The following is a 129785-nucleotide window of genomic DNA, read 5'->3' on the forward strand; positions in this document are numbered from 1 at the left end:
GGCGACGCACCGCTACCGCCAGAATGCAACGCGTTCCTTGAGTAGTAAAGGCTTTAAGCATTGTTGTTTAAGGTATGACGTTACGATGTTTCTTAACGAAGCTTTCTTAACACAGTATAACGTCCATCGTGGCAGCTGAGTGCCTATGATGTTCGGCTGCTGAGCTGGAGGTCCCGGGATAGAAACCCGGTTGCAACGGCTGGATATTGATTGAGGCGAAATGCGAAAACGCCCGCGTTCTACGCGGCTTTATTGGCCGCTAAAAAAACATTTGGTCGAAACTCATCCGGAGCTCTCCACTACGGCGGCCCTGATAACTCACAGACAGTTTCGAGGTGTTATATTACTACATATCACATCATACAATACAAGTCATTGCTGAAAGGTACTTTGAACCGGGCAAAGATGAATTCAGAAACATTTAGGATTTTCAAGCACTAAGTTCTCGCGTTTTATTTTGAGGCACTCCATAGAACTCGTCAATTTACTTTCCCACGTATATTCTTCTAATTACTGATCTGCAATATTTCCCCCATGCCCAACGTTCAAATCACGTGCGTTCCAGTTTATTCAAGCCTTACAGATGCAAGAGTTATCGCGTCACTTTTGGGCAGAAAAATAATCTAATGAGGACCCCAGTGGTTGACACCAAAGTTACATATGCTGTTCATTCCTTTTCCTATTGCGTAAAATCGTTCATCAAGCTAACGCTTGCGAACTAATCACGATGAGAGCTCAGTATTTAATAATTTCTTTCTACTGTTCACTTTGTATCGAGCGGTAATCCTTTGTTTTGGTGAGGGCTGTTCACACGCAGTCTTTTCGGACTTTGGCAGACGTTAAATGTAAGGCTTACCGAAATTATAGCCTGCGGTGAGCCACTGAACATGACGCATAGCATGAAAACATCCCAACAACGCTGTCGATCAACTTGTCTGTGAAGCCCAGGTGATGTGATTGAAGCTCAATAATAACAAAAAAAACTTAATCGATGAACTCCTCAACCTAACACCTGTCATATAATTGCAGTAGTTATTAGCGCCGTTCAGTGTCACTGACAGCGTTGTGGAATCTGGACTAGAGTCGCGTCACCTCTAAACTCAGAGTTCGGGATCAAAAGCATATTCCTATCTGCACTCCAAACTCGAATTAGCCGATAGATAAGTAAAAAGGAAGTAAGACGTCCTCTAGCACAATCCATTTTAGGGGCAGCATATGCAGCTCAAGGCCCGGTGCTGATTTCCGTCACAAAAATGCGAAAAATTAAAAGGCTGGCATTGAAAACAAATTACCTTTTCAAAACGTGCGAATATTTTTTTTACTTATTATACTCTCAGGGCCACTACGGAATTATAGAGGGGAGTGGTTACAAAAAAGTGAAATAAATTTAACGAACTGGAGTTAATGAAACAGACAAGGTACAAACATGACTTCTACATATACATTGTTAGCTAAGGCGTTGAGGAGAAAATAAAGATAACAAAATATAAAATGTATCCTAGTTATACAATGTTAGTGACAACGTTCTTGAATAAATGATGATCGGTGATGGTGGCCGTCGAAGAAGAAAGGTGATTCCACTCATTCGATATGCGTGGTACGAATGGCCGAGAAAAAGTTTTTGTTCTGCAGAAAGGGATGCCAACCTGATGAATGTTGTCAAGTCTCGGCGATACATACTCAGGTGGAGAGATAAGTTCGGTAAGAAACTGCGGGTGATAGAATAATTTGTGGAAAAGGCACGGACGAAAAATTTTGCGACGTGATAAAAGGGATGATAAGTTAAGGCTAGATTTCATGGCACTGATACTTGCTGTTCTGGTATAGTTAGAAAGAATGAAGCGAGTAGAATTATTTTGAACCATTTCCAATTCCTGTGTTAGGTTTGATTGGCCTGGATCTCAAATTCACGCGACGTACTCGAGCTTGGGTTGTATTAGAGTTTTACATTGGAGTAATCCTGAAGGGGAAGGTGCCTTAACAGAGGTTTGAATCTCCTGCATTTGCCAACCTGAAGACCTCGGGTGCCGCATTTGCAAGCCTTCTCTCATTGCTAAGTACATCAGTCTATCATGTTTTGCTGTTGGAATATCCCTCCGTTGCAAAGAGCAAGCATTCTGTATATTTCTTGATTGAAATCCACTCCGGCACTTGGGCGGAATACCCTGCCCCTTAAAAGGAGGTGCATTTTGAGGACAGTCAATTCTTTTTTACTCCCGCACACGCTAATTCTTGTTCAGTGTAGCGCGCGCTGTTTACTCCACTCGTACATGATGGGCAGAGTGACGTCACGTGAAGCTGAAAGCTGATTGCCAAGGGCGGCAGGAAAAAGTAAGCATCGACTTTGTCGCTCCCGAAGCAGATAGACAAAAAGAGCTTTGTCTGCGTCCGGAAATTCAGTTTACAAACCTGGCAACTCAGGGTGCTAGCTCGCAGCACGGCGCCTACAGGGCGTCCAAAACAGCCCGAGGCATGGTTGTTTCCTAGAAACGGCACTACAGAAGCTGTGGACACCGCTTTACCTAAATGTTTTCCTTGGACTGTTTTCGCCATGCTGGAAAAGTAAGTTGGATGATTTCAAGCTCGACTTTATCCGCTCAAGTTATTGTTTGAGCCCGCATAAGATTGCATCTGATCAATTCTGTATGGAGGTATAGATGACCGCCTTTGTGCTTACCTGCGCACAGAACGGCATTGCTCAAAAACGTCAACGAAATCGCCTGGTTGTGCAAGATAACGGATAGTGGTGCTTGACGTATTAATACGAGCCAATCTGCATAAAGCTGTAGCGCGTATTGTATATTATACGAGTGAGAATTGGGACGTCATGAGAGGTATAGTTTTTATTCAGACCTGCTAATCCGTAATTGGTTCCTTTCCCCCTTTCAGCTGGCTAATTACAGGGTCGCTCACTCTATTCGCAACTGGCAGCGGACAACCGGTGCAGCTGAGAAGCTTTAACGAGCCTATCCAAGCTTATCACACGGCGTTGCACGGGCGATTTCATTAAGGAATAATTGAAATGCGTTCGGATGCGTGACGTGTAAAGAAAGCACGAGTTATCGATTTCAGGGGTTCGTAATTACAAAACACCTGTATCTGGCGCAAGGGAAAGCATAAATATACAGCAAAGTAATGCTTAGTTCTTTTTTCTTGCGCGTCCAATCGACATGACGAGTCGTTCGATCGGGACTTGAAAGAATTGAAGTCACTGACTGCATCGCCACTTTAACGCTACTGCGAGAACAAACGTTTTCAGCAGCTTGTCTCCCACAAAGAAAAAAGAGAGGAGAGCGGCTTTTATGTCCTCATGCTTCGCGTTACGTTTGCCCATGCTCACAGCGCATTGCTGCAGCACCCTGCCGCACACCTGGAAGCGTCTTTGTCATTCTTCGGGTATACAGGGTGTTCATCTAAGATTTTACATAATTGTTAAAGATAGCCTTTTTCGATTGGAAGAGCGCTTTTTTCGGGATAGGTTTGTCAGCGGTGTAGCGCATTAAAATACATTTAAGACAAGTTAACTAGCAGGCTGGTTAACTAAGATTGATTAGTTAACTTTTAACTACTGTTTTATGACTCCATAATTATTGAGAGACATGTATAGCCCAGCGTAAGTGATGTCTACATCAGTTTTTAGAATTTTGAAAGCGCAGTTACCTTCGGCGCTGTGGCCTAACAAATTTTGGCTACATCGCTCCAAAATACATGCGCTTTCGAGAAGCTTGCAGGCAAAGCAACCTCTCCAGTCCCCATCACTGAAGCAACCTCTCCAGTCCCCATAACTCGTCGAAATATCCAAAATATGTTGGCCCACAGCACCAAGGGTAACGGCGTTTTCGAAATTCTCAAAACTGATATAGACAATACTTACGGTGGGCTATACGCCTCTCAATAATTAACGAGCCTAACTGTAAAGGTTAAAATTTGACTATTCATTATGAGTAAACCAACCTGCTAATCAGCACGTCTTAGCACTATTCTGATGCGCTACACTGCCGAGAATGCTATGAAGAAAAAGCTCTCTTCTAAGAAAGCCTGTTTTTGAAAACTATGAGAAGTCTTAACTGAAACACCCTGTATACGTAGCAGTACTATTAGTATCCAGTGGCTATGCAGTGAAACATACAGGTCAGTTGTTTAGGAACCAACTTAGAACAAATCCTCATCCCACATACGCACTTGAAAAAAATGCAATTGAAAAGAACAAAAAAAACCGTCTTGAAACAAGTAAACAAAAAACGCACCTTTGGAGAGACCCTTCAAGCCACCTGTAGCTTAGAAGGGACCCAGTCATGAGATGTGCTGCAACGACCTCGCCGAATCCGAATGATCTAGTCTTAAACGGCTGCTGTGTGTTAGGAAAAGCTCCAGGAAGCGGTAATGACGGCGGAATGACCGCCTCTGATGACCAGTCTCATTCGCATCCTCCTGGACGGAAGCAGATCGAGGGCTTACGTCCACTCGAATCAAGCATTCATGAGGCACCGGTGCAAACCTTCGCAAATGAACAGGTAACCGAGAATGAATTGTGTAGCGGGGTAGTAGAGCCCACGAATGGATATAAACTGGAGGAAGGAAATCAGCTGACATGTATTAGCGGATAAGGTAAGCGCCTGGATAATGGTGGAACCTTTAATTCCTGACGAAAGTGGGTGACCTGTAAAAAGCGACATTGTTTGAATGTTAGAGTGACTAAATGTGCAAAACCAGCAGCCTCACTACCAACCCACGGTGTTGGTCTCATAGGCGCTCTTTTTAAGAGGGGAATGAAAATGACATTGTAGTTTCTATCAATACGCACAGGAAATGCTAATGTAACATATGTCTTGAATCTGATTTCAGAAGTAAAACATAGAGGTGGCTCAATGAACAAGGGCTGGGAAAGGCAGAACGGGAAAGGGCGCATAAATAAAAAATATTTACTTATTTATTTATTTATTCATTTATTTATTTGTTACAGTTACCTCAAGTCCCCCGGTGATGAGGTATTACATGAGGGATGGGCCGATTGATCATTTGAAGACGGATTCGGTGGCGACCTTGAATTGAGATGGATTGGAGTGGTGTACAGAATCATTTGGCAGATTGTTCTTCCTGTCCCGAGCAGTTCAGCGAAGAACGAGCGAAAATAGTCAGTGCTGCAGGAGGGTAGAAGGATTTGTTGTGGCAGATGCGGTTTGATAAGCGATGAGCTAGCAAGATGACTGAAACATCAAGTAATGAATGATAAAATTTGAGAAAAATGCAGAACCTAAAGATGCCACGTCTCAATTCGAGATGAGTAAGGTGTGTTTGATATTTAAGTCCAGTCACGCTGGAGTGCCTACACAGCCTGAAAAGAATAAATCTGCTTGGGCGATTTTATCGTGTTAGTGTACAGCACATGCTCCATTATCTTTGAACCAACGCTTGCAAGTGAAACAGGATGATAACTAGAGCATGAGGGTGGAGAACATTTATAAAACCTGAACAACCTTGCCTATTTTTAGTCTTCCGGCACTACTCCTGATGACAACGATTGCTGAAAATTATGGCATAAAATTTCACTGACAATATTTTTTGTTTGTTTTAAAAATTTTGAGTTGATTCAATCGACGCCTCATGATGATGTAAGCTTCAGTGAATCAATGAATTTTCACGATACCGGAAGGATTAAAACTGATTCCAGGCATGACCGAGCCATCGGAACCAGCAAAATCTGGCAAAGTATTAGCGCGGTCTTGCGTAAATACAGAGCTGAACGTGTGGTTAAGTCCTTCGGCTATTTCAGGGTCAGGGACTGGACGGCTCTGGCGATCGCACAATTGTAGTGGTTGCGATCGTTTGGGGCAAATCGTACTCCTAAACTCTTTAGGGTTGTTTTTTCATCGTTGTTGTTGCGACCGGTGAACAGAAAGAACGCTTTGTTTCGTTATCCAGTGATTAAAACTCTTTTTCCGCAGCGTAATAACTTTGCCTTGAACATTGGTTGCTAGTTCATTTAGCTGAAGGAGCGAGCTTGTGTTTTTGTTGTTAAGACGTTTCAATGTGGTGTTGAACCATGGTGATGACGGTTTCCCTGTTACAGTAATAGTAGGTATGTGCGTTAGTATCACCTTATGAATGTTGTTTTTGAAACGCAAGCAATTACTTTCAACGGAGCGTTTTGAAAAGTCCTGAAGAAGCCGGATGCAAAATTCTTCGAGGGCTGTGTTAATTTCGGAATAGTTCCCTTTACCGAATAGTGTGCTTTTTTTTGCATGCGACAGGCGACAACAACAAAAAAAACCCATGCACAATGGAAAGGTGACTAAGTCCTGGCGAACACGCGAGCGGAGAGAGCATATCGGGTTAGGAAGGTTAGGTTAGGTCAAGTATGTTAGATGAATCGCTGCCGAGACTCGTCGGCTGTGACATTGTTTGCGCTAATCCAAAGGTTAGGCACGTGTTTACAGTCACCTTCACTGTTAATTTTTGATAAGATTGAGGCGAGAATAGCCCATGTTATGGCAGGAAAATTGAAGTCTCCGAACAGCAAAATAGGTGATTGACGCTATGTTGCGGTAACCGGTCGAAACATTTCGTGTAACTTGCCAACAAAGGGAACGGCGGTGTCAGGAGGGCGATAACAAGTGCCGATTGGTATAGGTGGGTAAGGGGCGTTGTTAACGACAAATTGGATTGTTAAGGGTGATGATTTTTTTTTAATTGAATGCGTTCAAGGGATCGGTGGGCGGCTATCAGTACGCAACCACCACGTATGCTCTTTGGATCGCGCTTGAAAACAGTAAACTGAGAAGAGAGCGAAAGAATTTCGGAGTCGGCGATCGTTGATTTGAGCCACGTGTCGGTAAGGATGGCAAGATTTTGTTGTCTGATTTACATTACGGAGAGCATCAAATTTAAGCAAAAGTCTTCTATTTTTAGCATATAATTCCGCGGATCTTTGTAATGTTTCTTTGTTCATTCTTGAAAGCTGCCGGCACGCCACTTTATCGCTTTGTTTGGGATGAAAGAGGCTACCGGATTTATCTTGGTTGATCGCATCCAGGCGGAGTCGATCTTAGGTTGTTTCAGAATGTTGTGGTAACTTCTCACGCGTATCTCGAAAGTTTGCTATCAGCTTTAAATTGAGTGCAGCTTAGAGCAGCAGGCACTCTGTTCGACGACCGCCGAGCACGCTTGTTGCTACGCCACCGCCCAGTCATTCCGTTCTTTGCGGGCGAAAGTCAGGCCAATAAACAGTTTTCTTTTAGAAGTTTTTGCTGTCTTCCTCACTTCCTGGACTGCCGTCACCACTACGTGACGCCTGGTGGAAGTGCTAACGGATGACCTTGTCGCCCTCACCCCCCTGGGAGCCGCCAAAGCAGCCCGAGCCGTCCCGAAGTACATCACACGAAATCCACAGAAGCCGCCTTAACCGACGACGAAGTGCGAAGAAACCGTCGTCTCCAGAGGCGTTCACCTCAATACGGATTACTGCCGGGTCGCAAAGGAGCAAAGGACTCCTCAGCGCCGACGTCAACAGATGGCTACGACACCAGCCCCCATTATTTTGCACAACCCCGACTACCACCAACGTTCAACGGTTCACTGGGCGAGTATCCTGAAGTATAGCTAGACTAGTTCGAGCGTGTCGCCGTATTCAACGGTTGGGATGACAAGACTAAAGTTATCCACGTTTTCTTCCACCTGGAAGGCCCAACCAAAACTTCGTTCGAAAGCCGCGAAGCTTCTCTGGCGACGAGGGAATCGTTCAAACGAAATTTACTCACCACGTTCACGAGCATAGTCGGGAATGTAAGATCACAGCTGCGTCTACACTTTCAAGAAGAAAGCGCGAGTTAGACAAGGACTGAAGGAAGAAACTCACACAGGTCAAAGGTCAGGCCTTCACCTGTACAGCTGCAGTACGCAGTCCTCAGCCGCAACGACACACCTTAAGTCATCCTCTTCGACGTGCATCAGCTGTCCCCGAAACCGAACTCCGCCCGCCCAGCCTACGAATGATGCTCAAGCCCCAGGAAACGCGACATCTGGAGGATTTCCAGCAACCGCCCGCTGTGCTTCGATTGCGGTGAGGCCGGCCATATTCTCCGTCACTGCCCGTGCCGACGTGTCGGTTTGCGTGATTTTGCCGTAAACGCACCGCGACCACGCTTCGGCCAACGTACGCAACAAATCGACGAGTACCTGCGTCGATAGGAGTACTCGCCGAACCACCTTTACGCGCTCACCGCCACCGTCAGTCTCGCGCTATACATCGCCACGCCGCAGCTACGCAGCCGCGGTACGAGGAAGGTCTTCCAGCCCCCGTAGGGGAAACTGCAGACAGCAACCTCTGGAGGTGAGGTTGCTCATGAGCGAAATGCCGAAGATCTCCCAACGACCATGCTGCACGAAGATGCCGCCCCCGACATGCCGACGCCGGGCATACTTCAAAATGACGCCGCCACCAAGAAAAGCTTCTACGACACGCCCTATCCACGATTCACGTAGCAGACGAAGCCTGATCCAACAACCAGGACGACGTGCAACGCAAGAGCCAGGACATCTGACTTGCAAGTGGATATCGACTGCCCGAAAGTTACTGCTCTAGTCGACACAGGAGCAGATTACTCGGTGATGAATGGAACATTCGCCGCGCAGCTCACGAAAGTCACGACCGTTTGGGACGGCCCGCAAATTCGCGCTGCAGGAGGCCACAACCACGCTAGACGCCATGGCTGCCCAATGTTGCCGATGAAGTTAACGTCGGCGTCGCCGCCAACCTTCAACGCGCAGTAGTAGCCTTGCCCGATTACGGGTCAAAGACCAGCAGCGGATGGACACTAGACGTTACAGCCCACGAAGACTCAACGCAGAATAAGAGACCGAGTCTGGGTTTGGACACCCATTCGCCGCCTCGGATCGAGTGAAAAACTTTTGCGCCGTTATTTCGGCCCGTACAGGGTTCTTCGTCGGCTAGGTGGACTGGACAATGAAGTCGTCCCTGAGGAAAGGGCTGCATCCCAGCGAAGCCGCGTACGACCAGAATTTGCCCATGTCATCCGCCTAAAACTCTATTATGCGCTTAAGGACGATTTGTTTCCACTCTCGATGCTTATGGTGCCCAGTATGTTTTATTTGTTCGTAATCACCGCATTCGTTTTAACGCATCGCGTCGATGCTTCTTTGAGAGGGGACTAATGCCGCGAATCTTTGTTGTAGTGTTTGTTTGCTCATTATTCAAAGCTGCTGGCGCGCCGTTTTATCGCCTTGTTTGGTATGGAAGACGCGACCAGATTTCACGATTGATCGCATCCAGGCGGAGCCGATTGTTCGTTGTTCCAGAATGTTGTGGTAACTTTGTATGCGTATCTCGCAAGTTCTCTATGAGCTTTACATTGGGTGCTGATGAGAGTGGCAGGCATTTTGTTGGACGACCGCAGAGCACGCTTGTTGCTACGCCGCCGCCGAGTCATTTAGTTATTTGGTGCTGAAGTCGGCCCCAATAAAGTTTTCTTTAAGAATTTTTGGCTGTCATCCTCGCTGCCTGGGCTGCCGTCACCACTACGTGCGAATAAAAATAGAAATGACTAGGGTACGAATGATTGTCTTCTACGAGCTTAAAGGGTGAGAGACAAACCGCTGAGTAGTGCGGTCAATTATTTAAGTTTTATTTCTTATGATCAGTTTGTTGTGACCCAGTTTGTATTTCGCGTTTGGGCCTTACCAGATTCCAGGAGGCAGTTTCTAGCCGTAAGCGTATGTGGACAGTAACCTTCAGAATTACTGTAGTTCGTACCATTCAGGTTCTAAATAACACACAGAACCTTTTTCTCCACTTAAAATGAGCAAAAATAATGATTGGCCTTTCACGGTCCGCCCTGTACTTTCCCTGTCTGTGAACTCCTTCAATATCCGTAGGGACAAGTCTGGTGTCCAAGTTAACACTGCAGTGGTTCATTGTAAGGTCTTCCGATTGCGCCCATGTTTCACGCTCAACAACAAACAAACAAGCAAAAAAAACACAATAGGTTTGAATTGCGTGATCTGTCGTTAGAGTCACCAACTCTGGTTTCGATAGTGACAATGTGCTCAAAATTTTGTTCGGAAAGCTCTTGTGAGCTGTTTTTTCGTCCCTTAACTGCAATCATCGTCTAAAAGCTGGCTTCAATTTTAGTCATTCGATATTTAATTTGCTGGAATGTTACACCACTCTGGGAAAGTTTAAGGCGAATGGATTTAATTTCTGCAAGAAGAGAGGCTTGTCCGGTACGAAGTTTGTTCAGTGCTGCTGGTATGTCAGTTAAAAACTGTGTATCGCCGTCACGAGTGTTGGGACCGGGGTTTAGTTCGACGTCGCCTGCCAGAATTAGCAATTGCATGATAACACAGTAGCATTCAGAGGCAATCTAGATGCAGCACAGTGGTCTTGGCAGCGCCAGTAAGCCAGCATAGTGCGTGCGTCGCGCGAATAAAGAATGTTTGGCATGCGCCTGCATGACGAACAAAAGCCACAGGTGAGTTGTAGCGGTCGGCTTAGCTGTGTTGCTGTCGAGCCGTTTGAAGGCGGCGCCGGGTGGCGTGTCGTTTATAAAGCGGTTACGTGGCAAGGAGGTAGATTGCTGGCTATTAATTGTCATCGGTGACAACGGATGTGGCGATAATATGGGGGCGTCTTTCTGTGGTGGTGATGGCGGCCAACTGTGCGCCGGTGCTGTTGACATGTGCGTAGTTGACGCGATGTGTGGCCGCTCAATCCGTGTGGCGCCATGTAATAGTGGCAGGCCGGAACCCGTGTGAATCCTAGGACATCACCCGTGTACCAGTCGCCACATCGCAGAGATGGACGGATACCAGCATGAAAAACAAACTTCGCAGGTGAGTTGCGGTCACCGTAGCTGTGGTGCTGTCGGGCCTATTCAATCGCGCTGTCGAGCCCATTCAGACAGCGTTTATCGAAAAGTGTTGAAGGTTTCGTTCTGGTAAATGAAGTTCTGATAATCAGGGTTCCTGGCCGCAGCAGGTCATTCGCCGGGAAGTTGATCTTATATAATGCTTCGAGGCACGGACAGTGTCATCGGTCGCTCCTAAGCTTCATTCAATCAGCCACATTCTTTGCATTTATATAACCACGGGTATTATTTCATTCTTACAGCCGTTTTCCTTTATGCCCAGAAGCAATAAAGTACGCCAAAATAGAGAGTGAAAGAAAGAATGAAATAAATGAAAGGCAGAGAGGGAAAGAGTTCGTTGCGCCATCGAGGGTACGATGTCTTCCACTGTTTCATTATGTTCGTAGATTCTCGCGTTTAAAAAGAATCTTAAAAGCCTGAGGTATTTTTGTTTCACCGACGATTAGTTTGGTCGAAAGAAAGCCTCCTGTTTTCCACACCTCAGCGCAAAAAGAAAAAAAAAACTTTGAAATCGGATCGCGCAATGAAAGTTATTCAGAAAAATCCCAATAAAAAGGTCAGGCAAAGTCGCACGTTTCAGTGCCTCATTTCTGTCGGCCACTGCCGAGATTGGCCGCTACAGATCAGAGCCGCGCTTTGCACACACGCAGCGGAAGGGCGGCCCACCGCCGTGCATTAATTTCCTCGGCGCCGTCATTCTGCATGCAAGTGGCTGAGCAGGGGCCTGGCGCGGCTTACACAACAAAGGGGGCTTCCTAATGCTTCCTTATTATGTTTTTGGCGTTGAAGGACTGGAAAGCTAGAACCAGCCTTCTGCCCCCTCCCGCCTCTCTCCCTCCTCCCCAGTTCGTTCTAGTTTTCTCTTCATATTTTTGGCCAGGGTTATTGCGGTGTGTAAACCGTTCCACAGTACATTAGAAGTAGAATAGAAAGTGTCACCACTATCGTTAATATTATGAATTTTTGTTCGTTTTTACTGCTTCGTTTCAATTTTTTTTTCGTTCAGAACAGCTTGAAACACTCAGTAACATATTTAGGAGTCATTTGCCGAAGATAAAGGGATTAAATTCAAACTTGACACCCAACCAATAAGAAAGGCAACGCCTATTCTTGCTAACACCTTATTTCCGCTGCCGAAAATCGACGCTATGTTTCGACACCATCGACCCGTAACGAAAATTTCTAGAGAAAATTAAAATAATAAACAGTGTGATTTCGGGGGTCTCCTTAGGCTTTCAAGCTTCACAATGATCCCTAACGTGCGTACAAAAAATAAAAACCAACACTCTTGATTTCTGTCGCACGGCTCTTTTAAGAAACCCCAGTGCCGCCGGGTACCCACCAGTGATACAATGGGTACAAGCTTACCCTGGCCTGGTGCTCGGCTCATTCAGGGTGAAATGCTTGGGAAATGGTTTTTTGGCCCCACCTTGAGAAGTTGAAATTATCTTATGCCATGGCGCTCTTTGGCAATAGATGCCCTTGCTCCATAAAAATTCAAAATCGATTCCAATCCTTTTAAAAAAGACAATAACATATATTTACTGTTAACCGGTTGTTTGCTTAATTTCACTTATATGTTAGTAAGCAACAGGTTAACATGAAATAGATATTGTTGTCCTGCTTACTAAAATTAAATACATTTCTTTCGTCTGATAACAATACTTTGTCATTATACATCTTGGGTGCTGTTTCATATCGAAGGACTACATATTTTGCTCAACCGGTTCGAAATTTTTCGTTGGTTTTGCGTTTTATCAGTTCTTGTTTTGCCATAGCAAGTTTTATAAAAATTCGATCATTTCTCAGAACTTTGTTTGATTTTCATTTTAGCTGTTAATTCATTTTGCTCCTAAGCCCTACAAAAGCACAAGGACTCTCCGCCTCTCGGTGTCCTTTTACCCAAAGGACAACGACGTAGAGACTTGGCATGTAATGTATATGTGCTGGGAGAGAGAGGCACAATTGAAACAAAAAAAAAGGCGAATCAGGCACACTCGGTTGGCCACCTTGCATGTGGAGAGGAGGATGTAAGGGTGCGAGAGTGAAAGAGAAGACGAAGGAAAGGTCAGTCGGCAGTATGGCACGTGTGTGTGTCGTTCTTAAAATTGGTCCGTAACAACTCATGACGCTCACAGAAAGTATACTGTCGGACGCACAAGCCTGTCTGTTTTAAACACTTCGGCACTCTCTAAATGGCTTTCTTAGCAAACGAAGGTTATGGTCAAGGTCTCCGGAGGCGTCAAACATCGCTAGAGTGTGTGGAACCAAGCTGCCAGTGCTGCCACCAGGACTGGCATTTCGCTCAGGTGCAGTGTCTTCCACATCATGACTATTAAGCACCGAAACGAGTAATACTAATTGCCGTATCCCATTCTGGTGAGGGAGTTAACTGGGGAGATATGGAGACGCCTTTGTCCTCTAGTGGGCGTAGTCAGGCCGATGAAGAAGATGATGAATCGAGTTCCTGTTCCCTATAAACTTAAGGGAACAGCGCCCTTAATTCAAGCGAACTCCGAACCTGGAGCGAACAATCCGAAACTTTTTGTCCGCACGCTCAAGGAACCGGCACGCCGCGAGCACAAGCGTCTGGTGCTGGCCTTCGAGGGTACTGCAATAACTGCGAAAACCTGGTTACCAGTGGCAGCGCACCTTTTGGGTGTCCCTCAGTTTGGGGCTACACAACGAAACACCGCGGGGTGTCTATAAAAAATTCGGCAGAGGCACCGAAGACTGCTTAGGTGTGAGAATGCGAAAGCATGCCATGGACGCAAAAAGTAGAGGTTTTGTTGCAGTTTGCGAACTGAGTTTAGTTCAGGCGATCAGTAATTTTTTTCGAAGTATGACACCACCCACATACACACACGCGCGTGCGTATGACACCACCAGAAAACGCTGTACGAGGAACGATTGCAGCACAATTTTGATACGAATGCCTGGGAACGCATACAAATATGAAGGCGCACATGTCGTCGGTTCGAATCTCTATTACAAGCTAGCTTAGAACTTGAATAGGACATGTAAGCTGTATGCAACGAGAAATCGTGTGACACCACCCGAAATGCTGTACGACACATCATGTCGTCACATGTGATGGCATGCATGTCGTCACATGAGTTACACTACATGGAGATCGGCCAGTGGTGGATATATATATATTTTTTCCTGATATTTTTTACTAACTACTTCTTCCGTCCTTCATCTAGAATAAACATATTCAGAGTTTTGTTTCTTACAAAAATTAATTTTCTTTTTGACAACGCACTTTAATAGATTTAGTTTAGTGTAGTCGGGCTGCATCACTTGCAGTTTATACACTACTCTTTGTAAGTACACAGTACAAGCAGTACGTAGCGTTATTCTTGCTGGATGAAACTTCAGACGCCATATTTTTTCACTTCGATGAAGTTATCCCTTATTCCACGGGTTAACCCTGATTTCTTATTACCTCTACAAATGTAACAAAAGGGCAAACTGCCACTGTGCGGCCAAAGGCGCTTACTACGAGCATCGTAGCTACTGGAAAATGCGGTTGCTGGCATTTTTGATAGATATCACTGGCCTTATTTTTCTGAAAGTATTTTTAAGCCAGCTGAGAGGAATTAAGAATTGCTTCAATAAAATTAACGCATCTCGATTAATTTCACGCTAGTTACCGCCACTACACGCCACTTAGGTGGCATGGCGAGACTTTACAGTATGAATAAAAAAATATTTATATATTTTAAATTGTTCTGCCGTGTTACTCAACGTTACATCTGGGTATTCGTTTTTTCTTCTTTTGAACTTTCGATTGCACACAAAAGAAATATAGTCGATAAAGTCAGTACACTGTTCCTTTAAGTCAGATATGAAGTAAGAATGCCGAGTTTATATCGCAGCATCTCGCGAGCTTTTATTGGGGCCAGAACAATATATGTACCGCGCCTGGAACCTGTTTTTCAGGTGTTTCGCAAGCCGCAAAAAAGCCACAGCCCCAGCTTGGGCCAAACTGCACAGGAACATGCGACTGAAAGTTGAATGAAAAATGTCTCAAAATAACTTGAGTGGTTTTCTACAATGAAAAATTACGTTTATGACTTGCTGCACTCGAGGCAGCTCCGTAAAGAGGCGACTTGAACTAATAAATTTAAAGCTGATCCAACCGCTCGCCCCCTTCTCACCTACAGAAACGCGCGGAGAAAATAAAACAGTGTTAGCGGTTAAAAATAAAGGTACAATCGGACATGTTCGGCAAACCGACGATGAACACTGAACTTTTTATTGCACGGTTCTCTATAATCTTGAGCGCATGATTGTTGGAGGTCTTCTTTCCTGGGGAAGTAGGAGTGATCAAAAATTAATTGAGTCCGCTGTTGTACGGGCTAGAAGCAATACTTTTCAGATATATTCTACTGTGGCATGTTCGTTCGCCTTTTAATGTAGCTACAGCTTCGTCGCGCAGTTTTCTCAAACACGTTAACAATGAATTCCTCCACATCGTGATGGACGTCAGTGTTTCTGCTTCGCACTTCACAGTAGTCAGATGAGGCTAAAATGCCCAGCTTTCCAGGAAATCAGCAACTAGAGCCATCTCTCGGCCGCTACCAACCAACACTGCGTAACTCCCATGCCTGCGCTCGCAACGACTAGTTCTGACAGCCATAGGAAATCAATGGGGTTAACCAAACAATAAAAATTCCGGCGGTGATTTTTGACGTTGAGCGCCATGCAGCCCGTGGTAGCAGCCGCGAAAACAAGAACAGTTTTCCGAGATTTTCTGGGCTTGTGTATGTCAAAATTATCTTCAGGATAACATATCCAGAACACGATTACGATATCAAGTTTTCAACTGCGACGTGCACAGTTATTAATCTGCAATTCGGAACTACAAAGGTAATGGGATAGCTTGCGAGAATTCCTGCGTCATTTTGTGGCGACCTCTAGAAGCGGCGCAGTCAGCCTAATCATGTCGCGAGTCAGTACAGTGACTGAGACACATGCCCCACGCGGTATGTTGCGGCAGATCAGCAACACGTGGAGCTCATTAGGGCCAATGAGGCGCTCATATAACGGTAGAGAAAGACTTATTGAGAGTCCCTATAGGTTACCATACAGTCACGTTGCACTGTTGATGCATAAAACTGGCTGCAAGACGGAAGAAAATGTTATCAGACGGAGATCTTGGAGGCTAATCAACGCTTTGTGTGTGATTCCTTTTTTATGAAATGAATGCGCTCGTCGGCGCGTCGTGCTGCCACATATGCACAACGTGCTTCTCTTACGAGAGCAGCTTGCATATGAACTCATGAATTCTATAGAGGCAATCCAATCCTTATGGAAAGAGAACAACACCATATTCAACTAAAATCTCTCTTTATTTTTCCTGTCTTCTGTTTGCTCGTGTATTACAAATCTTTATTTTTATTGTGAAAACTCTACTTCACGAGGCCAAACCTAACGAAGATAGTTGTGGTGACCCTGACCTTGAGGGTGCAAAAATAAATATTGCCACGACTCGGTTTCGAATCCGAGGCGGAGCGAACAGATCAGCTTCGCTGGCCACTACACGAGAACACTATGCTATCGCTACAGTATTTTTTCCTTATTGCATGGAAATAGCGCCAAAAAGAAAAGTCTAAGCACGCTTACGCCACAGAACACCAGGCCACCTTACCCCTGCATCACCTCTCCTTCCGAAAAATCAAAAGTATGGGAGGCACACACATGCGTCCAGGTATATTGGAGCCAGCTAGGCGGCTCTTGCAGGGCAGCATATAGTCCTCGCACCAAAGCGCATTGTCACGAAACAAGGATTTCAACGATAATTGTGGCGATTCGGCGTGGTGGTCAATCATGCTACACTATGCTATCGCCGCAAACGATCACGCCTCGTGTTAAACTGCAACACACTCTCGCGTTGTGCATATCAGGTCGTTGTCTTCATCAACTTCCATCTGCGGCGCGAACAGATCAGATCGGCCTAACCTCGATCAGAGCTTAACCTGAGTCTAGTAACGTCGTCAGAAGTGCCCGCGACCCAGAAAAGCAAAACCATGAGCCAACCAGGCTAAACACATGTTTTCGCACGTCTATTCGGTTTAGATACGTTAAAATCCGGCTTCCTTTTAACGCTATGCACGTATTGTCTCCTTCCTAGTAAAACAAATTTTGCGGCGGCTGCGTTTTTATGGAGGAAAAACGCTAAGGCTCCCGTGTGCTGTGCGATGTCAGTGCACGTTAAAGATCCCCAGGTGGTTGAAATTATTCCGGAGCCCTCCACTACGGCACCTCTTCTTCCTTTCGTCTTTAACTCCCTCCTTTATCCCTTCCCTTACGGCGCGGTTCAGGTGTCCAACGATATATGAGACAGATACTGCGCCATTTCCTTTCCCCCAAAACGAATTATTATTAATTATTATTATTGAGCAAACAAATATTAGTATCTGCTTTGTGTGTGGACGTCACACTTTTTTTTTGTGAGGTTTACAGAACGTTAAAACAAGTCTTGCCATTCCAGACTTCTTCAATTTACCGCTTCGTGTTCTTGGCGGCGGTGGTGGAGGAAAAAATACAGCAGATTCAGTGTAGAGTCTTTCTTGCCACACGTGGTACTGACTAGAAGGTGAACGCAATCGCCCCGGTCTTCTAACGAGCAAAACATCATTTTAATTTGCACAGGTTACCACTAATGCGCTGCCACCAGCGGGTGAAATAAAGACTTCAGGACAAGCTACCTGCGTTCATTGTACAGTATAATGGCAGGACGCCTGGATTCCGACATTCTTGGATATTATATTCATCTAATGAAACACTGTTAACCTGCAAAAAAGTGTCACTAGCAAGTTAATGCGTTTTGTTAAGGCAACTAAGACAAGGAAAAGGAGAAAAAAGTGTTACTGGCCTAAGGCTTTAGCCAAGGTGAGGACATAACTGCTAAATGCCACTCCCTTTCTTTGAAGCTTAAAAAGAAATATGTCAAAGAAAAAAAATTAAGATGAAGGAAAGAGTTTTAGGGCCCACTCGGTCGGTTTACCGTAGCCCATCCTTCTGGAGAATTCTCGCTCAGAGCGCGCATCCCGACACCTTCGAGAACGGGAATCGAGGCACCCAAGGCGTGCGTGACGTCAGAGGACAGCGCGACCCGTGTGAAGTGGACAGCTGCCGGGTGGCGGCTTTACCGTGTGACAGAGTCTATCTCGCTAACGCGTCGCCGCTCAGCCGTTACCCGGGAATGAATGGGCTCCCATATAAAACCGCCTTCCGAGGAAGGCGGGACGTTGAGCGCGGCATAATGCTCTCAGGTGCCGGCAGCCGAGGATTGCTGCGTCCGGGCGCCGAGACCTTCGCGAGCCTGGCGCGTAAACGCTTTCCCCAGCCGATATCGTTGCGACGCTCGTACGATGTCCTTTTCACCGGACCAAGAAGAAACCGAGTTTTCCCTAGTTTATAGTGGTTGTGAATGTTTTCCTGCCAAACAAACTGATGGGAAGAACGCTAGCCTAGAGAGACATTTAATGTGCGTTAGACAAACTTTGGGGTTGTTAGGAGCCCGTCGCAGAGCTAACCGCAAACAAAACGCACGGAATATTATGGCACGAACATAGGCACTGATGGTTTAAAGTATAGGAAGTGTGAGGAAAAGACTATTACTAGCTGTCGGGTGTTTGAACGACAAGATAAAGGTTGACCCGGTTCGACGGAGCTTTTGTCCGTATTTCTTTCTGCTTTTTAGTTTTGCGGTGTGTATTTCCACAGTCAAGGCTATCCTGATTTGACTCACAGAGTTCGCTGGCTGCCGTCCCTCATAAACAGCGTTGAAGGTACTGCTGCGTTGTATGCCGATAAAAATAATAAACAAAGTAAGAGAATAAAACTAGATATGCTTCATAGAAAGGCCAAGGTAAAATATTATTTGCTTGTTTTGCTGACTGAAGGGATAATGCGTCATCAAGCTTATTTATTTGGAGGTGTTTCTTTTTTCAGACTTCATAATTTTCTTCTAGTGTGACGCCTGCTATACTGATTAAACTCGGCAAAGAAAAACTTAGTGAAGGTTCTCATTTTTTCCACTTCGAGTGCATCGGTATGTACTGTAGACTCCTAGAAGACTTTTCGAGGATGGTTCCACGGCTTCATAAATTTTTTGTAGGAACATTCATTAAGGTATTCGCATCCTGGGTAAAAGAAAATTTACAATTATGGTGCCACATCACCCAAACCAGATTTGAATTTCAAATATCTACCGTTTTAATCGTTCGCTGCATTTATGAGATTCGCAGCTTTTGTGTTCTCGTATATTGTTGTCCCTGATTCATCAGCTCTTTGTAGTTTTAAACAAACGCCAAGGAAGATGTTTCTCTTTATCTCGCTTGCTACGAAGCAAGAACGAACAGGCACGAACTGTTGGCGCTCCAGCTGATAGGAAACGCTGTTAACAAATGAGCTGGAGTTTGTGAAGAAAGAAGGTCGTAGTAACGATAAGAAACGTAATCGGATACCGTTTATTTCAGTGACTTAAGTCCAAAAATGTTGTGCTTTAGGGGGAAAATAACACATTGTCCGTGTTGATTGCGCTTCCCAAAGTAGCTGAGTCGGAAAGAACTATCTGGCCAGGTTATATTACAGCGGTTCACTTAGCCAAGTAAGGCTGTTTTTTTTTCTCTGACATTGGTCAGTGGCCTGCTATAGCTGTAGCTGTTCTGCACAATCAAGCGGCGATTTTTTTAAAACGTCAACTAAACAATGCTGCCATAGTGGTTTTACGGCGTCGGTTGATCAACAAGAATTTCAGCGTGGTCACTCAGGCGCGCAGTGTTCTTCAAAGCCAGCATTTGTGACTAAGGGAGCACAAAAGGCCATTCAAAAAATCATAAAGTCACCGTTTATGTTCAACGATGAATATTACTGTGCGTGACATCATATTACAATGCGGTTTCAGGGTGAGAAATGCACAATTCAGCGGAAAATTTTTTTTGGATACCTGTCTCTTTTGGTGTACTTCGTAGAGAGAGGGTAGGTAGGTGGTTCTTGACAATCACAAAGTGAACAGGGGAAGGAAAAACCTCAGGATGCTAATCACTGTTTCGACAAGAGGACTTGCCTTCGGCTGGACCTTTCTCCTCGGAGAGAAGACCCTATTTAAGGCCTGCCAATGATGAGCACTGTGCCCAGATTAAGACAAGTACACTCGTTGAAATGTTGGCAAGCACCCCGAGGCTTTCCCTTCCCTTGCTCACTTTTGATAGTTCTGGTTAAGAGTCATTTGAGATAATGTTTTCAGCTATTACACATTCTTTGGAACTTGATTTGAAGTCATTCAACGTGTTTCTAATATCAGTTTGCTTCACCTTGCAAGTGTTTGCATATGCAGTTGTCTGTCAGTGATGCGTTTCGCGAGGTACTGTTGGCACTGCTTCCGTAGCTGTACGTGCTGAAACTAGTCTCCAAGACTAGATGAAAATTCCTGGCGGCAACAGGAAAAGCTGCCTTGGAATATCCGGCTTCGCAAATCGAGGAAGTAAGCTGCTTTCTGCGCTGCCTCCGAGCCACTGCATTGTATGCCTCCCGTGCATACGAGCCTACGATGTGAACAAAGGAGTGAAAAATGCCGCCATGCGTAATGCAGTGCCCGCTAGAGGGAAGGACATAGGAACTACTTGCCCTCATGTTCTCAAAGGGTAATAGTCGTGGTTGGAAGGTTTTCACCGGGAACCTCCTTTTCAACCTGAGCGGTTTCATCTCACCCCTTTCCGATGACCCGTGGCACTGAGGGCTTTATGGTCTCTCTCATCTCACCTTGAAAACTTCCACTACTGTACTCGTTTTTTTAAGGCGAAAGCCTTTAGTGGCTCATACTCGCGGTGACCGTCCGTCCGTTACGTCCAAAGCCTGGAACAGTGCCAGCTGTGACCCTCCCCCGCACCGGCGCAAACCCTCCTCGCACCTCGGCGAGAGGTGGCGGCGCCGAAGCGCATGCGCAGTTGCGCATAGCAACAGTGAGTGACATCAGCTGCGCCGGTAGGCGGAGAGAGTGCTCGCTGCGACGGCGCTCCATCGCCAGACGTGTCGTTGCATGGCGCCCACAGTCGAATGGCCACAGGCGTTCGCCGAACATACTTTAGAATTTCCAAAGTGTCCTTTGCTAATTTTCCTTCAAGTTACGGAATTTTCTCTAGAAATTCTTTGTTCTTCACCAACTTCTTCATCACCTAACACTACTATCGTCGAAAGGCGTGCCGAAGACCCAGCAAAGCGAAACAATGGTACTACAGAGTCCGAGGTACCCACACAGCTATATTATAAACAAAGACGTAGCATATGGACGGGACGAAGAAGGGCGAAGACAGGACGGTTGCTACACTTGCAACTGAATAGAATGAAACGAGACGGTAAACCACACCCCATCCCAGAGCAACAACGCGCATGCGCATGACATAAAACAAGGTAAAAACAAACTGATAATAAAACGTGTGGAAAATCAGCAGAAAAAGAAAAGAGAAAGAGTGATAGATAATAAAAGGTGCTAAGAAAACTCGAGTTCGTTTTAAAAACTTCAATTCCTTCTCCATCAGATACACAGATGGGGTACTAATGCACGTGCCTTCATTGCATATCGAAACAGCTGCGATCAAATTTCGCATTACGTAGTACTGTAATAGAATGTTTGAGCTGTGTTATAGCACTTATTATTGTAACTTCCAGTAGTTCAAGCCCATGATAACTACGTGGGATGTCGGCTTCCTCCACTACCTTTTTGATTCCTAGAGAACTCTAAACATAAGGCACATTTTGATAATTTCACGCCGTCCCAGCCGGCCATGGCAGAGACAGTCTGCTGTAATTGAAATAAAGTGGTGCATCTCCTGACCCCACCGCGGATTAGTTTCAAGTCTATGGTTTGTATAATGATATGCCAGGCATTGAAGATACGCCATAAGTAGTTACGTGCCCTGTGAAAGTCTAGCTTATGTTTTGCTTGCGGGAACGCAAAACGTGAGTGAGATTTTCACTTTGAATCTGTACTCACCGCTTAGATATTTTTCCTTCAAGTGAAGGACCGTTGAAATGAATCTGTACGTAGGTAATGCGCGAAGACTTTTTCACACTTTTAGTGTCGATAGGTTAACGTGAAAATATTTGAAGAGCGCGCAACATTAGCGCGAGGTTCATGGTCTGTGAAGGAAAGTTGAAAACGACTGTGCATCAACTGCGTAGCCTTTCCCTTTCATGGGTTCGTAAACACCCTTGCTAAGTGTGAGAGGGATGCATACTTAAGTCGGAATACGAGCTAGGAAACTGTGTTCCTCCTGAAGCAAACATACACTGTATGGTTCATCGTACATTCTAGGAAATCTTGTTTTTTTTTTCAACACATGGAAATCCCCTACGCATTCCTTACCCTTACAAGGCCATTCGAAAGACCCGTGGCAACGGTAAAAAGACTTTTTCAGCTCATCATTAGAAAGCAACACCGCGGCACTGTCTTAGTGCCATTCATTCATTATTACAGCGCAAAGACGGCACAGAACAAGAAGGGGACACAACAGCGCTGTTGTGTCCCCTTCTTGTTCTGTGCCGTCTTTGCGCTGTAATAATGAATGTAGGTAACCAACTCGCCCAAAATGTTGTATTATGGAACTTAGTGCCATCACGTATTCTGGAAAAACTACCGGCTTTCAAGTACTTAGGGTTCATTAATCTGCAAACTTAATCACGAGATTCGTCGGTAGCGGGCTAGGCTCACCAAGCCTCACGGGAATTGCGCTCCGCACACGGCATCATCCAGTAACGACGAATCTGAGCAACGAGCGGGGCTGGTTGGACGAGTTCGGTTTGCGCCTTTCGAATTCCTCGCGCCCGTAATTAAGAAGTAAACACAAAGTGTGCCGCGTCGAGTACGAAATTCCGTGTTCTAGCGGGTCTTCGGTGTGGCTAAGCGTCGTCGCAATTCCTCTTTACCGGCTATTTTATTATTCTCCCTCGAGAGTAAGCTTTGACCAAGAAGAGTGAGTACCTGAAGTTTACGTTATTAAAATCTCATGATTACGAATTTAGGTACGTTCCTTCATTCCCCTCACTAACATTTCTGTCCCGTTAATATATTTCTTCCACTAAAACACACATAAGCGAAACTCTTCTTGTACACACTGAGGTATATATTTTTTTAAATCGTTTTTTTTAAATTGAGAAGTAATAGAGTGGAGAGCTGGGCGAGTCGGTACATGATTGAAGAAGGAAACCAGCGCAAAAGACGAAGACACAGGAACAAGGAACACAGGACACCGCTGGTCGAACGTACTTAAGAAAACTTCATTTGAGGAAATACAAACATTCAGGGGAAACTAAATGATATTAGTTCGTTTATTTGCAGTAACAACACTATCCTTACTGGGTTGTTAAGTGTGGTAAGACAGAGGTTTACGTTAGAGAGAAATTATTCCCTGAGGTTTAGTACAAATACTCTTCTTTTGCATAGCAGCAGTAGTTATGCCATTTTGAAAGCACGGTTACTGCAGTGCTATAACGCTTGAACATAAATATTGGGGTCTACAGTAGCACAAGTCCGGTACCATTCTATATTTACAGATTTTATACAGTATTTTTTATTCATTTATATGACCTAAGAGGGAAAATCATTTTCATTCAATTTTCTTGTTTTTTTTCACTGCAGCATTAAGTTAAGATGACACGGCCGGCGAAGACTCTTCATCAAAAATTTCTTGGCCTATTTTTCACGATGTAGGCTGTATCGACGACGTGGGGTTCCTGGAAAAGAACAGGGCCTACTGTTAAGACATGATGTTGGCAGTAAGAACCAAGAAATAAAGTAAAACGAGTAACGCTAGCCAACTTCACCTCTCTGGTGGATATCTGCTGCAATAGGATGTGCGTCTTGTTGATCAAGTGCAGCTTCGTGAAACCATAGTCGGAAATCCGCACGGCACTCCAGGGCTTCGGGTGAGGCACGAACCCTGAGAGCCTCTCCCAGTTTCCCTGAATAAACAAGCACGGATCAATGCTTTTATAAGTGAAGTGTCTACGCTAGGTTCCCTGTTCTTTTATGCGGTTCCGTTGCAGAAGTGCTAGTCATCTTTAATAGGTTCAAACAGAATCCTACTCTTCTTTGTCAAATACTGACAAGCATTCAGGTAACATATATAATTCATTAACGATATTATTTGTACTCGCCCCGACGGCTTTCGGCAGTGGGCCCTAAGGTTGCGGAGTTGAATTTTGGCAGAGGTGGCCGCATCGCCAGTTTTGAGTGGAAGCAAGCTAGCACTGTGGCGCTTGTTAAAGAATCCCAGAGAGCGGAAATCAATTCCCTCAAAAAAAAAAAAAACGACTGGCGAATGCGAAAAAAAAAATACCCCGGCTTCACCAAGAAATGAAACGAACAACTATTCCTGGAAAACGCTGTATTGCAACTTCCGACAAGTGAAAATATAGGAAAGTCATATATCAAATATGAAATATATTAACGCTTTTCGCCAAGGTTATAAAACAGGTAGACAGTTCTTGCCAGATAACAAAGGTTCTAAAACGAAGTGTTTTCCATTTACCCTTCTTGTGCAATGTTCTCTTCCACAGATAACACATTTCAGCATATATCTGATTCAGTGAAACACACTGTAATTTGCAGCGTGCTGCTTGGCTCAGTACAGCTGGATTTCCTATTTTCGTGCTTGACCACCCATACCGTCCCTTCATGTATCAATAGACCCCTACTTTTCGCTTCCGTAACAGCCTAATTCCCTCCAAAACGGCCTTGAGCCTCCCTTTCTAAATAAACAGCTCATTCATTTTCATTTCTCACAGCGACAGTACGAAGGAAACACGTCCTTGCTCGGGAAAATAAAACAACAAATAAAGAGACCTCGCTACCTGCCTTTGACCTTTTGTTACTCGTCTCCAGAGGCATTAGCACTAGATATAATTTACAAGGCTACTAACGGCAAATTGGGTTTACCGGGCTTTATCGTTCGTTAAGTTGCAAATTACGTTAAGCATACTCTTTGCCGCTTTTGAGTCAGTTTTCTATGCGAAATAATAGTGGCGCAATGGTTCCCGAGTGTAGTGAATTTCGCACGGTTAGCAAACACCTCTCCTTGCGCATGTAAAGGTCATGCGTGGCCGCAACACCTACATTGTAAAGAAGTTACCCGAGACAGCGGGCTGGCTGGGTTTCCTTTCCCTACTGGGCATTCCCACCAAGTTCCGGAAGTGTGGCTTTCTTTTTCCGTAACGATTCTGTTTTCTTTTTTTTCCCGCCTAATGTTACGATTCTCGCGCAGTACTGACCTTAAGGATGCAGCAATAAATAGCGTTACAACGAAGGGGTGCGCATCGTCTGTACGCTCTGCGCATTCACATTTCTTCCCGGATTCCGACTTCCTTACTAGCATCAATTACAAGTTTATGAGATGAGGAGGAGGCAGTGTATATGATACAAGTCTTGCGTAATTATCGTGGTCATAGATTGGGAAACGCTAACGCACACAGAGACTGGAGTAGAGCTCCGTGCTAAGGTTTGCGGCGACACTACGCGTCGCGAAAGGACTATAGATCATAATTTGAGCCCTATGGAGACCTTAGGATTCATTGCGGTCGCTGATGGTCGCTGGTGGTTGGTCGTGGTTTTGGAGGCTAAGGTAAGCGTATAATTTACGACAAGCGACAAGTCTACGCCCAATTTTGCCGGCATTAAGAATCAAACAAATCTAAACAGAAAAAGTCTGCTCTTGACATGTCACGCACCATTTCATCATACACTTGTTAGGGACAAAAATATCGCCGTCAGTTCATCGCAGTGAGATTCAAGATTTCCTGCGCTCAGACCATGTCTGGTGCATTACTACGTTCACAGAACTTTAGTACAACGTGTCAGTTTCGCGCTGCACATCCTCCGAAAGCAAGTTTCATGAACTGACTTTATGATGTTGAGGCCTGAAGCCCAACTCCTAAGCCTCCACTTTTCTGAATAGTAGGCCGAAAACTTTTACCTTTCGCTAGTTCTCTGCAGTGCTCTATGTGAGCGTGGCTTTAACGCGCATGCGTGGAACTCTCGGAAGCACTCTCGAGCGCGTTTAGTGGGAGCCATTGCACCTCCAGAATCGCTGATATATGGTGGTGCATGATGACACCGCGGCATATAATTTGGGTCAGCTCTGCAAGTTTTAATACTGAAAAACGCTCCGTTTTCTGCGGGCCACGCCTGCAGAGGCAAGCTAGCAACTTGTGTTGAAAGCGGGGGCACTTACAGCAGCTCCCGTGATGACGTGTATGGGTGCCTTCGGGTTGACGTACGGATCCCCTTCACCTGTCTTGTACACCTGTCAGCAGAGACAGCATTGTTAAAATTGGTTCAGGAGAAAAAAAATTCAGCAACGCAGATATTCTTAAGTGTATTAGCTGCAGAGTGAAATATATGCTTCGCCCGTTCTAACCACATGTTTGTGTACGAGATTTCACTCTTCGATACGATATAAAAAGAAATCAACAGATCGAAATATTTTATAGCTAAACATCATGGAACAGTTTTTGCACTGCTTCAATGAACCGCAGTTATGACAGCAGTGCCTTGTTCCTAAAAAAAGCAAATGAGACACATGCAGAAGCATTACTGGGGACAACCTTGGTCAAGTGTGGTCAAAGTTGTCATATTACAATTGCTGCAATCATTACTGCGAGCTGTGGTTTGGAAAGACGACTGCTGTAAATTACCTCATAATCCTCGATACGCTCACAATACAGCACGCGATAAGGGCATTGACTTGGGCCTAGTCGCCGACAGAGCGAAAACAAAGCGATTTGAAGTGCGACACGTTTTAGGTTATGGCCGGGATAGTTTCAGGTTGGAACTAGCCGGCAAAAGTAGCACGGCCACTGCAGACAGGCCTAAATTTGTTAGATACGTGGAATCAATACGAAGCATCTCATGTCTATGCCTCTGGTAACGCTGCCGTTACCGTTGCAATCCAAAAAATAAAACATCTTTCTGTTATTGCACGATTTCAACATCGCTATGTTTTGAGAAATACTGTTGAAATGGAAACCGCTCCAACGGCTTTTCTGCGATTTCTCGGGACGCGTAGAAGCTGTGACGCAAGCTTCTACCTGGCCGTCGTAGAGTGGAAACGTTCGCTCGTATGAATGCTGGTGACCGGTGAAATGCATGTCCACGCCGTACTTGAAGAACAGCTTCTCCAGGCCGTACTTCTTTGTCAGCGGGAATCCTTTGCGCGCCTGCGAAGAACGCAATTCCAGGTAAGGCCGGTTCGCTGCTCGCTTTATGTCCGCGCTGCACAGACTCCTTTTGCGCGCGTGTTTGCGCCACAGCAAAGCGTACATTTGAGAAGCGCGAATCGTCGGCGTCAGCGACACCCGAGGCGCTGTAGTTACGTCGGATTCCATCTTTTGCTTCGAAATTGTAATGCAAATCCTAAATTTTCTTCTCACGTCTAAAGGAATGCTGCAGTTGTTATTTATATCAGGTGTTCTTATTCTGTTGGCCGATTGTTCAGCGTGTTGCTCCCGTAGCTAGGAAAAAAAGAAAAATAATAGAACGTAAAGTAAATTGAAATAAATAGGTCCACAGGCGCAATTTACATGTGACATAAATTTCGATTCCTTCCATACCCACCATTGGCTTAGCTGGTCGCATGTGTGATTTACCGACACTCATTTGCGCACCAGCTAGTAAAGCGCACCTTTCACAAATGGAAGCTCTGGGAGTGAGTCGCCGCCTACAATCACACCACGGAGCATTCATTCTTCGTCTTTCACCGTTCACAGAGGAGAGGTGCTGTATTTCCCTCTTAATTTACTCTCCATTCGTGCCCCTTCTCAAACGCAAAGTATAGGTGTGCGCGAATAGTACTTTTTCAAAACCTAATCAAACACGAATAGCCTAGTCCTGCTTCCGAACCGAATACATACAGTGTAGTTACAAACCGAATAGGATTGGAATCGAGTAGTGATAGAGCTGAACTGGACACATGATGTAGTTAAAAACCAAATAGAATGCGAATGCCAGAAGTGAAAGCGCTGAATCAAACTGAATACGAACTTAATATTTGTGTGGGTAGCATTCGCTACTTGAGCGAATATTTGCACAAAACGGTTGATCATGTGGAACAGCGAAGCGCCGGCGGCGGCGCTATAACTGACGGAGCTAAAACTGCAGTCTGTCAAAAGACTCAGTGCGGACTTCCACTAGGGGGCGCGCGACACGAAGTGAGTATACTTACTTTGTGAATGCTGTGTCATGGGCGCAGGAAGGTGGCATTTTTCAGCTGACGACGACGGCGAACAAATTAGCGAGCTCATCTCAATTCATGAGAGGGACAGAAGTTATGAGTCATGGCCTCCGATATGAAGGCTGAGTTTGTTAAACGTGGCTTAACACTGCCACGTCGTTTAGCCTTGGAGGCCATACAGTAGTGAATAAAAAGATATGATTATCATATATTTTTGTACTGAAAATTGAGAAAATTGAAGATATATAAATTTTTTGCATAAATTGAAAATAAAAGGCGTATTCGGTATTTATGATTATATTATGACGCAATAATGTCCTCTTTTCTCATCTTGAGTATTTGGGGTCATAACTGTTGACCTTCAGATTTTGTTTCATTTTTGTCATCTCATGGGCGCTTCTCACCGTTAATTTTCCGTCTGTCCTAAGTTATTAACTTGCTGTCGCGTTGAGACGACATATTCGGCGGTTCAAAGTATTACTGCATATATTTTGCATTAGTACATTTAACATGTATGCAGTAGTGATTTTTATGCAGAAATGCTGTGCGGCGCTGGAGTGGGCGCTACTTTTAATATATAAAACAGCCGCAGAAGAAAACTACGGCGGACCCGATTCGAGCTTGGTGCCAGTTATTCGAAAAACTATTCCAAAACGTTAGAGCGAATTTGATCCGTTTCGGAAAATTCTCCACTTGAAAAATCTCACTTATTCCTCGAATCAAGCAGAAGGATAATCGATTCGCTATTCGAAACATTCGAATTTTCGCACCTACCTAGTAAAGTAGCCTATTAGATAACGTGCCAGATTAAGCGTTCTTTTTCTTTATTTCCTTTTTCACCTTCTACTTTTTTTTTGTTCCTTCTTTTTTCACCTGTTTTTCCGGCTCCTTGCGAGCGAGCAACGCGGGGACTATTTACAGTTTCCTTCTGCGATAATGTTATAAAGTCGAACTTTATTTCATGTGTAGCGACGGGTGTTAGTGTTGCCGGGCTGGCAAGTAGATTTTGAAGTGACTGCTTTATTCATTTTCCGCTCAAGCGTCAAGCTCCCGTACGCTAATGTCACTGCACTATTAACTGTTATAGTAAACGTAACGGTAGATCGCACTTTATAGTCAATGTCGGTTTATAGAACCGGATGCAATCCACTACGCCCACCAGTCAAATCGCGAAGCGAGAAGCTTTGAAAGTCCAGAACGCTGCACACCTTCAGAAGGCCAGCATAAAATCAGCCACCTACTTAGGCAGAGTTAGTCAAACCACGTGTCGTGCAAAATGTGCTTGTTTCTTTTATCGACGGTATTTCCATATCCTGTATTTGTACGTAGCGTATACTGCCGCCCTACCCCTATCATTTCTCCCTTTCGCTCCCGGCTTTCTTTCCGTATTTCTGTCCCCTCCCTGTCCTTTTATTCCCGCTAGCCGCAGCTGAGGTGCTTCAGGTTTCGATGGCAGATGCCGCGGCTAGCAGCATCTTTTTATTTTATTTTTCTTAATAAATATCCATTAACAACATTGCCGACGGATGTTTGCTTTCGTTTTTTTTATCTTGTGCGCTTTGATTCTTCCGCAACCCAAGAAAGAAACCAACGAATAAAAAAAACAAAGCCTGTCAAAACCAGGTTTTTCCTCCTAGCATTGGCATCATGTTGCCAGGGAGAGCACAACCACGCTCGCAGCAACGGCGGCACGCGAAAGCGACAGGTAAGAGGGTGAGACAGTAAGTGTTTCGCTCAGGAGAAAGAGAGAGAGCAAGGCGGACAAAATATGACCAGAGCAAAATACCATGGGGAAACAGGCTTATTTCTCCTTTGCTAGGGCGGAAGTAAGGTGCTCATTTTTCCGTGGCTCTGGGGACGTGTGTACGAAGACAACGCGGGAAGCAGAAGCGGCTAATGGACATGGCTGAAAGCTGTCGGTTCCTCGAATAGGAAAAAAACAGAGGTTATGTTACTATTCAATTCGGTCCTACTCAGGAAGGCAATAGCCAATATGTGTTTGCCGCGACGCAGATATCTATTGCTACTGCTGGGCAAACTGATGCCGGGTCAGTTTTCTAGATATTTATTGGCTGTGCGAGCCAGGCACCCCATATAAGGCAGGATCGGGACCATTGGCGCGGTCATACTGTGGTAGGTGTTTCAATTTTTCTTTACGCGCCACCACAGCGGAACACGGTCAGCCATATCTCTCTTCTGAGACACTAACACGGGTTGGACAAACATTCTGTACAACGGGACTGGTTTACCCTACAGGGCACCTCGGAGCCGCTGCTATCGCCATCATCAGCAACTATCGGGCTAAATATAAAAGGGCCAGTCGAAAACTCGACAAGCTGTTTGTTCTAGACGCCAAGATATCAGCTCTGCATCGTCTTCATATTCCGACCACGTCCTGGAGTTTCAGGAAGAAAATGCGTTCTGCGGTGATTTTTTTTTTCTTACAAGGAAAAAGAAAGCGGGATGGAACGTCTCGCGGGGTTTTCAACGCTCAAGGCATTTTTGAACGACAGCTGGTGAAATTTTTGCTCGAAAGGCAGCTTTTAACCAAGGAGAGACGTGACGCAAACATTAATGCGCGTTGAACCCCTAGTAATATTTTTACTTGCAGACGCTCTCGTAGAGCGAATTCCTCGAAATAATAATTACGCTAAAGCATTTCTTTAACAAGAGCGCGGTAAGGCCTAAACGTGTGGGAATTATACGAACATTTGTTATATATCGTTATAAGAACAACAATTTCAAACATTTTTGCGCAGCATCAATTTTTTTCCTATCGCTAGGCTTCCGTAGTTTCTTCTTAGTCAACTGCCAAAATACGCAAATGCAGACAGCTTTGAGCCTGCAGAGAAAATTTTGCACAGATCTGGCGATTTCTGTTGTCTTTATAAAATGATTCAAAATACGCGTTGTTGTTTGCATCGTAGTAAACGTCGAAAAGACACAAACTGTGAGACTTACAATACTTGAATTTGAATTGCAGTCCCTTTTTCCAAGGTTGCTGCAGTACATAGGGCGGTGCGACATTGTGAAGATCCATGGTCTCTTAGCTCTATTTTCAGGCAGGTTGGCTTCCTAAGTATGCAGAAAAAAAAATGAGCGGTTGTAACCAGTTTGACAGGGTAAACCAGAGTCACGCTGAATCAAAAGCAATATTCAATATTCCAGGATGAATATGAGCAACATTTCCCTGAAACTGGAATAGTGTGCCAGTGAAGGTATTGAAATTTTGATTCGTCAGTGGCGGTTGTTTATTCATTAAAACATCCGAGAATTTTTTTCGGCACCTTTGTTATAATTTATCTCTTTGTTAGTGGAGGTTCCTTTTACAATTAGTTCAGGTTAAAATGAAAGGAAGGTTGATTTACGGTTTAATTATTATACGTGCCGCTAGCCAACGCACGAGAAAAGGGAAAAGAAGCGAACAAATGTTTAAGAAAAGCTAAGAAAAAATTTAACTTGGCCTATCATTAGCACAAGGCAAAAAATTGAGGGCTATCGACAGAAACAAGACTCACTTAACAGGTTTCTGAAGTTATCGATTACCGATTAAAAATGTTTCTTGTAAAAGCCTTTGACCCTAGAAAATTGAAGAAGCATCATTCTGGTAGAATATTTGTGTGGAGAGAGAATTTGTTTCTTGTAAAAGCCTTTGACCCTAGAAAACTGAAGAAGCATCATTCTGGGAGTATATTTGCGTAGAGAAAGAATCTGCTTCTGAATCGTTATTTCCCACATGCCGATAACCGTTTAATGCTGTATAGGAATTGTACCTGCAAATCTTTCACCAACCAGTCGTACTGCCGTGAAACTTGATGCCATCCATACTTGAGGAAAAAGTAGAATTCCGCGGAGTAGCTTATGATGTGTGCCGGCCCAATGTCAAAGCTGCGAAGACCGGAGTGTCGTGAGAACTTCCCACAAAGTAAGCATACCAAGAAGAAATTCGCACGGACGTATGCTCAAAGTCATGGTTGGATAGCGCGAAAGAAGAGCGCAATGTATTTGTTCAATGCATCCTTTGGAGAAATTGCAATTCTAAGAAGCTAAGATCAAGCGTTTATAATAATAATAATAATAATAATAATAATAATAATAATAATAATAATAATAATAATAATAATAATAATAATAATAATAATAATAATAATAATAATAATAATAATAATAATAATTGGTTTTGGGGGAAAGTAAATTGCGCAGTATCTGTCTCATATATCGTTGGACATCTGAACCGCGCCGTAATGGAAGGGATAAAGGAGGGAGTGAAAGAACAAGCGTTTATAGCATTCGGCATAAGCACAATCGTCCGCCAATTCTACGGAATTCCATATTTCTTACCGCAGTCGCATGCTACCATTTGGAAAGTTATCGATCTTTTGTTCACAATTAACCGGTATTCGTTTAAAATTCAGGTTGCTTGAAGAAAACAGTTCCGCTGCATTCAGAACATGGTTTTTTATTGCATTCCTAGAGGTCGAAACGTTCGGAGGAACTGTATCTGTTGAGACTGTTCTAAACGCTCAGCTTCTCCTGGCACGACGAATGCTTAACGGTGCCCAGTAAACAAGCTGTGGAGACATTCCGACGTCATTCCACAGATTGGACACACGAAGTGATAGTGCTCATCTTCACATCAAGGAGACAGAGTGCAGTTGTAATTGTTAAGAATCCTTCAATCCAGCTAAACGGCGTGTGACGTTTGCAGCTGCCATAGTAAGGATGTGAGTTTCCCGTACAATTCTTCAATGCTGTCTGACTGCTTTGCTATCTGATCCTTCCCAACACCAAAATCTGCAGTTTAAAAATATTCTTTCTGAGGACCGTTGACCGTTAATTCTTCTGTGCAGGACACCTTATTTACGAATCGAGTGGGACACCTTGTTTGTGTCAAAACGCATCCAATCAGACGCTTCTGCGCGTTTCTGGTGCAGTGCTTTACTTCCCAGTGCGAAAACATTTTGCGATGATATCGTTTTTTTGTTGTAGTGATATTTGTTTGGTTGGGAGGCCTTTCCTGTTCTATCTTGATCAACATTTTCGTTATCGCTAATTGAGATTGTTTACAATTCGCATTTTGAGCGTTTACTTTTAACATAACAACGACTTTTTGTGAAGCCACTGTACGTTACGGCGACGTCGATAATTATTTTTTTTCCCTCTTGCTTTTGCAAATTTTGTCTACTTTTTTCCTAGTAGCATAAGTTTTCCTTCCATCACTAGAAACGAGCGCTTGTTCATTTCACTTCGAAGCATTTCTGCAAAATATTTGTTGCACTTGCAGTAAAGCCGTATCAGTTGATAGAACGAGTTTTCGCAAAGCTCAAGGTGTCTTAATAAAATTTTTTTAGCAGGATTATTTTAAAAGCGTAGGTTTTAAAAGAATTCCAAAAAAGTTGGAAGCGAGGCTATAAAATATTGCTTCTGAGTGGTTTAGCAACACGAACAATGGAAAGAGCAAGAAAGGTATATTACTTACGATATCTAACTTAACTCTCCCGCATCAAAGTACTTTTGAATACGCGTTGTCAAATTCACCCCAGCTGAAAATCTTTGTTTTCTACCACCATCAAAGCCATGTACTTATGGTCTTCAGTACTCGATACCGCTGTGGTTCATTCTATCTCGCAGTACACTGTGTCGTGTTCATAAAATTCCCTTGGCCCCAACTCTCTTCAGCCAAAGTTGCCCTGGTGCCATTAACACTCATCATTAACAAAAGTAACTTCTTCCGGATTCTCCTTTCTCGTAAACAATGGCCGATATGTTTAGCGCCCCACAAAATTCATGAAATGGAAATGAAAATTTGTCGGTTGTTCTCTTACCTATAAAAGAAGTTGTTGATGGCGCCGCTCTTGTCCATCATCGAGAATCGGTTTGCGTAGTTTGAGAAGTTGCTGGAGAGTTAAGGCGAGGCAGTGCGATGAGATGAAGAAAATTAATAAAAGTAATTAAAATCTAAAAAGTATATTACACAAAGCGGAACAGCGTAAGAGGTCAAAGGCTACAAAGGTCAGCGGCATTCATGCTTTGCATGAGATAAGATGCAGTACGTCTCATCTGCGGCAACAGTGATAAAAAAAGATTTGTCAAAGAATAAATTGATTTGTGAATAAATTTGACAACCCTTGTTTTTTTTGGCAGTGCCAAGGACTTTCTTAAGTAAGCGGCTAGATACTTACTAAGCCTTCTCATGGTTTCCGACGGCAGTCATATATGGAACATAAGCAGCAATCGGCTCAATCTGACGCATGAATTCATCTCCAATCTTTGCTTGTTCCTATGAGGGAATAATTAATTAATATCAATATTCAGGCCACGCTTAACTTCTGAAACACAAAAGAGCTCTTTCGAACTCTCGGTCTAATCATTAGAAAAATTTGACACCTTTGTACCATACGAAAGATAAGCGTCCTGAATGACTAGGACTAACAATTTACCTCCAAATGCACTAGCAATGATTTCGTCTACGCATTACCCGTTTTGGAAGGGAATTTCGTCTTAGGTGATTTTCATCGACGGGACCCTCCAACCCCAAAAAAATGATCTAGTTTTTTTAAGGAAGGGAAGTGTTTAGAAAAGAAGGCATGGACGAGAAGAGAACAAGGGCGGGCGCACACTCGCCACTGACTTAATTCCGAAAGAAACCCACATTTGTATCTTTATGAGCGCCAAATCATTGTCTAAAGCGCACATGCCACCAACCTTTTTCTTTTTTATGCAATTTGATTGACATATCGCTTACGCTATTATCCCCGTTACTGTCGATAAAAAAGAAAGCCTCTGCCAGCTCACGCGCTTTCTGGTCACGACTGCGCCTCAAGAGTTTGGTTCTAGCCAGCAAAGGCCGGCATGGCTTGCCAGGCGTAGTCAAAGTGCATGCCCCGCAATGTAAGGGCATATTGGATCCTTTCCCATTCTCTATAGAAAGCTGGTGTCGCCCTCGCGTGTTGGATGCACTCACCACAAGCTCGAAAAGACCTGTTGCCGTTTGAATCTGCACATCCTAGGACGGTAAAACGCGCCATTGGTGTGTTGTGCCTGAAGGAAGCCTTGCAAAAGTCATGTGGTCACCTGGCCACTGACAGCCTCAATAATCAGGTTGGTAGGTTACCGAAGGCTGGTTTCCCTTTGTCGGTCGTGGCCGCTGTGGCAGAGAAGCTTCTGCAAAGATTGAAGACTGGAACACCCCACGAAGGTGGCGGTCGACCAAAGACCAGACCGGCGGTTGTCCCATGTATTCATAGGGTGTCCCACAACGTCAAGAATGTAGCCAATCGCTACGGTGTGCCGGTGGTTTTTTCTGCACCGCGCAAGTTGGCCTCTCTATGCCCCCGGGTCGTCCCGGCGTAAAGATGCGTGCGACAGTGCACGAAACGCGTCGCCACTCTATTTGGCAGGTGTTCGGGGGGATGGGGCGGGGGGGGGGGGGGGGGGGGAGGGGTTGTTTATGAGATCCTCCGCACATGCGGGAAAGTATACATAGGCCAAATGAGCAGTTGTATTAAGATCGACTGGGGGAACACCATGCTTTCTATGAAGAATGGGAACGGATCCAATCTTCCCTTATAAGCCACCGTGGTGGCTGAGTGGTTACAGCCCTCGGCTGCTGGCCCGAAAGACGCGGGTTCGATCCCGGCCGCGGCGGTCGAATTTCGATGGAGGCGAAATTCTAGAGGCCCGTGTACTGTGCGATGTCAGTGCACGTTAAAGAACCCCAGGTGGTCGAAATTCCAGGAGCCCTTCACTACGGCGTCTCTCGTAGCCTGAGTCGCTTTGGGACGTTAGACTCCCGTAAATCAAACCAAACCGAACAAATCTGCCCTTACACTGCGGCGCATGCACTTTGGCTACGCCTGGCAAGCCATGCCAGCCTTTGCTGGACAGTACCAAATTCTTGAGTCGCGGTCGTGACCAGACAACACGTGAGCTGGCAGAGGCTTTTTTTATCGACAGTTCAGGGGATAACTGCGTAAGCGATATGTCAATCAAATCGCATAAAAAGAAAAAAAAACTTTGTGGCATGTGCGTTTTAGACGATGATTTGGCGTTCATGAAGATACGAATGTGTGTTTCTTTCTGAATAAAGTCAGTTGCGAGTGTGCGCCCGTTCTTGTGCTCTTATCGTCCGTGTCTTCTTTTTTCCGCATTTTCCTTGGTTAAGTATGTACGACCGACTCGCCCAACAACGTGCACTCTTAAGTCTCGTCTTTTTATATCGCACAGGCGATTTGTAAAATATTTACTTTATTTTGGTGCGCCTTTTTTACAGCACTACGTTTAAATCTCTGCTGTTCAGCGATAGAAACATTGTGGAAAAAACTGCTCTATGTACAACTTCTGTAACTTTGTTGGGCACAGTTAAACGGCTGTTTCTTCCTCTATGGCGTGCGTGGTTAGGTTACGGAGGGGCGGCAATTTTAATTAAAAAAACGCATTCTGTTTAACATAAAAAATATAATCAACCTCTTCAATGTTGGTGTACTGACCGCCGGTGCCCTGCCTCCCTCGCTCTGCATTGCTGGCTGGCAGTCAAAATGGCCGACTCTGCTGCATGATCATTCCTCTATATGACACGGACAGATCATCCGGGCGCAGTATTTCTTTCGTCACAATGGTGGTGAGCTTATTCAAAATCGTTGCTTCGTCAGTAGGAGGTGTGATGTGCGACTTTAACGTATCACTCTACTCGCATCGGCACCTTCTCGTGCAGTGTGCCTGACGTTGCAGTCGTGCATGATGGTAGCCAGCTAAGACAATTCGTACTTTTCAACGCAAGCTTGGTGTGGCAATTGATGAAGAGGGGTATCGTCCGCTGTCGTGAGTGTGCCGAAGTCAGCCAATAAAAGTTCATTAGTGCATATCGGTTAAATTAATAGCCCTATAACAAAAATATTGGCTTTAGATTTCTGTCCCATCAAACAATGTTTCCTAAAAGTGTTTATTTATTTCAGATACTGGCATAATTCGTATATATAAAAAATGAAGCCTGCTACTAAAACAGTGTCTATTTGTGGACGTTATAGCAACACGCTAAAACTGACGGAAATGATTATACCTACTTTTAACATTGGTCAGTCCACAAGCTTCGCTGAGGAGATCTTGTCAACTACTCTCGGATACAACTCAAGAAAGCAGTGGCCGTTTCCGTCAAAGGATCTCCTTCCAGCCAATTTCATCCGCCTATTCTCATGACCCTGCTTTGTGACAAAGAAGGGAATTGTAGATGAAAGGGGATAATCCCTTCCCTGTATGGTCGGGGATAACCCCCCCCTCCCCCCCCCTGTGGTCGTGGTGCCCCTCCCTGCAGTGTCACGCTAGCAGGGTAATGAGAATCGGCCGACGCCATCGGCTGGAAGGGGGTCCTTTTAATCGGGAAGAGCCACTAAGTTCTTGAGATGTTTCCGACTATAGTTCAGAGGTGGCGACAGAGACCAGACTGATGGTAAACCTCACCTTACAGCTCACCTACTGTATAAGTCCACGTGACAAAAGCTTCCATCCCGTTATATGCGCTGGCATTTGAGCTTGCTTCAAAGTTTAGAGCTTGAAAAAGGAAAATTCACCAATTACGGGCGTAAACTAAATCCCATAAATTAGCGCAGAATCACGGCGAGCCTTCTCTAGCAAGCTGCGACATGAGACTAACGACTTTGTTTATGAAGAGTATCAGTGATATTTGAAGAGGCCACGCACCATGCCTTGCGACACACGAATTGATCATGGCTTGCTTCGTAGCTCAGCAATTAAATATGCTCAAGCGGCCGCATTCTAAACGAGATACCGATATCCCAATAACTCTGCTCATATCCGCGTGCAAGCCCACAGAGCTCCTCATTTTTTTCCCGCACGGACAAGAAAACTGCAGCCCAGTTGGGACGAAAAGAATGCGGCAGAGGATTAATGATAGGACCGCATTCATTTGCCTAGACGGCTGCCACTGCTAGCCATTTGTCTCGGCTAAGAGATGCGCATTCAAGGAAATTGATGACAAGACGGGGCCCTCCACTTTTCTACCCGATTTTCTCCTACTTACTGCCGGGAACACGTCCGCCGCTGTAACTCCCAAGTATCTTCCTCAGCCATTGAAAGACCTTTACTAGGAGCTTGTGAGAAACCAACGCTTTTGCGAAAACTGCACGGAGCAAAATCGCAGCAGAGAATTCCGCCTTTCATGCTGGCCCCTGACCCTAATAACACATTGGTTCATGCATTTAACTATGTTTTTCTTCGTGAATAAATGTCTGCTATTGAGCTGCGTCTAGGAAACATGAAAAAATCGTATTGCATCATGCAATGCGAATTACTATCATACGTACCGATTTCATGTCGTAAGCAAAGTCGCCTAAGAGCAAAGAAAAAAAAAGAAATGTTAATAGGCTGCATCGTAAACGTTTCACGACGGCCTTGAGATACTTTAGCAGAGCTATATTGCTTGTGATTAGGTGAACCGCCATTACGAATACTATCTACATTTACGCGATTTTGAACCTTCTTGCTTGCATGAAATTTCCTCATACACTGATGGCTGTAGCACGCGTACTTGGTGGGTGCTGAACTCAACAGGGCAATTAATATGTCTGCACCGAGTTTCGATCAGACGCTGTTTCACAATGCTCATTAATATCGAGGCAAAGTGGGAATGCAAAGAGAGAGATGCAACCATTCCAAAAGCAAGTTGACACTAAATATTTAGGGAGCAGTTGCCGGAACAGCTAGCCTTCATTTGTGTAAACAGTGTTGCAGAACTGTGTTACCCAAACGCTCCCAAAGTGAACAAGGAGGGGATAGCCTCACGGTACTTGTCAACTTTTCGACGAGAGGACTTGTGACGGTCCTATTTAAACCTCGTCAATGACTAACGCTTTGCCGAGACTAAGGCAAGTCCTCTTGTAGAAACGCAGGTAAGCACTATAAGGCTTTCCCCTATCTTAATCACTTTGTCACTGTCAAGCAACCATCTACCTACCCCCTCTCTGCCACATGAAGTTTCCAGATAAGATGGAACACATTTCCTCGAATTTCGATGGAGGCGAAATTCTAGAGGCCCGTGTACTGTGCGATGTCAGTGCACGTTAAAGAACCCCAGGTGGTCGAAATCTCCGAAGCCCTTCACTACGGCGTCCCTCATAGCCTGAGTTGCTTTGGGACGTTAAACTCCACAAAACCAAACTGAACACACATTTACGCTCAACCCATTTCCAGGTGTGGGGCCTTGAGAAGAGTAGATCATATCAGAAGCGTCAATTAATTATTCAAATACAACACTTGAAATATATATAATGCACACATCAGGATAAAGGGTAGTTTTGATATCAATGTTCCTTCCGGGCACGAAACAGGACACGGGGATATTACAACTTCGCTTATATTGGCGCTTGCCTCAAAACACGGTGCCTGGCCACACTCAGTGACTGGCAGCTATCAAAGCGCTCCCTAGTGGCCGTAGATGCCGTCGCAGTTTCGTCCAGTACGCGCCGCCTGTGTTTTCCCCGCTTCCCTCAAAGCGTCAGCTTCGTGGCTTTAAGTATTGCACGTATGCTTTCTAATCAGCCCTGTCCTTTGCCAGCTGCGGCCACCGTATCCCCGCGGACTTTTTAATCTCATCCGCGCACCTAACTTTCTATCCTCTCCCCCTGCTACCCTTGCTCTCCGCTGCGTCACAGGTCTGACCACCGCCTATGTAAGTTGCTCCGCAGCCGCTGGGGACAGAGTATTAAGATAAAACAGTAATAAAAACACAGTAATTAAAAACATAGTAATATAAAGAAACGTGAAGTGATGAATATTTTAAAACCAATACTCACCGACATGCAAAACAGCGTCGATGCCTTTAGTCTGAGCCTCGCGCTGCAAGGTTGATAAGGAGCGAGAGTTCGCGTTCCCCAAATCGCCATAGACAGCGAGTGTGGCACTGCTGCTCCCAGAGGGCGCCACATGGATTGTGTAGGCGGCGCTCCAGCCGTCGGCGCTGCCGCAGTGGTACACTGCGTTTGAATGGAGCGGCTATCTGTACAGTCTACGCGTATGAGAGAATTTTTATGCCCTCTTAAACATTGCCATTCAACAACTTCAAGTACAGGGCCGAAAATGAAAGACTTCTGCCATTTAGGTTTGCAGTCTTTGTAGACGTGGCACCGAAAACATTTTTCTTAAACACTGGTGTGCTATACACGCAGCACACGCAAATATTTTAGAGATAATTTATATGATTAGATTCGCTTTGCGTAGTAATTATAGGTTTAATATTTTGTTAATTTATACTTATCTGCACAAAGTAATTGTACTGTGTGAAAAAAAGGGAATGCAATTTTGTAACTCCGAGCATCGTCATAAAAAAAGGGTATAGGGTATTCGGCAATTATGTGCTGCCTAAATTGTACTCTAGCTTGTCTGAAGCAAAGACACGATTTATACTCTGAAAATGTCGAAGAGAAAAGTCCCGTTGCCTTGGAAAAGCGCAATTATTCTTCTGTCGGAGGTGACGACAAGCATAGTCTACCAGTTGACAGAATAGTTGCACTTTTTCGAATTACAGCCAGCCGTATCGTGAACAGCCTAGGTCATTTCTCTCTGCTAGCTCTGATTAGGTAAAAGCAGGGGGTTGGCACCAAGAGCACGACTGACTACTGAGCGAAAATCTCGCACGAGCTAAAAATTGAGTTCCTTAAACGAATTGGATCCAAATGCAAAGTAAGCTACGCAAAAATAATGGCTGCAAAAACTTCCGAAATAAGATTTAAGAGCACATCCTTCTCCGTGTTTCACGTTTTACACAAAGGTAACGAAAGCCAGCCAAAGCGTGACTCTAAAAACAGGAAAAAGAAGCGAAGCAAACGAACTTACTGTACTGAGTATTAGGCTCCAGGTTTTTAAGAAGGACACGATGGATGTATAAAACCCTCTTCTTTTTTCCGCCATCTTGAAACTTGGTTGTAGTACCTTCGGCCGTGTATTGGAACCCCTTCACACCGTACTCGACGGTAGGAGTTCTTGTAGGGTCAAACGTCACCCATGTGACGACTCTCTGATTTTCTCTGGCTGAAAAAAAAAAAGAAATGATAAACAACGGTTGAGAAACGTCCTCCTGAAAAACGAAGAAAATTTTTACCCCTGTTCGTTAGTGCCTCTCTTCCATCGCATAAACGATTTCGTGTTGTCTCCACACGCCTCAGCTATTTGGTATTTGGGCAAGCTACATTGAATTCATCCTGGCTGCCACTGAAGCGGCTTGGCAATGTGGCGAGTACCAGCCATTGAGCCGCATCCTTGTGGCGGTTATACGCTGTCAATGAAGCCCTCAAGCTCACATCTATTTATCGAAACGCCAAAAGAGAAGCTTTGCTAGGGAAACTAACCAAGAATTTCAACGATTTTTTTTAAAATCATGACGGCACATGCTCCACGCGCATTTCCGTCGACCACCGCACACTCGCAGGGACGCATATAAAAACAAAGAGGGAAGGCAATAGCCCTCCTGAGCAAGGAGTTTTCAAATGAAATCAAATCAAATCTTCATTTTTCATTCTCTGTAACTAAGATAAAAAAAGAGCGGGAAAAATGCTGTTCAGGGTACTCACTGATCAATCTTTTTAAGTTCTACGAGTAAAGTTAAACAGAAATGCACGACACATATCGATCCGCCGCTTCCAAGAGCTGCCCGCGAATCTGCCTGTGTATGCCAAGTGCGCTTGTCATCGAAAGCTTAAGCCTATAGGCACGCTGTCTGGAGCCGCCTGCATTGGAACCAGTCATCATGGGGTTAAGCGCTTTTTTTTTTAGGCTACTTCAAATATGTTCGTCAGCCACTTAGAGTGAAAGGAGCGCTGACACTGTCCGATGTAAGTCAATGACATAATTAAAAAAACAGGCTGAAGACTGACAAAAATGTGTGATTAATTGATAATGAAAATGAAAGGATCTTGCATTATAGTGTAAGAATTGAGCACTGTAATACTGAAGAGACGATGGTTTATGATTATAATTGGGCATTTAAAATATCACAAGACTAGCTTAGCAAAAGTGACATATTGATGTGAGACCATGCTATTATTGGTGTATCCCGCTACCTGACTACATCTCGCTAAAATACTTACATGTTATACTCTGCACCATGTTTACTTTTTTCAGATGTGGTCGTCATAGTTTAATATAGTTTGCCCCTTCTGCTCTGCAACCCTCGGTGAAAAGTAACGCCCTCTAAGAATTGCGCATGAGGCGCTTTGTGCTTTTGCTGACAGATGGCGCTACACTGTTTTGTTTCTCTCCGGTGAAGTAGATATCACAGACCACCAAAACTGTCGTCAGCGGGGTGTACGTAACTGAGCCGTTACAGCTTACTGAATAAGAGCTAACATTAAACTTCGCGTGTACATTTTCTTCTGCGTTTTCACTTGCTACGCCAATGGCTACTTTGACGAAGAAATAGTACAGTTTAAAATCAATAGGTGCGATCTAACAAAGAATGGAAGAAACCATCACTGCGCAAGAATTACTAATTCCAACATTTCAGTAATTACATTGGCACTCTTTAAAGAGGCTGCAGAAGAGGAAATACAGAACTATAATTTACTTCCTACATCGTTATAGATACTAAAGCTCATGCTCACCGTGGACTAAGCGGATTAAGAGCCCATCGTAGCTCAAATGCCGTAAGTTCTATCCCGACAGCTCCCGAAGGGGGCAGCGCGATCGGAAGACGCCCGCTTCTTCTCTGAGTGGATTATATCTGAAACCATGGGTGTCCCCATAATTGGCTCTTAATGGAGTCTCAACTTTCTCAGGAAATGCGCCGAGCGGTAATCTAGTCCAGGAGGTGACACGAGCCGGGACCGGCCCTTTTGCGGAGGTGACCCGACGACCCAATGACAACCTGCCGAGCGGGCCCGCGCGCGGACGCAGAGGGCTGGCGGCAAATCCACTATGCCAGCTTAATAAGCGGTGTCCGGAGCTTTCCCAGCGCCTCGACAGGCACGGGCAGTACTGGCGATGGGGAAGCTATGTTTCGGTGACATTCCAGTTTTAATTAAGAATTCGATGTGCGGGTTTCGTTTCAGTTGCGTTTACCTGCGCGTTTTCTTTGTTCTTTATTTATTTTCGCGAAATCACTACGCCCGCGACTCGCGAAATGCCACACAGAATACAAGGAAGCCGTATGGTTAGGACTTGTGTAAGCAATGCAAGATTTGTCGAAAGCAGCGTCCATTGGGAGCACTGAGAACAACACTGGATAGGTAGTGCATTTTTTTCAGGTGCACAAGATGCATAAAAAAGCTGGATGCTAGCATAGATGGCGTTCGTTTATGATTCGTGAAGCTCTGGACGAGGCCAGATAAGGTGTGCATGCAAAGACAACTTGCGGTGGGCTCATGACGAAAACCGGTCCGCAACTCTTCTTTCTCTTGTTTTTTATTCGCGGCTGTTTTTGTTTTCTTGCTGTCATTCCGTCAACTCGAACAATCAATAAATTCATACCGTGAGTCTGGATTTTCAAAAATTAAGTAAGAACCAGACAGAAACGAGAAATTGAAACGTATACAGGAAAAAACAATATTATTAATTTCTGCCAACAATTTATCGAATCTTCCTCTTCTGGCGACATCTTCCTCTTTGGCGACTTTAATTTTCCTAATATTGATTGGCAGCACCAGCCCGCACCGACAACTAATAATGGCGAAGCAAGGGAATTCCTAGATTTCTGCTACAATTTTAACCTTACTCAAGTAATATCCAAACCTACGCGCGTAACACAAAACTGTGCGAACATTTTAGACCTATTACTGACTAATTGCCCAGATAGCGTTCAGCCCATTACGTACCTCCTTGAGATTAGTGATCACAAAACTATGCATGTCAACATCGACCTTAAAGCAATTAGGCGCCCAAAATACAATAAAACAATCCGCCTTTACAACAAAGGTAATTATGACATAATGAATGCCGAACTGACAACGTTTTTCGTAAGTTTTTCCTCAAGTTTTCATTCACGAAGTATTCATGAGAACTGGCTAGCATTTAAGAATAAACTTGATGCCCTAGTCAATGAATTCATTCCCCAAATAACTTTCCACGCTAATCCACACAAACCATGGTTTACTAAAAGTCTTAAAAGGTTGGAAAATAAAAAGAAACGCCTGTTCCGCTCAGCAAGAGCCCATGGAGCGCAAAGCGCATGGGCGAAGTACCGCGCTGCGGAAAAATCGTATCAATCTGCTATCCATAACGCCAAGCACAACTTTTTTCATCAAGACCTTCCTAATATGCTCAGCGATAACCCCAGGAAGCTCTGGCAAGCCGTTAACCCTCATCATGAACACACGATTACCCTCAAAGACGAATCAGGCATGGCTATGACCGACTCTGAGTGCGCTACTTTATTCAACGCAGCGTTCTCATCCGTCTTTACTAATGAAACCGATACGCAACTTCATACATCTAATTTACTCTTTGAGCATGCTATGCCGGTAGTCGCATTTTCCTCACTGGGTATTGCGTCCTTAATTAGAAACATGGAAATCTCATCTTCATCTGGTGTAGACCATATTAACTCGAAACTTCTAAAGAACACTAATGATATTTGTGCCGAGTTCTTATGCTTACTTTTTACCCAGTCACTCTCAACAGGACAACTACCGGACGATTGGAAAACTGGAAAGGTCGTTCCAGTCTACAAATCAGGTAACAAAGATTCGCCGTTAAATTACCGACCCATTTCCCTTATTAGTGTGCCCTGCAAACTAATGGAACACGTCATCTATACTCATATTATAAACTTCCTCGACTCGAACAATTTTTTCCATTCGTCTCAACACGGTTTTCGGAAAGGTTTTTCTTGTGAAACGCAGCTAGCCCTATTCATTCATGATTTACATGCTAATCTCGATTCTAACCTACAGACCGACGCCATTTTCCTGGATTTGGCAAAAGCATTTGACAAGGTACCTCATAAACGCTTAATCCTAAAACTTTCCCGTTTGAACTTGCCCCCCGACATAGTAAAATGGATAGAAAAATTCCTGACTAATCGCTCACAGTTTGTCGTTGTTAACAATCAAAATTCCAATCCGCTTCCAGTAACATCAGGCGTCCCTCAAGGTTCTGTACTAGGCCCGCTTCTATTCCTAATTTATATTAATGACTTACCGACAAATGTGTGCTCTAATATTCGCATGTTTGCGGACGACTGCGTCGTTTATCGCACAGTTACTAACGCCTCCGACCCAACATACCTTCAAGATGACCTAAACCGCATACAGGAATGGTGCGACCGTTGGCTAATGGAACTGAACCCTCATAAATGTAAACGTTTGTCCTTCCACCGCCGCCGTAACCCGCTTGATTTCCCATATGTAGTCGCTAACGTTCACCTGCAGTCCGTTTCATCATACAAATACCTGGGCGTCACACTGTGTAACAACTTATCATGGGCTACACACGTTACTAACGTCATTTCCTCGGCTAATAAAACTCTCGGATTCTTACGACGTCATCTTCGCCACGCCACACAACAGGTAAAATTACTAGCATATAAAACTCTTGTCAGGTCAAAGTTAGATTACGCATCGCCAGTTTGGAACCCTCATCAAGTTTACCTTATCAATGCGCTCGAGTCACTTCAAAACAGAGCAGCCAGATTCATTCATTCCTCCTATTCGTACGATATCAGTGTAACATCTTTAAAAGCGGAATCCAGTTTAGCCCCCTTTCACTTCGTCGTCGTATTTCTAGCCTCTGCCTATACCATAAATTTTTCCATAGTTCGCTGCGCTGCGCTCCCTACATTGCCCCGCCAGCCGGCATATCCCACCACATTCGTCATCCTTTCCAAGTGTTTCGACCCCGTGCCCGTACTGTTACCTGTGCCGCTTCTTTTTTTCACCGTGTTTCTGTAGACTGTAACAACCTCTCCAATGACATCGCTACCATCTCATGCCCATCCACATTCGCCGAAGCTGTTACCAACCATTTTTCAACATAACACTTGTTCATTTGACTGTATGTACCCACCCCTTATGTAATACCCCCAGTGGGTCTTTAAGGTATTAAAATGAAAATGAAATGAAATGAAATGTTGGACACCCCCGAAGAGAACTACATACGAAACGAGAAAAAAGAAAGGCAGCATCAAGTCCTTTTCCCTCAGTATGCTAGCTACCTTTCAATGAAATAATCTGACCCACCTATTCATGAACCATTTCAAACAAAATTGTGATATTTTTATGCAGTCTGCTTGAAGAGAAATCCGGGTGTACCGTCAAGGGCACAGCAAGGATTCGTGCGCAATAATTCCTACCAAACAAGTACCAAGAAGTATTTCGCTGTAGTGTATTAATCTCCAATATCCTTTACACGAAACAGTGTTCATTTCTAGCTTTTAGTATGTTCAGAAAGCAGTGCCTTAGTTGCAAAATGCCTGCGCTGTCAAAGGAGCGCTTCGTGTCTTTGACCCCGACTGCGCAGTCTTTCCTTCCGCTGCACGTTAGACAAGGTGACGTCTAAGAAAAGAGTGCCAGCAAAATTGTTGCCAGCGGGCAACATTTTTCTTCGCTTCCTTCCTGCCGATTTAGAACCGAGAACAGAAAGCTGGAGGCTCGCTCTGCAACGCTTTCTCTTTGCTTCTAAGGACGTTCTCTGCTGAGTATACTTGGGAAACTTTTACAAGTAGCCAGGCACAAAAATATGAAGCGTGCTTCGAAGGTAAACATAGACCGAACGGGGGGCTCCGGGAACTGAGGCGCTGCCAATGCCAGGTGTACATGTTTTCTCGAGGCCTGCGTGATTTTACGAGAGAGGCATGTGTTATCCGGCAGCTTCAGGGCAGCTATGAAAAGTGCGTACGTCACCGTAAACTGAAACTAAAAAGATGTTCTGTGTTACTAGCGGAAAGAATAAAGGAAAGAAAAAGACAAGCGATAGTAAAGTTACAGTGATGGCCAAGGAGCTACTTTGGCAAGGTTGCTCCAGGCGCTTCGCTCTTAGCTGTAAACTCGCTCGGGAGGAACGATGGTTACTGTTTTATTTCTTTTTGTTGCATGGGTTTATAGTGAAGTGTTTGGTTTTGTTAGAGAGTTACAAAAACAAAAACGGAATAAGAAGAATCGTTTTTACTATATTTATGATGCGTAATAATTAAAAACGACATTCTTTACACTGCTGCGAAGTCCCCTGCCAAATTTTTTTGCATCTAATTGTGAATGAAGGCTGTTTATACGGCATGAAATGTTCGCTCTTGAAAAAGTATTCAGACAGGTTCTGGATATTGTGAGCTACTGAGGTTGCCCGTTAATGAGACCAAGATGAGGACTCCTATCATGACTTATGACTCTGAAAATTTGGCAGTTAAAGACAAGAGCCTTCAAGTGTTTAGATTTTAAATGTGAAGGTTTAACTGCTTAAAGTGACACATATCGGCTAAGAGACACGCTGTAGTAAACGACTCTAGAATAATTTCGACCTCCTGGGGTTCTGTCTTTTGATAAGGACGCGTGTCCCTGTCTTTCTTGGAGTTTTAGTGAGTGTGTCTTTTCGCGCTATTTTTTCGAAAAAAAAAGTTTAGTTCACTGTTGTGATTATAGAAGTCTCATCCTTATCAATGAAACACGTGAGATGTAAGTGCTTACTACATTAATGGCATCGACAGACTAATTAAGATGGTGTAGATAATTATCGTGGTCATTTAGTTTCAACCACTGTTTTTACTTTAAACCTTAAAAGTAAATTGATAAAACACACTTACGTAGCCTAACTAGTATCTCCGTAAAGTTTAATTCATCACTACGTAAATGCTTAATTTTATTTTTAGTCGCTAATCACTTTCACGGAGTAAGTAGTGCGAAGTAATGACGACGAAAATGAGCATTTCGAACCGTCTTAGAGAGTGACTCGTTCATCATTATCCCTGCACCGATCGATATCATCACAAACATTGTAATCATGCTCATTATCATTATAACTGATAACCACCGCCGTTTCTGGCTACTCGGCGATAACGCTGGTTACTGCAGCGCGAAACGGGAAAGGCGTTGCTTCGAAGCTTTCTTGCTTTCTTCTCCTCTTCTGCTATCCTGTTCTTATCCTTCTATCCGTTCCTCACTCGGTTGTTCCCACCCGCCATGGTGACTCAGTGGTCGGCTACAGAGCCGGAGTACCCGGGTTGAAAACCGGCCGCGGCGCCCGCATTTCGATGGAGGTGAAACGCAAAAAAACGCCCGGATGCTCTGCGACATCAGTGCGCATTATAGATTTCCATGCGGTCCAAATTACGCCGGAGCCCCCCACTCCCGCACCTCTTTCTCACCCTCCACTACCGCACCTCTTTCTCATTTCACTCCCTTCTCATCCATCTCCTCACGCCACGGGTGAGGGGTACACGGACAAGTGAGACAGTTTCTGCGTCATTTCCTTTCCACAAACTGCTTTTCATTTTGTTGTTGTTGTTCGCGGAGAAACTGCACAACGGACTCTGCGGGCACGCTTCGTGTAATATATTATCTGCCGGAGCGAAGTGCATGACTCACGAGATAGATTCTGTGGGAGTCGATAAGACTTTTAAACCTCAGGATTACCTTGTATCTATTGCAGTGTTTGCAGATGCCTAAATTGAAGCTAATATCGGGAATTTTATTGGTTTAGGCATGAAATATGTACTGGAGAAAATGGGCGAGAAAGATGAGAAATTCTTGAGAATCTGTTTCAGAGCTAAAGCACCACAATTGTAAAAGCATGATTGATATTAGCAAGCATATTGTATGTAGTCGCTGCTTCTGCTGATGCCTTGCTGGGAGACATTAGCGACGTCCATTTAGGCGTCCTTTGCTTTCTATGCTTGAATTTTAATGCGTGTGTACTATTTGGCGTGCTAAGTATTCGAATCGTTTTATTGATGATTTTGACTGCTTTTATTTTCAGTTAATCTCATTCGTTTAATGCGATGAAGGCCTAGAATAACTTTTAAATCAACTTTGCCTGAAAATCCAGACAACTGAAATTGTTTCCAGGTGAACATTAGTTATTTACATGATACTGTGGGCCTTTTTGGTCCAAGCAGGATTGGCAAAAGCACAAAGAAAGAATGTTTGAATTACCTTGTATGAACAGCAGTTTACAAAAATACATGTTTTAAAATTCATGCATCTGGGTATAATACACTTCGAATAAATCTTCTCCTCTAAAATGATCACAAATGTGAGTGTCAAGAAGTCACTCTCAGCGGTTAGAAAATGCTGTTAATGGCCTTTAGTTTGTGGCTTCGACGAGTGCCACCTATTTCTTGTCGAAATTAGTACTGGAATTACGTAGCTTTTTGATGAATACCTTGGCCTTTCATGGCATCCTAATGACTTTTTTAAACGTCACTGGGAGTCAGCCTTTGGGCCAGTGGCCTTGGTTGTTAGAGAAGCATCTAAGTTATCGGCTTCTTCGCCAGCGTTTAATTCACCACGGCCCAGAGTGGCGATGATACTGGTTTTCGACGAATTCCAAGCCCACTTGCCGCTATCGCCGACGCCTAGTTGTTCAATTGATTGCGGCGACAAGATCGTCCAATAAGCAGCCTTTTTTTTTTAAGCCTTTTTTTTCTCCCTGTCAGCAGAACTGCCTTCACAGCGTGAAAACATATTCACTGCGCACCGAACTTGCACACGTTCGTCTTGCAAGGGGTTTCAAGACTGTGTCAATAATAATAATAATAATAATAATAATAATAATAATAATAATAATAATAATAATAATAATAATAATAATAATAATAATAATAATAATAATAATAATAATATTAATAATAATAATAATAATAATAATAATAATAATAATAATAATAATAATAATAGGTTTTTGGGGAAAGGAAATTGCGCAGTATCTGTCTCATATATCGTTGGATACCTGAACCGCGCCGCAAGGGAAGGGATAAAGGAGGGAGTGAAAGAAGAAAGGAAGAAAGAGGTACCGTAGCGGAGGGCTCCGGATTAATTTCGACCACCTGGGGACCTTTAACGTGCACTGACATCGCACAGCACACGGGCGTGTCAACACCACAAAATATAAAATGCTGTGAGCGAACGCTAATCTACATCATCTTTGTTAGCGAACAGCCCGAACTAGATACGACCATTCAGCTAGTGCTCCTTAGCGTTGCCACATACTAGGCAGATTCCATTTGTTCTGAAACGCCTGAAGACAACCGAAAAATGCCTGAAGTGTCTATTCGAAGCTTAAAACTTGGGGTGGCTCAGTGGCTTTGGTGTTCGTGGCAGCCCGTGTACTATGCGAAGCTAGTCGGAGTATCAAGAACCGCAGGTGGCAGAAATGAATTTCAAGCCTTCCACAAAGGCTACTTGCAGCCTAAGGTCGTTGACCTTCACATTATGCAAACCAGCCCTAAGCGTGCCCTCTCTTCCGGCTTTTTCACTAACCGATATCCTTTCAATTATCTTCACGCAATCACCAAATTCCGCAAACATTTATATTTTCTCTGACCAAAGATTGATAACGTGCGAACTCTCGTGCCCCTTCGGTCATAGCGTTCGCATTCGTTGAACTAAGTGCGCTATTTTGAGCATTCGAAGTCTTTCGTTAAGATTTCAAACCGCCTCTCTTATGAAGCCTCCTTACCTCCGTATGACAGGTGGATCTGTTGCGGCTGCGTTCGGACCACATCATTCGAAGTTGTAACGTGAATTGCGCAAATGACGGCCGCGACAAGAAGTGAACTTCGGAGGCCAGCCATCGTGGTACGGAATGCACAACACGGTGGCCACCAAACTGCACGCTCTTATAAGCCGCCTTCGGCATGACTTTGCACTTGTGGCAAGGAGGCGTATCACTTAGCTAGACTCTTGGACAGGCAAACAGATGGCCAGGCTCCTGACTCAAGAAACGTCCGTGAGAGAAGCCGGCTGGTGGGCTTGCGTATCAACCGAGCGAGCGATATACTGTACCCAGGGCGCCGATAAAGCGAGCGATTTCGAAAGGGGTGTGCAATTCCAGATTATACGCTCAGAAAGTGTACTGCTAATGCCTAGAGACAACCGGCAGCCAATGCGTATGCAAGTTGACGACTGGTTTTTGCGGCGTGCGATAGGACTGGCGCTTATTCTGCTGTCTCTTTTATCGCCCTCTTTTAATTCGGGAGAAGGTTTTACATCAACGGAAGCCGGAGATACTGGAGGCGTGCCATTCTCGGTGCTCAAAATGCAACATTGACGGCTCGACCTCACGTCACCCTAAACACAACCGAAGAGTCGTTGAATCGCTCACCTGCATCTGCACACTCCTAGTATCATTCCCGCGTGCAGCGTTACTTTCTCCTACAAGGTTCTACATAACTGCCAACCCAACATTTCGGCGGGAGTTGTCGCCCAAGAGTCTGACAATGGACATAAGGAAACTTTACTTCACACAGGTGTTTTCAGCCATAGAAAAAATAAATAACAAAAAATTCACTGAGCAAACACTTTAAAAAAAACGCGGAAGAGAGGCTCCCCAGGAGTTGAAGTACAAAGGAAGGTGAGCTGGAGTCCGCCGGCCTCCAGTCCTCCACTTTTGCCACCTTGACCTTTGCCTCCTTGACGTGTTGGTCGGACCGGCAGCTTGTCAGTACGGCGAGTACTTTTCCATGAACTCCTGGGAAATAGACTGCGCCCGGCGCAAATTTTGTTTTAGCTGCCTTTAATCTCTCGCGCTCCCACGTTACTTGTACGCTTAAGCTGAAGCCCACTAACATTGTGCGAGCAGCTGACTCGAGAGAGAGAGAGCTGCGAATAGAATGTCGGAAATCACGCTCTGGAGCAAATGGTTGTACTCACACTGCAAACAGACCAAAACAGAAGGACAAAAAAGACGGGCGGTGAAATGTTTTCAAGGACCGTCGACAGACTAACAGCATACACTGTTGTAGCCAGAGCCACCCGCTATCTCGTGGTAGCAGTCCCCACTAAATGATTTCATACGACATAGGTCATAGGACCTTGCTATATGTTGAAGTCACAGGTCATAGAATTTATCCATGGGTGACATGGACCGGTCAGTAATGTATGGGTCACTTGCATGAATCACATGACCTGTGAGCCACATGACGTATGGGTCACACGTGCTAGAGTTTTTCACTAGTCATGTGACCCAACAACTCTTATGGGGCAAGAACCATTATATTACCTTTTAACAGCGGATGCTCCAACTGACGTCACATTACACAAACATCCGTGAAAGGTTTTTGTTTACTCTTCAAAACAGAACCGACAAGACTGTTTATCGTAGTTTGGTTTTCGAAAGCTCCCTGTGCTCCTGCATACACTTGTGGAGCAGGCAGAATACAGTAATCCGTCTACAGACTCGGAGGGAAACAGCTACTGGTCTGATGAGCAGCGGCCATGCGGCAACAATTACTCCATTGTGGCGAACGTTTGCAAGGGAAATATCAGCCAACCAAACGTATCGAAAAAAATGGCTGTGGTTTAGCTCTGGTTAAACCTGTAGTGACGCGATAGCTACAGCTGGCCGAGTGGAACTCGCTCAGTTGAATTGCAAAGTAAGTCTTTCGCCGCTCCGTTTCGCTGGGCGTTCCTTCATCTTCGTCCCTGGACGTAATTCACCCTCCCCCTCTACACTCCCCCCTCTGTTTCAACGGCAGCTGCTCCTCACCACGTGTTTAGCCACCGCGCCGCCATGGTGGCCACGGCACCGCCACGGATTGGCCACGCTGAAGGCTTGAAATGGAAGCGTAACGTAGCTATCGCTACAAAGGTTCAAGGTTAACCGAAAGGAATCAAATCGGCGTGCAACAAAACAAACTAGCGGGAGATGAAAAGTACGTCTCTATATATTGCAAAAAGATACGCAAACGTGTACACCAAGATAACTGAGACGCGTAAATTTAAGCATCGCATCTAATAATTCATTTCGCTGTTCTTTAGTTAATACAGGGGTTTTAACACACACTGAAATATGCGTCATCAGCTACTGCAAGTTGCTACTCGAATGACATACCCTCACGGAGTTTCATCTATTTCGAAAGCGGCCCTGGGGCTTATGTACTGTCGAGTGAGCCTCCGCGGTGGCTCAGTGGTTATGGCGCTCGGCTGCTGATCCTAAAGACGCGGGCTCTATCTCAGCCGCAGCGGTCGATTTCGATGGAATCGAAATTCTAGAGGCGCGCGTAGTGTGCGATGTCCGTATACGTTAAAGAACCCCAGCTGGTCGAAATTTCCGTTGCCCGTCACTACGGCGTCCTTCACAGCCCGAGTGGCTTTGGGAAGTTAAACCATAAACCATACTGTCGAGTGAACGTCCTTGAGGTCAGCAGGTAGCGCTTCGAGTTGAGAAGTGCTTAGTCCTCGCAACAATTCTGGCTCACGCTACTTCAGGATCGTTTTACGACGAGACAGCGCAACGATGCCACCATGAGGCTCTGCCACTGCCCACGTTAAGCAATCAATTACATCCTCGCATCGTATTACACTGTCTTAATGGTTGGCCGGAGCGGCTGCAGCCGGCTCCAGAGCACTCTTACATTAGGGCCTAGACCGCGCATGGCGTGTACAGTCCTCCAATGCCTTAATATCGCGGCAGGGTCGAACAGACAGTGGTTCAGTGCTCCAGGGTCTGGTGCAGGACCGCGGTGGAGAAATGAATAGGAAGCGCATCCGCACAAAGAGCTGGCCAATAGCGGCGTCTGCTCGGCTGTTCCGCTGACGTGACAAACCCCGCTGCTCGTCGTTTTGTTACGAGAGCACACAAGCAGCGGGGGTCGGTAACCATATACAGATTGGTTACAGACGGTGGCGCCACCTGGAAGCGGCAGAGCAGACAGGCAGTGGGGGTCGGTAACCATATTGATACTGGTACAGATGGTGGCGCCACCTGGAAGCGGCAGAGCAGACAAGCAGTGGGGGTCGGTAACCATATTGATATTGTTACGGATGGTGGCGCCGCCTAGAAGCGGCAGAGCAGACAAGCAGCGGGGGTCGGTAACCATACTGATATTGGTACGGATTGTGGCGCCACCTAGAAGCGGCAGAGCAGACAAGCAGCGGGGGTAGGTAACCATTTTGATATTGGTACGGATTGTGGCGCCACCTAGAAGCGGCAGAGCAGACAAGCAGCTGGGGTCGGTAACCATATTGATATTGGTACGGATTGTGGCGCCACCTAGAAGCGGCAGAGCAGACAAGCAGAGGGGGTCGGTAACCATATTGATATTGGCTACAAATGGTGACGCCCCCTGGAAGCGGCAAATAAAAGCTGCTGCTGCATATTACCAATTTCTTCTCAAAAGCTTTTTTATCTTTCAGACTCATTTCTATAGACTTTTGTTAATCTATTTTATTCTAAGGCGGAAGCGAGGTTATCAACAATATCTAAGCTGGCAACTTGAACACACCTTTCATTATTCACCGCGAACGGCGCGGAATATCGTAGACATCCGAATTTTGGGAATCTGAAGCCGCAATTTTTTCATACAAGCACCCTATGAGAAGTTGAGCAGATGTTAATATTACAGAGCTCTGGTCAGCAGAACCTAGTAGAGCAGCCAAGGAGACTATGCTGCAACTGGCAAGCGCTCTGTGGGCATGCACGTTCTCTCGTTCATTTCTCCAGGGCCAAAGCTGCCGTTACATTTTAAAAAACGTGGATACCTGTACTTGCCTTTTCTTTCCGGCTCTACGCGCCCCTAAGTCTAACCCCTGTTAAAACCTTTTCAGGCACCATTTTTTGTTCCCATCGATAAATATTTTTCCGCCTTAGTATCTTGAAGCCTCAAGAAAAAAAAGTTTGTTTTCCAGAGAAAAATATCCGCTGTTAATATTTTGCGGGATTTTGGAAAATTTCGCAGAAAGTTACAAAGTTGCCTGAAACGGCAACATCGAAATACGAGGATTTCACACGTAAACACCGCTAAAGTTATGTAATAAGTTTGTTCCAAAGCTGCACGTTGACGTCGAAAAATTCTGAAAAAATTATTCTCGGACTGGCGGCAAAATCTGCTAACATAAAGTGGCTGACATCGGACTACCTAGTTTACTGTCTTGTGAAATATTGTTTATTGCGTTCACTGTATGGCGTAAGAAGAATTCTACCTATTTGCGAAATGAATGATCCTAATTCATCTGAAACAAAGAAATCACTCCTAGGTGCAGCCCATTGTAAAAAAAAAAATCCTGAATTTGCTTTGCACGCATCTGCGTACAACGTGCCTTTAAGTCCGTCTCACGAAACTTTCGAAGGCGACGGGAGCTTTGAGCGCGAAGCAACCCTGGCCCGAAGTTTCACTTTTCGGGCCGGAGTTGGACCTCCTCCGCCATTCTGGGAGCGTCTGCTTACGTTCAAAGATATTCTTGCCTACTACCGAGATACCCGGTGCGTTTACGCACCACCGGCTACCTCCCTATCCTTAATCCAGGCCTCCCACTGGCGCCGACTCCAGACCCGAACTGCTCCCTACCCAATTCTCCTTCATGCCCGCTACCCCGATCAATTTCTTTCTTCTTGTAAGCTCTGCGGGAAACCGGGAGACTTCCTTCATGTCCTCCTCACATGTCCTGTCTTCCCACACCCTCCATACCCCACCACGGCGGAGTCATACTGGGAGACTCTCCTGGCCAGCTCCGCTGCTGCTGACCAGCGCCGGATAATTACCGACGCCCTGAAGCGGATAGCCCTCCAAGGGCTGTCCTTTGCCCTGTAAGGGCAGCCCCCTAAGGGTTGCCTCGTGTCATGTTAGGTGGTTTGTTCCCCTCGGTATTTGGCAATAGATGTTTCCACCACCACAGCTTCCAGACTAACGTGGTTGGCTTGCAAACGGGAACGACTAGCTTCAAGTCGCATAGGGCTCCTAGCTTCAACTCTATTCGAAAATGTAGTGAGATGAGGCATAGAAAATCGCGGATGTCCACGCTAGACCTACGACCCAGGTGCCTACGTCAGTACTGTGGCACCACAGCATTGAATTGAGAGCATCCAATCGGTTCTCATCTATTTTTCGTCTCTGGCCACTTTTCTTCTCTCCCATCCCGCAATTCTTCCCTACCTACCTGGCAAAGCAGTGATGGCGGGCATGTTGACTCCGGTCCAATAGCAAGTCGTCTTCCGTCTTGTACCCACTAATACTTACAGCGCGGCTTATTCCGCATAAGTTACAAAAAAAAAGGGCAGGGGGACAACGTTCCAAACCATTAAAGGGGCGCAGAAAGGGGTGTTTGAGCTTGGCTTTAAAATTTTTGCACTATGCAGAGTACAGGCCACCTAGCCTTCATGCCGCGTACGAGACCTCAAAAGCGAGCAGGGAATTTACAATAAAATTTAAAAAATTCCTGCTTTCGCACCTCGCGGTGACGCGCGGTGCCGGGCTTTTGCGCGAAATCCTGGCAGACGACGTCACGTCTTGCAAATGACGTCAGCAGCCGGTGGTTATCATTGGTTCACAGCGCCAAATTCTTTCAGACGTCACGCGCTACAGCGGCCGCGGCCACTCCGCGCGTTCCGCAGCCGGCGGAGGTAGGGGAGGGGCCGAATGAGTGGGGCCGGCGGAGGAGCGCCGACGTTTTGGCGTGCGTGAGGGAAAGGTGTGAAGACGCGGAAGTTCAAATTTTGTCTGCATATAACTCAGCTTCCACAAAACGCATTAAAATAACCCCTGCTGGGGATAATTGTGAACCGTCGTCTTTTAACACAACAGACATATCGCACCTTTATTGAGAACCCCTTTCTGGGTCCCTTTAAGCCAGCGCAGCTGAACGTTGCAGGCCTTCTATAGGCAACCTTCGATGAAGTATCCCGTGCCGACAGCAGCGCTACACCAAACAGCCACGCGAGGGAAGGAAACGGTGTTGAAGAGAACCGCACTATGCTGTCGCATTGCTGCAGGCACGACCACCTGTTCTTTGTCGGTACCGCACGCTGAGGCCTGAGTGGTTTAGCCACGCTGGGTGCACCATAATACGGAGCACTGTGAATCAGCCACACGCCTCTCGGTATGCAGAATGCAGTCTTGTTTTGCAGGCGTTAATAGGTGCAATCCGCGTCAAAAGTATGCAACCCAAACGGGGTTTGCTTATGAGCTGTTTAGCGCGGCTACCTAGAACATCTAACAGTTGAGGGATTGAGGGCGCAAAGCCATTACTCTTTCGCGAGATTACAGTCGCTGAGGATGCATAACGAGGCATGCTGCAGGCCTCACAAGCAAACCACTCGGGCTATATACTGTTGACGGGGGGCGTATGTACATGGCTATTAACAGCCGGGAGCTAGTGCCGTTTGAACGCAATCGCAGAACCCCAGCTAGCGCAGCCGCTAAAAACTAGGAGGTTGGTTGTTAGGGAAAGGAAATGACGAGTATCTGTCTCACATATCGGCGGACACCTGAACCGCGCCGTAAAGGAAGGGATAAAGGAGGGACTGAGAGAAGAAAGGAAGACGGAGGTGCCGTAGCAGAGTGCTCCGAAACAATTTCGACCACCTGGGATCTTTAACGCACGCTGACATCGCACAGCACACGGGCGCCTTAGCGTTTCGCCTCCATCAAAACGCCGCCGCCGCGGTCGGGTTTGAACCCGGGTACTCCGGCTAAGTAGCCGAGCGCCCTAACCACTGAGCCATTGCGGCGGGTCATGGAGCAGCAAATGCCAATCACGCTGCGACCACGTGAAACACACAACTGTTATGACGTGCAAACGGTGGGGACAGCGAAACATGTGGTTATGAGAAACGGCAAAGGCGCAGCAACTCTTAACACTGCGCATCAGCTGCTGTGCAGTGTTACCTAGGATTACCGGGAACACAACAACGCATGCGCAGCTTTTACTGGAGGCGACCACGGCAAAGGGTTCTGGCGGAGTTGACCCGCTATTGAGAGGTAGGTGCAGGAATGCCGGTAAGACACCGCGGTGGCCCGTTGGTTAGCGCGATCGGCTACTGATCCGGGGTACCCGGGTTCGAAATCGGGCGGCGGCAGCGTTTGGATGGAGGCGAAGCGCATAGGCACCCGTGTGCTGTGCGATGTCAGTGCATGATAAAGATCCCGAGGTGGTCGAAATTATTCCGGATGCCACCACTACCGCACCTCTTTCTCCTTTTCTTCTCTCAGTCCCTCCTTTATCTCTTTCCTTACGGCGCGGTTCACGTGTCCGCCGAGATGTGAGACATACTGCGCCATTTTCTTTCCCCGAACCAATTTTCATTTTTTTTGTCTCAACTCTCGCCAGTCTTTGTAGACATGAGAGTCACATTCATGGCTCACTGCAAAAGTAAAAGAAGCCCGCGTAACGTTACACGCTGTGGCTGCCATTGTACTCCCTATATGGCTTATAACAAATTTGTTGCAGCTTTTGTTGTAAAAACCATTTATGCCGAGCGCACAGCGATGGCTTGTAATGTGTGTGGCCCCATGTTTGGCTCTTCAGCGAAGACTTGGAGATTTATTTGTTCAAGTTACATTCTACTCGAGCATTGTCTTGGCTACTCTCTATACTGAAGCGCTTCAGTTATTGCAATGAGCACTCATTTGAATAATCTCAGAAAGAGGAAATGTGCTCCGAGAGGCTTATGTAAACCTTTGGCTTAAGCAAAGCTATTGCGTCTTTCGCTGTAAAAGTATTTTTGGGTGCGTTCTTGCGGTACATGGTTGCGCATGCGCAGCAGGGCGCCCGGTACTGCGGTAGCAGTAACAAAGTACCCGATAGGCTAAAACCCTAAATTCTCCGCGTACGCATCAACGGCGTCGGGAAGGAATTGAAGAAGAAGAGATTTAGAGTGTGACTAAGAGGGACAGGCATCAGAACACGATATTTTGTTTCATTGGCCCCCTCCCTAACTTTTAAATACGAAATAATATTAACTGGGTGCTTAACTGACGTGAGCGGCTGCGTGACGACGATAGCTATTTGCAAGCAAAAAAAAAAGGCGAAATGAGCCTTGGTAAACGAGAAAGTGGTTGAAAAGGAGCTTAATCTTCCACGCTATGTTTAAAAACTGTGCATCTCAACCCTCAAGGCCGCAAGAATTGATTTACTATAATTCGCTATTGGTCTTATCTCAATAAAAGTTTAGGAATGTTTGTCCTTCATGTTCTTAAGGGTGAATCATGTCAGCGTCAAGCTGCCGCTGAGGCAAAACTCCACAGTGTGGTGCTCTTTAGGGCTTAAAGTAAGGATAATGTTTTGTTGCTGGCTCCTAAGCTGCGCATTTGATTTAACCTTCTGAGTGAAGATCTTAACGCACGAAAAGAAAGCACTGATTCCCGAGCGGCGCGACGAGAGAGTACTGGATAGAATCAAGCATCCTCGGCATACACCAAGCGTTTTGTTACCTACCTCCTAAAGACGGCCACCATAAAGCTGTGAACAATGAGAGTGATTATGAAGCAAAGAAAAGGCACAAATATGCCTTGGAACCTACGCGGTGCATTTCATCAGCCACTGTCACGTCCATGCAATTTCTGTTCGGTATATTACACACAGTCACGTCCACGAGCTTGTGTTCAGGTACTTCGAATCAAACCAAATCATGCTCATTACGAGGTTAGTGAAGAGCATAAGAGAGAACGCAGGAAGAATACAGGCTAGTGAGGAGCAGAAGAGGAGATGCCGATAGAGGAACAAGTAAGTAAGCGTGGGATAGCAGGGGGAGGGCTAGAAGAAGAGAGAATAGACAATTCCTTGCCGCATCTGCCGTGATGAGAGAACGCAGGGAGAATGTAGGTTAGGGAGGAGCAGAAGAGAAGATGCCGATGGAGGAACAAGTAAGCAAGCGTGGAATAGCAGGGGGAGGACTAGAAGAGGAGAGAAAAGACAATTCCTTGCCACATCTGCCATGATGAGAGCATTTTCTCTCAATTGTGTTCCTGTATCGTCGTTCATACAAGTCTGTGCGCGAACGGAAGGACTAGACGAATGACACCAAAGCTGGCGTTGAGTGAATAAATACGGTTGCGGGAACATAGGTAAGCGAACACGTCGAGACTTAACTCGAAGGTCACATAAGCGTCACCATCGATCAGCAACCCACTGTATGGATCGGCAGCTAATGCATTCACGAGTATTTCACGCCCGTATGTTGCTACACCGCCCCATTAGGCACAATACCTCTTCTAACGGCGAATTCCTATAGTGCATGGTGTTCTTAGTGTTTAGTACAAAAATCTTTTTCGAGAAAAGAAACACACTGTACATCAATATATTTTTTTTTTACTTGCTGTAATGGATCAGGAGGTTGTGAAAGAAGGAAAGGCGCAGTAATTGTCTCACGCTCCGTGGACACCTGAACCGCGCCGTAGGGGAGAGGAGGAGGGAGTTGGAAAGGGGTGGGTGGTAAAGGCATGAAGATCCATGTGCCGATGAACGAGGGTAGGGAATCCGCTGGAGCTGAGTCCCAGTGATGCCATAAATATACACTGCAGGAAACAAAAGTGCCCATGGAATTGAATACAGGTTGGAGGCCCTGCCTCATACCGGCTGATAACATGAGTGCCGGTGAGGCAAGCCTAGCTGTGACTCTTGAACAGATCATAAACATGAATGATACGCCACAAGGCTTGACGAAGGCAAAAGAAGAATTGACAGCGTTAAAGGGCAGTTACGTGCGACGTTTAGACGGCCCAACAATACGGAGAGGTGGCTTGTGCTTTATGGGTGTCTAACGTCCTAAAGCGACTCAGGCTATGAGGGAAGCCGTAGTGAAGGGCTCCGGAAACTGTACACCTGGAAGTCGCCAGTCTTAACGACAAGGTGACATTCTTGTAGTAAAGATTAATGAAAGGTGCAAATTGAAGCTAGTACAAGCGTGTGCATAGACACTTGGGCGCGGTCACGAGATGGCATAAAAGGTTCGCAGAAGGTGTAAAATCTACGATTATTGATGTGAAGACGCCTAGTGCTGTATGAATGAATACCTCCAAGGTGATACACGAGAAAAACCAGGCATGCGAACAAGAAGTAGAAAGACAAAGTAAATATTTTTCGACATTGGAGGAGGATATGCGTATAGAAGGAACCTAATAAGAGAACTAAGTTTGGGATACGCTTTTGTACATTGCGCCAAAACTGGCATCACTCAGGTAGTAAAGGTGTTAGGCAATGCGAGGTCCTGTGACCATACGGTCATGAGGTTTAAATTAACCCAACCTTGAAAAGAAAGTGTGCGACTAATTTCAGGAAGTGACAGGTAAACGAGTCAGAATTAAAGGGGAAAAATGCAAAAGGTTTGGACTGCGCTTCACAGAAAACATTATGATGCTTAACGAACATAGCACGGCATAAAGTACACGCGATGAACGACCCTAATATAGGTATAACCACGATGTGCCCAGTTGAAGCAGGAGGTTGAGTAGCGAGGCAGGGCATTGGAAAGCTTCCCCACCGAAAAAATTATGTCAAATCATGGAAGTCTCCAATTTCAAGTAAGGCCATTTCAGGGGCGCTAAAATTCAATGCGCGCACAGGTAGACAAGCAGTGCTACTGATTTATTCAGCAAAACCCACACGCTTTTCATGCGCATCTCCAATCTAATATTACTGAAACATAAAAGCATAAGCAATGTAAAAAAATACAGTAAACTGCCAATAAACTTTCTAACGAAATCCCAACTCTTTTTTTGAGAATGGGATGGACAGTGAATTGACGCAGTTTCTCCAAACTTCGCTATTTTTTTTCTGCTTCAATGATTTAACGGTTTCTCGTGTCAGTTTATCAAGACCTTTTTTCAACCACTGTCAAATTTCAGCGCTCTTGAAATGATGTCTGAGAACGGGAAGCCCAACTTACCACCGATCCGGACCTGGCAGAACCGCCGAAGACAATAAGTTAAACTCAAACGACTTTGGAATATGTATGTTACAGTGGGAGGACTCAGAATTCACAAAAACACGAAGGAAACTCGAGAAACTAGCCACAATCAATAATTACATAGCCAGAGACCAAAATGGTACTACAATTAGCACTTTGGAGACAATATTCAAGTGACAGAGGAATTTTGTACTGGATTCTAGAGTCGCCATTAAAAAGAATCATGGCACTATTAAAAATAGTGGCCCACAGAATGCATGCATGGTGCCATTATCTAAAGGGATGCCACAAATGCTTAATAAACAACAGTGATTCCATCCGTTAATGATACTGCTCTGATATTTCACTCGGAGGAATCGCAATGCCAGATTCATAACCTGAATACGCTAAGTAAAGAAAGCAGTTTCAAGAATAAAACCGAAGAAAGCAATGTTCAAAAGTCTGAAAGGAAACGATCATTCGCGATTGACAGCGAATGCAAGCAGTGACCGCTGTTTCGCACCACCAAATTGAACTTACTTTGAAGAGTCAACGAATGAGTTTGAGAGTATTTTATAGCAGCTTGCAGACATCCTTCCGTCAGAATGAAAGTATGCAGCAGTTGCCTTCTCTTACAACTAACCCATGAGGACGAAAGATGGAACTTAACGAAATCAACTGAATTTAGATTGAGGACCACCCATGCTTGCTATAGAAAGGAATCTTGTATATATATGGATAACTTCAGGAGGGGCAGCGTAAATGAGGAAACGAACCAGAGTAGATAACATCTTAGTTGTGTCAACAGGAAAAATATGGCTTCGGGAGGGACATGCATTGCAGGGAGGAGGTAACCATTGGTCTGTCAATGTAGGAGAACAGATTCAAGGGGGAAGGGACAGGAAACTGGGGCCCCTAAAAGCTTACCCGGGGAGTTGAGCACCTAGTTCGCTGGGTGGGTCACTGCTGCTGGTGCAGTACCCAGCTAACTAGAGATAAATGGGGAGGCCTTTGCCCATCAGCGGAAGTGTCCTGATGGTTGTTGATGATCGCTATTATTGGCGGTGTTTGTTGGCTCAAGAGCATCTGGTAGCTAACTACAAGCCAAACTAACTTAAAATGACAATAAAACATCATTCGTGTGTTGGTCCTGTATTTGGCCGGCACTTGGAAGTGCAAGTGCACAATTTTGAGTCCATATTCATGATTTAAAGAATAAAAAAATTGTGACTATTGAAATTAATCCTAACTAGAAGCTGGCGAGCTGGCTGTTTTCTTTTTCTGTGTGTGCAAAACTATCATGTAGGGCCTATGCCAGACCCGCGTAAGTTTCGTGAGTCTGTCTACTTTTCGCACACTCACCTTGTCATGCTTACTGCCGAGATGCCTCCTGAGGTGCAGCAGATACTGCACAGTGAACTCAAACACTGTGGCCTTGTCTGTTTTTTCGCTAAGGCCTGGAACAAGTGCGCGCAGAGTCTGGCAGGCGTTCTTAATGCGGGTCCTGCACAGAACACCACAGAGCGAGGTTGGAAGCATTTATGCGTCATAGGATTGTAGGGAACCGATGTAAGATGCCCAAAAAGGATGTTTCATCTTGACTGCCGTTTATTACAATGGTCGATATAAACGAGGGACTTTCTTGCCGTAAATAACATCAACGCCGGTGTATTATAAGTCAGCGTGAAGACATTGTAACTAGAGCGCGACAAAATAAGAAAGGCGAGAAGAATGACGCCATAACAAAAAACTTTTTCGTCGCTAAGTTGTGCCTTTAGCTAAACATGAGAAACCCCATCTCTTCTTTTGTATACGGCTGCCATCCGAAAGTATGCCCATGGACTGCGGGACATGCGTTATGGGATGGTGCCAGTCTTATTTCCAGATATAATTCATCTTTTGAAAAAAAAAAAGAAATGCGAGGAGCAGACTGAAAAAGCCTACCAGCAATAGGGCAACGGTAACGGGGCAGCCTCCTCAGTGTTTGCAGTGTTCTAAGTTCCTGCGGTGGGTTGCTTCGGAAGCTTGTGCATGAAAAACCAAACCATCGTATTCCGGCTCGGTAGATTTTTTCGCGGGTACTGTACAAAAACATGGTCTTCAGTTTGATTGCTAGGGAAGTGAAAAGGAAAACTGGCTTCTTTATTTATCCACTGTTGGATTTAATTGTCAGATAAGGTTGAGAATTTCTTTCACATAATGCGGCTTCTCCAAAGCGCGAAGCCAGTGAGGCACTGCCACTCATAGGTACAGGAGCCGAAATAGGTAAAATGGAACACGCATATGTGGAAAAATTGATGTGGGGAAGTATAGCACAGGTGAGCCGATTATGCCGCGTAAGCCTTCGGTGTCTGCACGTGTATCCGCTGCAAGTTTTTCTCGGATGTCATGCTCCCTTTCACTGATTGGGACACACAAACTTGGTTTTTGATTCGATAGCATACAAATCGCCTCTATGTCAAAGCTGAATTATCGCAAGTGCAACGAAGCGGGCATTCGTACCGTTAGTGTTTGCTGGTGATAAGGTAAAAGCGCAGGAAAAGTACGCGTTTCCAACCAATAACACAAGTTCGCAGCCAAGGACGCACCTCCTCTTCCTTTCCTTCTCGTTGTGGTTCTCACGTCCGTTGAATGGCATGTAGTAAGGAACGTTGTCCAGGGGCCCCACCATGTGCTGCATCTGTCCCATGTTGGCCACGCGGGCCACCCCCATGATGTCGTTGTTGGCGCCGTCCGCTCCGGTCGCCGCCGCAGTCACGTCGTCTCCGCCCAGCGCGGCGTGCAGGGTGCCTTCGGTGCCCGCTGCAGCTGAGGCTACGCTGGTGCTGGGACCGGCGCCGAGGTTGGCGGCCGAGCCGCCCGCCGCGCCCGCCGCGTGACTGGACGCAGGCAGGGGCAAGTAGGCCGCCTGCACAGCAGGGGCATTGTGAGGGCGCCCCGCCGGCAAGCCGCCGTTACGTGAGGGGACTTGGCGAACCGAGATGGGGGGCGCTTTGCTTGGGATGCTGCCTCCGGGGTGTCCACTACAGCGAAACTGAAGGGGGGGGGGGGGAGGGGGCATGCTACCCGTTAGAAACACGGGCACCGCAGCGCCACGCGCGGCGACTTCGTGCAATTTTTTGTCCGGCCGCGCATTTACCGACCACATACCAAGCACTGCCACAAGCCTTGCATGTCGCAACTTTGCATGCGTTTGCCTACCTAATACCGCGAGCCTAATTTAATTTTGAGCAGAGAGGACGGAGAGATTATCTAAGTTGCTTAGATTTCGCCTCCTCAATTAGCCAGAAACAAATGCATAACTCGGGCGGCGAATACAAAGCAGTACTAGATGGCTGTCGCTTAAACGAAGACAAAGCATAGCGCGATGAAGTGCTCTGGAGTGCTGAGGTGGTTTACATCGTCTCGTGCCAGCCGTAAAATTCTACAAATTTCTACACGCAGCTGCTTTCAGGTCGTCTTTGAATTACGAGACTCTCGTTGCGCTGGTAGTTGAAAAGAGTTGCTTATAAAGAAAGCCTGTCAATCTCCCACCTTGCATGCACTTAGTTATTCTTTCTCCGGCCTCACTCTGTCGGAAAAAAAGATGCTGCTCAATGAAAAAAAAAGTGATGCAGATGCAATGACTGCGGAAAGCTGCTTATGTCTGTGGCGCGGTGGAAATCTGTCTATGCAAAACGATGTGGATAGAATTCGCCCTTAACAAGGAGCGTAGGGAGCCTAGCACAAAGCCTAACCTTGCGGGAGCGGCTGTACTGGATTTTGCAGTTCATTTTGAGACTCAAACAGCTGGAACCTAAGACAAAGGCTGTTGCGCGAGCAAAAGGGGTGACTGGGCGAATCGCGAGCGGATTCCGAAGGTTTTTGAGGAGCAAACAAGGTACGAGTGACACTCGAGTCAGCGTGGCTTAAAGAAATCTTGAAGACTTCTATTGGAAGCAAAAAACGTGCGCAAGTCTCAGTCTTCTTATTCGTTATATATTTTGCTCAGCCTTCATATGGTAGGTTCTTGGAAGAGTAGGATTAGTGAACGGAGCTCCCATAGAATTTCCAAACTGTAATCACGGCTGTACCGGCGTCTATTAGAGATACAGTGGCATGGCACCATGCTATCACACACTTTACCGCCCATTTATTCACTGAATGACTCGCCAGAAATGTTATCACAGCTTTAATAGGACGACCTGCAGGAACGCTGGAGTGGCAAAGTACGTAAGAGCGTTTCATATTCCTAACCTGCAGCCTTGGAGTGCAGGCTTTGGTATTTCTTTTTTGGAGCATAATCTCACAGCTTACGGAAACCTAAATTTTAGCAAAATTCGTACTCTGTAGCTTCTAGTGCCACTGAACTACAAGGACACTAAACACACTGTCCGTAGAGCAGATTATTGAATTTTAGAAAGCTATAAAACTGCATGGCATGTATTAAAGAAAGCACTTTGGAATCATTTTCAATGCTGTATTGTTTCGTAGAAATTAAAATCTGCTTACTGATGCTTGGTGACAGCAGGGAGGACCTCCAGGATGGTGTATTCCGTGATGCACCTAGCATTGCGTTAGGTATGTTCGATCAGAAACATGGCAAGTACCGCTTCGTGAAATCACTTGTTTGGTTGAGATATGGGGAGGGGGATCGGGGTCAAATGGGGAAGAAATCACAGCATGGCAACGAAAGGACAAAAGGTGAGCGGAGGGGGGGGGGGGGAGGAGGAGGAGGAGGGTGAACGTCCAGGTGGAAACGGGAGGACAAGCAGAAGAAGAGGAAGGGAGAGAGGACTAGAAGACAGGATCGCAGGCAAGTCGAACACACAGGACCAGAGCAGCCTTGCTCACACGACCTTTGCGAAAGACCTTTGCGAATGCATCGGAAGTGAGGCCCAACACTTGCTCGCATGTCGCCGGAGCTTTGAGGAGATGCCGAATGAATGAGAACAGTACGGAGCGCCGATGCAAGCATTGAACCGTCCTGATCCGATGTTATAGCTTTTCGAATTCCGCTGGATGCTAGTATCACTATACCGATTTGCCCTTCACTTGCTGTTTGAGAGGCCTGGTGAGTGCTAGGGAACGTAATAGTTTGAGCATTGACATGGTTTACGCAAAAAAGCGCACAGGCGCTAAAAGACGAAGACAAGCACACTCAAGACAGGACAGGCGCCAACTTCCAACTTAAACCATGTCAAGCTACAACCAACTAGCTCAAATGAAAGTCTTGCTGCAACGTAGTTTGAGCATAATTCTAAGGAACTTAGGACGGCATCCAAGACCAGCCCTTTAGTGACCAAAGCATATCTAAAGCACTTTTATTTTTTACAGTTTACGTAAGGTCAGGAAAGGAAACAGAGCAGCGAGGTTAATAGTTGTGCAGTGTTATTGGTGTTGGGCTGGGCTTCAAGAGAATATTATATAGAGACGCACGTATCAAGGCAAATGAAGGGTTACTGACGTCAGGTACAGCAAGAAAATACACTCGAAGAAATTCGAACAGCACTTCCCCGCGTTGTTTTTTTTTTTCCTTCAATAACATCCATCTCTCTCTCTCTCCCCGTGTTGTGAGTAACGTTTTTTGCTTTGTTGCATGAGCTACACATAGCCTTAAAGCACCAGTCTCAAGATCAGTTTTAACATAAAGACTGACATTAACCGGAGTCAACATAAAAACTAATGCGTAAAGTGACCCTTCAATCTAACGAGTGTGGTTCACGCGGAAATGACAAATGATGAAGGCAAAATTAAAAAGGTAAGGATATAGCGCCGTTCTCAACGTAGGCCGTAGATTGAGCATGCAAAAATACTGTAAAATTAAAGAAGCTATTGATGCTTGCTCGCTTAGAAAGGGCAGGTATTCAAGCAATCTTTGCTTGAGCAACAAATTTGAGGGCCTAGTCGCATGTTGGGCTCAGTAACGCACATCAACACTTATGAAGAGGCAGAGGTTAGGCTTGATAAAGTAATAGCAGGGCACTAAAGATGACACATTCAAACGTACCAGGGTTTGTTGGTATTTTGCACGCATAAATTTATTAGCAATGACGCTTTGTTTTTTTCTCGAAGTCCTTGCCATTCAGGCACAATGCGGTCTTTTATATAACTCTGTAGTTACAGTGGATGTAAGAGTCGATCCCACTTGTCCAGAGAGCTTGAGTGGTGTGCTGTGGAGCAAAATAAATTAAATCTTATCGCAGCTGCTTTGCCGGGGATAAGGCACTGGTGCCTGCGCGATTCACATGTCTATTAGGCTACTCTTCCACGCAATTATCATCAGTGAAAGTCGATACCTACTTCAGAATTTCGCTTTATTTCGACCCGGCGGCACCGCTCGAGTGCTCCAGACAAGTGTGCTCGACTCTGTACGATGAGGCCGTCTCTACGTACGGTGCATTGTGGTTTTTGCGTACCGTTTAAAATGTCCGAGTGCGTACATTCTCGTGCCAAGACTAGGCCTCTCTGGTCGGCTGGGACCAGGCTAGAAACTCCTTTAGCTATCGAGGCCGCGTAAGGCTTAGCCCCGCCGTGGGGCACCACTTGCCTGCGTGTTGGAGGTTCCTGGATACGGGGCCCACGTTGCCCTCTGGTGCACCAGGTAGGGCGCCTGGTGCTGGGGTGCCGCCACGTACATTGGCGGCGACTGGTGTCGGTAGCGCAGGTTGTCGTAGCCGCCCGTGTGTTGCTGCGCGCACGCGCGCAGACACGAATGCGGCGTTCCCGCGCCTTTAGTAACGTTCCTTCCCACCAAGCACTGGAACAAATAGTGACCGCCGTTATTCACTCTGTCACTCTAGAAACGAGCGTGAAATGCCCTTTCGAAGCAACGGGCGCAGGGTGGCTTTCGAATGCTGCATGTGTCTGTACAAGAAAAGATATTTTGTAGGCTGAGATTTTTTAGGTAGTATATCGTTTTATCGCAACGCATGCTTTCGTTTCCACCCATCGTACTGTCGCATTGACTAAACGCTGGCATATCGCGACGAACGATTTAGCTCTTTCATTTTGTCCTATTATTTCATCGAGATAACTAAAGAAGAGGTTCGTGGAAGCTACCATACAAAGTTGACCACGGTGGCACTTTGTTGGTACGCCATAGGAAGCACACTGGAAGGCAGGAAACTCTCCCCCCCCCCCAAAAAAAACCAACAAACATCTGCCGACGGACAAAAACTTACCGCACCAGGCGCCCACTAATTGCGTTTACAACAGGTGGTCTCTGACTATTTTTCCAAGTTTGATTGGAACTAACACATGTCATTCTGGTGCGGAACTGAATCGTCTTGAGCTTACTGGATACTGATGACAAAAGAATGACATTGTTGCTGGTTGGAGGAATCTTCCTTCGCGACGCTTGAAATGGCCGTCAAATTTCAATGCTCTACCCACCATGGCTCTCCATTTGGGCTGTGAGTAATTTTCGGCGCGATTTTACGAGGTAATCAAAGGTGGTGTTCAAAGGGCGATTAAACCAAGAAGTTTAAGATCAATAAACTTGTTGCCATGGAACAAACGAAAGCCACTCTGCGAGTTATTCTTCGTACTTGAGCGCGTGGCCAAAGCCCGAAAGAGCGGTAAAACTGGACGCGACACCTGTACCTTTAAGAAAAATTTTAGTTTAAAACCAATGTCCAGTGCGGGCATGAAGTCCAGCCGCTCTTCTGAGCTTACGCACCAACCACGAAGCGGGAAGAACATGTTTCAATCAGAACTCGGCAATATTTTTCCTTACTTACGTCAGCTGAACTGAAAATTCAAAAATAATTGAGGAACATGTTTTGCGAAAGTTATATCAAGGACTTAACTACTGGCATGGTATGTAATTTGCCTGTCTTTCTGAAACATATACTAATACCGACACCTGGAAAACAAAACTTGTCCAATTGCTCAGCGACCTGCACACGTGGATGTTCAGACCATTAGGGCAGACTGCCCATTTTTGCCTGCACCACACTTATGCATGAACGGCCTCAGGTGCGGTTGCTGCTTACTAGTACCACTTGCGACAAAGTCACGAATGTGGCGAGAAACGTTAAATGAATCCAAATACTGAAGTGTTACTACCGCACACGTCACTCTTGTAATAAGCTCTCCATTCAGATTCGCATATTCGATAGAAGTATGACATTTCGCGGTTCGTTTTAGAGATACGAATTCTCGCTTCATAACGCCATTGAAGACGGAAGACGTGAACTCACTGAGAGGAGGGCTATCACTGCGGGTTTGAACCTACGGAATGCGAAGGGCGCAAAAAGGGCAGCAACGCATATCTGGTAACGTCCCACGATGGCTCGTTACACGAAAGCCTGCTTTATTGATTAGCCGTACTACGCTAACCGGCAGGGTACGGCAAAATGAGGGGAAGGGAAGAGTATGCGCATAATGACAAACTTATGCTCAACTGCGCAAGCAGATCCCGCTCAGCAATTAAGGCCGTCAATACACTGGGGAAGCATCCCTCACTTCTGCCATGTAGCGGAATTAGAAAGTTGAAAATTTGATTTTAGCGAAAGAAAAGGGCGAAGTATCTGTCTCACGTACCGGCGGACACCTGAACTGCGCCTTAAGGGAAGGGATAAAGGAGGGACTAATGAAAGAAAGGAAGAAAGAGGAGTCCTAGTGGTGGGCTCCGGAATAATTTCTATCACCTGGGGACCTTTAACGTGCAATGACATCGCGCAGCACATGGGCGAATTTGTTGAATGTAGTGCTTCAGTGTTCATCAGTATAGGGATTGCTGTGCTGGTGTGCTTTCCGGCACGCTATAAAAGAGCTCAAAATTAACAAAAGGACGCTCTCTGCTAAAAAGCCTAGGCTAAGCTCGCATTGGTAGCTCTGCCAGAGGCAGAATGATCTCATATGTGTCGCTACAAACCCTCCAGGAACTGTAATTGTGATTACAGCATTCCTTTGCCCATGTAAGTCTGTGTTACGGCCTTCGCAAATCACAAAGCAGCTCCTCGCCTCCAGCCGTTAGCTAAGCAGGGCGTCTCAGCAAAAGTCTACGCTACTTTTAAGGCGAAAGCCCTTAATGGCTCATACTTGCGGCCATTGCCTTGTCCGGTCTCAGGTCATGTCCGATCGTGGACAGCGGGATTCGATCCACCATCTTTTCGTTCCGCAGCCGAGCGTTCTAACGACTACGCTACTTCCTCCCAATGCATATGTAATTCACCTTGTAGTTGCACGGGGCTTATTATTTTTAATTATTTTTAGGTTGCCCCAACCTAATATTTGCCTAGAGTAAGAAGCCCGCAGGACGGAGTGGCACGCGTGTAGGGACACACTATTGTTCTTTTTTTTTTTACAGTCCCACAATATTTGGCCTAGCGTAAGGAGCCAGTTGTGCCTTAGGCGGTGTGGGCTGGGCAACAGCATTTTTCTTTCTTTTTCTCTCCTCACACTAAAAGATGTCTAGCGTATGGACGCCGGAGAGCGTTTGCGGTAAGGCGTCGAATCAGCCGGATGCCTCCCAAACGCCCTCAGTGTCTCCAGTATTTAAGATTCACAAACAACTGTGTACTTAATCAACATCTTAACCACACATCAGGAACGCAAGCAGCAGCACCGCGCTAAAGGCATTCGCCTCACTGCACTTCGGGCCAACAAAATGCACCCCCCCCCCCCCCCCTAGATTTTTTTCTCGCCCTCCTTACCATTTGTCCGGCGGCAGCAGCTCCTGCTGCGTCGTGCGTCTGCGGCTGTTGCTGCTGCTGCTGGGGCTGCTGGGCAACCGACAGGAGAGGGGTGTACGTCATCTCCTTTTCGCCGCCGGAGCAGTCGGCGTTTTCGAAGTTCGTCTCTAGCGATGTCTCCTGTTCCTCGGCCTTTGATACGGCCACCGTCACCGCCTCGAACGGTCCCATCATGCTCTGCTCCAGTCCGAATGCGTCACCGGGGATCTCCTCCTGAGGCCAAAGTAGAAAACGCGGCGCACAACGTTACGCTACAGCACTTGTTGGGACGCTAGAGTACTGTTAAAAAGCGCCTAGCATTCATGCGGCCCGTGTGCTGTGCGATGTGATCGCGCGTTGAAAATCCCCAGGTAGTTGAAATTATTCCGGAGCCCTCCACTACGGTACCTCTTCCTTCCTTTCTTCTTTCACCCCCTCCTTTAGCCCTTTCCTTACGGCGCAGTTCAGGTGTCCACCGAGATGTGAAACAGATACTGCGCTATTTCCTTCCCCCAAAAACGAACTTTCCTTTTCATTCCTACCGCCACGGTGGCTCAGTGGTTAGGGCGCTCGACTACTGATCCGAAGTTCCTGGGTTCGAACCTGACCGCGGCTGCTACTTTCTTATGGAGGAAAAAACACTAAGGCGCCCGTGTGCTGTGCGATGTCAGTGCACGTTAAAGATCCCCAGGTGGTCGAAATTATTCCGGAGCCCTCCACTATGGGCACCTCTTTCTTTCTTCTTTCACTCCCTCCTTTATCCCTTTCCATACGGCGCGGTTCAGGTGTCCAACGATATATGAGACAGATACTGCGCCATTTCATTTCCCCAAAAACCAATTATTATTATTATTATTATTATTATTATTATTATTATTATTATTATTATTATATTATTATTATTCCCAGCGGAAACGCAAATGATTCGTTTATGTCCTTACAACAAGTTCAATCTGGAGAGCTATAGCTGAGGTTAACTAAGGTAAGATGACTGGTCTTATCGAAACATCAGACAGAGATCTGAGCTGGCTTCACACCAATTGATATGTAGATAAATGATAAAGCATTCGGCAGAGACACTTCAGACTGCTTTCACGTGAGAATGACAAGGCATGAAAATGCTAATTCATGCTACGTCGAAGAATGACTGTGGGTCAAGAATTATGAATATGACTACGCGTCGTGACTAAGCAAAAATTGTAAAAACTCTCTGCACCTCACATTACGTTAGTTGTGAAGTGCTCAAATCAAGATACAATACAAAATGACTATGATTCATGAGTCATGGCTATGAACTACGACTCAGGACTTTCATAGGTTATTGTATGTTACGTTTCATCATTCACGATTACACATGTTCGCTTACATGTGCTTTGACATCTTTTTTCTGAAAAAGTGAAGCTTGACCGCAGTGGTGGCCAAGTTGTTGAGGATTCGCCTCGCATGCGGGAGGTTTTCGGGGAAAGGAAATGGAGCCGTATCTGTCTCAATATCGGCGGCATCTGTCTCACATATCTCGATGTCCTAGCTAGTCGACCTATTCTTAGGTGTAGCTTACGATTGTGTTTTTGAGTGAGCCATCTCCTCTGAGGGCTCTGGTACGCTTGCCTCCTATAGAGGAGACGACTATCCACCGAGGAGATCTCATCCGGAGAGGGAAGCTCGTATGAGACTCTTATGAGCTTGTATGAGACTCGAGGCCCAATCCTCTAGGTAGTCGATAGCGACAGAAGCAGGTTGCTCCCTTAAGGTTCTGAACCTATCCGAGTCCGCTGTCGGGCCGGTCTCTTGTTTTTTCTCTTCAGAGAACTGTGCGTAACGATGGACGTGACGATGTAGTGGTCACTTTCGAAATTTTCTGCAGTGTTGATCCACTCTACGTTCGAGATATTCTTGCATAGGGTGAGATCCGGGCAAGTGTTTGCTACTACACTGTTTCCTATCCGTGTACGCGTCGCGGGATCTGTATACAGGGTGAAACGCGTGTCCTGTATGTGGTTCCATAAATGCGTGCCCTTCTTATTATTCCTCTTGTATCCACAAGTTGTGTTATGTGCGTTGAAATCCCCCACCATCAGGAGTGGAGAGTATCCAGCCTGCATGTCCGCCTTATTTAGGGCAGCATTGATTAAGGGGTGGTCAGATTTTGCATTATTGTACACTTTAAAGATGTATAAGGAGCAGCGGCCTCTCTTTTACGGCAGAAACTCAATCAAGAGGCAGTCCAAAGTCGACGCCGTTGAACGGGTGTGGTATTGCAGTCAGATTCCTCTGAACGACTACAGCTGTGTATGTTGTAACTATATCTGGAGGAGAAAATGACTTATAACCCTACAGTTTGACCTCCCAATGGGCTTCCTGCAGAGCTATCACATCCGGAGCTTCTGGTCCTATGTTCTTGATACAAAATTGTAGATTGTTCCGCTTAGCGCGAAAGCCCCTGCAATTCCACTGCCATACTCCTATTACTTTATGCTTGACCGCCATGTTGTCTGGCTTGGTTAATGGGGTCGGATCTCCGGGGCAGGGAGCTACCATTCGGCAATGAAGCGGATGGACCCAAAGCAGAGAGGGCATTCACTCTTTCTTTCAGTGTTTTTACTTCGTTAATAGTGATAACTTGTGTGGCCTCAATATTGCTTATACGCGTTTCTATAGCATCCATGCGGCCTTTAATCTATGTTGAGAAAGCGTTAAAGCGCTCGACCATGGGGGAGGTGACTTGATCCATGAACACTGCGAGGTGTTCCTCGATCTTGTTAAGGAAGGCTTGGAAGAGGGGGCTCGTCTCTCCTCAGGGGAGTCGGTTTTCGTTTCCTTAAGTGCTGAGAGTGTCCTCTTTTCGTAGGAGGGCTGCGTTGGGGAGATGATGCAGGGGATGACGACACTTCCGAGGCTGAAGAGGGTGCCTCTGTTGATATCGGACCTGCACTGGAGCACCGCACATCCGGGGGAGAACTCGAGGAGTTCCCCCTAATCATGCGCAGCTCGGCGTATACTATGTCTAAGCTAGCCTTAACCTGCCTATTCTCATCTCTTAAGACCTGCAGCTCCGAATTCAGAGATGTACTTTGTTTAGACTGGGAGGCCACGTGTGCCCAGCTCACCTTCTTGTCTCTAGACCTGCCAGCAGCTGGCCCAACCTGCCCCCTCTTTTTTCTAAAAATGGTGGGAAAGACGTGAATCGGCTCTGGCTCCTCCGGTAGCCACTGTCCGGAGTCTGGTTCCGGTGGCTGGAGTTTGATCTTGATCTTGATATTCTCCGGGAGCGGTGTCTACCCGACGAGGATCCTTGGCCGTCCTCACGGAACGGCTCATCTTGGTCATGACTCTTTCTCTTGATGGGCTGACGTATGAAGCGGTACTTGCATTTCTTGTTCCCCGTGAGGTCAGAGCCGCTGCAGATGCAGTACGGCGTGCAGTCCGGGTCTTGTTTCGGAGGGTGCTTCTCCCCGCATCAGTGACAGAGATTCGTCTTTGCTTTCGGGCAGACGTCGGTGCGATGACCGGTTTTACGACAGTTGAAACACGACTCAAATTTGCTGTAGAGTGGGTAGCAGATGTACATACATGCCTCCTTGGAAGCACAGAGACCGGGGTACCTTGGTTCCCGTGAAGGTTATGAGGATCGAGGTGGTCTTACTCAGCTGCCGGGCGTCCACGCTCGGAAGGGTGGGATTGAAGGGGATCCGGCCATATATGATCTCCTTGTAGTTTTCAACACTGTGGGCCTGGTAGATGATTCCTCGGTTGGAGTCGTTCGGGGGTGGGAGGTAGGCACTCATCTGGAAGGTCTGGTCTTCGAGTTGCAGATTCTTCAGGGCGACATACTTCTGTGCTCTTGTGTCCACCGGAGTACTAATTGTGAACTAATTGTTCGCTGGATTAACACGAAGACGGTCTGTCTACAATGCCTCTTGGTAGTTGAGGCCGAGTCCTCGGCATACGGCGGTAAAGATGTTCGGCGTCCCGACCGCGCGGAGGCTAAGTCCACCACGTGGCCTCACCACAACCTTGTAGTTATCGAGTAAAAGCCGTGGCAGCGGCGGCTGCTGTTTTCTGGGCGTTCGGCGTTGCAGCTGCGACTACTTGACGGGTGAGTTGGCGGCAGCGCCACCAGAATGCTTTACCGTGGACGTGGCGGTACTAGCGTTCGGCGTACTTGCGAGCTCCTTCCGGGCGGCTCGATGTCGGTCGTGAAACCACTAAATGGTCTCTCAATGCTGGGCGTGGAATTTGTCCGGGGATATCTCCTCCCCTTGCACAGCGTACTACATCCTGGGTAGAGTCGGAGCCGACCACGTGGTCTAAGCCTAGCGCTGCGACGCGTTAGGCCCAATCGTGGGCTCACCGGGCTCGGCAGGAAAACGCCCTAAAAAGGGCGGAAAATGCCGAAAGTCTTCCCTAAACTGATGACAGCTAGGTGGTGACGGACACCTTCACTGACCTCTGGAAACGTTGTCCCGGACCACTGGTTTCGTAAAAACGCGAGAAATTGGCCAAAGAGCCGGAGCCCATGCGGAGCACGTCCGCACCGCACGGCGTGAAGATGGTGTCCCCAAAGAATAAAAGAAGGAGTGCCGTAGTGGAGGCCTCCGGAATGATTACAACCATCTGGGGATCTTTAACGCACCGGCCGCGGTGGCTCAGAGGTTAGGACGCTCTGCTACTGATCCGGAATTCCGGAGTTCGTACGCGACCGCGGCGGCTGCGTTTCGATGAAGCCGAAACGCTAAGGCGCCCGTGTGCTGTGCGATGTCAGTGCGCGTTAAAGATCCCCAGGTGGTCGAAATTATTCCGGACCCCTCCACTACGGCCTTCTTCCTCCATTTCTTCTTAAACTCCCTCCTTTATTCTCCTTCCCTTAAGGCGCGGTTCAGGTGTCCGCCGATACGTGAGACAGATACTGCGCCATTTCCTCTCCTAAAAAACCAATTTTCAATTTTCGATTTTTTCTTTAACGCGCAGAAGGCGGGGTGGTGGGTGGCCTCCTGGCCCTACGGGGCTGGGATCGATGTACGGATGGGAACAACTTTTATTAGACGAAAAAATCTTCCGAGGTGATCCCCTAGTGGTCTAAGACTCCACGGGCTTGTGCTTCACATAAAGCTCATTCCACCAGCCATTTCTGGCCAGCGGGCTGAGCGGTCCGTAAAGCAGCCTCCCCGGTAGAATGAGTGGGATTGGGGATGGGGGGTAATGCCTATAGGGGCTTCGGGGGTATCTGTTGCTCAGCTGTCATCATCGCTTGAGGTGACGCGGTTGTTAGTACACGCGTCTTGTCTTTCAATCTTTCCTCTCACAACTCTCAACTCCCACTGTCTGCACGTGGCAGCGATTGTGGCTCAGCTTGAGCCAGCGGGCAGGCCCGCGCACTTTCCTTTTCAGTCTTCCTGCAGTCGCAATAACGCGCAGACATCGTACAGCACACGGGCGACTTTTGCGTTTCGCCTCCATCGAAACGCGGCCTCCGCGATTGGGTTTGAGCGCGGGAACGCCGGATCAGTAGCCGAGCTTTCGCACTAAAAATGGGCTTGCAGAGGACATTTGATGCGTGTTAAGGCGATAGCCTTTAATGGCTCATACTCGCGTCCGTTCATTAGATTTTAGGTCATGTGGTCACGTGACATCACAGCGCAGTGCGTCGTGATGACGCGTGACCTTGTGATATATCGCCATTTTCTGCAACGCTCGCGCCAGCTGCTCTTCTCCGTTGTGAATTCAAGCGCGGCAAATTCAAATCAATGCAATGAGTCGCAAACGGCTTTCGCCTTTTCGCAGTTAAGAGATATCGAAGTGCCTCTAACGAATATTTTAATGTACAGTTTAATAGAAGTACTGTCGAGGGAAGCCGGAGTATTACTAAGCTTGAGGCGAGCATAGCATAATAGCAAACTGTTTGCAGTTTGAAAAGCTTGGTCCCAGCACTTTTTCTGCACAGTTGCAGGGCTTACAGACAGGCATTTGAGTCATTTGCAGACGTGAGGCTCACGAGGCACTTGTTTAGGGTGCTGCAGTGGGTTATACACGTGTCTCCAGCGATTTAAACAGTTCATCAGTATGTTCTAGTCAGTGTTTTTTGTTCATTACGGTACATTGTCGGAAACATTAGCGAAGGCTTATTTGAACGCAGCTAGTTTATTTGGTCCACCGAAAATTATTCATTGTCGGCTGACGTCACTTTACTGTCCACAAGTGCTCTCTCGTGCAAGCACAATTGCTGTTTAGCGAAAAAGCTTTGAGCTTTGGGATATGCATGTGTTGGCACCCCAATATATCTTTCAGTAAATTGCACTAGATCCACCAGAGATAATTTTTCCTGGAACAATGGTGTGCTTTTCACGGGAACGGCGCTTATACGGCTTTATACTTTGATCGTAGGTAGCGTTTCACTGTTATCAAAATTCAGCAGTATGGCGTCCACAGTAGTGCACCTATGAGCGGAAGCTGGCAGGGACGGAGGTTCTGGAAAAAAAATATTTTAAGACAATGTTTTACCTTGGAGACTACTACGGCTTCTCTGGGGTGTCCATTCGATTCTTCTCCAGGTAGTCTTCCATCCATAGTTCGGGGCCACGGTCTGAGGAGAAGAATGAGAACAAGTTACAGTTGTGCACGGGAGGGCTGGAGTAATCACTGCAAATAAATTAGAGCCTTAAGGAAGGGCTGGAGCATTCATTTTCATCAATATTTCTCGCTATTTGCGCGTTAGGTTTTTATGCAAAAAACGAATTAGAGGTCGCACAGTGCGGTAACAAAGTGAAATAGGACATTTTGTTTACATTGTAGTGTCTCTGTGCTTTAATATATTTTTTTGCCTTTCTTCAGCGCGAGCGCACTGGGAGACATTCAGTCACACGGCTTCATGGCACGTTCAGCACTCAAGATGCTAGAACTGACGATACTGCTTTTTTATTTATCGCGATTTTTTATGACAGGCTATTGAAGTTGCGTTGATTGCTTCATACTCAAAAATCGTTCAAAGAATACAGTTAGAGACTCCTAAAAGAGAAAAAAAAACGTTCAGGAAGATTGACGCATCAAAAACAAACCTGAATGACAAAGCTCAAAATGGCCTCTTGAAGCACAGTTTTGAAAGCGAAAGAGCTTGTGGCTGGAGAGTAAAGTGTGTTCTTGTTAAGTACGACACGAGGTTTCTGACTGCTTTAATAATAAGCTTTTTTTTTCAGTATATGACCTTCCATGTTTCTTTGCCTAAGTAGCCACGCTATAAAACGGCTTGTGAAATTTTCGTGCAACTTTAATTTGGGAAGATAACAGCCAAACAATGGTTCTATTCCACGAAATGAATCAGTCAGTATAATGAAACACTTATTTTCGTTTGATTCTATTCCTATCTTTTTAATGGGCCATACCGATCAGTCGATCCGAGCGATATTGAGGCCTTGGCGGAGCTAGATTCATGAGCGAAAGGAGAAAATGAATAATTTGAATAGAATCATTATGCTATCGCGACCTGGTATTCCTTTTCTGTGAAGGTGCCTCAATATTCCGGTTAATAGAAATGATGGGTTCGCAAAGGCTTTGATTAAACCGACCAATTTTCAATCGATCGAGCACAGAAAACAGAATACCATCCATACATTATTCGCGCAAATAAAAAGGTCGCGAAATGAGAGGAACGCCAGGCAGTCTTTTTAATATGCCGAAGGCTCGTGAACAGGTGTTATTGATTTCTAGAGCTTCCACCACGCAAAAGAACGGCTTTGCATAATACATGGATGAAATCGTTTTTACGCCATTCGTAAAACGCACGTTGGTAATCGCATCCAGTCTGCAATTTGTCATGAAGGCTTGAAGGGAGATTTAGCTGTCTTCAATGCAACGTACTTAAGCATAAGAAAACCTATTCTTTAAATTATTTTCCTCTTTGTTCACTCGAAAAACTAACGAGAGAGGCGATGCTGTTTTGATCAATTTTGTTGCGCCGGCCGGCTTTCAAGAGCAGACCCTTTTAAAACCCGTTAAACGACTTTCTGCGCAAACCACATTTGTTGAGGCTGGACTGCAGAAACAAGTGACGAAATAACGATTACTTAATGTGCAATACATCACGGCGACTGTACAAAAGAGAACCATGTCACTCCACATCAGTTTGAAGCATACAAAAAAAAAAGTCCTTGATAAATTTTTTTTTTCGGTAAGAACAGGAGAAGTGTGAGCACGGGCACGGTACACGAGCTGAAGCCCATCTCAAACAACTTTAACGCGAAAGCATTGTATGACTCATCGGTAAGCACGCATTTCTTATTGTGTAAAATATTTTGTGTATATTCCTTCTCCCCCTATCCGCCTCTCTCTGTCCCCTCACATCTTTCATTTCATTTCTCCATTCTGCCTGCTCTTCTTTATTTCCGCTGCCCAAGCTCAAGTGCTGCAGTATCGATGGCAGATGCCGGGGCTAGCAAAAAAACCTTCCCTCCGCTCCTCCTCCCCCTCCTCGCAATGTACCTCACTGCCCCAACAGATGGCGCGCGACGGCAGCGACTCCCGCTCGTCTCGTTCGGGCGCAGTGGGGCCGTGCGGGCACGCAGGAATCACGCGGTGAGCGGCGAACAACGCAGCGCACATCCAAAGCGCGTTCACAACGAAGCTTGCGGCTTGCTGCCCGTTCGTTCGGCGCGTAAGATATGCTGGCGCGTTCGTGGCACCGGGTTTGTCGCGAACGATGTGCCGACGAACTACGACTGCAACTTCGGTCCCGCGCGTTTCGGCTAGGCGTCTGGCAGCCCTTTTACGTGGTTTGCCGCTCCGCGCGTCCGTTTCACGTACGTAGCAGAGCGATTTGTTTGACGGGCAAGGCGTCGCGCCGAACAGGCGAGAGCGTTCCGTGGACTCCCCGTGAGTGCTGCAACACGCTGTCGCGTTCCACTCTTAAAAGCGAAGGATAAGTGTCTTCCAATTTTTTATTTTAATAAACCGCTACTACTACTACTCATCGGCAAAGAAACCCTTCGTTGTCGACCACAAAAATAGCTATAAGAAATCCCGTATGAATTCACCGTGGTATGGAAAAAGAAATTAATTCTTCCGAAGGTGCGGGGAATTAAACCCGTTAACCCGCCGCCGTGGCTCAGTGGTTAGGGCGCTCGGCTACTGAACCGGAGTTCCTGGGTTCGAACCCGACCGCGGCGGCTGCGTTTGGATGGAGGCGAAACGCTAAGGCGCCCGTGTGCTGTGCGATGTCAGTGCACGTTTAAGATCCCCAGGTGGTGGAAATTATTCCGGAGCCCACCACTACGGCACCTCTTCCTCTCTTTACTCTTTCACTCCCTCCTTTATTCCTCCCCTTACGGCGCGGTTAAAGTGTCCGTCGATATGTGAGACAGATACTCAGCCATTTTCTTTACCCAAAAACCAATTAAAAAAGAACTGCTCCCTTGTATCACATATTACCCGACCGCGCTCCTCTCACGATAAGAGATGCCACTTGCATTTGTCGAACGTGATGATTGCCAGAAGATACGTTTTGTTTTGCTTTCGAGACCAGTGCTATGCGTGCTAATGTCGTACGCCTTTTCTTATACTCCACGTCACAACTCGTTGAAAATGCAACGGAAGCTACGAGCACGAAGCGACAAGCTCCTGACCAATATGGTCGGCTTGTGAGCGCGTGGCAGCGTAACGTCAATTGCTGCGGTTGCCTCACATTCGTAGCTACCTTTCGTAGCTACCGCTCTGATGCCACAGGTCAGATACGTTGGCGTCTTTTCTCCAGCAGTATTTCCCTCTCGGAATTTTCAGCGCGCTCGAAGACACAGTACTAGCGTGTGCTTGATGTGGAGGCTAGAGTTACTGGAAAAAGCTTCTAGTGACTTTAGTGGAGGCCATGCTTGCGCGCCACCTAGTGCTTATCTTCACCGCTTCTGAGTGCGCTTTCTCCCTCCGTGACACGACCGGCTTGTGACGGCGTTTATATATATATATATATATATATATATATATATATATATATATATATATATATATATATATATATATATATATATATATATATATATATATATATATATGACTTCTTTCACTCACACCTTCCTCCCGACCTTCATAGCGCGGTTGAAATGTCCACAAAAGCACGCTTTCATATATTCTTTCTATCCAAGCAAGCCTAGACATTTGGTGTGAGAAAAAGAAGATTGCCGGGGTTAGGCCACTCGGCTACTGAGCCAGAGTTCCGGGGTTCGAACCCGGTCGCGGCGGCCGCGTTTCGACGGAGGCGAAGCGCAAAGGCACCCCTGTGCTGCCCGATGCCAGTACACGTTAATGATCGCCAGGTGGTCGAAATTATTCCGTGGCACCTGCCGCGGTGGCTTAGGCGCTCGTCTACTAAGTCGGAGTATCCCGGTTAGAACCCCACCCCGGCGGCCGCGCTTTGATGGAGGCGATACGCTACGGCGCCTGTGAGCTGTGCGATGTCAGTGCACCTTAGAGATCCCCAGGTGGTCAAAATTGTTCCAGGGACCTCCACTACGGCACCCCTTCCTGCGTTTCTTTTTTCACTCTCTCCTTTATCGCGCAGTTCTGGTGTCCGCCGAAATATGCGAGACAGTTACTGCGTGATTTCCTTTCCTGAAAACCAATTTTCATTTTCCTTCGCTAAGGCAGTTCTCCTCTCTTCCTTCTTTTACTCGTATACCTTCCTTCCTTACCTTATCGCGCGGTTCAGGTGTCCACCGAGATGTGAGACCATTACTGCTCCATTTCCATAATAATTGTTTTTTTGGGGGGGGGGAGGGGAAGGATATGGGACATTATCTGTCTCATATATCGTTAGACACCTGAACCGCGCCATAAAGGAAGAGATAAAGGCGGGCGTGAAAGAAGAAAGGAAGAAAGAGGTGCCGTAGTGGAGGGCTCCGGAATAATTTCGACCACCTGGGGACCTTTAACGTGCACTGACATGGCACAGCACACGGGCGCCTTAACGTTTTTCCTCCATGAAAACGCAGCCGCCGATGTCGGGTTGATGGTGATGGTAGTGGCTTTTTTAATAAATAATATTAAAAAGCATTCATCAGAAATCAGTTTTCAGTTTTAAAAAAAATTGTATAAAACAGAAAGAATATTTTGGAGGTGGCTTTCAGCTTTAGTATACTAACGTATACCGGCATCGAACCAACCACTAGCACATTCGTGTATTGGCGGGCGGCAACCAACTGTTATATCTTAAGAGAACCCTTGCACACGTGATTACTAGGCTAAGAATAAAGTAAAATAGTTATGCTAATAAAGATGAGCTTAAAGTGGAATGCAGTTAAGTAATAACGCTAACAACTTCTTCTTTGCATATAGAGAGCGCGAATTGTTTCCTACATCTGCGCTCCTCTAGTGCTATTACGCATGTTCCACTGGTAGACTTTAGGGTAGTCTGGCGTCAGCCTATTTCTAATACCGCTCGGTGCAGGTGTTCTCGAATGACGCTTTTCAGATCACGCAGCAGTAGTTCAATCACTGGTAGCAAAATAGCAAAAGTCATCTCGAAATACAGATATATCATTTGCATGATGTGCTCTGCTCGGCCTCCTCTCGCCTTCGACTAGTAGTCATCATCACTATTAGAACGTTGCAGACACAGCACTGCGCAACAGAAGGGGAGTCACCATTAGTGTCTACAAAGGTGTGTATGAAACTGTACTTACACTGCTTGCGACGTCTGAATGTCTGCGGTGGGGATGGAGTTCACGGCAGCGGCCGTGGCTTGTTCCGAGTCCAGGGGCACCAAAGTATACTGCGTGCCGGCCTTCAGGTTGACCATAGCACTTGCGTCCACCTCGATGTAGAACTGCGGCTTGTTGCCACGACCGCTGTCTCCGCTGGCGCTGCTGTCGCCGCTGCCACCTCCAGCGTGTTGAATTCCGGTCCTGCGTCACGAAAAAACACACAGCTCAGTTCTCTGTGGTGTACGCTATCAAACATTTTGTCAAATAAAAAGGCAATAAAATTGGTTTCAGGGAAAGAAAAGGCACAATAACTATCTGACGTCTCGGTGTACATCTCAACGGCCTTAAAATACACCTCCTTAAACAGCCTTGAAGTACATCTCGCATGAAAATTGGGAAATTAGTTCGTAAAGAAAAAAAGTGACGCAGTAGCTGTCTCACTTATCTCGGCGGACACCTGAACCGCGCCGTAAGGGAAGGAATAAAGGAGGGAGTGAAAGAAGAAAGGAAGGAAGAGGTGCCATAATGGAAGGCTCCGGAATAATTTCGACCCCCTGGAGATCTTTAACGTGCACTGACATCGCACTGCACACGGGCGCCTTAGCATTTCGGCTCCATCGAAACGCAGCCGCTGCGGTCGGGTTCGAAACTGGGAACTCCGGAGCAGTAGCCGAGCGCCCTAACCACTGAGCCACAATGGCGGGTTAAGTCCGTTACTGCATCATTTCCTTTCCTCATAACCAATTTCTATTTCAGTAGTGGAGGTTTGGGAGCGCACCAGGAACGCGCTCTGTGAAAAAGAGCTGTAGCGGGGGGGGGGGGGGGGGGGGGGGGGAGTTGCAGTAACGCAGTCGGCGTCTCAATCTCGCCGAGAGTGGAATGGATGGAAGAGGGTGAAAGGAGACCCTGCCATTGACCCTGTCATAGTGTCATTGACCCTGCGTCAGGAGAGCGTCGCACGTGCGATACCGTTTGCGGTGCGCGTGCTGCATGTGCCGGTCCCGCGCAGCACGCGAGCGATGCTGAGAGGTGACACGAGGCCTCGAAAGTAAACAAATGGGCCGGGAGGTCAACGACCGTTCAGGAAAAGTCGCGATGAGATACTGCTGCAATGAGAGAAGCTAGGTGGGAAAGGCGTACTCTCCGGAGGCTAATCAAGGCTAGGAGTCGACAGCTGGGATTCAGGAACGAGGCGTAGGGCTTAGACCGTCAATGAGCGACGAGCCGGCGATGAATGTGACTGCAGGTGAGTGTAGCTAGAATGCACGATAAAGAGAGCGACCGAGGAGTGACCGCAATCGATTGCTTCTTCCAACGTAGGAATTACGGCGAAGTGATTACGCAACGAGGGAGAAGTAGAGCAAAGCATGGAAGGAACGAATAGACTATAAAAACTGAGGAAACAGAAAATTTATGGTCATGTTAATGAAAACGCTTTGATTCTTCTCGCTGACAATCACAATGAAACTGTCAATACGTGCAAATCTTGCGGTATCAACGACACGAGCGTCACATAAACTGAGATCACTTGCCCGTGGGCTTAAGCTCGCAGGCTTTTTTTTTTTTGACATCGATCAGAGAAAGACAAATGTGGGTTTGACACGTTACCTCTCTGACGGGGAAGGCGGTGCGCCTAGGTTGTCCACCGACTCGGCGAAGGATTCCTGGCGGTCGTCGATCTCGGATACGGGGTTGCTGGTCAGACCTGCTGCTTCCGGATCTGGATCGGTCTTGTCACTCATGGCACTCGGCACAGCCCCTGCTGCGGCCCTCCGGTGGGGCCAGTGACGTGGGTAAGTGAGAGCGCTACCCCATCTAGCTTCGTAATTATATTATACGGCGTCACACGTGAAATGTACGAGCGGGAGAAGCATTTCAATCGGTGAGACATTTTATCTTCCCTAGAGTTTTCTGCAATGTAGTGCCAGTGCACAAAAAAGGCTTTAGAGAATAGTTTTGAGTGCTGTGCCATAGAAGATTGAAGAACAAGTGCACTTCGGTTATGCTGTCATCAAATTAAAGTCGCCATGCTCACCTTCAGAGAGATAAATAAGGAAGGACCCCAGAAGGTTTTCGGTCGCTATCTCTGTTTTGGTTAACGATGCAAATTTAAGAAACAGCGCAGGTAAAATGATTAGAGAATCCCCCAAGGTGGGGTGGATTCGTAATAAGGGAGTAATTACACACTAGCATCCACCCAAGCGCAACGATACGGCTAAAAAGGAGAGGTGTATAATTTCACTTCGTAGCTGTATCGCTGCGCTTTGGTGGATGCCAATGAGTAATTACTCCCTTATTAACAGGGTGGGTCAGCAACAAAAAAAATCAAGAATCAGTCAATGGATTCTGGCTATATGTACAATGTTCCGATATGACAGTAAATCAAACCACTTGTTTTTGCCGTTGCAGTTGAAGGCAGCGGGAATTCTTTCTCAAGTGAAATGGTGTTCTGTCACAGTCAGGCCGATGATACGAAGTCGCATCTTTGAAAAAGTTTCGAGGCGTTAAAACTGCTCAATCCGGAGTACAAAAAATAAATTAGTAAGGTAATAAATTTAAATTGCCGAAAATGTGCGCGCCGTAGGTTAACACTGATGCACGCAAACCAGCTGCTCAGTCGCAGGCACTAACAGCAAGCGTCAAAACTGGGATCACGTAAACGCGAAAATGACATTCGTGTTCTGGCAGGGCTGACGGTGGGTGGTTGTGAAGAGCAATTCAGCATTAAATACTCCAATAATTGGCGCCGTAATATGAGGCTGTGATCGTTTCTCGATAGCTTCTTGACTCATAGGTCACGAAATGTACATCGTGTCGACAACACAAACTTAAGAAATTAACGAAATAGCTAAGTAGCTACAAAATGGTCAGATGACGTATAAGTATTACTCGTAATTCAACGTATCCTAGGGGGCAAAAACCGAGGAAAAAATGACCAGGTATAATGTGTCCGTCTTACAGGTTACGAAAAGCTTATTATGAACAGTAACTGCATAAAGCGCAGCGCAAAAGCTATCAGTATAAGGGGCTATAACGTGTTCTTCACACCCTTTCGAAAACATCCATTCGCCTGCACATCTCATACCCTTTGCCTTAAATGGCAGATAAAAATTCAGCAATTGCGTCGCTAGCCAAGGTGTGACTATTAATTTTCACTTAAACTGACAAAGCGAGCATCAGCCGTTTAAACCACCAATCAGTGAAAGCCACGCCAGGCTGCGTCCATGAGCGCCAGTTCAGTGCTACAGCTGATTGGATTTTTGAAAGTCAATAAATTTTTATTGAAACCATTACTGAAATTTTCTATGCGCTTGCAGTCCGTAATTTCACGTCAGCTGGCATTTATTTTTTTATAAAAATCAGGCTACATCTCTTCGCAAACGCTTCCAGTCAGCGATATTCTTGCGTTCTCCTAAGTGCTGGTTAATCAGGTCTACGTTCACGTACGCAAAGTTCCGCCTCTAAATACTGTGCCGGAAATGAGCTTTGTCTCTGAAAGACAATCTCTCGGTGATACCACCTTTAAAACTATACCGTCCAGCACTGTCCCCATTACAGTATCAAGAGAAGCGTCGAAGAAAGCATAGCAGCCTGTCGGAAATTTGCGTACCCGAGTTTCGTCTTTTAAACATAATCTGTGTCACATTCCGCAGTTAAAACTATACCATCCAGCACTGTCCGCATTACAGCATCATCAAGAGGAACGTCGAAAAAAAAAACATCGCAGCCTACTCGAGAATAAAAATTTAACTAATAGCACAGCCGGTCGGAAGCCAAAATTTAACTGATAGCAGACGTTGAAAATTTAGCATATAACTCATGCTGGATCGGGTGCAGTGGATTTACGAATTCGGTAGAGCATTGTCTCAAATTTGGACGCACTGGTGGAAACCTTTTGTTCCCAGGACGACGCGGAAAGATCATAGGCCCGGTTCAGAAAAAGAAAAAAAAAGGTGGATTATGCACAAAATCTTTCTGTAAATCCTCTAATATCAAATTACTACCCTAATGAAGACATGCAACAAAAAGGGGAGCATTTGCAGTGAACCGTTGCACGGAAGAATGAGTACGCACGGCGTCTTATAAGCGTAGCCGCAAAAACAAGAAAATACCTCAGAAATCGCCAGGAGCAACACAGTGAAAAAAAATGCAGAGCGGCGCTACTTCCCACACTGGCTCTGGTGCTGAGAACAGCTGGAAACGGAGGGGAATCAAATAGAACGCCCTCGACTCCTAGTAGCCGCCGAGCACCTCGAAGGGAAGACCCGACGAGCGAGCAAAAAAAGAAAAAAGCTCACGGGTAGCCGAAACACAAAACGTTTTGCACTAGTGCAGTATCTCAAGAAAGCGTCCAGGAAGAGAGGCGAATACAGAACGCCTTAAAATCCAGTCCGCACGAAGGTGGAAAAAAAATCGTGAAGCCTCTTCCCTGAATATGGCTGCCTGTGGGCGGCTAGGCCTGCGATGCGAGACGTGGCATGCCGCCAAAGTGCAGCGTGTGACATGAATCGCGTTCACAGCACGCCGAGCGCATGTCGCGTGGTATTCGCAGGCGGACGCCTCGGGCAAGCGCTTCTATCACGCATAGCAAGCACGTTGTCCTACCTTCCTCAGCTCGTTCCGGCAGCTTGCTCCAGCAGAGCGGTCGCGAAGCCCGTGCTCGGCCCGTGCTGACGCCGCGTGGGTCGGTCACACTCTACCTCCTCGTCTTCACTCGCTCTTTTTTTTTCTTTTTTTGTTGCACCAATCCCGATGAAGCTAGCAAATGGCTCCTGGGCTGAGCTTCGTCGGGATTGGTGCAACACACACAAAAAAGGAAAAGAACACATTTATTCATTTAAATAAGCATCCTCCTCGTCTCTCATTTTATAACCTTTATGCCCTGAGGCAATAAACAACGCTTGAAAAAAAATGCCTTGCAGCGTCCCCAATAATTAATACTCATAAGTCGGGCTGTTTTGATTTCCGGTCTCAGGCCGGGTCGGGCCTTTCTCGGTAAATGCAATTTTCTACCGCACTTTGAGCACGAGCAGGAAGGGACTAGGTTTAGGTAAGCTTCAGTTCTTTTGGGGACAATGCGGTGACTGAGGCTCGACCACCGACGGCGTTCTTTGATAGACGCTCGTGGGAGTCGATAGTGGTCGCTTTTCGATGCTGTCAGCCAATCGATATTGGCTGTGCTTCCTTCATCATAGCTAATGAGGTCTTTAAGTCTGGCGATACGGCTTCTACATCGTAGGTGAAGAAGGTGTTGTCTTGACTTCCGAAATTTGTCACTGCGACGTACAGGGAAGACCCTTGGGGTACGATAGAGGAGTAGGGAGCTCTACAGCCCGTTGTACTGTCTGTTCGAGATCGACCTCATTGAAGAAACACGAGAATCCTTGAGCAAGCATCGACGGTGTCTCACTTCTGTCCCTCATCCTCGGCTTTGCAGTGCACGTTAAAGATCCCCAGGTGGTCGAAGGATAGGATAGGATACACGTTAATGCTCTAACAAGGTCTTTCGGTCAGACAGAGGTCTTCGTCTTCAAGCAGATGTCTCCTTTCGTCTTGCAGAGGTCGGCGCCCCTATTCCAGGGCACCGCTGAGTTTGGCCGCTCGCTGGGCATGGATGACCAATCGTCTTTGGAGGATTGGGCATGTTACGGAGATTATGTCATCGCCGGTACGGCATGCGCAGAGATGTGCTATTAATGATCTACATAACGTATGTCAGGCCAATTTTAGAATTTGGATCAACGTTGTTTTCAGGCTCGGCTACATATAAACATCGTCCTCTCGTCCTTTTAGAGAAGGAAGCACTTCGCATGTGCCTCGGCCTTCCAAAATTTGTGGCTACCAATGTGCTGTACCTTGAAGCCCGCATTCCGCCTCTCTTATCACGACTTCAATTTTTAATTGTGCAAACTTACCTCGGGATCTATGAATCCCATTTCCACCGTTCCCATAGCATTTTCTGTTGTCAGCCGACCTCCTTCTTTGGTGTCCCCTGGTCTCGTTTCAATTCCCATCAGGTAGTGTTTGTGCAAAGATTACTTCAGCATTTAGATGCAAAAATTTATGATATCCTTCCTGCGCTTCGCAATGGGCCCGCTATCCACATTGTTTTCGGCGACATATTCCCAAAAAATGCAAAACTTTTGCCACCGAGTATTCTAAATGGTCTACTAGAAGATCATCTGAGGACCCTACCTACAGATATAGCAATAGCCACTGACGCATCGCAGTGAAATGAAAAAGCAGATGTGGGAATATTTTGCTCGCATTTAGTCTGGTCCTTTCACTGCACCTTCCAGATTTCACCCCTATTTTTCAAGCATAGTTTCTAGCAGCTGTACTTGCTCTACGCAAACTAGACCCCTCTATTACAACAGTTGCAGTAATTTCTGATTCTTTATCTTTGTGTTCGTCCCTCGCTGCACATGTTGACGGTCCCATTTTAACAACTTTCTTATGCCTACTTCCTCCGCATTTGAGCCTTGTTCATTTAATATGGGTTCCCGGTCACAGCAGTGTGACAGTAAATGAGATTGCTGACAATCTCGCAAAGGCTTCCCTCAGCGGCCCCGTGTTGCCAATCATCCCGGCTACAGCCTATATTAAAGCATCTAGATTTCGGCGACGTGCGTTTTTCAGCACGCAAGACACAACAATTTTAACATCGGCGGATTATGAGCACCTTAAATATTATTGGAACAGGAAAATTTGTTGCTCTCGGCAGCTTGAAGTATCACTGACGAGGCTGCGCTGCCGCAACCCCCCTCAAAATTTCTATTTACACAAGTCGGGTTTGGCGCTCTCTCCCCTTTGAGCATTTTGCCATGAGCCTGAATCTATAGAACATTTTTGGATGTATTGTCGCCCATTCAACTCTCTGAGAAAAAGGTTGCTGGAGGAGCCCTTGCAGCATCTTGGCCTTAGTTTAAGCAGCCCGCTCTTGCTATCATTTGGCGCCACCACATTTGGGTTCAGCCACAGATCTGTTTGTACCGCCAGCAGCTTCTCCGTTGATGTGGTGGCTGACAGGTGGAGAGTTGTCTTGTGGGCTTTCCTCACGATGGCGTCGGCTTGGTCCCTTTCTCCCTTGTTGGTGTTGTAGTACGGCAGGGAGTACGTGACTCGGCTGATCACGTGGCTTCTGACCAGCTTTATCGTGTCCCCCTCCCTCATATCGCTTCTTTCTTGCGATACATGGGTGATCATTCGGGTGACTTGCGTTGTTGCTTGTTTGAGGAGGCCGATGGCGTGTTTGCATCGCTGGTTGCTTTGCACCCACATTCCCAACTCCCTAATTAGTTCTTTCTCCGGTATTTTTTGCCCTTCGAGAATGACGTTGAGATCTTCCTCCGATCGCCTTCCTCGCCTGACTCTCAGGAGCTCAGTCTTCTCGGTTGAACAGGATATTATTCCCGAGAGAGCGAGAGTAAACTTTATTGTTCCAATTGAGAGGTTTGGTTGCGTGCCCGGAGACTGCCGATGTCTTCCAGGCTGAGCGTGGTTGGCGCCCCTAGTCCAAGGCACCACTGTCCCTGGCCATCCGGCATGCGTGGCTCACTAGGTCCCTTTGGACCTTAAGCTGGCTGCTGGTTAGCCGGTCCTCCCACTGCTCCGCATTTGGGTCTTTATTATTTCGGAACTCTACATTGTGTGTACATTCCCATGTGATATGATATAACGTGGGGGTTGCCCCGCACCACGGACATGTATCCCTATACTGCTCTGGATACATCTTATGTAGGACATGACGGTTGTAGAAGGTCCCTGTTTGGAGTCTTCTCCAGCATGTCGCCTCGTGTTATGTTAGCTGAGGGTGTGGCTGGGGGTATTTGCGCCTTCTGCCTTTAATGAGGTTGAGGATAGCTGCGTACGTGAGCTCCACCGTCATCCCCGGGCCGTCCGAGGCATTTGACGCACCAGCTCGGGTAGTGAGCTCGCGAGCTAGCTTGTCTGCCTTCAGATTGCCTTTGATTCCGGCGTGTCCTGGTACCCAGTAGATCCTATGTTGGATATTTTCATTGGTTCGCTTCGTTTTCAAGAGTATCTTTAGTGCTTTCTTATTGTTTCTTCCTGCCATGTAGCGTCTGCACGCTTCCTGGGAGTCAGTTAAGATTGTGAGAGATTTGTTGGTGCAATAGCCCTCGGCTGCCGCTGGGGCTACGGCTATCTCTTCTGCCTCAGCTATCGTTCCATCTCTCGTGGATGCACCGCTGATGAGGTCACCTTCCTTCGTTGTTACAACCGAAACTGTTTTCTTGATGCTTTGGCTGCGATTCCACGGATACAGTGTGGCGTCAGTGTACACTACTCGATCTTGTGTGGCAATCTTCGTTTCTACATATTTAGCCCTTGCCTGTCTTCTTGCTGCGTGGAGGTTTGGATCCATATTCCTGGGTATGGGACTAACATGGAAGGTTCGACGTATTTCATCTGGGATGTTTTTCGACCTGTCCTCGATGTCCAAGGCTTCTTTATAGTTCAGCCTTCTTAAGAGGGCCCTTCCTGTTGTCGAGTTCCTTAGCCTTTGTATTTGCGACATGAATTGTGCCTTACTAAGCTCATCAAAAGTGTTGTGCAGCCCCAGTTCTGCCAACATGTCGTTTGACGTGTTTCTTGGTAAGTTCAGAGCTGTTTTGTAGGCTGCTTTGATTAGAACCTCCGTCTGATTCTCCTCGCTTTTGAGCATGTTGTGGTATGGTAGTGAGTAGATTATTCTGCTGATGACTAGGCTGTTCACTAGTTTCAGCGTGTCGCACTCCTTCATGCCGTATCTTCTGGATGATACTCTGGTTATCATGCGGCACACTTGTTCCGTTGATTTTTTAAGGAGGTTTATCGTGTGGTTGCATTTGCCGTTGCTCTGTAGCCACATGCCTAAAATTCTCCGGAATTATTCCGGAGCCCTCCACTACGGTACCTCTTTCTTTCTTCTTTCACTCCCTTCTTTATCTAAACTTACGACGCGGTTCAGGTGTCCAACAATATATGACAGATACTGCGCCATTTACTTTCCCAAAAAAAAACAATTAAAAAAAATTCGCTGCAGTTCAACTACTGTTGAACCTGGTTAGAGTGAAAGCTGTGGTGTGTCGGGCAACTAGACGCGGCTTGGCGCCTGTAACGTTGAACGCAATGAACGCCGACGGTCTATAGCTTCAGTGCCGCGTTTCTGCTACAGCGTTGTGAATGCCAAGGCTGCCGGAGTACACGGACGCGTCTAACGTCGGCTCCGGAGTTTTGTACTGTTTTTCAAATGTTCATGGAGTAAACATGGTAGCACTCCTGTATCGGTAGTATCACTCTCTTCTCCTTCCATCTTGAAGGCGCACGCCTGTTCTCTGGCAGGCGGTTATATAGTCGGCCTCCGCGATAAACACGCGCTTGCAGCGAACGTCAAACGATGACGCATAGCACGCGGCAGTGGCCACCTGCGCCGGGCGTGACGTCACGCATGACAGCGGCGAAAGGTCAGGCGATGGAGTCGGCGGCGGCCACCTGTGCTGTGCGTGACGTCACTCGTGCTCCGACATACGCCGGCTCGCGCGAAGCGCGGTGTTGACTAGCGTAGTGAAGTTTTTTGCTTCAAAAATTCCCCATGGCACCGGTAGCAGTTTGTGCTGCTGCAACGTCCGGCTAGGAGTTTAAAAGCACTGAAGAAGGATTGCATATGGGGATACCTGATTGAACATGGCGTAATGTCGTGTCGTGTGTACAGTGCAACGCGGCTTCCGCGTTCCTTCACTTCGGGTTTTGTTCTACATTCAATTTGGAGAACAAAGAATTCAGGGCGCACTTTGGCGATCTAAAGTGCGCGAGGCGAAAGCCTTTCTGCGTCCAAATCGTTTTTTAAAACTTTCCCTGAAGTTATTTCAATTTTTAAAGCTTTTTTTATGCATTTTTATTGTTTTCTTCAAAACTTTAACAATTACTAAATAATTCATAATTTCAAATCAATGACTAACAATTAATTAATTACTAATTACTGTTCACCAGTTACTTAGTAATTGATAAGTGTATACAGGTTATAGCAATTAGGGACGGTGTGACAACGATGAGCCATTAAAGGCTTTTGCCTTAATGTTAGTAAATTGGTTCTTGAAAAACATTGGCAGTGGCTTAGCTCCGCTATGCCAGTATATACCTAGCGAGAGGTACGTTTCCTTGGCTGAGCTTGTTGTTGTCACTGTATGTTTAGCAGAGAGAGACATTGGATATATGCATCTTTTATTCATTTTGCTTGACAGAGACGAAGACTGCCCGATGATCTGTGAAGTAGCATGCAGCGGTTTCAATTTTGTCTATACAGTACTTCGATTTGGTACAGTCGTGTTGGTATACAAGGCGTATAGTAGTTCCCCATTGTGTAGTCTGGACGTGTGGGTCCGAAGCTAAATTGAAGTTAAAATTTTTCTTTCATACACTGAGTGAGAGTGTTCTGTGTCCTGTTGAAATCACCCAAAGTCACAGACAACTGTGAAACCATGGCGTAGGCTGGTGTACACGTGGCAACCACGTTAATCGTCTGCTTCACAGATGTTCCCGGTGCCGCGTAGACTCCTTGAATGATAATGCCCGTGTCCAGAAGCCGAATACAGCAGGCTTCACCATTATTCACCTTCACCACGATCGAAGGGAAATGTCTGACGGCGGTGATACATTGTTTCACGTACACACAGAATCCAGCGTTCTTATTTGGTTCAAGACGACTGACGTCAGCAACCAAGTTCACAAAGTCTGCTTAAATGTCCGAGTCACAGATGCACTTTCGGAAACTCGAATAATGTGATCAGTCACACGACGGGCCTTCACAACTTCTTCGGTTGGTTCCCGTTGACTGACACCGTCCATAGGCTCCATCTCGGCGGCTATGCTGCGTCTATTACGCTCGGCAGTCTGGCGTCTTCGTTTGGCAAGGCGTTCCTCTCTCTGTTCGGGCGTCTCCGCTGCTCTCTTCGCCTTCTGACGCTCATTCTGTCTTTGTTGAGTAGCGAACTGCCCGGGGACAACCTCAGGACCGGGAGAGTTATTCCTCTCGTCTATGCCGCCGTTTAGCAGCGGCTGAACTCTCCTTCTGTGCATCTATATCAAGCGTTGCGATACAGCTGCCTAATACATCTCCGCTTTTTATACACATTGCTGCGCATGCGACGACGCGCGGAGGAACGCACACTCCTCCACTGCTTTTCCTGGCAGTTTTGAAGCACTTTGGTCGTGCATGTACAGAAAAGTGCCCGCACTGCAAGGAGAAATATTCGGACATCTTCCGCACGGTGTGGGCATGCCAATCACCCCCGAACCTTGCCGCAAAACCCAACCGCACCCGGGAGGACTGGAAGGCAGCCTTGCTGGGCTGCTCCGACCTGGCGAGCCAAAAGGTCCTGGTCGACCGACCGAGCTGCGGAGGTCGCCAATGCGGTAATGATGAGCCCAACTAGAGATTGCGAGAGGTGTCCCTTCCGGAACACCTCTAACTTCCTACCTGTAACGTAACTGTATAATAAAGTTTTTAAAACAGACAGACAGAGCACACGCTACGGAGACAGAGAGAGAAATCATTTATTTTAACCTTAAGTCCGAGCCTTCAGCTGTCAAGTGATAGCGCATGCGAAGTGCATTGAAGCTTTCTGTTCTTTTATAGCCCAAATGAATTCAGAGGCTTGCAGGCCAGCTTTTTGGCGAAACCCTTTTGCGCCTGCACTGCAAAACTTGTCTGGTTAACTCTAATGACCTGTCATGCATTTACAAGACAGCGGTATAGGTTACAATAGTGTCCAGGTGAGAATAAGGAGATGAAGTAGAGGAAAAGCAGTATAGAATGAAGAAGAAAGCCTCGACAGAATTCAGGGGTTTCTATGTGCGTGAATATTGCATTTCTGCATCAGCTAGACCGAGCAATTCACATGTGTATCTATATTTTTTTTGTTCAGAAAGACGGCTGTTACAGCAGCGGCAGAATCCTTGAGTAGGATCTGGGGCCGATCCGGAGTTCCCGGGTTCGTACCCGACCGCGCCGGCTGCGTTTTCATGGAGGCAAAACGCTAAGGCGCCCGTGTGCTGTGCGATGTGTGCACGTTAGGCGGTGGTGGTGGTAAACACTTATTATGTACAAGGAGGTGTTTGGGCCCAGGCCCTATGGCCCACGTCCTCACAAATCTAGGTGGTGCTCCCATTCCGGAGCCCCGATGGCGTCTAGCGCCGCTCGCGCCCTGGCGACCAAGGTCCGTTGGAACTGAAGGTCATGGCAGCTGAGCAGCGCCGCTTCCCAGGCCTCCCTAGAATGGTGGGAGATGAAGGATTGGGAAGGATGTGGATTGGAAGGGCAGGCCCAGACCATATGGAAAACGTCCGAGAACGTCGCTGTGCACAGCCTACAGCCACCATCAAATTCTGAATTGAAGTTTTTCAATACTGCCGGGCACAGCATTGTATCTGTAAAAATTTTGAGAAGAAGCCGTTCGTCTGCTCTCCAGAGACCCTTACAGGGTGCCGGAAAGCGACGATGACTATCCTTATAATATGTAGTGATGTCTTTGAATGTAATTAGAGATTGGGTAGGCTCGTAGTAGTCTTCCTGAGCAAGTGTGTGTGCCCGGGTAGAGAGCGCCCGGGCCGCCTTTTCGGCTAACTCATTGCCCTGGAGTCCCTGGTGGCCGGGAGCCCAGATGAGGTTACAGTTTGGAGGGTCGCTGGACCGACAGCAATTTTGTAGGATGCGCCAGGCGAGAGGAGGTATCCAACCCAGCTCACAGTTCCGACAGGCCCCCTTCGAGTCAGTAATGATGTGTTTCACTTGTGGGAGGGAGAGTGCGAGCGCAATCGCGATTTACTCCGCCTGTGTTGTGCTGTAGGCGCGGAAAGTGAGTCCTGCCACCATCGTGGTGTCGTGGACCACTGCTGCGGTGAACTACTTCCCACTGTGAGGACCGGCAATGTCCATGTAGTACACGTGCTGTTGTCGACCATAATTTCGCTCCAGTGCTTCCGGACGCACCTGGCGACGGCCATTGTGGTCAGAGTGTGACATGTTGCGGGGAATGAGTCGGACCCTTACGGCTCGTCTCCAGGGTTCTGGCGCTCGTACTCGTTCCTCAAAGGTGATGGTGTGTTGGATGGGAAGTCGGTCAAGAATGCGGCGACCGGATGGCGTTTGTGATAGGCGCGTATATTGGTTGGCGAGATTTGCGTCTCTGAGTTCCCGATAGGTGTTGACCACTCCCAGGTCCAACAAACGCTGGTTGGATGTTGTAATGGGAAGGTCAAGTGCCTCTTTGATGACTTTGCGGTGCATGACCTCGAGTTGGTCCTCGTCGTGTTTGCGCATTTGAAGGTGGAGGGTTGAGTGGAGAATTCTACTCGCTTCAAGGGCATTTGCCAGCCGCAAGAAATCTTTGCTTCGTAACCCCCCACGCTTGTTGGCGACTCGGTCAACCATACGGCCCACCTGATCACCATACATGCGGAGTTTGGCGAGTGTTGTGTCCGGTCTGCGTTGTCGGTGAATAAAGCGACCGAGGACGCGGATCTCCTTGGCCTCTCTAATCGGACGCGAAGGATGTGTGAGGCGAATTCAAATGTAGTCCCTTAGGAGACAGTCGAATATGGACAAATTCTGATTTGGTGGGAGCACACTGGAGACCACAGTATGCAGCGTAAGTGTCCACTGTCTCCGCTGCCAGTTGTACGCAGGTGTCCATGTGTCCGAGATTGCCTTCTGTTGCCCAGATAGAGATATCATCCGCATATAGGGCATATCGGATGCCAGGCATAGAGCTTAGTTTTGTGGGAAGGTCTTTCACTGCGAGGTTGAAGAGGAGGGGAGATAAAACCGCACACTGTGGTGTACCCTGGTATCCGATGGTATACGGTCCATGTTCCTTGTCTTGAATTCGAATGTAGGCCTATCGACCCGTGAGAACTTGCCAGATGTATCGTTATGTATTCTGACCACAGTTGGAATCTTGGTGGTGGTTGATTATTACTTATGTTTCACCATTATCGAAGCCTCCTTTCAAATCCAAGGCCAGGACTACCTTGTCATTGTGAGGGAGTTCTTTGGGATCTAATATGTGATGAGAGAGCTGTAGGAGAATGTCTTGTGCGGATTTCTGTGGTTGGAAACCAAACAGTGTCTGCAAAAGTGTGATGTGTTTCGAGGTAAGACGACAACCTGTCTCGCATCATAGTCTCCATCAGTTTGCCGACACAAGATGTGGGTGAGATAGGGCACAGGTGCTCCACATCAATTGGCTTGTATGCCTTAAGAATAAACGTCACTAAGGCTGTTTTCCAATCCAGGGGGAGAGGAATCTCTCCAAGCCAGATATGGTAGATGAATTCAAGGAGGGCACGATAGGCTGCATCCGGAACGTTCGCCAGAAGTTTGACGGTAACCCTGTCCCGGCCTGGTGCAGTACCGCATTTCTTTTTTGGCTAGGGCTTCCTTCAAATCATGGAGCTTGATGGGGGCGTCCAGCTCCAGATTTATTTGCCCTATGTATGAGCATTGAGAAAGGCTAGGGTCCACCGTGGTACAGAGATATCTGTCACACAATGTTCGGGCCAGTTGCGTTGTAGTTCCGGGAAAGTTTTGCATTGCACGTTGGAGGTGCCGCGTCGTTTCTGTACGCGTTTGATTGGGGTCAATAAGTGCACGAAACATACGCCAGGTGTTGCGGCCAGACATCTGGCGCGCAGGAGTGTTGCATCCATCCACCCAGTTAGTGTCGGCTAACTGAGCGGCATAGTCGGCAGCCTTGTGGGTGAGTTCAAGAACAGCCGCCGCGGTGGCTGAGTGGTTATGGCGCTCGGCTGCTGGCCCGAAAGACGCGGGTTCGATCCCGGCTGCGGCGGTCGAATCTCAATGGAGGCGAAATTCTAGAGGCTCGTGTACTGTGCGATGTCAGTTCACGTTTAAGGAACCCCAGGTGGTCGAAATTTCTGGAGCCCTTCACTACGGCGTCCCTCATAGCCTGAGTCGCTTTGGGACGTTAAACACTCATAAACTAAACTAAACTGAGTTCAAGAATGCGATGTCTTAGTTTCATGTTGTGTTATGCTTTTTCCATCGTTTGGTGAACTGCGGCGGGCCTCCCAAAAATGGAGAAGATAGTTGTCTACTTCGGGAGTGGAATCAGTGAGGTGAATGCATTGTTCGTTTTTGCGGAGAGTTGTCATTAGAGAGGTCACCCATTCTTGATATCCCCAGCGAACAATGTCGACAGAAGGAAGTGTCGAGTGGAACTTAGTCCAATCGGGAATATGTGCTTGCGTTGTGTGGCGTTTAAGAGGCCATGCGTAAATTGTCGTATTAATGAGGCAGTGGTCACTGTCAAGGGTGTCTTGGGTGTTAAGCCAGTCGGCGTGCCGAATATTGCGGGTAAGGGTCAAATCTGGGCATGTATCTCTGGTTACTGAGTTGCCCATGCTAGTGGGGTTGGCCGGATCGGTATGGAGGGTTACACCGACAGTATGAAATTAGTTCCGCCAATTTTCTGCCTCGGGATTCCTCCCTAAGGTAGCCCCATTGCTGACATAGAGCGTTGAAATCTCCTACAATGAGTAGAGGGTCGCGTCCAGCCACGCACATTGCTTCTGTAAAGAGTTTAGAAAAAGTTACGTGTTTAAGTTTTGGGGGCAGTATATATTAAGCGCAAGTATATATTAAGTATATTAAGCAAGTATATTAAGCAAGGAAATATTGAGTATATTAAGCACTAGTATATACACAGCACAAGAGGTCATCCTCCCATCAACCCCCGAATACTGCTATGTCATGGTCACCGTCTTACCTCTGAGCAGCAAAGACCCCTCGATTCATGTGCACGTTACAGATCCCCAGGTGGTCGAAATTATTCCGGAGCCCCCTACTACGGCAACTCTCTTCCGTTCTTCTTTCAGTCCCTCCTTTATCTCCTCCCTTGCGGCGCGGTTCGGGTGTCCAACGATATATGAGACAGATACTGCGCCATTTCCTTTCCTCATAAACCTATTATTATTATTATTATTATTATTATTATTATTATTATTATTATTATTATTATTATTATTATTATTATTATTATTATTATTATTATTATTGGGCCCGACGTCTTCCTGCAGTCTTGCACCTTGATCTTCGAGCTCCTACTTGTGCTCTCACCAGCCCCGGTAGATGGTCGTCTTGCCACTATATGGCTAGATCGCACACTGTACGGCGTAGCTCTTGACATTCCGTGTACAAGAAAGAAGAGATGCTTTAAGATGAGCGAAGGAAGCAACGCATGACTTCAACATCCGCTTCGTGTGGGGAAGGTGAGGTTTTGATCCCCGTGCAGACAAGTACTCAACTGTTTTACAGTGGATATAAGCTTTCCCCCTGCTTGGTGCTGGGCTCGTTTGAGGTTAAACGCTTGGGGAAATAGTTATTTGACACTACCTCATGCAGCCCTACCACGCTAGCCATGGTGCTCTTGGCTTATGTTGCCCTTGTGCGTTTCAAATTCAGCCGCAATCATCAGTGACGAGAGACAGAGGATCACACATACGTGTTTGCATAGAAGAATCGTACTGTAAGCCCTGAAGAAGCCATCGCTGAGTACCGATGCCTGTCTCGCAGCAAATGCGCAGGTGACTTATAACTGTGGGCGCGAGACGACGGCTTCCGTACCAGCGTGGTTGACACCATGAAGCCTGAGGGCGACACGGATCTACTACTGCTTATTAGCTTTTAATTTATAGGAAATATGGACGTTCGCAAACAAATTAGATAGCGCCAAATTGAAATATTCGTGGCCAGATATCCCATTAGAGTTTCAGTCGGTTCACGGAGTTTACTAGTGTACATACATAAAAAGCTGCAGTAAACTGTGTGAAAAGAGTGGAACTGTGATGAGACACGTGTGTACGAGTAGTCAATTTTTATTTTATTTGTGTGAGTGTTTTTGAGTGAAAACAGTTCTTGCTCATTATAAAAAGTAAATATGACCGCTAAGCTTTCATACTGCCCGGCAAACAGTTGTATCTTCGTTTGGTGTCGTCACTAGTTTTCATTAATAATAATAAATTACTGGGACCACCATGTTCTGAACCAGATGAAAGGACGCTGATTGTTACCACGACCTAGGCACTACAATTTGTCAGTGGATAACCGGAAGGTGCTATTTCACTACCGGTTGAGCAGCCTAAAGGCTGACTACTTGCCTTCAACTGCACAGAAGAGCCCGGTGATCAATATGGTGGTTCGAAGTGCTCGAGCGCTTCTTTTAAACCTAATTAGGGAATTTATGTTAGCGTGCATTAGCGCAGTCTTCTTATGTTCTTGGATGCAAACTAGACCACTCATCGGCCACATAAAAGGACAACTTTATAAGAAAAGAAAAGGCGCCGTAATTGTCGCACGCTATGTGCGCACTTCAAATGCGCCATGGGAGAAGAAATGAAGGTGGCGGTGGTGTAAAGCATTTATTTCTCTATATTTACAGAGAGCCGCTCGGAGAGAAACCCTAGTTTTTCTCGCCGTTTACAATGCAAGGCGGAGTCCCTTATTCCGGGACCCCGTTCGTCCTGACCGCTTCGCAGGTCCGCCGAACTAGAACGTGTTGGGCCGATAGTTCCTGGAAGCCTTGCAGAGCCGTCTCCCAGTCCTCTCTGGTAGGAGAAGGGGCGATTGGGGGAGGGGGGAAAGAGAAGGATTCTGCCTGCACGTCCAAACCATGTGAAAGGTGTCGGCCACCTCCTCACAGAATGAGCAGCGGCCGTGAAAAGAATAATCGAAGTGCTTGAGACCCGCCAGTCATAGCAGGGCGATTGTAAAGAACCTAAGGAGAATTCGTTCCCCAGCTTTACCCAGTCCGGCAGCGCAGCGTTTGCGGCCAGCATATGTAAGCTTCAACAGAGCCTTGGTGATATGATTAACATTTTAAACGCGTTACTTTTGGCGCAGCCATGCGTAGCGGCTACGAGATTTCTGTGCTGGCTATTCAGGCGTTTTGATGCAGCGTGCATCTATAGCTACACTTCGTAACTCATATCTACTGTAAACCCGCCGGTGTCCGCTGTCTCAGTTACAAAGTCGCAGACGGTCGCAGAATGTCACGAAATGTCGCAGGCTGTCGACTGGCGCCGTCTCTGTTCCAACCTGCGTTTTGTATTGAGAGGCATTTGCTATTGGAGATCCGACTTTGACATGTTAGAATCATCTCGATGTTATGGCTTTGCAGCGATGTCCGCGGCTGTTGCTGTGGGACGTAATACCGCTACTGCTCTCTCTACATATTTTTTTTTGTTGCCACAAAGCACGCTTACTGTGATTGTATGACATTTTGTGTTGGGGAAAAATTATTTGCATGGAGAAAAAAAATAAGAGGAGGATTATGAATATGCAACGCGAGCGTTGGAGCGTTAGGTGTTGTGTGACAGCAAGGAAAGAAGCTGGACGCCTACCCGGAGGACGCTTGTACCCGTCCTTGTCCGGCGGTGGGGTTTCTTTAAATTGGTTTTTGGGGAAGGAAAATGGCGCAGTATCTGTATCATATAACGTTGGGCACCTGAACCGCGCCGTAAGGAAAGGGATAAAGGAGGGAGTGAAAGAAGAAAGGAAGAGAGAGGTGCCGTAGTGGAGGGATTCGGAATAATTTCGACCACCTGGGGATCTTTAACGTGCACTGACATCGCACAGCATACGGGCGCCTTTGCGTTTTTCCTCCATAAAAACGCAACCACGCGGTCGGGTTCGGTTCAAAACAACCACTCTCCACAGGCAGGGCGGACGTCCTAGCCACTAGGCTACCTATCGTTTCCCACCCTATTTTGCCTCTCACTTCCTCTTTCATTCTTCTTCTCGAAAAATAGAGTAGATTACTGTCCCTACAATTTTGCCACCTGCCTACCAAGGTAGGTGGCAGGTAGCGCTGTGGATGCCGACACCGCGAAAGTGAGGAATGAGCTTACAAAAGCTAAGGCGCTAAAGGGCCACGCGCACCTCACATCTGCCGTTGCGACCTAAGTAGCGGTCTTTTGACCATAAGTCGCCAAAGGTGTACTCAATTCAGCCATCGTTACAAAGGCGATCCTGATATACCATTTGTCGGCAGTATGTAACTACTGCCCCCTAAAGGATAATTGGGATGAACGAGAAAAACACACTCCCCATTACTCTTTCCTGAGATAATGAATGTAACCCTATGTGTTCTGCTGGATTTCTTTGTGCTACAGACGTCACAATAGCGCGAACAAAGTAGCCCCCCACCGACTGTCATTTCGATGCTCAATACGGAAGTGTGTGAAGTGTTAGGATCCTGCGAAGGTAAGCTATTTCACGCAAACAGAAAGTCTTCTTCAATTACAAGTTTGACGCTTTCTTTCAAGTGCAGAAATTTGGGCTATAATGAAGCAACTGCGCAACTACCAATCTTGGGCCGCTTGTCGCCCCTTTGACCTGCGAAAGAGCCGGACTAGTCTTTCGCCATTATAGCAACAGAATGAATTCACGATGCTTTCCTATATTTTGATGTTTTTTTTCGTTGCTTCAGAAACTACGTTCTCACAGCTTGCGAACCAAGCTTGGGCGTCCACGTTACGCAGGTGTTAGGTGTGCTACTACAAAATTGATTCGAAGGCTATTGGTCCACAAGAAATGAGCAACCGTAAATCAAGAACACCAATGGTTCGGTGTCACACGTCTAGTACACGCTGAATATGTGTAACAAAAGCAAGTCGGTTTCTCAAGAGAGCACATGAGCCAAGGACTACGCGCTACTAGATCATGGGTGTAGGGTCAGGTACTGTCGGATCAAGGAAAGGTTCCCGAAGAGATGAGTCAGATCTAGGGCGTGGTCGACCAACTACGTCTTATATCGTGCGTGTGCCCTATCATAGTCTTCTCAGTATATATAAAAGGTTACACGTTCAAATCTCGTCGACGTTGGTCACCGCTTTTGTACTTGAAGCAGCAGTACATAGAGATAATACGTCGGACTTGTTAGTCTTCTTGAGCAATCTTGCGATCGCTCATTGTTATCAGTGCGGAAGCATTATATATCCCATTAGCACAGAAGCCGCCGTCCACCGTCTATGGCACGAAAATCGGAGGACGTCACAACACGATGTCATAACACGTGTAACTGTGTATGTACAGTCATAAATGATGAAACATAACGCGCTATGATTTATTAAATTCATGACTCATGGTCATAGTCATGACTCACTCCTCCAACGCGTCATGACTCAGCTCTTTACAAGTAACGTAATGTGAGGTGCATACAGTTTGTACAAGCATGGGCAGTCATGATGAGTATTCTTAGTCATGACTCATAGCTCATAATCTTTCCGCAACGTTGCATGACTCAGCAGATTACAATTAGCGTAAGGTTAGGTAAAGTAAGGCGTGCGGATGAGATTGAGAAGTTTGCGGGGTTACCGTGGCTGCAGCTGAAATAGGAGAGGGTTCATTGGAGTCATATAAGAGGCCATTTTCCTACAGTGGACGTAGTCAGGCTGATGATGTAGGAGGATAGAGTTTGTACAAAGTATACATAGTCATGCCTCGTAGTCATTCTGCAACGTAGCACGACTCAGCACTTTAATGCTTTCGCATTCTTACGCGGTAGCAGTCTTAAGTGTCGATTTTTTTCGTCATCTTTCGTAGCCAACATCAAAACGTGGGCTACGTAGGCCTATCACTTCCTTTGCTTTTCTCACTCAGCAGTCGAGGCGTCCACTCCGAAGGGGGCAGTTACAGCGCCCCCTCCCCCCTCTTTCCCCTCGAGTGACTGGGGGTGCAGATGCTAAGCGTTAAGACGTGGGGTCAACTTCCGACCACTGCGGCCGCGTTTCGATGAAAGCCAAACGCAAAACACCTGGTGGTGTGTGAAGTCACTGCTCGTTAAAGAACCCCCTGGTGGGGAAAACCAAATCTGAAGCCCCCCACTGTAGCCTTTCTTCATCTCTTCCTGCTTTCATTCTCTCCTTCATGCTTTTTCTCAAGGTGCGGTTGTGGTGACCACCTTGAAGCGAAATCATTACAGCGCCCTTCTCTTCCTAAATGTAATTCTTCACAGCGCCTTTCGTCCCTTCAGAACCCATTCTTCATCTTGCCTGCTTCAGAAGCCGCCTGAAAAAGGTGACCACCTTTCTGCTTCAGCTTTCCGGAATGAGAGCATCGGTCCGCTGCTTTGAAACGCTAATCAACATTTAATTGCCAGGCCCCATCACTAAGTGCACAAAAACAAGAAATTGTCGGAGAAACTAGGCTGCGGCTTGCATAAAATATTTGGCCAGAGTCATCATTGGTCGGAAATCTGACGCTGAGGTGGCGATTGCTTGGCGCTGGCGCTTCCTGTAGTCTCATTGCTCCGCGGCTTCCCCAGCACAAACCTCGTCCTAGATTTCAGTTCAATGTCAGCCTCTTTCGGCGAAGAAGTCGTGGTCTGTGCGCGCGTGTGTGTGTGTGTGGGGGGGGGGGGGGGGGGCGACGATTTACCACTGATTCAAGCGGCCAAGCTGGTGACGGGTGAAGGTGGGTGGGCGGGGTGTGGGTAATGAACTCGAGACAAGCGGTAACTTGGAACTCATTCCTCAGTTAAATCTGACACATGAGCATGCTTAGATTATCTATATAAGTTTTAAGCAAAGAAATCGTTGCATGTCAGCGCCAGTGTCGCTTTGATCTTTCCTAAATATTAAAAAAAATGTTTATTGCATATAAATCGAACATGGATATACCGAACCCATATACTTCGAATTATTGTCTATGACGAACAAGCAGACTATGACCTTTAATATCCTGCCTAAAAGCATAGTAAAGTCGCACACTATATCGAACTCAAATTTCGGCGGTCGTTCGGTATATCCAATAGCGCACCGCTTCTCTGCAAAGGGCGTTTTAGTTTTTTTGTGAGGCAACCTAAATAATACAAAAAAATATTTGACGCACTGCTATTATTGTGATCAAATTATTCACATTTTGAAAGCCCGACAACGCGTACTACGTATATTTATGCGCCTTCTTCTGCGACTCAGTGGCTAAGGTGTTCAGCTGTTCAACCCCAGCGTTTGCGAGTAGGACCGTCCACTTCGTCTGTACGTTCTTGTGATGTTCCGAAGTCGCGACGAATTAAACTTAGTGTAATTTGTTTTCGGTTCGCGTCAGAGAATAGCAGAGGCAGAAATTAATCCAAAACCCTCCACTACGGGCACCTCATAGTCCACAATATAGCCTGTAGTGAAAAAAATGATGGTGAGATGGGGATGAATTTGGTGGTAAACGATGAAGTTTATGATGAATCAATCCAAACGTACTTTTAAATTTGCGGCGAAATTTTTCTGCAACCTCTCCGTCTGGGCGCACTTGCCTTCGATAGCAACATTCTGCAGATATTGATGTACTAAACCCAGATATCTTTCCAAACATGCAGGCACTTGACAATCCGGGCGCAAGTTAGCGTCTCCGCTGCTTTGTGGCGTCACCTGTCTCAATAATTAATTTATATTAAAGACTCCGGGTGACTGTCAAGGCTTTTTTACTATAAGCAAAGAACCTGTCTGCGTCAGTTCATTGGATTAAACTTTTCATCTATTGGGTGGCTTTTCAAGGCCTACAGCTATGTTGTTAGTTGTTTAGGCGGGGCGGCTGCAAAATTTGTCACTTTTTAACCAGTATATGTAAAGCAGGCAATGTCGTTTGCATGCACAACCGATTTGAGATAACACAACAACTAGCCGTAAACTTAATTCAATGTCAATGTGCTATGCGTGCTATATGCCTGCATAAAATTCGCGGGCATTGCTTGATCATTTGTGAAGTTAAGTAAACCACCATATCAGCGACAGTGGCTTAGTGGTGGACATTTTTTATTGCTCTTCTAATAACTGTTACTAGCATGTTTTAGGAGCATCTCACAAAGTGGAGTTGAATTATAATAAGAGAGTAATTAGTCGCTAGCATCCACCCAATCGCAACGATACGCTGCAGAGGAACGCTACGAAGTTTTCACGTCTTGTTCCGGAGATGAGGACGGAGGCCAGCGCTTTTCCGAGGGAATTAAACTAACCAGGACGGTTAGCAGATGGTAGGAGTGTAATACTTCCTTATTACAGTCTAACGCATCCTTGCGCGATTCACCTAAAAATTGGACTAACACTGCCCCAATTGCAAATTATTGATCAGTTCGTTAACGCGCTGCAGTTTGCTAGTCGTCCTGGTTATCTCAGTTGGTATAGCGACGACCCCGGGTAGGCGGTGGTCCAAGCTTTGATTTCCGGACCAAGACAAAATATTTTTTCAACTACGAAGTTTTTGTGAAAGTTATATAGCTTTCGTTGTTGCTATATGGCAACGTGTGGGTGGATGCTAACGAGTTATATCTATTCTCTTATTATTATTACTTTTCAGTTATAATGCTATTAATAGTGGATATTTTTTCGAGTGGTCTCTACTTCTTCAGTTCAGTATTTACATAAACCATGTTGTTCTGTTTCACTACAAAACTGTCTTTAACAGTCTCCCTGGGAATAGTAACATATGAATATAGCTTCAACTTTTTCCAATCACCCAAACTTTTGCTTTTTTAAAGAAAAGCATGGCATTGCTTTATAGACTCTTGAAAGTAGGAATACGCGCCTTTCCTGCGCCATCTACGGATGAGAATACGCACTTTGTGCATCGATCGAAAGAATGAAGTACCATGATCTCCCACTTTCTGGCGCCACTGTCCAGGTAGAGCATACGATGCATTTTTGCCGAACATCTTCGAATTCACCGTGTGAGCAGTTTAGAACTTTGTCGGTGACCTCATTGATATACTGATCGCCAGTATCATCAACTGAGTGAAGTTGACTGCAGGGAAAAGGACCTTTCCAACGATCTTTTCCTTAAATTTTTGTTTTGGGGTGATGCTTAAGGTGATGCAAACTAGGTATTTTGCATATGCACAGGTGATATAATTTGCATGAAATAAAACATCATAAAGCGCCTACGTCATACGGAAGATGCTATATAGCAATAAAACTGAGAAATAATTTCAGCCCACCCTGGTACCTAACGGGGAATCCCCTTCAAACCAATTTAGTAACAGCTGTAGAATATATTCCGGACCCGTGTCTATAATGCTTTGGGAGCGCCTTTTCTAGATACCCTGGAATTATTTGTCCGCCCTCTGTGGAACGCTTTGAAGGCCCCTACTGATTGTTGGACACTCGTTCACTTTTATCCATTCAGTGCAGCTGCTATTGAGGATCATCCCTAAAAATGTTTCAAACGCTCACTGAAAAAAGGTTTCTTTTTATCCGAATATTTACAGTTCGGAGATTTGCCGTGGCCCACGGCGGCACGCAGAGTTGAGTTGCATACGACACGGCTGGTCAGAGGATCCGCCAGGTATAGTGGAATCAAGCGCACTGGTGGAATTTTGAGCCTTAGGCATAATCTTGTGTAGGGTTCGGACTGTTTTGTCTCATTATAGATGCAGAATTGAGCGTACAAAGAAGGTGAAAATGGGTACATATTCAGTTGACGGCATGAAAAGACCGGTAAAGAACCTTACACGTGCAGAGAAAAAGCAGAAAGAAAGCAAAAGTAGCGCTTGGTAATAGTCTCATGTGTCTCCTGCGTTGTCATTTGTAACTGTTTTTCGCGCTAATTTCTTTGCATAGTGCGTAACCAACGAGCCCGAAAGCACGCCCAAAAGTAGCATCTTTACGCTAAACTACGTAAATATGCATAGCGGTAGAAGCCATTCCGAGTGTAGAGAGATCAAAGAGCAGCTGAACAAAAAAAAATTGAGTATTCGCGCTTTTATGAAAACACATCTCCGAGATATGGCAGAACAATCACAGAAGATTGAGTTTGGGAAGAGCGCGAAAGTTAACGATCAAGTCGGGGAGGGGAGGGTGAGGGGGAACATCGTAGTTGTTGGACAAGGCGCAAGGTGGTGGCCGGTAAAAGAAGCAAATAACGTTTATGGATTGATGCGAGAGCTGCCGTAAAGAGAACATTGATATGGGCAGTTTGTATGTGGACAGGCCGAGAATGTAGACAGAAAAATGAAGAGGCCGTCAACTGTTTCAGCCAGTACACAGAACAGTTTATGGATGGATCGTCCTGACAGAAGATATGAATGCCCACAGTGAAGAACTTGATGTGCTAATGGACTGCAACGACATAATGCTATTAGAACTATATCGGCCACATCACCTCGGAATACTTCATGCAAATCGAAGATAATGTAAAAAGTCACTAAAAGCTAGAAAACTGCTTCGCCAGGTGTCGTTGCTACGAGGAAAACACACAACATTTAGTTAGGCCTAGGAGCTTGGAAATCGCCAAATTATCTGAAAAACAGGGGGCTAGTTATCGCTTATGCCACTACGTGTGGGCAAGAGTAGGCGGGATAAAAGCGAACCGCTACCATTTGAGCCAGCTATTGCGTCGGAGAATCCAGCGGCGACATATATTTGTTCCGAAGCGGGCGAGCAGGGCGCCGTCATCTTGTCAACATTAACGTACGCAAGCCACGGAAGCGCCGCAAATCGCCGCAACGCGCGCACAGACAGACAGACAGACACAGACAGATGCACGCACGCAGACACACACACACACACACACACACACACACACACACACACACACACACACACACACACACACACACACACACACACACACACACACACGCACGCACGCACACGCACAGAGACGATTGCTCTCTGTCTCTTTCTCACTCACACTCACTCACTTCCCGGAAAATACGAGCTGTGCAGGCCACTCGCACTTTCTGACAGGTGGCGGGCAAAATAGTGGAGGGCCACGAATGCTTATAACACTAGAAATTGGGTTTTGTATGTTGCAACAAAGTTAGTAACAACTGTCCCCTATAGAAAACACCAGCGATGAACCCTGTTCGGCTTGTACTCGAGTCACTGCAAGCTTTGGATATTTTTTAAGTTACTCTAGCAGGTACGGTAATAGCGCGCCACCTGTGATCAAACCTCGACACTCTCACGTCTGGAGTGGTAGTGTCGCCACCAGGAGGCACACTGGGCACAGGGGAAATCGGTCGGCTGCAGAGTGGGGGTGGGCAACTCCGTAAAACTGGTAAAACTGCACGACAATATAGCCACCCGAATTGGCTTCGCCGTTTTCTTGTCTGTATGACGTCTTTTGGCAGTCTGTCTTCGCTTGTCTACATGTATATTGAAAGCCCTGTATATTGAAATCTTTAAGGACGGCGTGCAGAAACAATAGCGTGAACATGTGCATACGCTCACCTCACGACCTTATGACTAAGTTCCTTGGAAAGCGGGACATCGCTCTTAGAACAACAGGTTAAGGGGGCAATAAGCGAAACAGGCTGTGGAGATTTATAGCACGTTGCGGAATTGAAGGGGGCTGCTTATGGGTAGTTAAAAATCCAGCAGTTAAATGGCGCAAAGTAAAAAGAAGGTGGCGCATTCAAAATAAGTTTAAAAAAAACAATTTTGTAAAACAAACATGTCAGAATTTTTTCTCACAGCGGAATGATGCATTGCAACTAGAAGACAGAAAGCGAACAACCCCATTGTCCTGATAATTTTAGAATGATGAACCAAATTTTCTTTTATTCGATTCGCTAAATGAATCGAGTGGTGGTTGTTTAAAATTTTCTGAAATTAATCGAACCCCTTCTCACTTTTTCGAATTGTTTAGAATAATTGGTACGGGCTTCGAACAGGGCACCCCGTAGTTTTCTGTTTCAAAAACAGGGCCCACCGGGACGCCACACAGCGTACTGCTGCGATAAGTCTGCGCGGGAAAGAGGGTTCAGCGCAGCGACACGGTCCATTCTTGTGGCGGATTTCATTATGCTCATAGATGTCTCCAAGATTTGGCGACGCGACAGGATTCCGCCAGGTTTAGCAAACCACACCTTCCTGACTGACGTCAGAGGCCACGACGCAAACTGTCGTACCTCTTACGAATCGAAATTTGGTGCTAGCTTGTTAGCTGCCGTCATTTGTAGCGAAGGGTAATATTCCTATGAGTATGACATGACGGCTGTAAGACCGCACTCAATTAGTGCCTTGTTAGCTTTGCCTCGCCAGCCTTCGTTGAGGTAGAGACCTCACCTTCCGCCCTGCCGAAAGTACCGAGAAATCTGCGGGTTCTTTCAAAGGCAAACACAGGCGACCACAAGCATCGCACCACGAATTTCGTCGCTTCAAAGGTAGACCTGATTGGGTTAGTTGGCGGCAGGGACTCGAGTCAGCATGAACCGTGGAATCGCAAACAAAAGCGCGAGCATCGCGGGCAACAATGCTGGCTTGTTGATGACGCTTCGACGATGAGACCATCACGGGGGACAAGGTCAAAAATGCGGGCTATCTGTAGCATTGTCACCGGAAGTGGCTCTTGAGAATTGTCTCGATCCCGACGAACCTGTTTCTCCCGCCAAACAACATATCGGTAGGTGACTACATCGTCATACACTACAACAGCATGCGATAATGGCGGGAGAAAGTGACCGCATGAGGCGAGGGCACGGAGGAAGACTATAAGGAGTGAACACTCCGCTGTCGGCGGCTACCAGAAAAGGTCACAAGCCCGCGGCGCCACTATCATGCTGGCGGCGCCTGGCGGCACGGAAATAAACTACTGAAATACAACGTCACGGCGTGTCCGCTGAAGCAAACACCCGTGTCGTCTGCTTGTCGTCTGCTTTTGAGCGCGCGCCGCCGGAGCCGCCTAGCCGGGTGCTGCATTTTTTTTTTCCTGCTGCTTCTACGAGGCGCCGCCACTGCATGAGACCCAGTAGGCCCATATAATTGTGACTTTATCTGGTCACCTGCGCTCGCTCGCGCAGACGGGAGTTTCACCACCTGTATAGTCTTGCTCCGTGGGCGAGGGCACCCGGAGGCGAAGTGGAAAAAGAAAACCGCGCACATGTACTCCACCTCATAATTAGTTTGTAGCACTTTGGAACCTACGGCGATATGAGTCAATCAGAGCAGCGCGCACTACAAAATGTGTTCCTGCGAGCCCATCACCCTGCTACTTGTGGCTCCATCACTGGTCAGGAAAGAGCACCAGTGTGCAGCGGGTGCACGGAAAAAATCAGCCGACTTATTTTGCTAATGGAGGCGCAGCATTTCGATGAAGACCTCCGCAAACCGTGTTGGGGTAGTCTTTCGCTCCAAACTGCTTCTGAGGTGGAGTACAGAAGATTTTGAAAGATTTTTTGTTTTCTTCATGAGGGTCCTAGATTCGCGGTTTTACGTAATCCTCAAGGGCCGTGACCACGTCTTATGATGCTTTGATTAGTCCTTAGAAGACTAGGACGCGTCTAAAAAGATAACCACCAGCACTTGTTTATTCACGAAGGCTTTAAAAACGCAAGAAAAGGAGGGATATAGAAGTCCCGGTCTAGGCAAAGGCTCTTCTTGGCGCAAGGTGCGCCAGGTTGCGTAGTTGGGACACAGAGTCCCTGGTATCAACTTACGGCTGTCGGCTAGGCCGGCCGCGGAATTTCGCATCAGATCGACACCTGCATGTACACTGTGCAAAAGTTTTCAGTTTCCGTTATAAAACGCCTTCGACCTCCTCTTAATCCAAGCCAGCACCCCGAGGATCCGACCGCCACTACCGGACCGACTTCACCACTTCTAGTGGAGATCTATGTTGTATCTTTCGACAGCTACAGCATGAATTCCATGGCTTATAGCGCCGCCGCTAGCACTTCGCTGTATCACACGAACATTTTTTTTTTTGCGCGAAGATTTGCACGAATAGCAAATAATCGAAGAAATATTCGAAGAAATGTTCGATTCATATTCACTTCGGTTCTTTCACTGCTCTATTTGTATCCTATTCGCTTTTAACTGCACAATTTATAGTCGATTCGGTAACAATGTTTGCCTATTCGTATCAGATTCGGTTTCGAAAAAGCGCGATTCGCACACCCCTAATTTAGCACGCAAAACAACTTGAAGATCTGCATGTCTCGAAGTTCGGCATCCAGCGACATAGTTTACAGGGTGCAACTAAGCGTCTACGGGCCGAGATGCGGAGAAAAAGGGCCCGCTTACGCAAGCTAAAGTTTACTCAGTGGCCTGTCTTCTAAATGTAACGGCTCTCACATGATTAAAAAACCTCGCTTGCTTGTGGCTTCTGCACTACAGTTGTTGAAATAATACGTAATGCCACTTCCCACTTTGCACGCTTGTTCCTGCATGACCTCCCTGCAGGGGCCTCCTAGTCTGTTTTGAGTACAAAATACAGCCATTGAAGTTGCTGTGCCGGCCAGTTTGTAATGATGCGGGCTACCCTGGGTACGTGACAAATAGTTGTTGTGCACACCTTGCGATGAATGCATAGTCTTTTCCATTTTACAGCGCTAGGCATAGCGGGCGCAGAGCATTAACAATAACTGACAACGTTAACAATAACTGACAAGAGGCAGACATTAACAATAACTGACAACGTTTAGGATGTCTATCGCTGAATTACAGTGCTTACGCGACAATCTTAAGCGTAATTTTTTTCGTTACCACCCTCGACATCAGACAGCAATGACTGTATAGCAATGCACATGGTAGCTTTGACACAACCGGCATGAACTTTAGTCTCGTGGCCTGAGTATCGCAACTGCTTCTTCTGCCAACTGTGATCACTCTAGCACGGCAGCAAGGGAGATATTAATCCTTGCTACTTTGCAGTGTACAGATGGCTGTGCCCATACTGCAGAGCACCATTTGATGACGATGAATTTTTATGGCACAAGGGCAGTTTTAGCCATAGAGCGCCACGGCATTAGGTAGTTTTCTTTGCACAAGGTAGTTTTCATTGCACAAGGTGGGGTCAAAGACCCATTTCCCAAGCACTTCACCCTAAGCAAGCCGAGCACCAGTCCAGGGGAAAGCTTGTACCCATTGTATCATCGGTGGGTACCCGGTGGCACTGAGGACCGAACCCCCCACCTCCCGCATGCGAGGCGGCTGCTCAAACCACAAGGCCATCGCTGCGGTATGCAGAGCACCATTTGCCCGCAGAGAAAATATTTAACGTCTTCCCCAAGGTTGTTACTGCTGCCAGCCGATGAGTGGAATTATTTACGAACGAGCCAGAAAGGATAAAAGATGCATTTTTTTTTTCGCTAGAAACAAACATCGGACTCCATATGCAGTTTTGAAACTGTGGTTAACCTGCTCAGCATATTCACGAATACGATTTGCTTGTTTGAAATTTTAAAACAAATTTGAAACCCGCTTTGAAAACTTCTGTGCTAGCTCTCAAAGCTTTTTGGCTATGAAACAAATCTCGGGAGTACAACTCCTGAATTTCGGGCACAAGTTTCTACCGAACAAAATGACACAAATGAAAAGAGCCGAAAACAATTCATCAAAAAAAAAAATCCTGTTGTGTGCTACCGTATAGTTGGGCAAACTAGAGAGTTATATCATACCGTTACCGTGTTTACGTTACCGTTTACCGTGTTACCGTACGCCGGACTTTCCGGTTAGCGCGGCGCATGCCAGAAGACGTTTTAGCTTACCGTCTCTTCCGTAACAAGTTACCGTAAGGCTAAAACAAGTGATAATGATTGCAGATGCCCAGCATTTAATGAAAAAAAAATACGGAAGTATTGCAATCATTTATATGAAGTGAGATGCTACACTTTAATAATCTTTTTCTCTGCGTATAAAGACGTACCAACTACACTTCAGCTAACAGCCAACTCAGCGGCTTTTCAAATGTGCCTGTGAAGCTAGGCACCTTCGCCTACTCTGGCCAGTAGACAATTTCACTACGCAGACCTCAGTAAGCTTGCATACACAGCGCACGTTGCGTTGCGAGCGCTGTAAAAAAGCACAACTACGACACCTGTTTGCCGTGCCACATCGTCGCTTCCTTATGCGTTTGAATGTAAACACAGTGGCGCCATCTAGTGGCTGTAAGCGCGCCAACTCCTGGCCGGAGAAACTTTTTATTTTCTGCAATTACTGATGAATAGAGTAAGAGAATTACCAATTTTTTCTCGAGGAAAAAATCATGAAAATGTCGAAAAATTTTAAATCGGGAGCAAAGCTGAAGAGCTGCAGTGTAGTCGTTGCTATTCGGCTATGTACACGAGTAAGGTGGCTAGACTAGCCACCCTAACATGACATATAGTTAGGCTTAACTGCTCAAAAATCGGCAAATAATCTCAAAATCATGGCCTAGTTTTTACTCAGACCTCAACGTATGAGTGAGTTTGCAAATTAAAAGCAAATGCCTTCATTTATAGCGAGAAATGGCGCCGAAGAACGCGGCGGCGGTGCTGTATTTGGTCCGAAGCGACCGTGCAGGGCGCCGCCATGTTTGTTTACTAGCGAACGCTAACTCTCCGCAACGCTAAAAGGGATTCCGTAAAGTGCTTGCGGACCGGTAAGTGGCGGCGCATGCGCAGATGTCGCTAGCCGGGCTCGGTAAACGGTAACGTAAACACGGTAACAATATGCTATAACTCTCAAATGTCTCCAACTGCCCGACTTATAAGGAAACTTCTGGAGCAGTACATTTTTGATGCAGGTAGAGTTTTGAAACGTGCACGTTGTTATATCGTTTTCAGCTCCGGCGCCCTTATAAATCGAGCCAATGCACTCAGCAGGGCACTGTGTTCAACAAGAGTGTGTAAGACCGTATGCTGCAAACGTTAGTGTATGGGGACCGCAGGGATCTATGAATGCAATGTCGAGAATGCCAGTTCCGCATCTATGGATGTCAACCCATTAGCGCGTTCACATCTTACCCTTAAGGCGGAGCTTAACTGTCCTCTCCAGTTTTTCAATTCCGGGCTCGCAAATTTCATACAAAGGCTGACAACAATTCGTGCCATGCTGCATAATGTGGGGAACAGGGAAGGCAGAACGCCTACGGTAACCCCTTGCATAACAATACCGAAGCGCTAAACGAATTGTCGACGTCGTCAGCAGATGAGCGTCTTTTCATTCGTACTAGGCAGAACGGGAAGAAAAGCCACGACAGCTCGCCGGGTCTCGGGGAAAAAAAATAGCGAAGGGGACCTTCGCACGCAGGCGCCTGATTTATGACACCCACTCTCGATAACGTTGTTTTGTACGGCGTGATTTCGCAGCGATCAGTGCGTGCGACGAAGCGCGTCGGCAAGCGGCGGCTCACTCATGCGCGCATGGCCCTGCTTTCAGAGCGGGACCAATTGATCGCCGAGAGCTTTGCCGCTCTCGGATCAGCATCTAACCTGTCGAATTCGTCGACACCGTTAGAGACTATGACGCAGCGGCCCTGAGTCGGCAAGCGCGAATTGTTGCTGCCCGTTCTCTATTGTATTTTTCGCGCCATTTTAAAGTAGAGAACAAAAGATGGCGCCGCCGTAGGTGGGAGACTGAGAGAGCGACAGCACATCAAGAAAGATGGCATTTGATTGCCTGCTTGTGTGCTAAAACTACGATGTTCGAGAACGATCTACTTCGACAAGGAGAGTCTCGTAGACGCGCGATTTTCAGTGCCAGGTGGCCGTATAGAGCTCGCCCAACTAGCTGCGCAGTTGCGACTCATGTTAGGCCTGAGCAGGCATTGTGCAACACGTTTGTAATGAGCGGGGCTTAAGTCAGCATGTAGTCATTTGCGATGCATGCACGCGCAGAAAACTGTTGAATTCCGTGTTTAATGGCCTTCTGGCGAAGCGAGGAAAGAGAGGACAATAGCAAGTGCTATGATGAGCAGTGAGTTCACGACGGAAATACACATTTAGGGCACTGCAGCAACAGGTGGTATCGAGATGGACGGCGCATCAGATGTCACCTTCACTGGTGGTAGGAAAGTATTAGGAAACGAGAGTTGCAATGCCGATCGGGGGGGGGGGGGGGGGGGGGCGGGGGGGGGGGGGGGGGGGGGGGGGCTTCAATTATATTTACAACCCCTGCGCAGACACGTATTCTGTCAGACTTCCGCAAAGCGACTACGCTCGTACTTCGAGGTTTGCTCGGAATCAAGTGTCAGGTGGTAAACGTTGTAGACAGATGACCTCTTGAGTTTGCCGCATTGGGCAGGGTGACATAAACGTTAATTTTTATAAATGAAATGCGTGGGCAGAGGCCTGCACATGTTATCGGGCGGCGCGTTTTGCGGGAAGTGGCCAGATTACGTGCTCTCAGTATTCAAATCGCCTAACCCTCGCGGGTACTGGCGTCCCGTCCACGCGCAGCATCCGAGTGGAGTTTCAATGCGTTTGGCGGCGCTTTACTACAGTGGGTCCGACACGATAACAATTACGGTTGCACGAGACGTGTCTCATGTACTCCTCTCTGTAGCTTAACAAGGCTTCGCTGTGTGGAGTGTACTCCCAGGCTGTGGAATGGAGCGACGCAGTGTTTCAGGTTGATGTCTCCTACACAGTTTCCACTGTAAAAGGAAAGCGGCACTGCGCCAATGCGACCAAACGCAAGGAAACGCATTCTCGTGCTCAAGACACTGCACTTTGGTGTGAGGCCAAAGCCAGACATTTTATAATCCCTGACCAGGACGAATTTTTCTTTAATTACGAAGTTACCTCCATGAGCGCTATTGGGTGCTAGGAGGAAGGCAAGCTGTAAAGTCGGTCATTAGGCGCTGCGTTCCGTGCCAGCGACAAAGTTGCCGTCCCGCAGGTGAACCCGTAGCCCCTCTTCCACCTGAACGCGTCACAAAGGCTGACCCCTTCCAGATCACAGGTGTCGAGTTTGCGGGGCCACTATTCTGCAAATAAAATGGAGCGACACGCAAGGCGTACATCGCTCTCTGTATACATGCGCGAAAACCAGAGCAGTTGATCTCGAGCTCGTGAGAGACCTCACATTCAGCACTTTCCTGATAGCTCTCAGTAGGTTTGTTTCTAGACGCGGGATGGGCAAATTAATCTATTCTGATAACACTCTGACTTTTAAAAGAGCATCAAAAGCCATTGCAGCGATGTTTCGGGAACCGAGGGAAACAAAGGTCCAGGCTTATCTCAGCGAACACGGAATGTCATGGAGATTATTGTGGAAAGAGCGGCATGGTGGGGCGGCTTCTGGGAAAGAATGGTTCGAGCCGTGACAGCGTGCCTTCGCAAAACACTCGGCAGAAGCCGCCCGGATTTCGACAGCCTCCACACACTTCTCACAGAGGTCGACGTGGTCGTAAATTAATTTCCGTCCTCTCACATATGTCCACGCGGATGCTGGGGAGCCAGCTCCTCTAACACGCGCTCATTCCATTGTTGGACGACGGCTAACAGCTTTGCCATCCACGACTGAGGCCACTTCGGCGGAGTCGACACGTGCAACGCTGCAGAGAAAATGGAAGTTCCGCGTTTGCACTTGTGGATTTCCTTTAGAAATGGTGGTGGCGGGAGTATCTCTTCGAACTGGTGCCCGCACACTACACCAGGCCTACAGAGTAGCGAAGCATACAGAAAGGCGATATTGTGGTGCTCGGCGACCAACGGATGCCCCGCAGGATATGGCCGATGGCGAGAGTTAAGGAGACCTTCCCAGGGAGGGACGGTGATGTGCGGGCGTGCAAGATTGCAATATTGTGGTCTCAAACAGAGGGGAGGTGTGTCGACCAGTGCAAGCGATCTTCCCTCTCGAACTGTAAGGTTGGGACGCGCCACACACTGCACAATCAGCTGAAGCTCATTGCGGGGGAGGATTTGTAAAATAGGGGACGGGCTCGAGCCCGCAACCCGACGCCCGCCCGTGAGCCGGGTCTGACCAAGGTTACATGTGGCTCCCTCTCTCTTTCTCTCTTTCTCTCGACTACCAAGAACCGCCCGGAATGCCCTCTTTGATCCCCTTCCCACTCTTCCCTTTTAAAGCGAAAGATTTACTACGCCAGCCAGCGAGCTATTTCGGCTCGTCGCGCACTTCAGCCGTATGCAGTATGGCGTGGCCGACGAACGACCATGAGCCGCGCTCCAACAGATGGCGCCTCCATCGACGCCGCTGCCGCCGCCGCTCGCTCCACCAGATGTGCTCCGCTGGGGTAGAGGGCGAGGAAGAAAAACTTTATTTATATTCGATATTAAAATGTGTTATTAGCGGTCGCGGGCTGTCTTCTTCATCTTCCGATGAGTTATTGCAGCCCGTCTTAACGGGGTTGGGGCCCCTGGTCCAGGGCTCCTCTGAGGTATGCAGCCAGGTAGGCTCTCCGCACCAATCCGCGCTGGACGGCCGGGTCCTCGCTGGAGAGCATCCCCTCCCACTGTTCCGCACTCGGGTTTTTGTTTATTGCAGCTAGATCCTTGTTTTTCTGACGCACCCACGTTATGTGCATTAACGTGGGTTTTTCTCCACACCACGGACATTTGCTGCTGTATTGCGTGGGGTAGATTTTACTTAAGGTATTTAGATTGGGGAAAGTCCCCGTTTGCAGCAGCCTCCAGGCTACTGCATCTTGTAGGTGTAGGCTGTTATGGGGTGGCGGATATTTGAGTCGCGAGAAGGTGTCGCCTTGCGGGTGGTGTCGCCTTGAGAGAAGGTGTCGCCTTGCCTCAGTCTATTGTACGGAGTGCTCGGCTTGATGCACTCTGGCACGGATCGGCCCGGTATTGCACTGCCTCTTGGATCGGCCCGGGGCTTATTAGCGTGCGCCTTTCATTTCTATCTTTGCTCTCCTATCCTTTAACTCTCCTACTTTCAACACGCGGCAGCGAGTGTAGCTCGGCTTGAGCCAGTAGGCAGGACCGTGCACTTTCCTTTTCTTCCTATAAGCAACAGCAGCAGCAGCAGCAGTTTATTGTAGACGTTATGGAGAGCGCGAAAAAGAGGCAACAACGACAGAACTAACAGAACGAAGCGAGGAAGAGACAACGGGCTTAAGAGACGCCAGAAGAACGCGCCGCAGCACTCGAGGAGCCTCGTAACGAAGATGTGCCTAGAAGAAGTCGTGCCACGTCCCGGAGTGACTCTTCAACTGCGAAAGAGGCCGCTTTGAATTCTCGAGAGCGTCGGAATGAGACGCTGCGTAGACGACGTGTCGAAAAAACAAAGCTTTCGCAATTCAACTAGGTTTAACCAGAACTAAACCACAGCCATTTTTATTTGTGGTTAGGAGCTGGTAATCTGTCGGTGCCAGCCAACTTCACTTTCTCATCAGTGTCTCTTTAAATTTATCCCTGTCAACCTGGTGTGGTAGCTCAGTGGTTAAGGCGCCCGGATATTGAGCCGAAGGGCCCGGGTTTGAACCCGGGTACTCTCCCGGACGAGGAGACGATAGAAAGAAGGTGCCGCAGAGAGATAGGGAGAGGAAAGATGGTGTAGAAGAGGAGTAATAGTTAAAAATTGGTTTGGGGAGAGGGAAATGACGCAGTATCTGCCTCATATATCGTTGGACACCTGAACTGCGCCGTAAGCGAAGGGTTAAAGGAGGGAGTGAAAAAAGAAAGGAAGAAAGAGGTGCCGTAGTGGAGGGCTTCGCAATAATTTCGACCACGTGGGGAACTTTAACGTGCACTGACATCGCACAGCACACGGGCGCTTTGGCATTTTGCCTCCATAGAAACGCAGCCGCCGCGGTTTGGTTTAAACCCTTTAACTCCGGGTCAGTAATCGGAAAAAGAGGAGCAAAAAGGAAATATACCCGGGATGCAGTATACGGAGAAGCGCGCAGGGAGCGCCTTATGGGCGCGCACACGTGTTGGTGATATTCAAGCGCTGCTTACCTCGGAGGGCGTGATTTGGTTGACCGTACTTGAGTAATAGCTCAAAGCGCGTGCCGGTGTCACTTCCCTCGCCACAGCGATGATAAAAGCTCCAGCGGCTAATTGGCACATCACTTGCGTCGAGAGAAATCCGTGAATGCAGTCTACTGATTCGGAGTTCCTGGGTTCGAACTCCACCGCGGTGGCTGCGTTTCAATGGGCGGGAAACGCATAGGCGCCCGTGTGCTGTGCGATGTCAGGGATGTCAGGGATGCGATGTCAGGCTGGGATAAGACACGAAGACGACATATGGTTACGTTCTCGATCTAAGAGAACGTCTCGTGCAAATTGAGAGAGCGGCACATCGAAATCTGTTGCGTGCCCAACAGTCTCAGAAGAGGTACTATGACAGGAACAGCAAGAAGCGGTAGTTAAGGGTTGGAGATCGTGCCCTCATTCTTTTGCTGAGTAGCCACAATAAACTCCTGATGCAGCAGAAAGGTTCATTCGTGGTTGGGGGCAAAAAGAACGACGTGGATTATTGCATCGACTTGGGCCACACTAAGAAGCTACTCCACATCAATATGCTCAAACGGTACGAAGAGAGTGCGTCCCAAGAGACCGCGCAGGCGTCATCTTTTGTCGCAATCGAAGAAGGTGACCCAGAAGAACAACTGTCTACCCTTAGCACGGAACACGGTAAAGGCATTGAAGCCGTGCAGATCTCCACCAACCTCGATGACGACAAACAGCAGGAGATTCGGAGCTTACTTGACACGCATGCAGACATCTTTTCCGAGATTCCCGGGAAGACTAATCTAGTGGAGTGCCAACTCAGGCTCTCGACTTCTGAAGTTGTGAACGCCCCGCAATACCCGCTGCCTTTTGCTATGTTGGACGTGGCCGAAAAGGAGGTACACGAAATGATCAAATTAAGGGTCATCGAGCGTTCAAAATTTACATACAACTCCCCTTTCGTTCTGATTAAAAAGAAAGACAACACCTATCGGATTGGCATGGACTTTCGGTGCATCAATGATGTTCTTGTGTCTGATGCAGAGCCCATTCCAAGGACAGATGTAATATTTACCGAGGTTGGAACCAAGGTGTACGTTTCAAAATTTGACCTTGCTAAAGGCTAATGGCAAGTACCCTTGGATTAAGCTTCGAGAGCGAGAACAGCGTTCTTTACCCAATCCGGTCACTATCAGTTCGTCTATATGCCCTTCGGCATTAAGATAGCATCGGCTATCTTTACGCACCTGACGCGCATTCTATTACAAGGCATGGGCAATGTCGTTCATTAGATCGACGATGTTCTCGTAGCGTCCTCTACCTGGGAAGAACATCTTTGGACTTTAAACCGGCTTTTTAGCAGGATGCGCGAGGCCGGCCTCACGATCAAGCCGCAGAAGAGATAAATCGAAGCCAATAACATCTCTTCGAAGAGATGCTAGCTTTTAAAACACCAGCTTTTATAAGGGACCATCCGACCGGTGGAAACGGTGGTGGAAAAGCTTGTCAACGTCCCGCTTCCAAAGACAAAGAAGCAAGTGCGTTCCTTCTTAGGGATTGCCTGATACTACCGCGATTTCACCCTTGGCTATGCCGACAGTCTGACCGCTCGTGGAGATGACACGCAAAAATGAACGCAACCTTGTCTCTTGGACACCAACGCGGCAAGCCGCTTTTGGCGAGATCAAGAACGCGTTAACTTCCAGGCCCGTATTAAGAGCTCCAGTTCTCAGTAAGCTGTTCGTGCTTCGCACAGATGCTTCCTGGATCAGCATAGGCGCCGTTCTCCTGCAGGAGCATGATGAAATCTTCCACCTGGTATCATTTGCGAGTCGACAGTTTTTACCTCGCAAATCTCGCTACTCAGCGATTGAACGCGAGCGTTTGGCGATAGTCTGCGCTGTTGAGAAATTCCACATCTTCTTGTACGGGACGTTGTTCATCATTCAGACCGACTGCAAACCCTTGCAATATTTAACAAAGGCAAAGCACTTGAACAGCAGGGTACTGCGTTGGAGCTTAACATTACAAGAGTATACCTTACGTGTAGAGTACATCAAGGGCTCCGAAAACGTAGGCGCCGTTTGCATGAGTCGTTTGTAAATTACCGGAGGGTGATGCCCAATGTACAGTGCGACTCCCCCGTGTGTTTGCAATGGTTACCTGTGCAAATGTAGTCTAAGAGTGTCTATTAGTTTTTTTTTATTCGAGAAGTGTGCCATGAGGCATAAGTTGAAAAAAGGAAAGGGGGGGAAGGAATGCACGGGATTGAAAGTTAAAAGAAGGAGTGAAGAACCGTTGCGCTGAGGTAGTCGCAGAGATTGTTAACGAAACGGTTGTCCATAGTCCACTTCACGTAGTCACTTTCGCGGTTCCACCGCAGGCCCACCTCCCTGAGGAGCCGTTTTCTGATAGCAGCCGTCGCTGGGCACGTCCACAAGTGCCGCACATTACAAATGTCCGGTGCAGCGCTACAGTGAGAGCACCGGTCAGGTACTGGCAGACCTTTGGCACGCCACCGATGACGGACAGATGGTTTCAGAGCCGCCCCTGCCCGAATCCGGCGCACGGATGCCTCCTCCTGCCGAGTAAGACTACGGGGGAGAGGGTGCGAACACGGAGGAATTGGAGCGCGTGTTCGCTGGCGCAGAACTTCGGAATCGTAAACATGGGACAGGAACGGATCTGGGGGAAGAGGGGAAGGTGGCGGATCGTCAAATGTATGAAGATGAGTCATAGCATCCGCTTGAATGTTATTTGGATCCTAGGCATGGCCGCGAATCCAGTGTATGCGCACAGGACATGGATACTTTGCGCAGAGCACATGAATAGATTGTGAAATCTGGACCGTTCGTCGAACAGCCTTAAGCCGTTTAAGGGCGGCGCGGGAGTCGGTGTAAATGTGAACTGTATTGAATGTTGGAACGAGCGGAAGGGAAGCAATGGCATTGTAAGTGGCTTGAAGCTCCAATGCCAGGGGAGAGCACGTATCCGCAGTATACGTCGCGCGAGAGTTGAGATGCGGATGAGATGGACTATACACAGCAGTAACTCCCCTCTCTGCAGAATGTGATGCATCCGTGTATAATATGCACCCTTCAGGCAGATACGCTGCTGATACCGACGGGAAAACAGTGGGGCGATTGTCAGTGAGCTAGCAATAGGACCACGGTGGAAGTGTCTTTAAACGATGAAGTTTGAAAGACTGTTTTAGAGCTCTATTTGCCACCCGTTGGTCGATGATTTCACTGAGTGTATTAAGTTGGGCGAACTCCTGTAGCACAGGTATGGGTGTTAAACGAGGCAGATATGTTATGACGCGCATAGCCTCACAATTGATAGCTTCAAGGGAGTCCCACTGTCAGCGGGTGAGACGTTGAAATTGTGCCTGATATACTATCCGTGGCTGAAGGATAGAGCGCACAAGCTGGCGGGCCGTATGAGCACGTGCGCCACCAGAGCGCATAGCTATGCGACGAATCAGACTTAGAGTAGCGTGAGCCGATTTACGGGTGGCTGTCAGCCACGGGGTGCCAGTCCCAGAGGTATGGAGAAGAAGACCAAGAATACGAACAGTTTCTACCTGAGGAATCAGATAATTATGTACCGTAAAATTTAAAGGGGGAGCTTTCCGTAAGGCGGCTTTATTTCCAATTCGAATGAAACATGATTTAGTAATAGAGAGTGTTAGATCCAGAGGTGGGAGGCGAGATGTCAATACATCCAGCGCGTGTTGAAGGACCGACTGATGAACAGACGCATCTGGATGACAGCACCACAAGGTGATATCATCGGCATATGCAAGCACGCGGATAGAAGCGATGGTCTCTAGGGCTCGAACAAGAGGAATTAAAGCCACATTACATAATGTGGAGGCGAGAACGGAGCCCTGCGGCACTCCTCTATTGGAAGTGAAATTACCAAAAGGCTTTCCGTGGACACGCACGCTGAAGGTTCGATTTGCTAAAAAGGCGTGAATGGAGAGGAGGAACCAGTGAGGGAGACCAAGAGTTTGAAGGGAGGCAAGAATGGCAGAGTGAAGGATGTTATCATATTCCTATGTTATGTCTGTAGCGATTACGGTTCGTACAAGGTGACTCTGCGAAGAGTGGTCAAGCACGTCAGCAGCCAAAGTAGCAAGGCCGACCTCCGTTCCAATTTGTGGGCGGAAACCAATTTGGGAATCTGGGTAACAATAAAGGGATTCCAGCCACCACGACAAGCGTGCGGCTAGAATGTTTTCATAAAGCTTGCAGATGGTAGGCGTAAGGGAAATTGGACGAAGGGCCGAGAGAGATACTGGAGGCTGACCTGACTTGGGTATTGAAACCACAATAGAATGCTTGCAGTCTTCAGGCATTACGCCAGAAAGCCACACTTCGTTAAAAGTATCAAGGAGAGTTTGCAAAGCCCTCCCTTCCAAGTTACGGAAAAAGGAGTTAGGTATGCCGTCGTGCCCGGGAGTAGTAATAGTTTTTAAACGTTCAATGGAGGCCAGCAGCTCTGCCATGGTGAGGTCAGAAATAATCCCATCGGGGGGCTCTGTTACTGATAAGTCAGGTGGAGACGTAGCGGTGCAGTCATGGTTTGGAAAAAATTGACGGGCCGCTTGTTGTGCAAATGTGTCCTCATCCACATTTAGCGCGAGGCGAATGCTCTCTGTGTAATCTGCAACCTGAGAAGGGCGCTCCATGGCGTGAAACACTCTCCAAAGATGTCGATTGCCCTGCGTAAAGGACAGGCGGGCACACCATGCCGCCCAGCGTTGCCTGCCTAGCCGCTTTGCATAGCGCCGCGCCCGTGCGGTAGCGCGGTGAAGAGTAGGAAGAGCCGAAGGGTCATTGGGGTGACGAGTAGCGTAAAGATCCGCCTGGCGACGAAGAGCCCACAGATTCAAGAGATGTATGTCCGGGTTTGGGTCGTCTTCATTTACAGTAGTGGTAATAGTGTGAGTAGCGAGAACAGCAGAGAGAGTAGACAATGCTGAAGAGGGGTTGAATGTAGATAAATGATTGTCTGCGCGTACAGAGTCCCACGATGTTATTCGTACAGTGCGGCGTATTTTCCGTAGACGCGTAGGCGTGAGGGAGATAAAAATAGGGCTGTGATCGCTACCCCAAGTATCAGAATCAACAGCCCAACGAGGGTTACCGGGGCCTAACCACCAAGTCAAATCAGGTGAATACGGGCCACCTCGTGGGCGGGTAGAAGTATTCGGGTGGTTTAAATTTGAAAGAAATGATCCGAAAAGCTCCCTTAGATGTGTGCACCCCTTGAGAAATCCGATGGGTAACCCCACGCAGTGGGTGCGCCGTTGAAGTCACCACCAACTAGAATAGGGATACCAGAGTTGGTAGAACGTAGAAAACGAACCCATCCCAGATTGGGAGATGCGGACGCAGGACGACTATAAAAAGAAACTATAATAAGGGGTGTGCGTGCAGGTTTTACGAGAAGGGCGACAACCTCTTGACGTGTGTTGCACCACCGTGAAAGGTCGAGCGGTGTGTGCGGAACTGTGAATATAAATTACAGATTTACCTGGGCTGAGGGAGGAGGCGGTGCAACGGCGATCAGGGATAGATGGTGAACGGTATGCGCAGAAACCTGAAAGGCATGGGAGTGCATTATGCTCTTGCAGTAGGAACGTCCATGCCTTCGGCTTTCCGTCGCGAAGGCGGATGTTCACTTCAGAGGCCTTATTAGCGAATCCTCGACAGTTCCACTGCACCACCACCGATGATGATGCGCTATCCATGACGAGGCCGAAGAGCTTCCACGATGAGGGATGTCACCTGCTTCATCAGCGCTAATATCTTGTCCACTGTCGGTGTTGTGTGTGTGTGTGTGTGCGTGTGCATAGACATCACCCGTGAAACTCATTGTATTATGCCATCATCAGCCTTCATTCACACTTTCCTTTTCCTCCTCTTCCCTTTCCCCTGTGTGGAGTAGCAGGCCAGGGCCCTGTTACCACCGGCCGACCTCTCCGCCTTTCTTTCATTAAAATTCCCTTTCTTCTTCCTTCTTCCTTCTTGTCCACTGTCGGGGTAGTCACGGCTAACAGGTGGTCGGCACTTGATTGTGGCCCAGTGCTTACCCTAGGTGATTCCTCTGATGATTGCTCCCGAGTTATTAGAATTCTTCGAGAGGATTGAGAACGACGCTGTTCCCGGCGCTGGGTGAGTTCGTCTAGTCGGCGGCGAGCCTCCGCGACTGCATTGTCTAACGCTGTGTCTTCATCTGTGGTATCCACATGTGATGGATGCACTGGACGTTTTGGCGTACCATTTGATCCGGGAAGGTGAGCCGCTTGTGCATATGTACGCTGGTGAGGAGACGTATGGTGAGCAGCGGGCTCAGATAAAGGAAGTTCAGGGAGGTCGTCGTCGTCACATGCGAGAGCTGCAAAGCGATTATTTGTAGGAACATCCATTTTTGCAGGTGACTTGTGAAACTTGTTCGCTTGCATCTTCTTTGGACAAGCGGGGGAGCGAATGTCATGGTCCGGCGATTTGCACAGGGCACAATGGACTGTTGGGTCATTCATGTCGGCCACAGCTGCTGGATTAGGGCAGGTATATTGCATATGTCCTTCTTTGCAAGTCTAAATATATATATTTTTAAATTCAGTTCGTTTTCTGGTTATGAGTTGTTCGGTGGGTAAATTTTAACCTTTATGGTACAGACGTGTGCAAATTGTTTGTCCAATGATTTGTAAGGTTTATATATTTTCTCTTGTGCCAGATGTATTATGCTGGGCACCATGTTCTCTCTGGATGCGTCACTATGTGCCTCCATGTGTCACGGTGTAAAGTGCCTTCGGTGACTTCAACGGCGTCTAGCTTGTCCGTTTACCTCGTGAACATTAGTGTTGTGTGCACCAACAGCAGTTTTATCTATGTGGAAAGAACTTTTTCGAAAGGGGGGGGTGCATATGTGACGTGCACAAAAGATCCTCGGAGGATTTGTGAACGCGGTGCGTCGACAGTGGTGCGTCGGACAGCGGAGCGCTGCGCGTGCTAGCCCCGCGTTGCGCGTGTGCGCGTGCGAAGGGTGTGCGCGAGGCGACTGCGACGAAGAGCGTGGCGAGCACGAGGAGCGGAGAGCTGACGTGTCAGAAAACCGAGGTGTGAAGGAAGACAGCGCAGCTTAGGTCGGGTCATTCAAGCGTGGAGGTGGCAGCCGTCGGACGTTGGGTCCGTGCTGCCGTGGGCCTCCCTTGGATCACCGACGCAAGCCTCCGGCGTTCCTTGCAAGCGTGGAGGTGGCATCCGATGAATTGAAGGTTCGTGTTGCCGAAAGGCCCTCTTGGATAGCCTGCTGTAAGCCTCCGGTGTTTCGTGACGCCGTCGACGAGACCTGGCCACGTTTTTCCTGCCACTGCCAAGTTCTTCGGGCGGTTGACTGGAGACCACCGGCGTCTTCCTGCAGTTTTCTCGGTCCTAATACCACCTGGCTCTTTTTCGTCGCTTCCGTCGACGCAACGCCAGTGACACGTCGCAGTTCATAAACCCACGTTCCGTCCTGTCTACAAGGCATCCCCACTTCTCCTGGGACGCTCATTACCGGGTGAACTCTTTCCTTTAAAGGCAAGACAAGCGCTGACTAGCAACTGAGTTTATTAAAGAACGAAAAGTGCAATATATAGTGAACGTGAACAATAAAATATTTAAAAATAACTGAAAAAAAACGACAAAAGGGGGTAAACAACCTATGTCATGTGCAAGTCCAGATATTGAGTTCGCTGCAAAAAATGCAAATGCGAACCGCTGTACAAGAAGTCAGCAGTGCTGTTCTACCATAAGAACAAGGTGACTCGAGAAATCATGGAAGCATATCACATTCATAATCTGGCAGAAAAGTGCATCAGCAATCCTTCTGTGACATTAAGTGAGAAGGAAATTCAATATCTCGACTTGCACATGATCGACATAGGTTGTTTACCCCCTTTTCTCGCTTTTTTTGTTTTTTTATATATTTTATTGTTCACGTGCACTATATATTACCACTTTTCGCTCTTTCCTTTATTTCTGTAGTGTTGTACGCGTGCTGAGTGCGTGTTGTTGTTGTTTGCGTTTCCGTTTATTATTGGCTCTATTCCTTTAAATTATAAATACGGCTTCTTGTTAATTTGTTCGAACTCTTTGTTGTCTTGTTCTCTTGTTCGAACCTGCGCGAGATAGCATTCCCCTTCGGAAAGTCGGGAGGAGGAGGAGGAGGAAAACTTTTATTTCTATTTACAGTGAGAGGTCGATGGGGCGAGCCGGAAGGGTCCGTCCCTTACAACCACTAGGAGGGAGCCCTAGTCCGGGATCCCTGTAGCTTCCGCAGTGGCTCGGGCTCTAGCTACCAATGCCTGTTGGGCATGGAGTTCGGAGCAGCCGCGCAGGGCAGCTTCCCAGGCCTCTCGAGTGGGGTGGAGGTGGGGTGGGTAGGCAGGATTGGAAGGGCATGCCCACACCATGTGGTAGGTGTCCGAAAACTCCTCCTCACAGTGTGGGCACGCGCCCGAGAAAGAAGAATTGAAGTGCTTAAGTACTGCCGGGCACAGTACAGTATTGGTATAGAGGCGGAGAAGCCAGCGCTCCTCCACCCTGGTGAGGCCTTTACAGGGAGGGGGATAGAGACCATGAAAATTTTGATAAAGAGAGGTGATCTCTTTAAAGGTGATGGCCGGATTGAAATTGAATTCCGGATCAGGCTGCGGATGAGGCGACGCCCGGTCAGTAAGCGCGCGGGCGGCAGCGTCGGCTGCCTCGTTCCCCTCAAGACCCGCATGAGCCGGAGCCCACACGATGGTACGATGGGTCGGAAACCCTGTGTAATCGCATGCGTGGAGAATTTTGAAAGCACGGTCTGGAATGTACCCTTGCTCAATATTGCGGCAGGCGCCCCTGGAGTCCGTAATAATGACTCGGGACTCTGGATCTGCGGCGGCCAGTGCAATGGCGATCTCTTCCGCAAATGTAATGTTTGGGGCACGGAAAGTAAGGCCCTGAACTGTAGTGTTTTGGTGGATGACGGCCGCCGTGTACCAACCCCCATGGTGCGGGCCGGCCGCATCCACATAGAAGACACCTGGCTTGTGGCCATATTGTTGAGAAATAGCCTCCGCCCGCGCGAGACGGCGACCATCATGGGTGTCTGCTGTCATGTTCTTCGGAAGGGGTCGCACCTGGAGTGCAAAGCGCCAGGCTTCAGGGATGCGGACCCGTTCTTCTGTATGTGTTGCGTAGGAAATGTGTAAGCGGGTTAGAAGGCGGCTCCCCGCAGGTGTTTTGCTTAGGCGCAAGTATTGATTGTTAAGATGAGCTTCTCGTAACTCCCCAAAGGTGTTGGTCATCCCCAGACCGAGGAGACGCTTGTTGGACGTCGTTATGGGGAGGTCGAGCGCTCTCTTATAAATCTTGCGGAGAACTACCTCTAAGGCATTCTCATCGCATTTGCGTAGGTGGAGGTAGGGAGCCGAATATAAAATCCGGCTGGTCACGAATGCATTGGCCAGCCGCAGGGCATCTTTGCATCGTAGTCCCCCCCTTTTATTGGACACCCGGCGGAGCATCCGACCCACCTGGTCCCCCACCTTACGTAACTTGTTTAGGGTAGAGTCTATCTTGCGCCTATGATGAATGAAAAGCCCCAGTACCCGGATCTCCGCGTGTTCAGGTATCGGTCCGCTAAGTAGGGAAAGGGCAATTTTGGTTGTGCACTTTGAGTTGGGGCGTATGTGCACAAATTCAGATTTGCTCGGGGAGCATTCAAGACCACAGCGACGAGCGTATTCGTCCACTATAGCTGCCGCTTGTTGCAGGTTGGTCTCGATGTCTCCAACCGATTGTTGTGTTGCCCAGAGGGTGATGTCGTCCGCATACAGAGCGTGCTGCACACCGGCGACCTCCGCCAGCTGGGTAGGGAGCTTCATCATGGC

At 46.9% G+C, this 129785-nt stretch overlaps 2 protein-coding genes across 6 annotated transcripts; both read right to left on the reverse strand.

The window, feature by feature from the left end:
• Window positions 1-23238: 23238 nt before the first annotated feature.
• Window positions 23239-50889, reverse strand: LOC144129153 (acid phosphatase type 7-like). Of its 2 annotated transcripts, none has more exons than XM_077663098.1 (12): window positions 50732-50889; window positions 40970-41164; window positions 39931-40110; window positions 38443-38468; window positions 34306-34403; window positions 33946-34020; window positions 31897-31948; window positions 31085-31198; window positions 26982-27110; window positions 26126-26197; window positions 23721-23858; window positions 23239-23630 (listed from the first exon to the last, which is right to left on the reverse strand). In XM_077663098.1, exons 1-12 carry the CDS (start codon window positions 50844-50846, stop codon window positions 23574-23576), a joined length of 1251 nt encoding a protein of 416 aa, XP_077519224.1. In that variant the 5' UTR covers window positions 50847-50889; the 3' UTR covers window positions 23239-23573. The 2 variants fall into 2 exon arrangements, with proteins under 2 accessions (XP_077519224.1, XP_077519223.1); XM_077663097.1 differs by having other exon boundaries at window positions 23240-23630; window positions 31897-32011; window positions 33949-34020.
• Window positions 50890-51491: 602 nt separating this feature from the next.
• LOC144127522 (uncharacterized) lies at window positions 51492-87926 on the reverse strand. 4 transcript variants are annotated; one of them, XM_077660514.1, is made up of 9 exons: window positions 87819-87926; window positions 84822-84975; window positions 83193-83414; window positions 78031-78112; window positions 71515-71766; window positions 68403-68543; window positions 64462-64781; window positions 63236-63377; window positions 51492-51754 (listed from the first exon to the last, which is right to left on the reverse strand). In XM_077660514.1, the coding sequence occupies exons 2-9, from the start codon at window positions 84953-84955 to the stop codon at window positions 51713-51715; spliced, it is 1335 nt and encodes a 444-aa protein (XP_077516640.1). In that variant the 5' UTR covers window positions 84956-84975; window positions 87819-87926; the 3' UTR covers window positions 51492-51712. The 4 variants fall into 4 exon arrangements, with proteins under 4 accessions (XP_077516640.1, XP_077516638.1, XP_077516639.1 ...); XM_077660512.1 differs by lacking the exon at window positions 51492-51754 and adding an exon at window positions 60327-60503 and having other exon boundaries at window positions 84822-84972; XM_077660513.1 differs by lacking the exon at window positions 51492-51754 and adding an exon at window positions 60327-60503 and having other exon boundaries at window positions 68403-68501.
• Window positions 87927-129785: the final 41859 nt, after the last annotated feature.

The sequence above is a fragment of the Amblyomma americanum genome, chromosome 4 (assembly GCF_052857255.1).
Source record: "Amblyomma americanum isolate KBUSLIRL-KWMA chromosome 4, ASM5285725v1, whole genome shotgun sequence".
NCBI classification, from domain to species: Eukaryota; Metazoa; Arthropoda; class Arachnida; order Ixodida; family Ixodidae; genus Amblyomma; species Amblyomma americanum.

Excerpts from the sequence above, each read along its gene's own strand:
- LOC144129153 (XM_077663097.1), bottom strand. The coding sequence starts at position 50,846 with ATGGCTGGCCTCCGAAGTTCACTTCTTGTCGCGGCCGTCATTTGCGCA. Across the intron at positions 41,165-50,731 it reads GATCCACCTGTCATACGGAG|CCAGAGAAAATCAGAGAGTC; the intron begins GTAAGGAGGCTT and ends TTTTTTTTTCAG. Across the intron at positions 27,111-31,084 it reads GCAATTCAAATTCAAGTATT|GCGCGCAAAGGATTCCCGCT; the intron begins GTAAGTCTCACA and ends CGTTCTTCGCAG.
- LOC144127522 (XM_077660512.1), bottom strand. The coding sequence starts at position 84,955 with ATGAGTGACAAGACCGATCCAGATCCGGAAGCAGCAGGTCTGACCAGC. Across the intron at positions 83,415-84,821 it reads CCGCCTTCCCCGTCAGAGAG|GACCGGAATTCAACACGCTG; the intron begins GTAACGTGTCAA and ends TTCGTGACGCAG. Across the intron at positions 63,378-64,461 it reads GAGAAGGAAAGGAAGAGGAG|GACCCGCATTAAGAACGCCT; the intron begins GTGCGTCCTTGG and ends TGTTCTGTGCAG.